We start from the raw sequence: 118,493 nt of genomic DNA on the forward strand, positions 1-118,493 counted from the left end.
TTAAAGGTCAAGTGTTGTCCTTTAAAAGTGAAGCAATTTGATCGTGACTGTCACAAATTGATTTGCGGAAAGATTATGTTGTGGAATGCAAGATGGTATTTTGTTTCGTTTTAGTTGAAAGGACAACGAGATCAAGATTAACTTCAAATACATCAACATTCCATATGTTGAGTACGTGTAACAACACTTGACCTTACGTTTTGATATTTCTGTATTAATACATTGTTTAATACTTATCTCTGTGAGATGATGTACTCAAGCTGAATACCATTTTCATATTGAAAAGAATTGGACTGTGTATAGTAAAGCTGTGCATGTTGATTGTTTAATGTGTGTACATTTTCTAAAGCAAATTTAATTAAAAAAACACGTATTGGAGATTTACCTCTATAATGTCACAATGCTGAGTCCTTTTGTTCTGTAATAAGCTTCACTGCCATTTAAAGCCACACGATTTTCACCAGCATACATTCAGGATGTAGAAATCACTCAGAATCAGTTTCGAGAATCGTACAAAAGCAAGCTATTTTTATGAAGTATTCAACTACATAATTAAAAGCTTGTTTGACAGTTTGGTGGGTGGATGGATAAATGTCTTGGCAAAACATATTCAGCTAAATAGAGAAAGTGTTTTGTTCAATCACAAAATGTATCGTTTTCTTTTTACAAATATATTTTATAAGAACATGTTTTTATAGTTGTTTTATATATAAAAGTTTTGTGTCTGGTGACTTTTTGTAGGGGAAGACCTTTAGTGATTGCTAATGTGACCATATATATATATGGATTGGATCAAAAATACAGTAATATTGTGAAATATTATTACAATTTAAAATAACTGTCTCAAAAACATAACAAACTTTATACAGTGTATATATAGTGTACCACTACAAGTGAGTGTGATTCTCCCATAAAGGTTTACCAAGTTTACCCAGTGCCTAATGTGATCATACTGCCTTCTATAATATATAAAATCAAATCATTACCTTAGTCCAAAAGCTCACATAAAAACACAAGAGCTATAACAATATTAGCACTTTCTAGTGTCACATTCGCTGGATTTCACCCTAATTTCATCACAAATATCCAAATAGTGCACATGCTTTTAATAATTAGTTTTGCACAAGCAGTTTAACTGTGCTTAGTTTTGAAATATCTGATGCTGAATTATAAGTTGGCCTTGCACCACAGCTGCCTTTGTCCCATTGTTTCACTATTAAACCAGTTAGAAATAATGCATGAGCTGTTTAGGCCTGTTACATGACTAATAGATTGGAGTGGAACGGCACTATTCATCTTAGCAGTTCACTGACAGCCTCTAACCCAGGGGTGTCACACTCATTTTAGATCAATGGCCGGACTGGATTAAACCATTTTCTTTTTTTTTCTGGTGTTACCCATGTTGTACACAGTCTCTTTGGAGGCTTATAAATAATTTAAAAAAAACTTGCAAGCTATGGTAAAATGACCCAGGTTGCCACGGGACAGTTGTGTTACCCACTGATCCAGTTTCAGATGAACAGAGAGAGATATACTGTAGTGCTGATCTCACCTGAATTAACTGCTGATTTTGATTATAGGGCATGTGAGAGGATAATACAATACACACACACAGGTTATGTGATGTGATTCATACGTTATAATGGTTCTGGATGAAGGGGGACGGGGGATAATTGCGATAGGTTTTAGTTTTTGTTCATTTAGAAAATGTTTAGCGTATGGCTTAGACTTATATGAAGGCCAATGACATTCAGAACACCCATGCTTTATAATAGATCTGTATTTGGTATTTGATAAATATAATGTAAAGTTATACATTTTATGTAAAGGCTACAAACTAATGTCAGTAGGTCCATACACCATTATTATTAAGAGTGATAATCAAACTATATAAACAGTGATACTAGATACTACACAATAGTGATACTAGTGAAACTGGACGGACGGACGGACGGACGGATGGATGGATGGATGGATGGATGGATGGATGGATGTACAGATAGATGGATAGATGGATGGATGTACAGATAGATGGATAGATGGATGGATGTACAGATAGATAGATAGATAGATAGATAGATAGATAGATAGATAGATAGATAGATAGATAGATAGATAGATAGATAGATAGATAGATGTACAGACAGACAGACAGACAGACAGACAGACAGATAGACAGACAGACAGATAGATAGATAGATAGATAGATAGATAGACAGACAGACAGACAGACAGACAGACAGACAGACAGACAGACAGACAGACAGACAGACAGACAGATAGATAGATAGATAGATAGATAGATAGATAGATAGATAGATAGATAGATAGATAGATAGATAGATAGATAGACAGATAGATAGACAGATAGATATACAGATAGACAGATAGATAGATAGATAGATAGATAGATAGATGATAGATAGATGATAGATAGATAGATAGATAGATAGATAGATAGATAGATAGATAGATAGACAGACAGATAATAGATAGATAGATAGATAGATAGATAGATAGATAGATAGATAGATAGATAGATAGATAGATAGATGTACAGATAGATAGATAGATAGATAGATGTACAGATAGATAGATCATAGATGTATAGACAGACAGACAGATAGATAGATAGATAGATAGATAGATAGATAGATAGATAGATAGATAGATAGATAGATAGATAGATAGATAGATAGATAGATCATAGATGTATAGACAGATAGATAGATAGATAGATAGATAGATAGATAGATAGATAGATAGATAGATAGATAGATAGATAGATAGATAGATCATAGATGTATAGACAGACAGACAGATAGATAGATAGATAGATAGATAGATAGATAGATAGATGTACAGATAGATAGATCATAGACAGATAGATAGATCATAGATAGATAGATAGATAGATAGATAGATAGATAGATAGATAGATAGATAGATAGATAGATAGATAGATGGATGGATGGATGGATGGATGGATGGATGGATGGATGGATGGATAGACAGACAATATTTCCCCCCAAATAGTCAGGGCTTAGTCGAACAAATTTAGATTTGTTGGTTAGTAGCAGAAAAAAAATCCACAGGAAATGGCGAAGTCATGCGGTCTGTGATGGACAGATCGTGGATGGGTCATGGTAATCGGGCAGGAAATCCAAACTCACCTCCACGCTAATACGAATACCAAAACGCTATCGGATGTGAGCAATGGAATAGGGGAAAAAATGCACGATCTCTAGATCAAGATCATGAGACGCTGCAAAAAACTGTCCACCGACCGAGCGCATGTTTACAATGGAGAAGCAGCGCAGTGGAATGCAAAAATGTGTATGCCATCATTTTGGGAGTAGAGCTGTGCTAGCATACAGCTGCATATGACCACTGCGAGCTCGTTGTGCATTCAGAGTTATTACTGAGATTTATTGAGCGTCGCAATCATCCCTGCTTTCCCCTATGTGCTGTTCTTGAGGAGTCTCTATTGGTGTCAAAAGCCGTGATGTGCAGAAGGATTTACTGCAGTCCATTCTTACGTGTCGTGGGGTGAACTATATTTTTTTAAGTGTTTTTTCTCCTCTTTTCCTTTTCTGTGCCTTTGCTTTGGCAGTGATTCATGCTGTGCCTTGCAAACTGGTAGCCCCTGGAATTGCTCTCCTGGCTATGTCCTGGCTCCCTCTGTGATGAATGCTGTATGCTCTGTGCCCTGTCTATGATAAACTGTCCATAGTGCCCTCATAAATTGCTGTGTGGTCGAGTCCGAAACAGCTGTCACGGGGAAAACAAACAAACAAAAGTCCACCGTCAACCGCGGTGAAATGCTTCGCGCGTCAGCCAGAAAACATGCCTCCCATTTCAGCCAATCTGTTTGCTCCTAATTTGCTTCAACACATTTATGAGCACTGGGAAATATTGAAAGGCGCGGGCCTGTTTTATGCTAAATATAAAATGAAATGTTATTACAAAGTACAGTTATTAAAAATGACCTCATTATATATGCATATGCATTTCCATTTCCATCCAATTAATTCATAAGAAAGGCCTATATGTGGAAAAAGCCTTGAGGGTTTATTGAAGAGTCTCACTAAATTTAACAGTGACAGCGGCCTCTAGAACCACCTGACATTTAAGTAAATCTTTTGGATCAATATCTCCACCGAGTATTTTACAACCTCTTGGCTCAGGTAGAGGTGATTTAAAGGGAGAAAGCCAGCGTATACGCAGAACCTTATTAGATAAAATTTGTCAATTAAAACTGTCTCCTGAGTCCTGATCTAAACGACCCGTGGCTTTAATACAGCCGTTGCCATGCATACTCTTCCTTACGCTGTCCGCTTCACTTGGTAACTTCAACATTATCTCTATTATATGTGAAACACCCGCAGTTTCCATGTGTCTTCTGCGTAGCATAACGCTGTGTGTTTAAGAGTGTGTGCTGCTGCTCGCAAGTGCTAATGCATAAAGGGCCTGAGCAGAAGGATGAAAGGAAGAACATAAAAAGGACAGACAGACAGACAGACAGATAGACAGACAGACAGATAGACAGACAGATAGATAGATAGATAGATAGATAGATAGATAGATAGATAGATAGATAGATAGATAGATAGATAGATAGATAGATAGATAGATGTAAGTGTTAAAACGATCATCCTGTGGGAGGAATATCATCAAATTCAAGCAGAGCAATCTTTGTTGAGGTCTTCAAATAAATGCTCTGTCTAGAGAATAAGTGTCTACCTTTTTATAACTGGTCTCTTATTCAGACGCTCTGGTGTCAAAGTCAGCTCTTACAACTGACAAGGTTTTTTTTACATGTCAAATGCTTTATTCAGTTTGCATCAGGAAAAAATCAAAACATTTCCATCATATAAAGCCGCAGATCTCGACCAGGGGGCTGGGGGCCTACTAGGGGGTCTCGGGATTACTTACAATTATTTAAATTAATAAATGATTGTTAATATATCAAAATAATCTACATTCAATCTAAATTAGAGTTAGATTATAAGGTGTTTTAGTGAAGAACATACAGTTTTTGGTCATTCAAAATTAATTGTGGTTCGTTCGTTTAATATATCAATACTCCCAGTTTCAAAGTTTGAAAAAAAGCACATTTGTCATAATTACAGCAGAAATACTATACTATATATTTTTTTTCTTTTGGAATAACATGCACTTATGATTCATGCACAAAGAGACCAGCATGTGTATTAAAAAAATAGGTAGGGTCCGTTTTGATTTCATGTTGACTTTAAAGCTGACTAAGATAGCAAAGCAGCCCTGGAGTATATTTGGACAAGAATCCAGTAAGACTCATGGGACTCTTTGTCATTCCTGAAGAAACAGGACAAAAATATAGTCCCTCCCCCAGGAGAATATAAGACTAGAATAAAGAGACCCCATGAGAGCAGTATTAGACACGACTTTTAAAGTTAACACGCAGGCTCTGCCAGAAAATAAATTACTGATAAGAAAAAAAGGTTAGTTTATTGTTATATTATCACATTATACATGTGTTGTGTGGGTTTCCCAAATGTGCGTTAGCACCAGATCCTCAAAAGTAATCTGCCTTTAGGGAATTTAAATATCATTGCTATGACAACACATCCACATGAGCACAATCCCAGAAAGTTTGGAATGAAATCTAGTTCCTCAAACTATGCTCTCTTGCATTCAAACGTGAAAGTCTGGCTGTTCAGTGTGTGGGATGCTGGAAAGAAAAAAGTTAAAAAAAAATCAAAAAACAAGATGGCAAGATGGAACAGGAAAATCGGATACACATATTCCAGGACAATAAGAGAGCCAATTTACTGTCCAATGCCACACAGTCCAGCACAGTATTATATTGAGAAAAATTCACAAATACATACAGACAAAACTATATTCCTTCTCCAATCAAAGTCCATAAAATAATTTTGTATCAGAAGTACCTTTAGAGATGTTCTTCAGCGACCACTGCTTTCAAAACCTCCATGGGAATGAACAGTATGAGTCTACATCAGTCGATCTCCCTATTTTTTATTTTTTTTTATCAAAGCATGAACGATTAGTACCGGATGAGAAGAAACACTGAAGAATTGCTCGTTCAACACTTTAGAATCAAAGCTTCTAGAGTCCTAAATTCTTAAAACTCATCTTTGATCACCAAAATTACATATGTAAACTTTTTTTACGTGAAAAAAAAATTCTTCATGCCTTAAAATAGCTTGAATGTAACCCTACACCTTGCCTCATTTAGTATACTCTGTTCTATGAATATGCAAATGAGCCCCGCCTCCACTCACTCACACCAGCTCAGAGATACACTGGTTGACGATCACACGTTGACCTGATTGGTTACAAGGTAGCTTGTGACGTCAGAAACACCAGCAAGACTGTCTTTGGTTCACTGCAGATTTAAGGAGAAAATATTTAGCAATCGTGTGTTCTTATGAATTTGCGCATGGTTTGTCTGAAAGCATATTAAAAACACAACATAGACATACAAACAACATTAAAAGCTGGATTTTCACCACAGGGGGACTTTAAGACAGCCAACAAGTCTCAACGAAACAAAGATCCTTGTCCTTCCTCACAGAGCTGTTTCTGTGTGCTTTTTCCACTGCCCTTCTAAATGAGTGTCATCTTTGTTTTTTACTTTCCTCACCACTATTTGAGGACCATTAAACCCTAATTCCAGAGGAGCAAAAGGAAGAAAAGCATCGGCTAGGTGAATCTGAGAATGAGGAGGTCATTGTGTTGTTCGGTTGGTGGTGACTTTTAGCAAGCAAGAGGCTCCATAATTTCATTTGCCTGGGCTGTGATTCTTTAATATTGGCGTGTTGTCTAACATCCATGTCCCCAGCCGCTCTGAAAGAGGATGCTGCTTATTGCTTTTTGGAGACGAATTCAATAACGTGAGATTTGGATCTGAGGGAATAGTGACACCAAAGGACCTTGCAGGTCATGGACTAATGAATGTATCTCCTCTCATCTTGAGGGTTGTAAGTGCCTTAGCACCCCGCTAAAATGTGTTATCTGCCTTCACAGTCAATGCTCATGGTTCAAACCCCCACGCCTGACTCAACGGCTTGTCTTTAAGCACTACAGTACATCTAGATATCATGGTGAGTTTTCAATAGTTAGGTTTGAGAACTAACTCTGAGTTTAGCCAAAAACATTGACATTTTCCCACTAAGATGTACAGTAGATGTATTCTTCTACTCTGTTTACTTTCAGAAGCCCTTGCAAGTTCAAAGCAACTTCCTGGCAACTACATAGCAACACCCTGGCAACAACCCACAAGGACAACTGCATAACAGCTTCCTATCAACCAACAGCACTCTAGCAACTACAGTGTAATGCCCTAGCAGCAGCATAGCAACTTCCTATAAGGCAACTATGCAGTTGCTAGGGTGTTGTGAGTCAAGTAATCACTCAAAACATTCTAGCTACTTCTTATCAACCAGCCACAACACACTAGCAACTACATAGCAATGCCCTGGCAACCACTAACCCAATATAGCAACTGCAGAGAAGCTTCTTTACAACCACCCACAACAACCTAGCAAATGCAAAGTAATGCCCCAACAACCATTCACAACACCCTAGTAACAGCATAGCAACTTCCTATAAACCATATATAGGGTGTTGTCTGTGGTCTAGCATCCACCCACTACACTCTAGCAACTGCATAGCAACACCCTGGCAACAACCCACAATGACAACAGCATCCTATCAACAACCAACAACACTCTAGCAACTACAGTGTAATGCTCTAGCAGCAGCATAACAACTTCCTATAAGGCAACTGTGCTATGCAGTAGCTAGGGTGTTGTGGGTTTATTTTTTATTATTATTTTATTTTTGTAGTCGTCACGGTGTGGTTGCAGCAGGAATAAAAGAGTAGGATCTATTTGCAGCAGTATCTTATGTAACAAACTCAAAAAATAACAAAGGTAATCAGGAAATAAAGGAATCAAAAAACACGATCAGAACAATCAGCTAAAGGCAATGAAGACTGAAAAAGACTAACTAAAAACAGACTCAAACACTGCGTCCGAAATCGAATATACAGTATGCGAAAAACAGTATGCCAAAAGAGTTGTATGTCCTAATACATATTATTCGAAAACAGTAGGCAAAAAGTCTCCGGATGCCCTACTACTTCCGTGGAGATTCTGAAGTGTGCATTTAATGGACACTTTACTATCCCATGAGGCCACGGGAGAGGATTTATGAATGACAGTGAAGCGACACAACTGACACTGGTAGGTCACATGATAGCAACAATATGACAGATGTAGTACGGATTACATTCATACCAAGGTTATAATCGTTAACGAAAACGAACGAAAAAACGAAAACTAGGTGGGAAAAAACATTGTCGTTAACTGAAATAAAAATAAAAACGAGGCATTACAAAAAAACGATAACTAACTAAAACTGTAATGTGTGTTTGGCAAAACTAACTAAAATAAAATAAAATTATAGAGTAAATGTCCTTAGTTTTTGTCTTTGTCAAGGTCTTTCATTTTTTAACGCTATTAAAAACACGCAGCGTTCCCCATGCGTCTCTCACATGCGCGCGCGTGCACACACACACACACACACACACACACACAGCCCATCCCTTCCGTGCACACCGCGTCTCCATGAGAACGAGTGATCGTTCGACGTTGAAAGCAAGTTCGCGAAAGGTTGGTATCTCTATCTCGTGAACACCTTTACACAATCACACATTAAAAAGTGGTATAACAATATTTAAAATTTTGAATATAATTTTGTCAGTGTGTTAATGTCGACCCGAGAAGCGATTACGCCTTCTTTAGAAAGTTAACTAGTCGCAAGTTTGAGGTAAAATGCACTTTTTGGTTGTGGTTGTCGATGTCAAAACACTTAAGTTATATAGCCTAAGCTGTGATTCAAATATTAAATAATGTTATGTCATTTTTTTTTTACTTTTACACTGAATGTTTGCTGCTTCAATCCAGATGAGTAGGCTATTGACTGTATAGGGTAAATTTAGTATAGGGTGTGAATTCTGTATAGAAGATGTGTAGATTTTTGGTACGGCGTGTGGATTTTGTAAGAGGTAAAGGCATTTCAATGGGGTGTGAATTTTTTTCTAATATTGTATGATGTTTTTGTTGAGTTATTATCACACAATACGTTTTCTGACCTTTTTGAATCTTGCCCCTGATAAATAACCCAAATTACAAAAAAGACTAAAACTAATACTAAAACGAATAAAAACTAAACTAAAACTAAGCATTTTCAAAAAATAAAAACTAAACTAAACTAGCAAACCCACTTTAAAAACTAATTAAAACTAAACTGAATTTGAAAACAAAAAGTCAAAACGAAATAAAAATAAAAACTAATGAAAAATGCAAAACTATAATAACCCTGATTCATACACACATACTACTATGGAATGTACTTTATTTAACATTTGCAAAGTAAATTTAAATATAGTACCTACTCACACAGCATGTGATTTCGGATGCAGCAAATATATACTAAAACAAACCAATGAACAAAACAAGAAACAGGTGCAGTGCATAATAAATCAATGAAAAACCAATTGTAACAAAAAGTAAACAGAACAGAAAACCAACTCCGAATACAACTCAAACTCAGATAAAAGGTAACTGTCAGGGATTATCTATTCGTTTCAGTTTCGGATGGTTTTATCATGTACTTTTGTTCTGTGACCTAGTTTTCCGTTAGTTTCCTTGGTTACTCATTGTTTGATTGATTTCCACACCTGCCGTTCATTTCTTTAATTAGTTTGGTCTGTGTATTTAAACCCTGTGTTTTATTCAGTTCTTTGTCTGATCTCATCATGTTATGTTTGGTTGTTTTGTTCTTGTTGCCTAGTTCCTGAGTTGTAAAACTGCTGCATTTAGATCCTTTGCTCATCTTTATTTTCAACCAAACTGTGACAGTAACTGTAGTGTTCTATCAGCTGGGATGTGTGGGTCCCATCTACATCTGTATCTGTTTAAAATGGGGAAAAAATTAATGTTGAACACAAAAACACAGTTTTAATATCAAGTTCATGTGTCAAAGAATGTGTATATATATATATATATATATATATATATATATATATATATATATATATTTCATGGTACCAAGACCAAATACACACGGTTTGACGATCTGGAGAAAAAGACAGACAATGGGGAATGATGTGCTGTTTTGTTTGTTTCTTTTTCTTCAGGAGCACAGCCAAGCATTTAATAGCAGCCAGTTCCATTAAGTTTATACACAAGAGGTAGTTTGGATTAATTGCCTCTAATTTTGTGAGGGTGTAAGAAATTTTACATATTACACTCTATAAAACCAGCAAAACTGTGACCAAAAATTCACACCAGAGCAAATGTGATAAATAACACCATGGATTTTGACGATGCCTAAAGCATAGCCTCTTTTTTTTTTAAACTCCCATTTATATTCCTGTTTTAAAGTCTTATTTGACTTCTAAAATATCTAATTATTAAATAAAAACTTGTGAGCATATTAAATATGACAACTGAAATATGTAATTGTTACACATAATTTTCTGGAACTATGGTCACAGAATAATAAAGACACTGTGTTCATTATCAAATCATTTATCGTCACATTAAATGTAAATATGTTGAAATGAGACCACTGCTGAATGCTTTATTTTTGCATTTTAATACACTTTCTTCATTATGCATTGTTTTATCACCATAACAACTTCACTGAAACGCTGAAATGTTTCAGCAGCACTCATTTCAAAATCATTTTGCATCAGAAAATGTCTCTGTTTAAATTATTTTCTTTTAATTGTATTTCCAGGTTTAAATTAGATTTTGAATCCCAGATTTTCAATCTTGCAAGGATATTTGAAGCCAAAATACATCACTTCATTTGATTTAGATCCTGAAGCATGCTTAATTTGGCCTAATTACAGTAGTGTGCTTATTATTCAATTCATTTTTTCAGTTCTAGATTATTCTTAGCTTATTTTGACATCTGATTTTAAGTACTGACATCAGATGAGTTTTAAATTGCATACTGGCTCTCACATAGTGCAAGATGAATATAATAGAAACTGTTGCACTATCCAAATAATATGCTCACTCTATGCCAAAAAATCTCTCTAAAGTAGCGAGAGGGCTGGCACGTGTTCAGAGCCAACACAATCGGCCAGTAATGCACTAATGACTCTCACTGTAAAAACAGATGAATAGGGAAAGGGAGGGGAGGAGGGTACGAGAGATTTCTCCATCTCTTTCATCAGGTGTCTCACAAGACTGCAGAGTTCCAGCTAATCCTGCTCGGTGGAAGCTGGGGGGTCGATGCAATCAATGCATGATGCCCCGATGCAATCAGACACAAGCAGGGTCTGAGCTCCATGCTCTTTAAACACCAGGGAGCTCTTTATGATTACACTGTCTGACAGCTGCTGTGACAACTCACTGCATTTTAGCCAGAAGCATCTTAAGCATGTCTGTACGGTCCACCATGCCATGCATGAGCCCCACGCAGTACTCAAAACGTGAACTCAGCGTTTCAACCTTTTTAGGCTTTCTGATGTTCAAAAACAGATTGATTCTATCATATCACCCCAATTGTTTCTGATAGTCAATCAATCATGGTACTGTAATCTGAATGTTTCTGTTTTAGCTCTGTTTTGGGTCTTGAAATTAAGATCTTTTTAATAAAAAATTCTAACACTTCACAATAAGGTTTATTAGTTAACATAAAGAAACTAACATTGCAGATACTTTTAAAGCATTTATTCATCTTGTTAAAATTGCTATATTTTTTATCAGAGTAGCATGCTGTTAGCTTAGAAACATGCTCTATTGAAATCAATATTCTAGACTTCAAATGAGAAGAAGAAAAAAATAATCTATCTAAAAAAATGTGAGTGGTGCATTCATTTTCTCCATAGGAAAATGATAACTAAGTACTCCAAGGTTGTCAGTCGATCGAATGGGCTTTTGTTTAAGTTGTCAGCCAGCATTATTTCAACTTCTTTTTCTAAATAATCGCATTTAACAGTGGAATTCCTGGTGGGAAAACTACATCACACATGATTATGCAAAGAAATCTCCACCAATCAGAGAACTGAAACAAGCAAATCGTGCAAAAAAAAACAAAAAAAAAATGCTTTACCGGCCATGTGATAGTCAATCTGCCTCTCAAACTACTCAAAGTTGGAATGAAAAGGAAGTTGTGAGAGTCTTTACTTCCCTATTTTGACGTATATATACAAGTAAAATGGCTTCTGGATCGAGAAAATGTAGGGCGGAACTGAATTCCGTCCTTAAGAATTGATTGGCTCGTTGGGTGTTGCTACTAAATGGAGGCAGATCTGAATGGCAGTTTGCAGTCAGTTGTGGGGGTTATTTAGTCTCACCCTCCGTCGAGACACAGGTAGTGGATGGGAGGTTAACACTTTTGATTGAAGATTGCGAGGGCATTTTGAACTCATGGTGACTTTAAATATTTGTGTATATACAGTATATGCATATTTTTCAATAAAATACATTGTTTCTATATGTATAAGGAACATTTTTACATTTTAAAACACCACTGTTTTAAATCTGATTGTCATTAAAGCTTTTTTTTTTTGATGATTGAAATGAAAGTTTGTAATGTTGTGATCGACCTCGTAGCTCGTTGGTTTCAGAGCAGAGTAGACCAATCACAACAGACTGGGCCTTCTGACCAATCAGAGCAGAGTAGACCAATCACAAAATACTGGCCATCTGACCAATCCGAGCAGAGTAGACCAATCACAACAGACTGGGCCATCTGACCTATCAGAGCAGAGTAGACCAATCAAAACAGACTAAGCCATCTGACCAATCAGAGCAGAGTAGACCAATCACAACAGACTGGGCCATCTGACCAATCAGAGCAGAGTAGAACAATCACAACAGACTGGACATCTGGGGGCTGTTCCATAAAAGATGCTTAGAAAAGCAGGGATTAAACTCCAAAACCGGACTTGAATGAGCCTAACAAATGAGTTGGGGCTAAAATGGTTCCATAAAAGGTAATTGAAGCTCACGCAATCTCACTAATTTGATCCAGGTTTATCTAGTCTAGATAATTGCGTGTGCACGCGTTTCTTAAGCAGCCCTAGAGGTCGATCGTGGATCAAATCGATCCACCATCAAACAGCGTATATTTTGTGCTGTTTTATGCGTTTGTAACATGTTTTTTTCCCCCTCAGTGCAAAACTTACATTTTACAGTTATATTCTCCATCTGTAAATGTTCGAAAGTCATGCAAATGTATCCATTTTGCTGCTAATTTTCATATTGAACGAGCGCTGCTGCGCGCATGCGCGCCAAATAGGAGCGCAATAATTCTGACTAAAATATACATTTTGCTTGGAAAATTAATATGCGATATTTTATAACACTAGAAATATCTTCTAATTATAATAATTTATCTTTAGGATGTTGGATAAGTTGCACTGAACTTCTAGCGAACAGAAGTACTTCAGTGAAGTAGCCTAATTCAGGGAAGTTTATTTTAAGAAACTAAATATATAGAGATACAAAATATAGTTTTGGGTATAGGACCTATGCTACTTAATAAAGATGATGTATACTTAATTAGAATGCTGAAAATTACAGCTTTTAATGCAATATTTTTTTTGGAGAAAGCAAGAATCCCCAGTTTTAAATGAGTAGATTTAGTTTCTATAAAGTACATTATGGAGAGGATAACATTAAATTAAGAGCAAATGTATACATTTTGAAAAGATATGTGCAACTCTAAAATCAAAGAATATTCCATAAAATAAAGGAATATATATTAGCCTACATTAACTACATATTTATATAACCCTCCCTCCCTTTTATTTCTAGTTATTTGTTATTTTATTTATTTACTTATTTAATATTGAATATTTTATATTCAAATAATATTACTTGAATAACTATTAGGAATTATGTGTCATTATAAGAGTTTGATATAAATATGTTAATGTTAAAATTTTAGTACTATTTATTTATTGTTGTTTGTCTTTTCCCCCTTAAATCATATGTAAAAGTGTCTATGTACTTTTTGGTTATTGTTCTAATCATGTGTGTTTTTAGGCTATGTGTTGGTGGGTATTATCACAAAAGAAAAAAAGTAGAAGGAAAAATAAGGAATAGTTATTGGGGGAAAATATGATGTCTTTAAAGGAACTGTCAATTTGTATAATTGTGTTAAATGTGTTTGAATTGAAAGACATAATAAAGTACATTATATATATATATATATATATATACTAAAATATTTGTTATTTGGACATTAGATGTGCCTTATTTAGAATTTTAAACCTGTGTGTATATTTTTATGATAGCAATAACTGTAAAGGGACTATTGTAATGGGGTAAATCAAATGTAGGCTAATATACTGTCAATTACTAAGCTCAGATTCATCTTACCAGTTAAAATGTATACTCTGCTTTTGTAATTAATTATTTTTAATTTTGTGATTTTAACTTCTGCTTTAAAAAGCTTTTTTTTTGTTTTAATGTTCTTCTAATAATCATAAACATGTACTACAGCTGGCAAACAAAACCAGAGAGAAATGTATTCATAAATCTTTAAAACAATCTAATTAAATCTTGGGCACAAAACATTCAGCCTGTAAAAAAAGAAAACCTGTAGTATATATATATATATTGTATTTAGGCCTATCTATAGGTCTATATTGTCTAATTTATCATTGTAGCCTTATTTAAGTTGATTTTCTGTATACTGTGTATTTATTTTTGGACTAATAGTGGTTAATAAAGTCCAATAATGGTATGAGAGAGTGTCAGTGGTAATATCATTGTGTTCTTGTTGGTCAGTGTTAGAGGATCTGTGTAACAACTGAGGCTTAGCCTGACAGTTAGCCTGCCCTGGACCAGGCTAGTTTCCCAGCATAAGTTGCCAGGGTAACTGAGTTTGAACTATTTTAAGTTTGCTTTATGAAACAGAATCCACCGACAATAAGTCTGACTAACCGAAATAAGCCTGGCTTATACTCTAATCTTGTTTTATGGAACAGCCCCCCGAAGAAGAAGAAGAAGTTTTATTTATATAGCGCCTTTCCATAGCTTAAGGTCGCTTTACATTGTATATTACAATACATTTACACACTCCCACACACATTACAATCACATAAGGACACATATAGTCACATTATCCAAAATACATGTTAAATAGATATGTTTTTAGCTGAGTCTTGAATGTAGCCACAGATGAGATATTACAAACTGTAAGGGGTAGTGAATTCCATAATTTAGGAGCATTAACATTAAATGACCTTCCACCTACAGTAGACAACCGGAAACGAGGGATGGACAATAAACCAAGTTCAGCTGAGTTGTGATGGATTTTAATTAATCAACTTTAATTAATCAACTAATATTTGTTTTTCTTGCAGGAATGACATTCATATGCTTTTAATGTTTCCAAACTCTTTGGGGAAAACTTGTGACTTTGACTGTGTGCATATGTGTGTATAAAAATAACATAGTTTGGGAAATGAAACTAGACAGTCTGTTAGAATCTTGTGATTAACAAATTAAGTCATCATTAAAACAGAGGAAGAGGAAGATCTCCTGGCCGTGATTAAAGCATTTAAAGGACATTTGCAGGTCTGTTTGTCGATTTATTCCTGCGCAGGAAGCTAGTTTAGGAAGTAAGTTAGTTTAGCAGAACAAGTTAAGACTAGGTGACTTATTGAGTGGGGACGTCGATTTGTAGACGAGACCCAGATACTGAGTGGGGACGTCGATTTGGAGACGAGACCCAGATAGTTAGGTTAAGGAAAAAATCTACCACAGAGTAAAGTAGATCATACAGATATGGAGGCGCAAGACCATTTAATGCCTTAAACGTTAGAAGTAATACCTTAAAGTGAATATGTGATGCCACGGGTAGCCGTTGAAGGTCATGAAGCAGAGGAGTAATGTGAGCAAAACTCTTGTACTGACTCCTGCTTAGCTACTGTTTGGACGCTCTTGCTTACTGCTCCGCACTTTGCTCTATCGCTTTTACATTTTATCTCCTAATTTTAACTTCAGCAAATCAGCACAGTGCTAAATCAACATAGTTTAGCATCAACGTTAAAACTAGAAACTTTTGTGACTGGAAGACTGGTTTTCCTATCCGACCAGCCTCCCACTGCCATCAGCTTACATTCCGGAGAAGGGAAAACATAGCTGCCTACATCCAAAAGGATAAGAAAGAAAATGCCTCTTCTAGAATCTACTTGCTGCACAAACTGCCACAGACTTTTACAAAGGATTGCAGTTCTTGAAACAAAGTTACTTACCGGACTACCAAACCAGACGGAACACACAACAGAGCTTCGTCATGGCCCCAGCATACAGCCGGTGAGTCCCATGAATCTAGTGCTCCTTGACAAGCCAATACTGAGTATAGAGAAGCAAGCCGATCAACACACTAATCGATGGCACAAACAGGGAGCGAGACCCAAAGACATCAGATTGTCACGAGCATAACATATTGCTGCAGTAGCATCCCTATACCCCCGATATGGCTATGACAAGGATTGCAAACACTGGTTTCCTACCACCGCCAATACATCTTGAGAACAGATTTGAAGTATTAATGAATGTAGATGAGGAATCTCCAAACGAGGTGAATGTGATCGAACACAGACCGAATCAACACTGAGGCCGAGCAGACAGCGGCACTCAGCTCAGAGCACAGCCGAGCCCAGGACTCTGATAGTGGGGGACTCCATAATCAGAAACATTAGCAGCAGGGATACAACTACATGCTGCCTTCCACAAGCAACAACTTCTGATGTAAACAGGGAACTTCAGAACATTCTGATGAAACATAAGACTGCAAATTGACTCATCATTCATGTGGGGAAGAATGATACTCAGAAAGAGCAGTCAGAACTCCTCAAGAGGGATTTCAATTAACTTTTTGAAACAATTAGAAGACTGAAAGTTCAGACGTTCATCAGTGGACCACTTCCAGCGAGAGGAACAAATCGGTTTTCACGGTTGCTTGGGCTTAATACATGGCTGCAAAAAACCTGCAATATAAAATGAGTAAACTTCATTGACAACTTCAATCTTTTCTGGAGTCAGAGACAACTGTTCAAACAGGATGGCCTCCACCCAAACAAACTTGGTGCAAGAGTGCTAAAGGACAACATTAACTTCTCCCTCCATCACCCTTCAGCAGTGTGTGCCAATCAACTCAACCTGAATGTCACACACACACACCTGGACAGAGTATAAATGAACACAGGACTTCACTTCAGCACCTAAATTGACATGTGGTTGACACAAGGACAATAATAACACCATGCAGCCACAACAACCTCTGCTCACGGACACAATCTCAGCTGAGCCCAGCCCACAGAGCTCACCACAGACAGACTGTGACGGATTAAAACTGCTCGAAGTTTCAGCACCCAAGGACGATTTCCTGAAAAACAGCCAGGAAATCCAGGACAGCATATCACAGCCTCCGGTAAGTCAAGTCAAGTCAAGTCAAGTTTATTTATATAGCGCTTTTCACAACATAGGTTGTATCAAAGCAGCTTCACAGTAATAAAACAATACATCAATGTTTGTTTCTAGTGGAACGTCCACGTTTGGTAATGCTGATCAATAGTATCGTTGATTGATTAATTAAATTAAATATTCCCAAATATCCCCAACTGAGCAAGCCAAAGGCAACAGTGGCAAGGAACCGAAAAACTCCATCAGGTGACCTAATGGAGAAAAAAAAAACCTTGGGAGAACCCGGGCTCAGTCGGGGGCCAGTTCTCCTCTGGCGTTTATGAACTAGAGGTCGGATTTAACTGTAAGATTAAAAGTATTATATGAATGCCTGGCTGAAGAGATGCGTCTTTAATCTAGTTTTAAACTGGGAGAGCGAGTCTGAGCAACGAACAGTATCAGGAAGGCTATTCCAGAGTTTTGGAGCTAAATGTGAAAATGCTCTCCCTCCTTTGGTGGATCTGGATATCCTAGGTATGACCAAAAGCCTCGAATTTACTGACCTTAAAGAGCGCAATGGATTATAGGGCGATAGAAGATCCGTTAAATAAACTGGAGCTAAGCCGTTTAGGGCTTTATAAGTCAGTAGCAATACCTTGTAATTAATACGGAACTTTATAGGTAGCCAATGTAGTGATGATAAAATTGGAGTTATATGATCATATTTTCTTGATCTAGTTAGAACTCTAGCGGCGGCATTTTGGACTAACTGTAGCTTGTTTATTAAGGATGCAGGACAACCAGCCAATAAAGCATTACAGTAATCTAGTCTCGAGGTCATGAATGCATGAACTAACTTTTCTGCATCAGAAACAGATAGCATATTACGTAGCTTAGCAATGTTTCTAAGGTGGAAAAAGGCTGTTCTTGTAACATATGAAATATGATTTTCAAAAGACAGGTTGCAGTCTAATATAACACCCAGGTCTTTTACTGTAGAGGATGAAGTAACAGGACATCCTACGATGTTAAAGTTGTATTGTAAGAGGTTTTGTGGGTGGTTTTTTGAACCGATGATTAGTACCTCTGTCTTGTCTGGATTTAATAAAAGAAAATTGCGCGTCATCCAATCTTTTATATCTTTAACACACTCTGTCAATTTGGATAATTTAGCGTTTTCATCCGGCCGTGATGAAATATAGATTTGAGTGTCATCAGCATAACAATGGAAACTAATTCCATGTTTCCTTATAATATTTCCAAGTGGCAGCATATATATTGAGAATAATAGAGGGCCTAACACAGATCCCTGCGGCACTCCATAGTTTACTGGAGTTATGATCGATTTTTCTCCATTTAAATAAACAAAATGGTAGCGGTCAGATAAATACGATCTAAACCAGCTTAGTGCTTGTCCTTGAACACCAGTATAATTTTGTAGTCGATCTAAGAGTATTGTGTGATCTATAGTATCGAACGCAGCACTAAGATCAAGTAAAACTAGTATTGAGATACAGCCTTGGTCAGAAGATAAAAGTAAATCATTTGTAATTTTAACAAGCGCAGTTTCAGTGCTATGATGCGGCCTGAATCCAGACTGAAACTTTTCATAGATGTCATTTTCTTGCAAGAAAGAGCCCAGTTGAGCGGACACAGCTTTTTCTAGTATTTTAGACATAAAAGGTAGATTTGAAATGGGTCTATAATTTGCTAGATTATGTGGATCTAATTGTGGTTTCTTAATGAGAGGTTTTATAACTGCCAGTTTAAATGTTCTTGGAACATAACCTAAAGATAAAGACGAGTTTATAATATTGAGGAGAGGCTCCTCCACTATAGGTAACACTTCTTTCAAAAGTTTAGTTGGTATAGGATCTAGTAAACATGTTGTTGTTTTAGATGAAGTGATAAGTTTATTTAACTCTTTTTGTTCTATAGTTGTAAAGCATTGTAATTGTTCTTGCGGGGTGATAATTGAGGCTGAATTATAAGACGCAATTGAGGATTGAACGTTTACAATTGTGGTTCTGATGTTTTCTATTTTCTCAGTGAAGAACTTCATGAAATCATTACTACTTAACTGGAACGGAATATTTTGTTCAGGAGACATCTGTTTATTTGTTAGTCTAGCCACAGTGTTAAATAAGAACCTAGGATTGTTTTGGTTGTTTTCTATTAGTTTGCGGAGATGCTCAGCCCTGGCCTCTTTTAGGGCCTTTTTGTAACGTGACATACTGTCTTTCCATGCGATTCTAAAGACCTCTAAGTTCGTTTTTTTCCATTTACGCTCTAAATTACGGGTTTCTCTCTTTAGAACATGCGTAGTATTGTTGTACCATGGTGCTTTACTTTTCTCTCTAACCTTTCTTAATCTAATGGGTGCAACAATATCCAATGATCCAGAGAGAATGGTGCTCATAGTGCTAGTTAATTCCTCAAGTTCATCTGTTTGTTTAGGTTCACTGAGCAGCTGAGACAGATCAGATAAGCTATTTGAAAAATTATCTATGGTAGATGGAAGGATTGTTCTGCCTAATCGATAACGCGGCGCAGCATGACATATTACAGGAGTACGTAATATGCAAGTTACCATGTAATGGTCAGTGACATCGTCACTTTGTGGAATGATATCTATATCGGTTGGATCGGTTCCATGTGATATAATTAAATCGAGTGTATGATTAAAACGATGAGTTGGTCCGGTAACGTTTTGCTTGACCCCAAAGGAGTTTAATAAATCTGTAAACGCAGCCCCTAGCGCATCATTTGAATTATCTACGTGGATATTAAAGTCTCCAACAATTAATGCTTTATCGAAATTAACTAATAGGTCTGAGAGAAAATCTGCAAACTCTTTTAGGAAATCAGCGTAAGGCCCAGGCGGTCTATATACGGTAGCCAAGGCTAGAGATAATAGGGATGTTTTTCTAGCATCTAAGAGCGTAACATTTAGTACAAGTACTTCAAACGAAATAAACTTATAGCCCGTTTTCTGAGTAACATTGAGAATATCTCTATAGATTGTTGCAACACCGCCACCACGACCAATCAGACGGGGCTCGTGCTTATAGGAGTATCCTGATGGAGTAGACTCATTTAGACCGAAATAATCATTTGGTTTAAGCCAGGTTTCAGTAAGGCAAAGTACATCGAAGCTATTATCTGTGACTATTTCATTTACAATAACTGCCTTAGGTGTGAGTGATCTAATGTTTAGAAGACCTAGCTTTAGAAATTGTTTTTGATTACTAATAGCAACATTTTCTGGTTTAATAACAATTAGATTTTTTCTAGATCCTGCAGTAGATTTATTATTTAATCTCACTAAACGAGGAATAGACACAGTTTCTATGCAATGTTCTACACTATTTATATCAGTTAAATTGGTGCAGCAGAGACTATGATTTGGACTTTTGGTTACTAGTCAAAAGGTATTTAACATTTTGGAGATGTTATCTGACAGAAGATCCGATCCGAATCTGCTTGGGTGTAAGCCATCAGCACGGTAAAGCCTAGGACGCCCCCAAAACAGATTCCAATTATTTACAAAGAGTAGTTTCTGCTCATTGCACCATGACATTAACCATTCGTTTAGCGCGAATAATCTACTAAACTTTTCATGACCTAGACGGTACGTGGGAAGCGGTCCTGACACAATGATCGTTATATCAGGCGATGTGCTGCGTACCGTATCGATCAGATTCCTGAAGTCTTTCTTCAGAACTTCCGTCTGGCGCAGCCTGATGTCGTTCACTCCCGCGTGCAAGACCACAGTTCCGACGCGCTCGTTATCGTTCAGAATCTCGGGAACGCGAGCGGCGATTTCAGAAACACGAGCACCAGGAAAGCAGTGACTATGCACCTTACTTTTATTTAACGTAGCGTGTACGTGTCGAACGATGGAATCGCCAATGATCACAGCATCGCGTTCTGTTTCGCGAAGAGGGGAGAAGCGGTTTTGTGTGGATATCTCGAAAACCGGGAGGGTCGGAGAGAGTTTTCTTGGTCTAGGCCTGACTCGCGTCTTCCGCTGCGGAAATATCCAGGCTTCGTGGTGGCATGTTGGAGCCGGAGTGAACGAGACCATGGCTGATCGCGACCTCGACGCTCACCGATGTTGAGAAACGCACGGAGTAGACGAGGTCGGAGTTAGCGGGTTAGTAACGTTAATCTCTGATTTGTGTGCATCCGCGCGTGATGTTTCAAGAGCCAAACGCCGGTCTATCAGCTCGGCCTGTCTCACTAAAAGGTCGTGGATCTGTTTCTCAACAGCTTCCAGCTCAGACTGCACCGCGTGCAGCTCAAATGTGTCTTCACCTGCACCAAAAGGTAGACCACTTACATCTAATATATTCGCCATTTTAACAGATGGACAGTACGTTAAGTTAGCAACGACGCTACCAGTGATGCTATCAATATTAATACTAATTTATGGCTGAAGTCTTGGATATAATCCGTCTTTTTAGTGGTACGGTGTAGAGTAGACGCACGATAGGCGAAAAAAAATGTTTGTTTGTAAATGAGTGCGGAGAAGACGCGTTCAGCCGTGATCCACGGACGTAACCTATAAGAGTATCCAGCGTTGGATCACTAGGCTTGAGACACGTCTGCTCAACAGTCCGCGTTGTAACTATGAGGTGAGGAAAAGTAGAAAATGTTCGTTGTAAATGAGTTTAGAGAGAAATCAAGAATTATAAATCAATCGAGCTCCAAAGACAACAACGCGTTCAGACGCGACGCGACGCATGCGCATTCGAAACAGGACCTAAGAAAATACTCCAGACACCAGAGCAACAGCCCCTCTCACCAGACATGTTATTCCTCTCTCCAGCTTCCCCGCTTCTGAGCTTCTCTGAGAAATTGGAGGAACTGGTGTATGCTGGAACTAAACTATCCCACTCTTTTGCAGCAAGCCCCCAGATATCAACCAAAAAGGGGTGACCACCAAAGCCTGCGGGCCCAGCTCGCCCTCCCCCTCCTCCTGTGATAGCTTTTCGGCCTCTGCCACAACGCGAGGGCCCACACCCTCCCAGACATCCGGGAAGTTCCGGGAGTCTCCCGCATATTGATAGTGGCTCCCTGATGCCCGCAAATGAGTTAAAATCTCCCGGAATCTAGAGTGAGCGAGCAAGAGCGTGCATGCGAGACAGAGACTGTTCCAAACCGTGTAGCGCGCACGGCAGAGAGGGGGAGCGAGAGACCTTGCGTGTGTGTGCTAGTGTGCATGTGTGCCTCATGAAGCACATGTAAGATAGAGAGCATCCTGATTGGCCTGTTTCAGTAAATCAACCAATCAATTGTCAGTGTGGGCGGGCTTTTATCTCTTCACCCGAACCGAATTAATCAGTTCAGTTAACTAGAAACAGGAGCGCCATGGCAGAGGGAGAGTGCCACAAAAAACGAAAGTATAAGGCACATTTTACGCCAGACTACACAAAAGTGTACCCCTGTCTCTAGACCATATTATTATTCAGGCCGGCTAGTTGCCAAGGTTACATGAAAACAACAAACTCCTTAGACCTGTTTAAAGTTGCAATGGAATATAAATAAAAGCAGCTTATATAAATAGTAAAAGTAATCTACATATTTTAACATAATTAACAAATAATTGCATAGCCTTATAGCCTATAGAAATTGTATATTATGCTTTTATATCTTTTAGGGACCACAAGTATGTGGTGAAATGTCTTATGCTTGTCCTCCTTCCTTTTTATTTGGGGGGGGGGGGGTATGGGGGGGGTGCGCCACTAATTCATGGCGGTGCGCCACAGAATCAACACCGGCCGCCACATAGGCCTATTGCGTTTCGTTATTCTTTATTATTTCGTTTATTCGTTTCGTTAAACACGCAGCGTATTCGTTCAGCTGCATTTCCTTTCCTTGCTTTCCCTCCATCTCTCTGTCACTCGTCTCTCTCACATACTTTAGTGAGTTAACTAACGTTAGTCGCAAGTTTGCCGTAAAATGCAGTTGGGTTGTCGGGGTCAAACACTATATAAGCTGTTATGTCATTTTTAGGGTGTTAAATGTTTGGAGTTTGGGTTGGGTGTGTGGATTTTGTGAAGGTGTGAAGCATTTTTGATTAATATATAATATAATAAAGTTCTGTGTAACAAATTATTAACGAAGGAATTATTTTGAACCACAACCCTACCCCTCAGAGTTTTACTGTTTTGCTTTTGCAGGGGATTTTAATATTCAAATAGATAATGCAAAAACCAATATGGCAAAAGAAATCATAACTGTTTTAAATGATTTTGATCTGACTCAACATGTACATGGACCCACACACAATCGTGGGCACATTCTATATTTACTTATCAGTAAGGGTCCAAACAGTTCATCGATTGTTATTAAGGATGTAGCACTGTCTGATCATTTCTGTATTTTCTTTGACATATTGATCTCTCCTACTATTGAAGCTAGATCTGTGTCCGTTTAGAAGAGATGCTTAAATGAGAACACGTGCTATTTATGAAGGCCATATCTTTAACACAAAGCATATCTGCAGACTCTGTTGATTCTCTCCTTGAGTCCTTTCATTCAAAAGTACAGAGTGTAATAGATAAAATTGCTCCTGTGAATATCTTAATTTGTGTTACAAAGATAAACAAAGGTCTTACGGGTTTTAATTAATGCCAGAATTTTCATTTTTGGGTGAACTATCCCTTTAAGTTTCTAATTGCGTTCATCTACTAAGTTCATTTTCTGTTTAATTTAAAAGTGTGTGCAATGTTATTTATAAGTATCGTTTGCCATGTGCTATGTATAATGACTAACATTTTTTTTTTCTTCTCAGACCTGGGTGTGTTGACCAGTTTCGACAGACGTGTTGCCAGATCTATCCAAAGTGGGTGTAATGTGTTGCCTGGTTTTTTTTGTTTTTTTTTTGGTCTCTTAAGGTTAATTTTCATGTGAAATTCATTCTTCTGTTTGCAATCAAAGCATCGTTTTCTACTCACATGAACATGCCAACATACTTGCGCTGCACAGCTACGCAATGAATTGAGTGCAGACAGGAAGAGCTTTTTTGTTAGATCTTTATTTGTTTTGTTTACACCTATTGTTTTGCTACACAAGATATTAATTGATCAGGTTCATGCATTAATTTTGGACTTTCCAAATGATTGCAGTCTTTCATTTTCATGGTATGCATCTAAAGATCTCGAATTTCTTTCTAAAAATGTTTGTGTTCTGCTGAAGAAAGGCAGTTGTGCACATCTGGGATTGTATCAGGGTAAAAGAATCATGAGAATTACATTTTTGGACAAATTCTTTAACCCTCTGGGAGTCACACTTGTTATCTTCGACACCAGAGAGTTAAAGGATTTGTGTTTGTTAAACACAAATCCTTTAATTATTTTCCTTTTTAACTTATTGTTTGTATTTATGCTGAGACTCAGTTTGGGTCAGTTTCAGACAGTTTTGTAAATGCCTATGTTTGCTTGTGTTTTAATAAATAGCAAATGATGTACCATAATCTATTTCTTCTTTATTTATTTTCTCTCCATCTAGTGAAAAATAGTTTGATATGTCGGTATACATTATATACTACATACCTGTATACTAGAAATGTTAATTATGTATTATTTTTTATGTATTGTTGAATTATTGCTGTAACCATTGCTGCAAGTACAATTTAAAACTGTATTGAAATGGTAGAATTACAGTAAATGGCTGGAACCACAGCTGCCAGTACTTTACTGTGAAATTACAGTATTGTTGAAACCGTAAAATTGCGGTAAATGGCTGGAACCACAGCTGCCAGTATACTGTAAATATATGGGTGAATTTTTTAGACAGCCTCCATGCTGGATGTTCGGTGTGGAACTAGACAAAGCTAGACAAGACTTTCTTCTCAAATATCATAAACAGAAACATAAAAAACACACGGACTCTTTTTGATACTGTAGAGAGTCAAAACCCCCCCAAGCCAGATTCCCAGTGAAATGCTCTCAGACAGCAAGTGCAGTGAGTTTGCTTCCTTCTTCTCTGAGAAAATCAATAATATCAGAAAGGCGATCAGCATATCCTCGTGTGGCACTGAGGTAAGACAGATCAGACCACATCCTCAGAAAGTTACTATGCCTGATTTTGAAGAAATTAGTGGTAAAATTTTGGAAGAAACAGTACAGCACCTTAAAACATAACCTGCGCCCTTGACACAATCCCCACTTCCTTTTTCAAAAGTGTGTTAAACTGCTTAGAAGTAGATCTCCTAGAAGTGGTAAATCCCTCACTTCTCTCTGGGACTTTTACAAAGTCCCTTAAAACTGCAGTTGTCAAGCCCCTCCTGAAAAAGAGCAATCTGGATAGCAACATATTGAGCAATTATACACCAATCTCAAATCTTCCTTTCATAGGCAAGATCATTGAAAAAGTTGTCTTCAATCAGCTGAACAAATTCTTAATATCAAATGTATACTTTGACAATTTTCAATCTGGTTTCCGACCGCACCACAGCACAGAGACAGCGCTCATAAAGATAATAAACGATATTCGCTTAAATACTGATTCAGGCAAACTATCAGTGCTGGTGCTACTCGACCTCAGTGCTGCATTTGACACTGTCGATCATAACATACTTCTTGACAGGCTGGAAAACTGGGTGGGGCTTTCTGGGATAATCCTGAAATGGTTCAGGTCATACTTAGATGGGAGAGGTTATTATGTGAGTATAGGAGACCATAAGTCTGAGTGTACATCCATGACATGCAATGTCCCTCAAGGCTCAATTCTTGCATCACTCCTGTTCAACCTGTACATGCTCCCAATGAGCCAAATAATGAGAAAGAACCAAATTGCTTACCACAGCTATGCAGACGACACACAGATCTACTTAGCCCTATCGCCTAACGATTACAGCCCCATTGACTCCCTGTGCCAATGCATCGATGAAGTCAACAGTTGGATGTGCCAAAACTTTCTTCAGTTAAACAAAGACAAAACTGAAGTCATTGCGTTTGGAAACAAAGATGAAGTTCTCAAGGTGAGCGCATACCTTCACTCTAGGGGTCAAACAACTAAAAATCAAGTCAGGAATCTCAGTGTGATTCTGGAGTCAGACCTTAGTTTCAGTAATCATGTCAAAGCAATAACTAAATCTATCATATCAAAAAATATTGCAAGAATTAGATGCTTTGTTTCCAGACAAGACTTACTTGTTCATGCTTTCATCACCAGCAGGGTGGGTTATTGTAATGGACTCACTGGCCTTCCCAAAAAGACCATAAGACAGTTGCAGCTCATACAGAACGCTGCCGCCAGGATTCTGAGCAGAACCAGAAAATATGAACATATCACACCAGTGCTCAGATCTTTACACTGGCTCCCAGTTACATTCAGGATTTAAAGTATTATTACTGGTATATAAATCACTCAATGGCCTAGGACCTCAATGCATTGCAGATATGCTCACTGAATATAAACCTAACAGATCACTCAGATCATTAGGATCACATCAGCTAGAAATACCAAGGGTTCACTCTAAGCATGGCAAGTCTGCTTTTAGCTATTATGCCAGCCACAGCTGAAACCAGCTTCCAGAAGAGATCAGATGTGCTCCTACAGTAGTCACATTCAAATCCAGACTCAAAACACATCTGTTTAGCTGTGCATTTACTGAATGAGCACTGTGCCACTGTGCATCCAACTGACTACAGTGTATTTTATTTCTGCATCCTCCTTTTGATTCTAAACTCAAATGGCGCTGAAAATTGGATAAGAGACAAACATAAATTACTTAATTGGAGAAATTGAGAGATGAAACCATGCTGGTGGCCTGGGTCTGTGGTGGAGTAGTGAGTTTGATGTGTCAATTAAACTCGAGGTTCTGTGGGGTGTGGACTGCATCGACTCCATAGAGCTTCCAAACAAATGTTTTTTTGGGGGGGTACGGACTGATGGGGCTGTGAACCTGAGGTTACCCCGTGAGTCATTCCTAGAGCTCCTCCTGTCCGATTTTAGGGAAAAACTGGGTCCATCGGAGACATCCAATGGAATTCTTAGGCGCGCCAAATAAACACCACAGACACAGTGTAAGTAAAACTATATGCAAAATAAGATACACCGGTGTTTTGCCAGATGAGAAGTTTATTCATCTTTTTACTACTTTAATTCATTTTATTCTAATTCATTTTATAACTGTATAATTTATCTCTTAATTCCTTTTATAACTTTTTTAATTTCCCTTGCTTTTATTTTGTGCTTATTTTCTATGCAAAGCACTTTGAATTCCAATAGTGTGATATTTTAATTCCTTTCTATGTAAAACATTTTGAATAACTGTTTTAATTTTCCTTGCTTTTATTTTGTGATCATTTGTATTCCTTTCAATGTAAAGCACTTTGAATTGCCATAGTGTATGAAATGTGCTATATAAATAAACGAGCCTTGCCTTGCCTTGCCTCTTGTGGAGGTGGAGGTGTGAACTCTTACTGCTTTTGAACATACTGTAATCTTGCAATAAGTTTTTTGGCCAGACCAAGAAATAGAGCATTGCAATAATCCAGACGTGATGTAATTAATGCATGAATTAAGGTTTCAGCATCAGCTAAAGTTAGAGAAGATCGAAGACGTGCAATATTACAAAGATGGAAAAAAGAATTTTTAACAAGAGAAGAAATATGAGAGCCAAAAGATAGAGTTGAGTCGATTAAGACACCAAGGTTACGAATAGATGATGAAGGCTTAACATGAACTCCATCAATATCAAAGGACAGGTCCATCCTTTTGACTGAGGCAGCAGAGCCAATCACCAGTATCTCAGTTTTTTTAGTATTTAATTTGAGGAAATTCAAGGACATCCAATGCTTGATGTCCCTGATATATGCAGTGAATGAGTCAGGCAGGGATGGCTGGTGGTAAGACAAATTTGAAATTAAACACTATGCCTGTGTATGATGTCACCAAGTGGCAACTTTTGGGGGGGTAAGATAAAAATCACAACAGACTGGGCCATCTGACCAATCAGAGTAGAGTAGAGTAGTATCATCTACTCATATACAGTAGATGATAAACAACAGTGGGCCAAGAACTGAACCTTGAGGAACACCCTGCAAGCGAAGCAGTGGCAGATCTATACCCTTGTATAGTGATATAATACTTTCTGTCGCTGATGTAAGAAATGAGCCAGGAAAGAGCGGAACCAGTGATGCCGATATCAGCCAAGAGATCAGTATTTCATGGCAGACTGTGTCAAATGCAGCGCTTACTCTAAAAACTAATTCAGAGGACCTTTAGTCATTACTTAAATATATATATTGTTGTGAAATAAAAAATCAAGTTCTGAGATACTGTTAGACTTTTTACTTGTAATTGTTATTTTATTGAGCTGGGATGACACACAAATTATGCCTATTGATTAAATATACTATCATGACTTGTAAGAGTTTAAAGGTCCCGTTGCATGCGATTCCATGTTTCAAAGTTTAGTTAGTGTGTAATGTTGTTGTTAGAGTATAAATAATATCTGTAAAATTATAACGCTCAAAGTTCAATGCCAAGCGAGATATTTTATTTAACAGAAGTTGACTACAAAAAACGGCTCGATTGGACTACACCCCTCTACATCCTGCTTTAATGATGTCACTAGAACCGTAACCTCCGCCCACAGGAACACAGGCGTATTGATGGCGAAATGTCAACAGACGTGGTTGATGTTTATCTATAATCGGATACCGCAAAAGTTTAATTCGAAGTTGTTCGTTTGCTCTGTCCATTTCACCACGGACTGTTTTTCTAACCTGGGATAATATCAAGCAGGCTTCTCTCAGAGTTTCATACTGACGAAGGGGACAATTTCAACTATATTCCAGCAAGCGGTAAGTAGTGATTTAATATGGAAGTAGCGATCAACTTCACATCGTTTCTCTTAGTAGGATGAAAATAATCTTACTTAAACTGTGATTAATATACAGAAAGCGATCACAGAACAATCCCTTTCCAATCGGCCAAGCTGTGACACACAGCGCGAGTTTATATGGGCACTTGCCAAAACTCGTTATGAAATCAATGACGCTGTTACACTGCACAACGATGCTCTTACTGTATTTATATGCCTCATGTTTGCATTGGTGAAATCATTAGTGAGTGCAGAAACTGCGTTGCAATGATAAGATCTTTTTTCACGCGATCAACAGGCTGTCATCTGCTCAATGTTCATCATCACTGCAATTTTCTATGTGATTGAAATAGATCTAAATACTTAAAAAACTTCTCACGATTCGTTAATCCCGATAGCTGTAATAGTAAAAACGTATAATAGCTGTAATAGTAAAAGTTTTCCAGATAGTTTCACATGTAATGCCAGATATTTCATATGCAAGAATGTCAGCCAATCACAGCAGAGGGCGTTTACACTGAAGTCTCACAGCAGACACGCCCCTTCAAACAGAGTGTTCAAACCAGGGAATGAAATCAGGCTAGGAAATATGCCTTTTACTTCTAAATTATAACAATTTTTTATCTAAAAAACATACTAACATTATAAGGGCACCCCTGGAAACATGATAAAATAATAAAAATAATCCATGGAATGGGACCTTTAATATTTTCAGTTGATCAAAAATTAATTTAATTTTAAGTTCTGTTAATGTAAAAAACAATTTGATGACGTGTAAACGGTCCACAGTTTCCGTGCGCATGTTTAAGGCCAGATGAGTGTGGTGTGTGGCCACAGCTGAATGGTAAGTAATTTTATGCTTACACATATTCGCATTCGCTCAGGATTCTGTTGGTGATAGCCTACTGTAACCGAATACCGAAATCTGGAAGTCCTTACTCTGAAATTTGAGCAGTGTTGATAGTATACGTTAGTCTGTGTGCCGAGGTAAAGTTAGCTAGTAGCTACGCTATTTGTTCAGATACTTTGCTCAAAACAAGTCGGAGTTATGTAGGGCCCTATGAATTCCGTTTTAGTTTTCCAAATTTCGTTTTTATTGTTTACAATTGTGACAGGCGCCCGCGCATTTTACTGAGAGAACGAGCAGAGAGCAAGCGTGCCGCACAAGCCCTGAAAAGTGAAGCCAAAACGTCTCGATCGCCCCCCGGTGACTGGTCCTAGTATAGGTCATAAGCCCCGCCTCCCCGTGTTATTCAACGGGACGCGAGACCAACTAAACAATTAAATTACACTTCAAATATCTTTTTTCTAAAGGTGGTTTCTTTCATTTGCTGTCGTTTTTATCACGCTGATGCAAGTTCAAGTGTCTGTTTCAAAAATAAGTTATTTTTTAGTTAGTTACGTGATGCGGTGGTGTAACGTCATGATTGACAGCTGTGATTGACAGGTTCTCTGAGTGAAGTAGTCACTGAAGCACCAACGGACATTTTTTTCGGGATCTTCGGAGGACTGAGGAGATTGTATTTACTTTATTTTAACAAGCCTCTTGTCGTACTGCAATCAATTTTTTAAAAAGTGTGCAGAATCCACTCTCCCTGAGTGCATTCTGCGAGAGTGAGGGCGGAGCGTTGATTTCGCGGCTTCCTGCTCACTACTGCGCAGGTCTGGTCCCGAGATCGCTACTGCGCAGACTCAAGTTCCAATATGTCAGCGCCATATCGGGACTCTGGCGGCTTCAGTTCTCATCAATGGAAGAGAGCGAAGGGGCGTCGTCCATCTTTTTTTACAGTCTATGGCAGAGAGAGAGAGAGACCCTCCTCCGGCCGCGCGCGCGCACTCTCACAGTCTTCAAACTGTCTTGCTCTCCCTCCCTCCCTCGCGCATATTAACGTTAATCAAAACTGATATTACCATCAAAATCAATAGAGAATTGACACGATGGTAATAGGTCGGAAGACCGAAGTTTCACGTGAAGCATTCAGAGATTATTTTTCCCTGAGTTACCGCTGGGTGTTAATTGTACTAAAATAACGTTGCCTTATCTTCTCTGAAAAGCGTTCCGCACATTCAGCTGACATAAACCACACTTTAAATAAACGAACGAAACCTATCCAGTGATGGAATGTTTTCTGTGTTCCTGTCCAATGACAGTGTAGTGACCATACATTTAAATTGTTTGATTTGAAGTGATAAGTACATAGGTTGATTTCTAAGAAAATGTATGCTTTACGTTGTATTAGAAAGGACATGGTAATACAGTTCATTTAAATGTTTTGAAAGGGAAATATCTTAAAAGATGAATGTTACATGTATGTTTAAAAGAGTAATCAACTTCAAATAAAATCAAAAGGGCTCAACTTAACTCTTGCAGAGATCAACTTAATTATTAAGTTCATGTTACTTAGAAATGTGTTTTATTGTGGCCAAAAAACTGCTTCACCTAACTTAAAACATTATGTTGGATCAACTTAATTACTTGCATTCATGTTGAAAATTATTAAGTTCGTGTTACTTAGAAATGCGTTTTATTGTGGCCAAAAAAAAGTAATTCACCGTACTCAAAACATCGCTTTGAATTAATGTCATTCTGCCAGCAGTCTTAACATAAAAATTCTAGTGTAAAACGTTAACATATTTTTTTTTGTTGACCCAATGTTTTATTTTTTAGCATCAAGATGTTTATTAACCCTAAATCCACGGACAAAAGAATGTTGTTAACCACCTGAAAAAGAGCAGTTTCAGTGCTATGAGATGGGCGAAATCCTGACTGAAAAGGTTCAAAAAGACCATTGACATCTAAATATGATCGCAATTGCGAAGCCAAAACCCTTTCAAGGATGTTAATGCAAGAATGTTAAATTAGATATTGGCCTGTAATTGTCCATGTTTAGATGGTCAAGGCCTGTTTTTTTAAGAATGGGGGTCACCGCAGCCATTTTTAATTCTGCTGGGACAATGGCGGGAGCCAAACTACAGTTTATCATATGTGTTATGAAGGGTGCAACCTCGAGGACACACATCTTAACCCTCTGGGCTTCTTCATAATTGGGTCACACTTAGCTTCCTCCCGCCCGAAAACGGGCGAAGCCTTAAAATTGTACTTAACTTTGTCCTAGGATAACCATTCAAATATTGTTTTGTTCTATAATGTTTTCTGATTATTATATAGAATTTTTAGAATTTTGTATGATACTTTGCATTAATTATGTAATTTTTATGAGCTATTTTTTCCATTAGAATTAATATATATATTTTTATTTTATTTATTTTATTTTATTTTTCAATAAATGCAACATTTCACATCAAATTAGAGTGCAGGCCTAAAAAAAAATATATTTCAAGTGAGAAGAGCGCCACCTAGTGGCTTCAAAATTTATTAATTTGTGTCATGTCCTATAACCGCCCATAGGCGGCCTATAGCTTTTTTATTTATTTATTTGATTTATTCCCATTCGGAAAGAAAACAATTTATTACTAATCAACCACTGAATGGAACAACACAAATTATATATCATTTTAAAGCTTAGAATCTCAGCTTTTTAATGCATCTAATTAAATGTATTAATTCCTAACGAGTGCTGAGTAATCCCTCTAAAACCAAGTGTACCGCCAGCAGGCGCCACCTAGCTGCGAAAATATTTATTACCATATTTTTCAAAAATCTTGCCTTGATAAACACAAAGTTGATGTCATTTGAAAGCTTAGAGTCTGAACTTTACAGTGAATGTATCCACTTTGAAAAACTCTTAAGTATTGCTGAGTTATTTGCTGATACATAGAATTTCTTTTTTTCATAATCTATAAAATAATGTACTGCAATGTGTCAAAAACATCATACAGCTCATGAAACATTCTCAGATAATTGAAAATGGCACTTCATTTTTTACAGCATATTATTACAATTAAAATGAGCCCAAAATTAACATAATCTATTGCTTTTATGACAAGATATTCTTCATGGAGAAAAAAATGCCCATGAGGGGGTGTGAAAGACTGTACAAAAAGGCTATCTCTTTTCAAAATGCTGTAATTTTTGATTCCTTTATCCAAAAATTATTATTTTTTTATCCAGATGCAGCTAACATGTAGGGGGACTTCACTAAAAAAGAATTTTCCTCCTACCTTATTTCCTTCCTGAGTTATTCCATGACAAATATGAAAGATATGCAATATCATAATAAAAATTATATATATATATTGTCTTTTATCCACCGTTTCTTGGCGGGACAATGTCCAAATGTAATGTAATTTATATTTTCAAAAAATTTAAAAAGAGTTCTTTCAAACGATACCTACCTTTTGACTCTCCTTGCTATAGTTTTGGAGTTATTATGATTATATAATTTTTATATAGTTTGGGGCAAAATTTGCTGTTTCAGTCTAACCAGTTCATTTCTCTGTGTGTGTGTGTGTGTTTGTGTGTGTGGGTGTGTGTGGGGGGGGGGAGGGTGTCTTTTTTGCACTCTTGATGTTTTAGAGTGTCACCCCTTCATTGCTGTACACTTTTTTTCAGCACAGTGGCTGATCTGTAGCTTGTACCACCAAAAGTTTCTCTGAGTTTTCCTATTTTTTCGTATTTCCCATTCATTTCCTATGTCGCCCGTTTTCGGGCGGGAGGAAGCTAAGTGTGACTTTTTTTTTTACGACCCTTTAACATATCAGAATCATCTCCTTGATTTTTTTGTGTGTTCATATAGGTAATAAAAGAAAAGTCACCAAGTTTCACCCCCATCCGATGAAGCAAAAAAATTAAACAATTCGAAACGTTCAAGTTTTCGCCCGTTTTCGGGCGAAGAAGCCCAGAGGGTTAAGCAAGTCGCAGGATGTGGAATTAGACTTCACAATTAGATAACTTATGGCAACAGGAGTAGTCAGAGTAAAAGCAGAGAGAGAGTTTGTTGAGTGAGCTGAATCAGATAACATCAAATGAATATTTGAGTCACTTGTATGAGGGGTGTCTTTGGTGATGGATTCAGTGATTGACTTCAATTTGTCTGAAAAGAATTGGGAAAAGCTATTCACAAGCACCCCAGAGCCCGAAATAACATGTTGTGGTGGACCATCTGACCAATCAGAGCAGAGTAGACTTTCCGAAAGGAGGGCTTTAGAGAGGGTGAATCCTTGATAGAGCCGTTTCAGACTCTTTGAGTAAAGAGGTGATGCTGCAATGTATAGTATGACAAAATTAAAGTGTTTCTTTTTTTCTTTTCTTTTTACCTTGGATGCATGTAAACCTATTGTAGGAGACCTCCAAAACAAAACTAGGAACCTTTAAAATAGCATAATAGGTGCATTTTAAAAACCCTGTGGGAAATATACTTCTAGAACCAACTCTGCTGAAAAAGTGGGCAATCTTGGCTCAGCTGTTCTGATTGGTTGCTATGGTGTTGCTAAATGGTTACAGGGGCATTGCAATGCAATTTTTTATGCTTCGAATACCATGTTGTTAGCTAACATGCTAATCCCAGACTCAATTCCAGACTGAACTGAAATCAATTCCTCTCCTCAACCAGTCACATGATTTGAGGTAACATTTATGTTCGTAAAACAAACAGTTTGGGAAGTTTAATTCTGTAGAGCATTTGAGCAAATAGAGATGTCTGCCTTAGCAAGAAACACTAATTATCCTACACGATAACACTGCCTTAGCATGCACCAATTATTTTTATTTGGCATCACGGCAAACAGCACTGATAATTCGACAATGTATCAGCATTGTAGTCAGACAGGGATGTTCTCACCTTATCAAGGCCAGTGTTCCATCATGATGCCAGTTAATGCATTTTCATTTGAAAGCAAACTACATTCCTGCCCGGCTGGAAGATAAGGAAATGAATTAGTCGGGGTTTGGGGCACGTCATTAACGAAGGTCCTAGAACATATTAAACCTGAAACATATCTGAGCTGAGTGACCTGGGTGAGAACAGGCACGGAAATCCATATCTGCCTCCGTCTGAAGTTAACAGTGCACAGACCCTCTGGGTCTCTGCTTGTAATGAAGAGCCACTCTTTATCTTCCAAATCAATGCAGAGACATATTAAAATGTCTGGTGCGTGCACTCTGCCTTGTAACTCATGATTGGAAAAACTCTAAAATGTTCACCTCAACAGAGCTTTTGTTATATAAGATTTTGTCACAGTCACGTCACATAATTTTTTAATGAAGATTATATGATTTGTTTTACATGACTCTAAACACTGTAAAGATGTAAATAAAACAAAGATTATTGGAGTATGTTTTACAAGAAAATACTATTTAGTCTTTCTACTTCAAAATTTAACGTTTACTTCAATTTGTATGTTTCTTTGTAATTATTTGTGAAATTTGACCAATCAGAGCAGAGTAGACCAATCACAACAGACTGGGCCATCTGACTAATCAGAGCAAAGTAGACCAATCACAACAGACTGGGCCATCTGACCAATCAGAGAAGAGTAGACCAATCACAACAGACTGGGCCATCTGACCAATCAGAGTAGAGTAGATCACAACAGAATGAGCATCTGACCAATCAGAGCAGAGTAGACCAATCACAACAGACTGGGCCATCTGACCAACCATAACAAAGTAGACCAATCACAACAGGCTGGGCCATCTGACCAATCAGAGTAGACCAATCACAACAGACTGGGCCATCTGACCAATCAGAGTAGAGTAGATCACAACAGAATGGGCATTTGACCAATCGGAGAAGAGTAGACCAATCACAACAGACTGGGCCATCTGACCAATCAGAGAAGAGTAGACCAATCACAACAGACTGGGCCATCTGACCAATCAGAGTAGAGTAGATCACAACAGAATGAGCATCTGACCAATCAGAGCAGAGTAGACCAATCACAACAGACTGGGCCATCTGACCAACCAGAACAAAGTAGACCAATCACAACAGGCTGGGCCATCTGACCAATCAGAGTAGACCAATCACAACAGACTGGGCCATCTGACCAATCAGAGTAGAGTAGATCACAACAGAATGGGCATTTGACCAATCGGAGAAGAGTAGACCAATCACAACAGACTGGGCCATCTGACTAATCAGAGCAAAGTAGACCAATCACAACAGGCTGGGCCATCTGACCAATCAGAGAGTAGATTTTCAGAAAGGACCCTGAGGGGTTTAGAGAGGGTGAATCCTTGATTGAGCCGTTTCAGACTCTTTGATTAAAGAGGTGATGCTGCAATGTAGAAACAGCAAAAATAAATAGCAATGTCCTTGTAATCACCCTAGCAACACCCTAGTAACCAATCAGAACAGCTGGGCAACTGCACAGATTTTTTTTCCACTTTTTCAGCTGAGTTGGTTCCAGACGTATTTTTCCCATAGGGATTTTAAAATAAGTTTGTAATTCCTAAATTTACTACCAATTTCAGAGTGAAAATAGTTTCAAAACCATTATTTTTTTTTCAGTGTAGATTTTCCCCCCAGATAATTTAGAATTTTTAGGCTGATTTTATTGAAATAAATGCCTGTAATTTCCCATGAGCAATAAATCACAGCTATAAAGCAAGATTGATGCTTTGTGTCATCAGACAACATATTACTCTACCACCATGAAATGTATCTCACAAACTGCTAAACATTCTTGTTCAGATAAGCACTTCACTGCCAAGATTCTGTAGCAGAATAAAACAACATTTGATGTATAAATACATGGCTTGCCCTTCTAACACCAACCAGATACTAAGATAAAATATCTCAATGGAGGTTTAGCTATTTCAGAGACTGTGTGTGTGTGTGTGTGTGTGTGTGTGTGTGTGTGTGTGTGTGTGTGTGTGTGTGTGTGTGTGTGTGTGTGTGTGTGTGTGTGTGTGTGTGTGTGTGTGTGTGTGTGTATCAGTAAATTCACAGACGCATCCTGAAATGTTTTCAGATTAAACTGAGGGCAACCTCAAGGTCCATGCTAAATTACTATTGATTGCCGCTTTCTGTTCCTTTCTAGCTTTTGTCTGTTGATGCAAAACTATAACAGATGTTTGAATTGGTAGAGAAATTAATAAATAAATAGGCTACATTTTAGCATCCAGGTTATTTTTAGTATATTCCACCAATCTCTCGCTCTCTCTCTCTATGAGGTGTAAATTCCTGTCAGCGTGATGTGCCTGGTGGATTAAATCTGAGCCGAGCATCTTCTTCCACAAGCCTATCGCTTTATCACCTTTCCGTATACCACATTTCAAGCCTTTGTTACAGATTTTTAGCTGCAGCGGTTAATTTGTACAATCAGAGATGACAACCACTTCAGAGAAAACAGTTGGACGCAGAGAAGGAAGAGGTTTGGAAATGTCTTTGTTGCATGTAACTCATGGCAGGAGCACTATTCAGACATCACAGACTGTAAGCACTAATGTAAAGCTGGAAAGGTAGGCCTGATCATCTCTATTTCCACATCAGCGCCATTGATTTTCAGTACTGGTCTTATAGAACCAGACTTTTGACAATATGCATTAAATCTGGTCCACTTTGCAAGCTTATTCTGGCCAAAAATTGCCAACTTTGTTTCCAACAAATTTTCAACTCTAGTTCACATATACTCACAGGATTACATGCACAAAAAAAGAGATGTGCGCACATTGAAATATTTTTTAAAAGGTTTTACAACTATATGTTTACATCAGGTACCTACTTAACCTGAACCAACAACGAACAATATTTAAGAATAGATTATAAAATGTTCTAAAAATATGGTTATTACAGAATGACTCAGAGAGATGGGCAGAGTTCAACAACTGTTCTTATTGCAGTAATGAGCAAAATGGAGTAATGCTGGTAAGTAAATCAAGGTTACAGGATTTAGAGCAGTGGTTCTCAACCCCAGTCCTCGGGACCCGTTGCTCTGCTCATTTTGTATGTCTCTCTTATCTGACACACTCAGTTCAGTTCATGGAGTCTCTCTTAACGAGCTGATGATCTGATTCAGGTGTGTTAAATAAGGGAGACATACAAAATGTGCAGAGCAGCGGGTCCCGAGGACTGGAGTTGAGAACCACTGATTTAGAGTATAAACGGAGAGGTGTTTACTGTCTTTGCAGGTGCTAGAGAGATCGTAGACGTGAAGATTGGAAACAGGAATGCACACACCTCGTCTTCTTGTAGGTAAGTATCCAGGTAATGCCAAACACAGGGAGACACAGGGGAATGCTGGAGAAAATGCTGGAGACAGGAACTCAGGAGTAACACTGAGATACAGTAAGAAGGAGACAAAAATGCTGGAGAATACTGTCTCAAATTAAACGAGACCAGACTGGAGATCGTGACAATGCTTCACTGATATTGAGCATTAATATCATGATTTATTAAACACTCTAAGTGTTTAAACCATTGTGCCACCAAAAATATTTGGACACTTCAGTCAACCTACAAACACTTCAACTTAAAAGTCCTAACACAAAACAGGAATCATGACACAGTCACACTTAAAAATACCTGAATTTCACTGCATTAGAAACAAATATCAAACCAAGTGGCATCAGTTAACAAATGCTGTTTGAGCTTTTCTCTGAACTGTGATTTTCTCAGCCACTTTTTCAATTATTTGTAATGAAATGATCTCAAGGTCATTTTTCATGGATGTATGAAGTCAGGTGTCCCAACAGAATAACCACTGGTGTAGTTCATTATATTAACTTTTGAACATGTTCCACAAAGTCGGACAACCAGAAAGTGTCCAAGACATTTTGTCTTCATTTTAAACAATATATCTTTTGGTTCATATTCTGAAACCTAAAAAAATACTTTTTGTGAAATATTTGAATAGAAAAGTGTGTTTGTGTTATATTTAAAATAAAAGCATAAATATATATTTTGATGCAAAGACATTTTTGAATTGTTGCTTAAGTGTCCACATACTTTTTGGGGGTTAATGGAATAATTAAAAAAGAAAAAAAAAATGTAATTGTGATTTTTTTATCTTACAATTCTGACTTTCTTCCCCTTGCAATTGCAAGTTTATTGCACGATTCTAAGAAATAAATTCAGAATTGTGAGATATAAAATTGCAATTGCAAGAAAAGTCAGAATTGTCATATACAGTGAGGAAAATAAGTATTTGAACACCCTGCTATTTTGCAAGTTCTCCCACTTAGAAATCATGGAGGGGTCTGAAATTGTCATCGTAGGTGCATGTCCACTGTGAGAGACATAATCTAAAAAAAAAAATCCAGAAATCACAATGTATGATTTTTTACTATTTATTTGTATGATACAGCTGCAAATACGTATTTGAACACCTATCTATCAGCTAGAATTCTGACCCTCAAAGACCTGTTAGTCTGCCTTTAAAATGTCCACCTCCACTCCATTTATTATCCTAGATGCACCTGTTTGAGGTCGTTAGCTGCATAAAGACACCTGTCCACCCCATACAATCAGTAAGAATCCAACTACTAACATGGCCAAGACCAAAGAGCTGTCCAAAGACACTAGAGACAAAATTGTACACCTCCACAAGGCTGGAAAGGGCTACGGGGAAATTGCCAAGCAGCTTGGTGAAAAAAGGTCCACTGTTGGAGCAATCATTAGAAAATGGAAGAAGCTAAACATGACTGTCAATCTCCCTCGGACTGGGGCTCCATGTAAGATCTCACCTCGTGGGGTCTCAATGATCCTAAGAAAGGTGAGAAATCAGCCCAGAACTACACGGGAGGAGCTGGTCAATGACCTGAAAAGAGCTGGGACCACCGTTTCCAAAGGTTACTGTTGGTAATACACTAAGACGTCATGGTTTGAAATCATGCATGGCACGGAAGGTTCCCCTGCTTAAACCAGCACATGTCAAGGCCCGTCTTAAGTTTGCCAATGACCATTTGGATGATCCAGAGGAGTCATGGGAGAAAGTCATGTGGTCAGATGAGACCAAAATAGAACTTTTTGGTCATAATTCCACATAACGTGTTTGGAGGAAGAAGAATGATGAGTACCATCCCAAGAACACCATCCCTACTGTGAAGCATGGGGGTGGTAGCATCATGCTTTGGGGGTGTTTTTCTGCACATGGGACAGGGCGACTGCACTGTATTAAGGAGAGGATGACCGGGGCCATGTATTGCGAGATTTTGGGGAACAACCTCCTTCCCTCAGTTAGAGCATTGAAGATGGGTCGAGGCTGGGTCTTCCAACATGACAATGACCCGAAGCACACAGCCAGGATAACCAAGGAGTGGCTCTGTAAGAAGCATATCAAGGTTCTGGCGTGGCCTAGCCAGTCTCCAGACCTAAACCCAATAGAAAATCTTTGGAGGGAGCTTAAACTCTGTGTTTCTCAGCGACAGCCCAGAAACCTGACTGATCTAGAGAAGTGTGGAGGAGTGGGCCAAAATCCCTCCTGCAGTGTGTGCAAACCTGGAGAAAAACTACAGGAAACGTTTGACCTCTGTAATTGCAAACAAAGGCTACTGTACCAAATATTAACATTGATTTTCTCAGGTGTTCAAATACTTATTTGCAGCTGTATCATACAAATAAATAGTTAAAAAATCATACATTGTGATTTCTGGATTTTTTTTTTTAGATTATGTCTCTCACAGTGGACATGCACCTATGATGACAATTTCAGACCCCTCCATGATTTCTAAGTGGGAGAACTTGCAAAATAGCAGGGTGTTCAAATACTTATTTTCCTCACTGTAAGTCGTCGCAATTACCTGTTTTATTAAGCTTCCATTAAGCTTTTTATTAAGCTTCCATTGTAGCTTTCCATTGTATTTGAATGCATTGTGTAATGTTATGTTAATAAACTGAAAGAAAATATGTTATGTGTCAAAAAAATGTGTTTGAATCTATTGATATGTTTGAAAAAGAAAGCAAATGCAACAACATTTTTTTTACATGACGTGCCACTTCCCCAAAAGAAGAAAACAAAGGAAACAATTTAAGACCTACAGCTTGTGTTTTGTCTTAATTACTCCTTTTCCACACACAGTATACTGTGGTTAATGGGTGAACTGTGATGGCTGCTGGTCTTTATGTCCACCTGCCTGGAAGATGAAAACAGGGCCTTTAAATCCACCATGGCTCTCCCTCACTGAGTCAGCCCGCTTTCAGAGAGGAGAGACACCATGAGGGTTGCTGAGGCAGCACATTCACTTTTTATTTGTGTGCGGTGTTCACGCTTTGACACACACCGTCAGATCACATCCTCTCTAATGAGTTCTGGACTGATAGCTCCTGTAACACGGCTCCTTTAATTCAGCAGGCACTCACCCTATCGTTGGCTTCATAACTAAAGCATGGTGTCGCAGCCCGCTGAGAAAACTCAAGGTCTGCAAGACAGAGATCAAGATCTAAACACAAGCATGTCAAACAAGATAATAAATTGTAGATTTTACTCTCAAGTGGCTTTCATTGTATGAAAATCTATACAGGACAAAAAGTATGGTGTCTACTTGAAATAAAGTATTGTATTCTGAATAAAAAAGCCAAGGCACACTTCTTTATTGGCATTGATGGTTCCATGAAAAACCTTTAACACAAAAATGTTTTTAGATCATTTGGGCCACGTTCACACAGCAGCAGAATATGGTTGTCAGTCCTTGTCATTTGAGCTACTTTCACATAGGCTACAGGTCAGTTATTTACGGGAAGAATATATTCAGATTTACTCAAAAATGGATCACCGGTTAATGAAGATTTAATGGATGAACTTGCAACTCGATTCGACTCTCGTCGTGTCAAATGTGATAAAACTTTTCATTTTTATGGACGTCGCCAATAGCCATCCTTCATATTACTTGGTCACTGTCTGTATGGTTACTGGTATGAGAATACAGGCTTGACTCCCGTTGAACGGTCACATAGACAGTATACGCTACGGTAAGTTCCTGTGTGAACAGGACACTTCGAGACTCACACCTGTAAGTAAATGCAGTTGTCAATCCCAAAAACTGACAGTGTGAACCATAGACTGTAAAAAAAATATGGACGTAGTGTCCGTGACGTCACCCGTAGGTTTCTGAAGACCGTTTTTGAAGCCTAAAGTGGGCGTGGCCGACCGTCGCCATCTTGGCAGCGCGTCACTCCCGGATTGATTTATTTTTACAGTCAGACAATTAGCTGAGGTAATGTTACGGCTAACAGACAGCAGACAAACGGCTAATGATGACTAATGACCACAGCAGCGGGAATCCACCCGTCACTCTAAAGTGGACACCCTTAATTATGCAGAAATTTTAAGGCTTAATATAATTTAAACGGATGAGTTGAAAAAATTCACCCCCCTCACAGTTGTCATGAAGGGAAAAATAAGCTATATAGACCAAAGCCACTTTTTGCACCAGGCTGTAAACATGTTTTTTTCTGCTGTAAAGTTGGGCATTTTAACATGGGGGAGATACAGATCTGACTCACTTCTGCACCCAGCCTCAAGCGGCCAGTCGATGAATTGCAGTTGAATTCACTTCAGTGCTGGTTTCAAGAGAGAGACAGAGATTGCCGCTTGGTGTGAACGTAGCCTTAATGTCTTCACGCTAACAACGGTTGACAGCGTCGTCAAAATAAAAGTCCTGCACAACAGCCAGAGTTTACGTCAATTAGAGCTCCTACTGCCGGTGCGAATGCAACCAGGAAAATGTCCATAAGAGAAAATTTTGTTCTCTGGGAACCGCCCTGGTGGCTAGTTCCTATAATTGAGTTCCTACAACTACCTGGTGAGAAAGTCCCTACACCGCAAAAAAAATCTTTTCGGAACCTTAATTTTAAGAGTGCAGATCAATAGCTTTTTCTTACCTCAGTCAGACGGTGCAGCACAGAAGGACCCAGAACACCTTGCCTCAGGTTCACCTCTGAAGGACGGACCACGTTGTCCATTAAGGTGTTCTGCAAGGTGAAGTCTCAAATATTTAGGAGAAATAGGTTCAATGTGGCATTGTGTCCAATTTCCCGCGGCCTACGGTCCAGTCAGGCAGGTGACAGAATGATGTTTTTGCTGATGAGAAAGCTGTTTAATGAGATTTTTTCCACAGCATGCTATAATGGCGATGATCAGTTTTGGACAAAAGACGGTGATGAGAAGTAAATAATTGATTATCCTGCAGGCACAGTAGCAGAAATAAATTTTATGTGAAGGCCAATAGAAGGACATTGGATGGGAAAAGCCAGTTAGATCAGCCATATTAATCTAAAAAAAAAAGAAAAAAAAGAGAGTCTTAATTGATTTAGACGTTTCTAGTGTTTCCTAGAAATCATTGGACTGTGTTTCCTAGTGAAGTTAATTTTTTTGGACATAGAGCAATCGGTGTGTTCAGAGTCCATGAATTAATCAAATACTAAAATCTAAGTACATGTTACAAGGTTTCCTCACCTAGAACAATTCAATAAAAGCAAATATTTTTCCATTTGTTCTGAAATATTCAGTGTCTGAGATATGGGCGGAGCATACATGAATATGATTTGCCTGTTTTTCATGTCAACACATTAAAACTATGTAAGAATTAGTTTTAACTGGATCACAGTAAAAAAAACTAACCCTAACCCTGGATTGGATATTTTCAGCATCGAACAAAGCTAAACTGAGATTGAAAATGTAATCCATATATCAATTTATAGATTGTGCTGTGTGTTATGTTTGATCTGACTGAAGCTATACACACATACAATGTGTGTAAATTCCTGATTATTTATGGTAATTAACTTTGATATTTACAATAAAAGTGCACTATTACTGTATGATCTATTATTTTCTTTTGACTTCTTTTGTAGCAATGCTTAGGCCAGTGTTGAACTAAGACATTGAGTTGAGTGTTCTGGCCATTACATTATTATTGCCCTTACTGTTAAATAAAATATGTAGACCTGGGCCAATAACAGAGGCTCCTGTATTATTTCTGTTGAAGGCTAAAATAATAATACAATCGGAGCAGCGGCAGTTTTGTTTGCACCTTCATAAAATAAAAATGTATTCCTGCTGGGATTTTAGTCCAACTAACACAACTATAGTATACATAGCCTATATCAAAATCTCTACACATAGCCTATAATGATCAAAACATAGATGGAGTAGATCGAGTCCATCAACACCTCCAAAGCTTCAAAGTCATATTCGCCTACCTCTTCTTGGGTCATCATTTCATTCTGTAACGTTAGGCAATTTTGAATTTATATGCTGTTTAAAGTTTGATGATCATGTTATCGTGATCATGATGATCGTGTTATTTTAGGTTATATTTGCATAAGCAATCTTCTATCACTTGTTTCTGCTTCTTCACCTGTGTTTTGATCAGGAGATTCAATACTCTTTCAGAATATGTGTAATAGCGCCCCTTATCGTATAACAGTGAAAACATGGATAGCCGGAAAATTCAATGGCGGGGAAAGAGTTAAGCAGATTTTATGTAAATTCCAATTTAACTGGATTTTAAGATTTTAAGTGGACTAGCCTATAAAAAAATTCACATAGGCCTACTCAGAATTAGGAACATATCTGTTTTCTTTATAAATCAGTATTTTTAAAGTTTATAAAACAGTAGAAAACTATGTGGGGGAAAGTATTTAATAGGCTACTCAATCAAAAGAGTAAACACAAGTACAATTAAGACTTAAAGGGTTAGTTCACCCAAAAATGAAAATTCTGTCAGTAATTACTCACCCTCATGTTGTTCCAACCGCGTAAGACCTTCGTTCATCTTCGGAACACAAATTAAGATATTTTTGATGAAATCAGAGCTATGTCTCACTCCTCCATAGGCTGCTATGTGACCGAAACTTGCTGGCCCAGAAAAGTCATCAAAGAGATCGTTAATATAGTCCAAGTGACTCCAGTGGCTCAATCTTAAGTATATCAAGCGACGAGAATACTTTTTGTGCGCAAAAACAAACAAAAATAACGACTTTATTCCACTTTTCATTTCCTTCTCTCTGGACCTCTAGTTGGTTCGCGTAGTCTTTTTGCGCAGCGCGTCTGTGTTACACGTCACCACGTAGGCTCACTATTGGCCGACGCCGGTCATGTGTGTGATGCGTGATGACGTGCAACACAGACGCGCAGCGCAAAAACACTACGAGGCCCAGAGAGAAGGAAATGAAAAGTGGAATAAAGTCGTTATTTTTGTTTGTTTTTGCGCACAAAAAGTATTCTCGTCGCTTGATAAACTTAAGATTGAGCCACTGTAGTCACTTGGACTATATTAACGATCTCTTTAATAACTTTTCTGGGCCAGCAAGTTTCGGTCACATAGCAGCCTATGGAGGAGTGAGACATAGCTCTGATTTCATCAAAAATATCTTAATTTGTGTTCCGAAGATGAACGAAGGTCTTACGCGGTTGGAACAACATGAGGGTGAGTAATTACTGACAGAATTTTCATTTTTGGGTGAACTATCCCTTTAAGTTTATCTTGATCAAAATATTGAGTACAAGTATAGACCAAATATACTTTTCTGTCAGTATAAGTCAAGTATATTAGAGTGCAATTTTAAGTATATTTCTTAGAAGTAAATAAAAAGTAAACTGAAAATATTCTTTATTATTTTTAGTATAACGGAAGTATACTAATAATAGCACACTTGAATAAACTCCTTTTTTGTAAGGGTTGTTGCGCTTCCTCCATCCTACTTGAGGAGACGTTCCAGTTAAAAGTTCCTACTGAGGCCTTGATGAATTTCCCACATCCGAGGACAAAGGAATGCGAACTGCGATCAGAAAGAAATGAAGCCAACTTGTTGACCAACAAAATCTTACTGTGGGAGGAGCTAGAAACCAAGGCTGCGTATAAACTTGTATACTATGTAGGCGAAAAACAGTATGTGACAAAAGAAGTATGTCCGAATTCACAGTACTCATAAAAGAGCAGGCAGAAAGTACCCGGATGACCTACTACTGGCGAGATTCTGAAATGTAAATACAATGGACGCTTTACTATCCCATTAGGACATGGGAGAGGATTTAGGAATGGCAGTGAAGCGATGCAACTGATGCTGTATGTCATGTGATAAGGGCAACATGGCGAATGCAGTACATCCGGATTATATTCATACTACACACACTCACACTAAACAGAACATACTTTTTTAGCATGCTAATAAGTACCTACTCAAGAGAGTATGCCATTTCTGATGCAGCCCAAACCTGTTGCTTTAATTATCGCATCGTTGAATCTGGTTAGGACATGGTGTAGAATGTGTATTTGCGTACAGCAAATAATGCGTGTTATTAACTTGGTTGAAACCACAAAACCAGCTTGACTTGACTGAAATGTTTTAGGCCTCTTAGAATGAAAATTAATATTTGTACCCAATAATGCAGCTCTCTATAATAGTGTAAAGAAGAAGAAGAAATACTTCCAGTATTCATGCATTGAACTGTCTTGAAATTTCCCTGAGACCAGAATCATCTTACACAGTCTTTATTAGGGTTCCTGGGATCATTCCTGCGGTGGCGAAGCGAGCTTGTCAGTGAGTTAATGATTGGACACAGTGAAGAGAAAATTACACTTCATTTTCACTTATCAACAGAGCTGACTACTAAATAAAGAAGCATCAATCAGGAACATTTCTCCATCATTACAACCTAGCATTAAAGTGCATGTGCTGAATGTACTGGGACTCAAACTCTCATATGTGGGGTCTATATAGACACACTGAAAATGAGATTTTATTTTTATTATTATTTTTCATTCTTATTGGGAACAAACAGATTTTGAAAAAATTAAAACAACTAACAGTTATGAAAACCTGCACAAACAGTTCCAAAATGTAAAGTAATTCAGATTTTGCAAATAAGGTGCATTAACGGCATTCGTCTTACGAGATGCAGGTCCTCGTAGAAACTCGTAATCACAACTTGTAAACTCAAAATTTTCTGAGAGCACCAACTTGTATACCACCTCACGCAAAAACATTTACCACGGAAGCGGCTTCAGCAGTCAAATGGGATTACCATTGTACTAATATTTAAAAAAAAATACATGCATGTTTTTACATCTGTAATTCATTTCTGTAATTACATATATAATGACACTGTTGACCTTTTCCTTACCCCTTAACTCACACTTAAACCCACCAAACCTGTCCCTTGATGAAAAAACCCAATATCAAGCGATTTCTTTTATTGTAATTAACAACACTTCAGTCAGTTCATGTTCATATTATTTCCTCTCTGGTGCTGTTAGTCACTCCTCTCTTTTGCCAACCACTGGATTTGGAAGGTTTTTAGTTTAATCAAGTACTTATTTGGAGATTAGTTCTTATTAATGAAGCTAAATTTGAACCCAGGCTGATTAATCAGCTCAATTACATGAGGTTTAAGCATGCTATTTTTCACCATAAATTAGGGCGAGCATCAAGCAAACATGGTTCAGTCAAGGTAAATGAGCTGCTCTCGCTTTGATCACACTGGGTGTCTGAGTATCCATGTGTGGTCTTGTACGTAGAAAAGTGCAATGTTAGCTGCGTTATCCGAATTCACTGATAAATCCTATTACCTCCTCAGCAAGTAAAATGCTATGATTTCAGTTCAAGAGGCCTCATCTTGAAATTACTCCTCTTTTGGGGGGGGGGTTCTGTTTTCCCTGACACTTCAGTTCAGTCCCAACTCAAATGGATGACAGCGTGACGGTAGTTTGCCATCGCCCCAAAAAAAAATCAATGCGCTTTTGAAATCTGCTCCAACATGCGTTACGGTGAAGCTAAAACTTCATGATTTATTGCTCGTGAAGATAGGCATCTGCAGTGAAAATATCATCCTTCGTGGCCTGAAGGTCTAGTCGTGCTCTCAAAGCGAGACAGGGATGAGACAGCAAAGAGACACTGACGATATGCTTTATAGTTGGTCTTAGCACTCAGGGCTTAATGAAAAGAAAAGAAAACAAGACCTTTTCACAAGATAATGCACATTTAAATGTGAATTTAGCAACTGTATATTATTGAGCTTATTCGTTGCCTAGCAATTCCATTTAGTTACGTTTGAAACATTGCTTTCCCCCCTTTTTTAAGAGCTAAATCAGTCTACAAAGATAAATGTAGTTCTACAAAGCAACACATATGATCTAGTCTGAATATTTTGAAAGAATTTTGCCTTTTGTGCAAAAGTCATGGAGATGAAACCAAAATTTCTGAGATTAAATCTCACTGAAGCAGAACTTTTGCGTGCTGGCATTTTAATCATAACTCTAGACGGACAGTTGGTTTAATAAATAATTAAAAGATGTCAGTGTCAAGTGTAGGCTAGGCTACTAAGAAAAAAAACTGCATAGATTTCATATTTCCCATATAAGCCTGTGGATTCTTTTTAGCCTATGTGAGCCAATGACTTGCTGTAGGATTAAAACAAAGCAAATTCTTATTTATTTTTTTGCAGCATGCGTACATGCAAGTAATTATATTTAGCAAAACAGCGCCACCCAGAGTGTGTGATGGAAATTGCACCTACTGTTGCCGCATCAATAGATGGCGCTATTGCACGAAGATTCAGGTCGGTTTTATCAAATTGCGCTCTTGAAGGTGAACTAAAATGATTTCATCAGCATTATCTTAGAGACCTCCACATGTGTTTTGTGAAAGACAGGAAAATTGGTTATCTTGCTTTAATTCAAGCACCCGGTGTAGGAAATCGTCAGAGTTTGCAGTGTAATCAGGAGCAGAGATTACCCGAGATAAGAGCCAGAAGAGAAAAAATACCATCCTCGAGCATTTGAAACTGTTAATTTAAGAAGTGCACTGTGGGCTCTGCAGATTTTTTTTTTTTTTAGCTTGATTTACTCATTCTAATGGGCCTTTAGGGAACTAATTGGATCTGGGAGCTCTATAAGACCTAAATCAAGCCCCGACGCTTCAGATAACCAGAGATGCAGTTAGCAGTTTTTCATCTGCAGAGAAATGGAGAGAGTATCAGAAAATCTCCTTTCACACACAAATTCATATTCTTTCTCTGTCTTTGTCATTTCACACAAAGCATTGGTCATGAGTGAGTGGCTGCATGGATGTGATGGATATATTGGTTTGGCAGTAATTCAAGGCAGAGGATTTAATGTGTGGCGCGAGTCATCGGGTCACACAATAATTCAGCAGCTGTTTCCTCTTGCAGATGTAGAGGTTGCCAAGCATTAGCCCGTGCCAAGAATCTCTCCTTGACTGCTTGCATCTCTGTATTCATATGTTACATTTGTCATGTTAATAATGGCAGTGTACAGAACATTACATGTTCGTTTGGGAACGTTAGTTTTGGGTTTTCGTTACGGAATAGAACGTTTCCTTACGTTCTATTAACCTCTTTTCTTCATTATTTACAGAGATCCCACCCTGCAAAAACCCATGGCACAGTTTCGTAGGTTATAAAACAAATAATCTGCAGGGAACGTTCTTGGAAGGTTCTCTACCTGATAGCTAATGACATTTGGCCCAGTTGTGGTCCACATCTCCCACATTCTTCTCTGGCCCACATACCGCATGGAATGGCGGCAATGACTAAACCGGAGTGTGGCTGGCAATAGCATACATATCTGGGCCTCATCTGGGCCAACTATGGCTCAGGTCTGGCAGCAGCAGAGGTCACATGGGCCACAAACAGCAAGCCACAACTCACACTAAAACTGGCTTGATGTGTGGCTCAGACACGGCCAATATGACCTTTACCGCTGCCAGAACTGAGCCATATGTGCCATAGTTGGCCCAGATGAGGCCCGGATTTGTATGCTATCTGGGTTATAAAATAAATAACCTACAGGGAACATTCTTGGGAGGTTCTATTTAGGTTAATAAATAAATATCCTGCAGGGAATGGGGAACATTCTGGGAAGGTTCTCCTTATGTTCCAAAAAAAAGAACCTACAGAGAAAGTTACTAGAACATTCTTATTTGGTTCCCAAAAAAAAAACATTTGGGAACATTAGGGCAACGTTCTGTGTTTGCTGGGTAGGACCCAATATTAATGGGCCCCATCCACTTTCATATAGGACAGTGCAGCGTGAACTTTCTTCAAAACTTCTCCTTTTTTTCAGAGAGTAAAGAAACACAGATGGGTTTGGAACTTGAGGGTGAGAAAATGATGACAGCATTTAAATTTTGTTTTAAGCTTAAAGGCATTAAATCACACTAATGAAGTGACAGTTCACACAATTTAAGTTGTTACATGTTTCCTTTTTTGTCTATCCTGTCATGCAGGCTTCATGCAGACAATGGCTGTTAATTTTCACTATTAGCTGTCAGATGTGCTCTGTTGTCAGTTCATTTGTCATCTTTCCCTATACGCTTAATTCAACACTAGAGCTGATAACAACATGAGAACACGAAGCAAAACATCTGCAGTCTCTTCACAGCTTTTTAACCAAATCGAGCAAATATGAAAAATACGGCCATTGTTTTTTTGTTGTTTTTTACAGTTAATTTCTTTTAATACCAGACCAGAACACAATCACATAATTGAACATGTTTTGATTGTTCATCTTTTTGCTTGTGTCTCCAGAGTACATTAGCAATTTCTTATCAGCACTTGCGTTGAATGAGCCATGACAGGCACCTTCTTTATGCTGTGAATGTTTGCTTTGCCTTTTTTGTGAATGGTTCCAATAGACATCATCATAATAACTATGCAGAACTATATATTTTTATTTATTTTTTTGGACTTAAAAATCGTTCATTTACAAGGTGAACTGTCAAATGGCCTGTCAGAGAATCCCAATAGGTTGAGATAAATGCTGTTTACCCACACATGCCTTTAAACAGTGCCCTTTACCTCCCCTTTAATTAGGTGCTGAAAAAATAACAAGATGTTAATGAATAGCGTTGTTCCTCGTAGCCTATGCCTAACAGAAAGTCTTTAATTATTGCGCACTCTTCCATCTTCCTTTTCCTCCAGCAAAAACAGCCTGCTGTCATGTAAGACGCGGAAGATTTACCTCCCAATCTTCAGGAGTTTGATAAGGCAGCCTCTCACAACACTTTTTCTGCCATTTGACCCTGTGCTGGGAAATATATTAACACTGCTGTATCTACACAGGGGGATCAGGCAAGTGCTGATGCTTTAGAAATGCAGCAGGCCTGATAAGAAACAGTGCATTGCTGACATGAGCTTCCACAGCAGGCCACAGAATTCAATGTCCAGCTGGCTTAAAGATATACTATGTAACTTTACACCATGTGATCTGTAAAGAAATGCACTGCATGCATTTTGTGGAAGAACATTGTTTTGGTTGTGCTTCAGCTGTGCATGACTGCTTAAAATAGATAATGCTTTACCATTAACTCTGTTAGCTAAATATGGCAATTGATCTGTTCAATAAAATACCATACTCACCTGTTGAGTAATAACAACGCAATCTCTTTCGCTTCAAATCCCTTAGTTGTCGCTATCACTGAATAGCCAAGCCAATGTTGATTCTTGATTTATTACGAGCTCTCTTTCGTAATTTTCGCATTCTCTTTTCGCCGTTTGTTTAAAACGGGTGATTCCCCGTGATCCATGTCATCCTCTCTCTCTCTCATTGTGACATCTATGCCACTCCCACACCATACAAAGTAGCCAGAGCAAACTTTTCTCTATTACAATTCGAATATGATGAGATATGCACAGGCGAGTCACGTATGCAATTTCCCATGATTTCCAAAACACCTTTGGAAGAAAGATTGATGATGTATTGAATCATTATTTAAATGTTGCAAAAAAGTTACATAGTGTACCCTTAAACATGCCATATTATTCAGAGCGTAATGTATGCTGCGATAAGGTGTGTAATGTGTATAATTTTATATGTATGTAGATGTATTATGTTAAACAGCGACATTTATGAAACACACCATTGACACAAAAGAACAATGTACATTTTTTTTATATATATATATAAATATTGTCATTAATCAACTGAGGACAAAAAAACTATTAAAACCGAAGGCAAAAACTTTTTGTCTTCCTTTTATTTTTCATATTCTAAAGTTTTGGGTCAGTACGATTTTATTTTAAGAAGTTAATTATTTTATTCAGCAAGGACACATTCAATTGATCAAAAGTGACAGTAAATACATTTATAATGTTATAAAAGATTTATATTTCAGATAAATGCTGTTCTTTTGTGCTTTCTTCCTCAATGAAATCCTGAAAAAATGTTTTGTAGTTTCCATAAAACTATTAAGCAGCACAACTGTTTCCACCATTGATAACAATAAGAAATGAGCACCAAATCAACATTTTAGAATGGTTTCTGAAGGATCATGTGACACTGAAGACAACACTTAAACAGTTTTTTTTTTTTTTAAATGTAATAATATTTCACAATGTTAGGATGATGACCCCTCCACCTTAATTTTTTTTTCCTGACCATGAAACAAAATCTCATTTCAGCACTTTTGATGAATGGCTAACGCTATGCTTAATTTTGTCATTTAATCTGAATATTAACATTTGTGAACATTTAGTAAGCTGAAACAGTTTTGAGGTTAATTGACCTAATTTTGTGTCTCTGGAAAATTGTGATCTATGACATTGTATTATGTTGAATATCAAAAACAAAATGTGTGTCTATTTGTTAAGGAGGGATTTGTGGACACATTCATGTTTTTAGATTTGTGGAGTAAAAGTTATAGTTTTGAAGTAATTGAAAAAATTGACTTTTTCATTTTGAATAAAAGACTTCTTGTTTTTATTTTAAGAAAATAATACTTTTATTCAGCAAGGACTCATTGAATTGATCAAAAGTGACAGTAGGCTATAGCCATTTATAACATTCCAAATGACATTCTATTTAAGTTAATGTATCGTAGTCATCACAAAAATATGAATCAGCATTAGGCTAGGCCTACGGATCTGCTTCACAACACTCACTCCATCTTCTTAATCGAGCACTCGTGCACGCGCGCCCTGCTCTGCTCGTTGAGTGTTTACGGTAGCTCGCGCCTCTAGACCTGAGTGAAACTCGTAGTTTATTCTCTCATTTCATCCGCGTGGGAACTGGGAAGACGGCTCTTTCCTTCTTTCGGAGTCGTTCCCGTACGTCACGTCAAGAGTATGGGCTTTGATTTAGACCGTTTTGAGGGTCCCGTGGACCCGGACTTAATCTGTAAACTGTGTGGGAAAGTTTTAGAGGATCCTCTCAGCACTCCGTGCGGACATGTCTTCTGCGCCGCGTGCGCTCTACAGTGGCTCTCCAAAGTCAGCAGCTGCCCTGTCCTGTGCCAAAAAATCACCACTAAAGAGCTGAACCACGTCCTGCCCCTAAAAAACCTCGTTCTCAAGCTGGACGTCAAATGCGACCACCGTGAACGAGGCTGCAACCGGGTGATGAAGCTCCAGCATCTTTCAGAGCACGCGGAGATGTGCGAATTCTCTCCGGTCAGATGCAGGAATGAAGGATGCGACGCGGTGCTCATCCTGAAGGATGTGGCTTCACACATGCGGGAGAGATGCGAGCACAGGGCGGTGGAGGTCTGTAAGGATGGATGTGGACTGGTGTTGAGCCTCAAGGAGAGGTCGGAGGACCACAGCTGTCTACAAGCACTTAAGACACACATCTGTCTCCTCCAAACCAAAGCGCTGAGTCTGGAGGAAGAGCTGAAGAGTCAGTCCCTGAGCTTCAGTAAGAGAGAGAGGTCTCTCCTGTCCAAACTCTCTGCTCTCCACTGCGAGCTGCACATCACAGCTCTCACATTTCAGAAGAAAATCACCGAGTATAAGAGCAGGATTGACTCGCTGTCAAACAGATGCCTGTTGCCTCTTGATAAGGTCAGTATCGTGATGTGGTGTGAATGGAGTGAACAACACTGTAAAAAAACCAAAAAAAAACCAGACATCTAAATCTTGAAGATCACGTTTAAATTTGTAAGTCAAATCAAAGTGGAAACCTGCTGTAAATTTTATTACCTTTTCGCTTTGAATTTAATTACGGATCAAGATGAAACTAAGAATAGGCTACTCTTAAAAACAAGTCCTTTATGAAACTAAATGAAATGGATTGAAACAAAGATATTGTCAACATGATGTGAACATTTTGACAGTGAGGCCATGGGACCCCTCAAAAGCGCAGATCAATAACTGGAAAATGATGACAAGGCCTATTAATGTTTTGAGGAAAGCAAAGAAAAGAGTATTTCTTTTGAAATATTGAATATTATCTAAAACAAAAAGCCATCTTTGGATTTACAACATGTAGGCTATTATAGTTAATGGCTTTCATATCATTTCTGAAAACAATCTGAATGAAATTGCAGTTAAAGGGTTAGTTCCCCCAAAATGAAAATTATCCCATAATTTACTTAACCTCAAGTCATGTGTATGTGACTTTCCTCTTTCAGCCGAGTTATTAAATTATATCCGGCTCTTCCCAGCTTTGGAATGGCATTAAATAGAGTTTTTGAATCTCCAAAAAGTGCATCCATCCATCATAAAATAACCCATACAACTCCAGTGGGCTAGTAAAGGCCTTGGGTTGTAAAAAAAAAAAAAAAAAATCATATTTAAAACTTTATAAACTACAATCACTCGTTTCCGACAACAGCTTTGCGCACATTCACAAGATAGTTACATGGTTTTTGCGAGAGCCGCTGATTCTATTCTATTATATATGGATATTTGTCTTACAAAAACCCATCGCTTCGCTTCAGACGGCATTTATTAAGGCATTTGTGGATTACTTTTATGATGGATGGATGGACTTTTTCAGGCTTCAAAATCTAAATTACCATTCACTCCCATTATAAAGCTTGGAAGAACCTGGATATTTTTTAATATAACTATTGATTGTGTTCGTCTGAAAGAAGAAAGTCATATATATCTAGGATGGCTTGAGGGTGAGTAAATTATGGGATCATTTTCATTTTTGGGTGAACTATTCCTTTAATATATTGTATAATATTAACACTTGCCTCAAGAGCTACAACAAAAATATGAAGATGTTTCAGATATTACGGGATGGCATATTGGGGCCTGTGTAACCAAATATTTTTCTGAAGTCAGCATTAGCATACCAAAATCTGCTTTTTACCTTAAATTATACTAATAACCAACATAATTAAATCGATGGTACAATAGAAAGCCACATGATGAATCAGTTCATCTTCAGTAGCCTGTCCATAAACCATGACCATTACTCATATATAGACGTTTACAGGGTCATACAAAGACTAAAGACCATTAGAATAACACACAACACTAAAATAATGCAATAAACATAACAGAAAATGCAACACAAAACACCCTAATGTACATTATTGATAGAATAAATGAGAAAAAGCTAAATAGTTGATATAAAATATAACCACATGTGACGTGTCACATAGGGACATCTGTTTTTTCTGCATTTTGACATTATTTACAATGTATACAGTAAGATTCTACTACAAAACAACTTCTGGAAGCCTCTGATTTTACATTTCTCATTACTCTCCCTTCACTAAAAACACTTCACTGCCAGCATTGTCAGTTCATTTTCATGTCAGTTTAAAGCATTCACACTTGAGTGATCTAGATCTGAACAAAAGAAACAAAACTCGAACGTCTTCATTCTGTATTCAGATGGATAATTATGGTGTCTCTCATCTTATGCAAGCAATCTGAGTGGCATTCTGAGAGGATAGTCTGTGAAACCAACAAACTTAAGACGTAAGTCTAACTGAATTGACGTGAGGCATGTCTTGTGGACTTCAGGGACATAATACGTTAACAAAAGAGTCAGACTCTAATCAAGAGCTCATGATGTTTGTCTCACTCTCTGTGACAGATTTCCGCCTGCAGCTTTTGTTTCAGCAGGGGATGTCACTGCTAGGGATGTTTGATAGACAACTCACTTAAAGTTCAGATATTTTAAGGCTATCTTAAGTCTGTCATTCTTGAAAAGTCACAGGCCTTGCCTTGATTTCCACTCGGGCACATCTGCTTCATGACAGCTGATCAAACCCAGCTGCTGAGACATTTTGATGCCCGTCATAAAACAGTAAATATTCTCAAATAAACCCTTTTCCACACCTGCCGCTAAAACAAATCTCCTACCATCCATAAAACTACCAGATATTTGTATTTTCGCCCTGATCTGAAGGAAATAAGTGTGGTTTAATTCCTCTGCAATTTCTTTTGCATACTTCACTGTGTCGTGAGTGTGATATACGCCTGGCCACATGTTCATAAATTATTTTTAGACATTTATAGTACCTTTACTGTGATTTTGTCAGGTGTCTCTGAGGGTGTGATCTGTCTTCACTGCTTGATATATGAAAATACCCTGAAACTCGTGTGGCTTTGCCGTTTCATTGGGTAACTAATGGAGAGAGCCCCGCTTCTTAGGGGAGAGATGGTTAGTGTGGTCAGTGAAGCTGTGTTGAAACCTGCTGTATAGCAGTCTGTTGCAGCATCTGAAATATGTCTTCTTTTCTGTTTCTATCTTCCTGTCCTATCCCAGGGAGAAGAGACAAGGAGCCTTAAAGTCACCCTACACAGAACATCAGGATCTCTTGGATTCAGCATCATCGGAGGAAGATTGTGTGAGGTGTGTGAACCATGTGTAATATAGTTTTTAATCATCATTTTCTTTATTCCTTCCGTGGAACATAAAAGCTGATATTTAGCAAATGTTCAAGTTGCTTATTTCCATACAATGGAAATGAATGGACAAAAGAATGTACATTACGTATTTATATAGACGTATAATATATATTATACGTATATATACTTTTATATATATATATATATATATATATATATATATATAGATATATAGATATAGATATGACAGAAATAGAAAGGTAATGCTATGAAATGCATGTTAAGTGTAAAGTTCGTCTTTTACCTCAACCAACCCCTCCATTGTAAGAAAGAAAAACAAAATCAGCAACTAAGCCATGTGTAAAAAAGATAATTGCAGATCGCACTATTTGAGCTCCACACATTTCTCTCGAGTACACTGTGTGAAATGCGAGCGTGGGAGCCATTAAATTCTCACATAGATTGTGTCCAAGTGGAGAGGAGAGAGCAAGCTGTGGGTTTGGCTTTCACTCACATCACATTCTCATCTCTAATCTAGTGGAGATTCACCACAGGCTGTTTACCACCTGTTCACTCTTAATGGACAGCCTCAGTTAACCTGTTTTTCATGCAAGTTTATCCTTGCTGTACATACATTTATGCATAGAGAGCGTGCCCTTGAGTCAGGCTCATGGACCATTCAGAATTTAATTGAATGTCTTTTACATTTTAATTAAATTCCCAGAATGCTCTAATTTACGGAGCCAAACAACGTGAAGGGGTGTACAAGATAAAAACAGAAAAGTCCTTGAACATTTTGTTGGACTAATTAAAGTCTTCTGTTGTGTAACTGTTAAATTCAGTTGAATTAATAAAAAATTAATTAAACTAATTAAACTAATTTTTTTGCTTTGTTAAGAAAATAGCTATTGATTTTTAATTGTAAGCTATTGATCTAAAAGTAATTGGCAGGGTTTTTTTTTTTTTTACCATTAATAGTTTAGACATACCATAATCCTCTCTGGTCACCACCTGTGCACACTCCACAATCACCACTCCTGTCTGCATTCAGTTCCATCAGTTCCTCTATAAAGACCAACTCCAAACACACATACTTTGTCCGGTCACGTTTACACATAGCGTTTGTTTATCTTGTTTTGTATTACCTTCTGAGTGGATTATTAAAGACATTATACCTGATCTTCATCATGGTGTTTCCTGCAACCGTTGGTGACAGTCGTAAGGAAAGAATATCTACAATACATTGATTTCTTGAATTGACATTTAAGCTATTGAAAAAAATACTCCCTGTAGTCAATAATTGTATCCCTTAAAATTCATCTTTGATCACCAAAATGGCATATTTAAACGTTTTTTTTTCCTGTGAAAAAAATTATTCATGCCTTAAAATAGCTTGAATGTAACTACACCCTTGCCTCATTCAGTAACTATGAATATGCAAATGAGCCCCGCCTCCCTCCACTCACTTATACAATGTCGTATACGAGTCGATGTATCAGAATGGTAATGCGTTTTATGTATCGCTCTCTATGTTTGACACATAACGGTAATTAATATGATTAGCCTTTGGCTTGACTATGTTATCAAACAGCTAATAATGTGTTGCTAATACAACACAAACTATGTTCCCGTTCACCATCTCAGAGTCAGACATAGTCCTTCTGAAAATCAGCATTCTTAGAAACTTAAAACGTCAGTGGAGAAAGGCATATAGTTCATCATAACATCGTAATATACATCATATACATAATTCACCCGCTATATTGCAAAATGTACCCGATTTTTCATATCAACAGAAAAATATACTGGGATAACCTGGCTTCTCTTAAGACTTCACTGCCTCTGAGTGGTCATAGTTAATGATATGCTAAAGCCTGCCAGCACATTGAAAAACTGCCACAAATAAACATCAGAGATTTCAACCGCGTCTTTTTTTCACTGCAATTTTAAGGAGAAAATACTCAGCAATGCTGTTGACTTATGAATTTGGACATGGTTTGTCTTAAAGCATATTAAAAACACCACATCAACATTTAAAACTTAATTTTCACCTTTAAAGTGTAACTTTCCCGATTGTAACTCAACCCGCTTTGTATTGTTACAATGTCGGTAGTTTATATGTAAATGAACAATGTTTACTTGTCCTACGTCTTAACTGGACAGAGAAATTCATGTTTATTTGTCAGCAAAAGTAGGCTAATTTACGCATTTGCATCCGGCGGACTTTTGACAGCCCCAAGGCAACATGCTCAATGCATTATGGGTGTTGAAGTTTTCCTACCTATTTGGCAGCAGCCTTTTTTTCTCTGTTTTCTCTAGTCAGGTAACACAGATTTTAAAAAATGTTTTTGCCTTTCTACTGTATAGAGCTACGTTTTATTGAAAGCTCATTTTGCCAGCGGTGAAGTACCCCTTTAGCTTGTCTAATTTTCAACATTTGCTTCTATCTAAGGAACCAGAGGAGCATGAAGATATCAGTGATGGGATCTATATATCCAAGATAGTGGAAAACGGAGCAGCTGACAAGGCCGGACTGCATGTTCATGACAGGATCATTGAGGTTTGTCAGTGATGGGGATGAGTTGATTTTATGGGTGCAAAATGTATGTTCAAATTGCATATAGCGCAGGTCATTTGCAAAGTTTGTGGAGGTTTTTCTTGGACAGGATGAAGGCCAACATGCTGGATGCAATCAAACTGAAAAAGGGTCACCAAGACTACCACTAGACTGATGAAAGCCAAAGTAGATAGACATCATACCGCTAGTCTGAGCTCCTCAACTGGTGCCAATGTTTTCACAGTCTGTCTGTTAGATTTGTCAGATCTAGTCAGACTAACAATGTTGGCGCCATTGTAGGTTGATTTCACACTGGGCAGATTCCTTTAAAAGGGGTGTTAGTCTGTTCATCCAGCAGTACTGTTTCAGTTATTCACATCTAACAGGAACAAAATGTTTCATCTAACAAAAGAGAACGTTGTCTATAAGGGCACATAACAATGACAACACAACATCAAGATTTAGTAGCTTGTAAATATCAACAAAAGAGCAAACAAAACCTCATCTCGTCATTGAATGTCTAAGAAAAACCCACGTTTTTATCGAGTGGCCTCTTATACAAGCAGAGCAGAGCATGATGATTTCTTTCTTGACTCACTTTGTCTCATGTGGGCTCTTTGCTGTGTGTCTGACGTGATGAACATAACAATGGCAGTAGAGCCTTTTGAAATCTGTGCATCACACCAGAGTTGTTCCCCAAAGAATGCATGATACAACTGCTGGTTTCAAAGAGGATGTCAGCCATGGAGCTTTTGTGGTGGTCTCAGGGCTCCCCTTTATAAACTGAGAAGGTACAGTTGGTTCTAAATTGTCGTTTCAAATCTGTATGATGTGTTTTTCATGACATGCAAAAAGAGAAATTATAAATTATAATAATAAAAACAATTGATATGCCTTCTATGCTGTATTGCAGGTTTTCTGAAGTCACGAGATTGGATTTTCCATAAATAATACAAAGCTATTGTACGGTACATTGAATGCTTGGAATATAGCTCACGAATAGACTACTTTTATGGTGCTTTTTCTTGATAGTCATGAACATAATGAATATTAGACTACCTCAATCGGCACTGTGTATGCATGGCTATGTGGAAGAAGAAGAAAAAATCAGCTTGAGATTTCTGCTTTCCCTGCCAACATTGTCACTTTCCCTAACATACAAAAATTCTATTTAGATTTATAATTTATTATTTTAGATGATCATTTTACACAAATGTATCATTTTCAGCCATACATTCACAAACCCTTTTGACTGAAAATGATGGCATACATGGCAAATGTAACGATACTGTGGCTGAAATGAGCGCACAACGAAGAATAACAGGAACAGTCTTTATTTGTACTAACTAACACACAGGAGATCGCTGGAGAAGTCACATAAACACAACCACAATACCTAACAACTATACAAAGGAAACTAAGGCAGGCCACACACTTGAAGATTTTAAGCACGATTTGCAACCCCCAGCGATCTAGGGGGTGTGGCCCGATTCTTGGCTTCTCGCTACCGACTTTTTGTCCAAATAAATCCTCAATTGTGCGGTGTTATTACAATTATTTTACTGCTCCCGATCGCGTCGGAGCCCACACAGTCCCAAATCGTAAATATCAAACATGTTTGTTTGATATTTGCTGGCTGACATCTTCTTTGAAACCAGCAGTTGTATCATGCATTATTTGGGGAACAACTCTGGTGTGATGCACAGATTTCAAAAGGCTCTACTGCCATTGTTATGTTCATCACGTCAGACACACAGCAAAGAGCCCACGTGAGACAAAGTGAGTCAAGCAAGAAATCATCATGCTCTGCTCTGCTTGTGTGCATTCAGAGGATTATAATGCTAAAAATCGGTTGAAACTGCTCTTATGTCTGTGGTCCCCCACAGTTTTTAAAACGATTAAGATTTGAGAATCGTCCAGAGTGTAGAGTTGGGTGTCACTCTAAATGTAGAGTTGGCCTAATATGGCTTTTTTGTTGAACCCAGATTAACAATTGTTGGTTTGTTTGTTTTCTGTTTGTTTCGTTGTTTTTAGATTTGTGGTATAGCGGGAAAATCTGCATGCTGCAATGACAGGATTAACTTAAGGCTGTCTTGCTTGTTTGTGACGTCCTGTAAATCTGGACAAACAAACAATTGGAATGTTTTTCTCCTGAGTTAATCTGCACGGGCAGGACAGCGGCAAGCACGTTATACTCCTCCCTCAGGTTTTGGGGTTACGAAAGCATTCCTCCACTGATACTTTCACTAAGCACACCGGTGTGTGGTGAAAACTATTGCGGTGAGCCAATTCAGAGGTTAAGACCACCAGCCTGGGAGGTCAGCGTCAGCAGGACAGCAATGATATTTTAGCCTTCAGTGTTTATAAAAGGTGCTTTGAACTCGCATCTCACGTCAGGGGGTCTGTTGCATCCTACAGGAAATCTAGGTTAGAATGAGGCGATCTGGATCGGACGGGGTTTGGAAGAAATAGGAAATATGTTTGGAGGGAAATTATTTCTAGAAGTTGATTTTTGATCTTTTTCTCTGAAGAAAATAGTCATTCTCAGGCTTATCTTTGAACTTGACAGACCTTAAAATGTGAAAGAGATTCTCAAGAAAATCACTCATGTGCCTGTATATTGTCAGAAAACTCATCATCAGAGAGAGCCCGTGGTACCGAAAGGAGACTGTCCTTTTTTATGCCATTGTCCAATGTTAGTTTATGACCCGGGCGCTTTATTTTAAGGTCTATCTCATTTGAGAAACAGTGTTGAGAGCGAATTCTTTGATCTCGGTGTGCCGTGTTTATGCGAGTTAAACCCTGACACCGCCTTTCTCGACTTCAGATCTCCAAATGCTGCTTAGAATAATCGCAACACGTGGTGAATTAGATTAAAGGTACTGGGAAAAACATCAGAAAGGATCATGGAAAGATTAGAGGAATGAGGAAACAGGGCTCTGACAATGGTCACTTTGCTGAACGGAAGCTCAGTGAATGAAGGTAATGCAAACTGTGTTTGGCCTTACGGATGAAAGCTGTGCTGTTGTATAGACAGTATGTTACATAGTACAGCTGCAGTTATTTCATATGAGTGGTAGTGTATATTTTTAAATAAAAATGAGTGAATTAACATTTTCGTCAGTATGCTTGTTGATGATATTGAGTAAGTATCATGTATCTGATGGTTGTGATAAGATAATGACAGAATACTGTATTAACTGTGTGTGGCTGCATCTGATGTTTTATGGCAGAACAATTCAAAGTATGGACATACCATAGTTAAGCCGTTTCTAATGAAGTCATGGTGTTTGTGAAATGTTCTTCATATTCAAATGCAATAAATGTGCTGTAATTATAGTTTAATTATAATTATAGTATATTATATATTATATATAGTATATAATTATAGTAATTATAGTAACTAATGTGTGTGGAACTAATGAGATTAAATTGAGGAATGTGTGGACATGTATAGCTCCACATAGCTGTAGCAAAAGATAGTATTAGACTAAAATAAACAAACAGCAGTGCATTGGTTTATTCCAAACACATGTATTAGAGTGATGTCATTAGAAAATCACAGGGATGTTAAATGTAGATGTTGTGTGGTTCTGTTGGGCCGTATGAGGACATGCGATAGCTTTGCCCTATTTCAGACTCTCTTCTGTCTACTGTTGAGGGCAGTTCTTTTAAAGTCACCATGAAATTAAAATTGGCAATTCTTGTTTTTTTATGGAATTCTGCTGTATTTAGCCTACTGTTAATGATTTATCCGTGCACATCATTATTGTTTATTACAGGGGTACTCAAGTTCAGATGCCAAGGGGGCCACATTTAAACCATATTAAATGTGAAGGGCCACAAATTACAACTTGCATCGTAAAACTTTGACAATATTTACAGTTTTTACTTATATAGAAATTCAGTTTATTACCTATCTTGCTAGGTAAGTCTTGCTAGTCTTTGTTCTACTGAATACTGTAATACTGAACATAAAATAAAAAATTTAATTTGGATAATAAATTTCTTGCGATATTAATGAGTTCATACTCAGAGTATTAAAAAACCTTGCTAGGTAAGTCTTGCTAGTCTTTGTCCTATTTAAAGTAGGCTAATACTGAACATGGAAATAAAAAATATGGAACAAAAAGTGGATTAACAGTTTTCTAGCAATATTAATTATATTAAGCAACAACAACAAAAAAAGAGTTCATATTCAAACAGAGTTAATTTTTTTTCTTTTCAAAACGCAATAAATCCATCTTTTTTTCCCCCAAAACGCTATAAACGCTTTTTTTGTTTGTATTTTAAAAAAAGTCTTTTGCCTTTTATTTTTCGAGTTTGCATTTATGAGGAAAAAACAATGTTACGTGACAGTTCTCCATTACGGACGTGAGCGGCACTAAAAGCCTTTCAAACTTTCACGGAGACCTCAAACAGAAAGCACAAATCTTTCTTTAAAAATGGCGTTTATTATCGCGTTTTGGAAAAGAGCTCTTCATATATTATCTTTATATTTTCAATATTTAACAATTATTGATTAGGCCAATAATATAGACAATTAGCCTACATCAAATGTTCAATTATTTATTATATGTTTTCTTTAGATGACATTTTACAGGGTCGCAACTTTTAAGTTTGTCAGAATTCGCTCAAAAGCAGCTTTGATCAGTTTTTCATGCGAGCCGTGCCCCGTTCCGAACAAAACTGCCGGTTAGCCTATAACTGGAGGTTTTGCAAGTGTGTCGCGAACTCATTGACGTGTTGACAGCTCGTAATCGTAATGGGAGCGCTTTTTGCTACTGTTTATAACCCATTGACACTTTGAAAATAAGTTTTGTTTTTATGAGGATCATCGGCCAATTACACACTGCACTAGAGATGCGCGGATCAGCTCTAACGTCACCCGAATCAGCTGTGAAAGTACGCATCTCTGAATGCACGAGCTATGCATAGCGTGCCGCACACACATGTTGCCTGACAGTTTTACCGCTTGTTTTGCTATTGTTGCGCTTAGCAAGTTAATGGTACATTTCGGAGATATCAAGTAGCTATATAAAGTCTCACTAAACATTTCACACACATCACAATGACGATGATGAATGTTATTTTTTATTAATCTACCAACGGATTATCGACCGTCCGCAATATACATAGATAAAAATCACACTGTCTAATATTCGCGTAACTTTTAAGCTCAAATTATTAAAAAAAGTGCGTTCATCTTTTTCATGACGCGGGCCATAAAATGAATGCCGATGGGCCGGATGCGGCCCGCGGGCCGCCTGTTGAGTATCTGTGGTTTATTAAATTAACATATCCTCGGAATCTGTAATCGAGCCCTCTTGCAGCTCATCTCTTCTCCTCCTCTCTTCTCCTCTCTGCTGACGTGTTTACTTGCGTGAGGGCGGGACAACCTGTCACTCACATGAGATCCTACCCGGTGGGGTCTTCTGCTGTTGTAGCCCTTCCGCTTCAAGGTTGTGCGTGTTGTGGCTTCACAAATGCTTTGCTGCATACCCCGGTTGTAACGAGTGGTTATTTCAGTCAAAGTTGCTCTTCTATCAGCTTGAATCAGTCGGCCCATTCTCCTCTGACCTCTAGCATCAACAAGGCATTTTCGCCCACAGGACTGCCGCATACTGGATGTTTTTCCCTTTTCACACCATTCTTTGTAAACCCTAGAAATGGTTGTGCGTGAAAATCCCAGTAACTGAGCAGATTGTGAAATACCCAGACCGGCCCGTCTGGCACCAACAACCATGCCATGCTCAAAATTGCTTAAATCACCTTTCTTTCCCATTCTGACATTCAGTTTGGAGTTCAGGAGATTGTCTTGACCAGGACGACACCCCTAAATGCATTGAAGCAACTGCCATGTGATTGGTTGATTAGATAATTGCATTAATGAGAAATTGAACAGGTGTTCCTAATAATCCTTTAGGTGAGTGTATATTTAGTTTAGAATTTAGTTCTCGGCGCACTGCCATGGTGACTAGTTCCTATAACTGACTTCTTATAACTACCCAGTGCAAAAGCCCCTAATAGGGAAGAAACGGTAATTGTAACTTCAATTTAATGCTGACTTTAACACAAGCATTTAGACTATGATCAAACTCAAGAAGGTACTTTAGAGTCTGAATTGTGTGACTTGACTATTACTATACAACTTACTTAATTAACCATACACAAACATGGTAAAAGGGTTTTTAAAAAGTACATTTTGTGATTGGTTATGGTACCATTGTTGGTTGTACCTTGTGGTACGATTAGATGTAGGCAGAGTGCAAATGAATGAAACTAAGTGGAAGAGTCTCGAGATGCAGATTCAAAATATAATTTATATTGTATTGTATTTTTGGATTTTCAGTCCTTGGATGGTAATGAGTGCACTTTTGTCAAGGAAATTTGATGCTAATGTTTTATGGTTTTAGCATTCTGATATCTGCATAGGAAATATTCACATCTCAAGTGAAAGTATAATTATGTTTTTATGTTCTGTGGTGTAATGGCAAAAGGTATTTTTACTGTAACTTCTAAACTCATTGCATCCAAGTGCAGATCTCACCACACCTGACATTTAGAACAGATCATGAACACAGTCATGTGGTGCATTGTTGTTCTGTCATAAACACTTAAGACCAGATGTGTATTGACTGTTTACCTACGTCATAAAACATTCAGATGGAATGAAGGTCAGAATTGACATAAGATGATTAATGTTTGTGGTATTGTAAACAAACATAAACAAAACCAGCGAGATTAGTTTTACCATCGGTCAGCATTCACGTGATCCAATAAATGTCTTCCATGCAGATTTATTAACATTCCTTTGGTAATTCATCATCAAATTATGCATGTGTTGTTTTGTTCTGTCATGTGGAAGAGATAATCTGATGTAAATATTATGTGTCACTGGACACATGTACTCAAAGTTTTAGTAGTCACATTTAATGCCAGAGTGAATTCTCTAATTTGAGGTTCTTAACCTTTCTTGGGCCTTTTGTGTTCATCTAAGACCCACAATTAAAAAAAAATGTAATATTCTATATATTTACTGTTATTCTTTCACAGACATAACAAAGTGACAAATGTTTTGTTTTTTTAATTAATAATAGCAGTAATAATAGTTGGCGGAAGCTATGGAAGATATTAGTAATAATTAATGCCAAAAAAAATTTTGTCAAGAAAATCAAAGCACACTTTTGTGAACAAAGTATATAATTGCATTTTATTCAAATTTCTTTGAGAAACATTGCCCTAGATTATTGTTCTATATGTGTATAAAGTACATTTGGATGATGCACATAATGTTAAACATAACCACTGCAAAACTTTATACCTAGATACTAAAAAATTTGATGGTGTGATGGTTATTTTAGACATGCATTTATAGGGCCAGAACTGTGGGCTTGGCAAGCTCACTTTGAAAAGTCTGGCACAGAGAAGCTCTTGTGCTTCACAGATTTGACTGCTTGTGCAAAAAAAAAGTAAAAAAAAAAAAATGTTGACTAAAAAGCTTCATACTGTAGTGTGTTGGGCAGCCAGCCATTAATTTGCATTAGTGTGTGTGTGTGTGAGTGTCTGTGCATGAGTTCAAATGTCACATGCCTTCCTTGCTTCTGGTTGGACTACTCAAGTATATTAAGGCATTGCTATAATCATATAATCCTATTTTAAGTCATTTAGTCTTTGCTTTATAAATAATGTTGCCAAGGATACAACAATCCAAGTGTGTCAGTAAGGTGTCACTGATTGCACAAACAGAAAGGAATAAGGGTTCAGAAAATTCCTTTGACATTTCAATTCGTGATTTTAAACAAATTGGTTCTTCAAATATTCATTATTTAAATTTAATTGAATTTTTTAGCATGTTATCATACAACATATGGGATATTTCCAGAAATGATGTTAGATGACATATATTAGATATTATAACTATAGAAATATGAACTAACCTAGAACTATGGAACAAATTATATATATATATATATATATATATATATATATATATATATATATATATATATATATATATACATACATATACAGTCGTGCTCAGAATTAATCATACCCCTGGTAAATATGATCAAAAATGGCTGTAAAAAATAAATCTGCATCGTTTATCCTTTTGATCTTTCGTTCAAAAAATTGGCAAAAATCTAACCTTTCATTGAAGTAAAAGAATTGAAAGTGGGGGGAAATCATATTATGAATAAATGTTTTTCTCCAAAACATGTTGGCCACAATTATTCATACCCCTAGAATTTTTTATGAATAAAATATCTCTGAAGTATATTCCCATTAATATTTACCTTTTTTAGCACACCAGGGTGACTAGGAACATGAAATTGTCCAGCTATGACTTCTTGTTTCACAGGAGTTTAAATATGAGGAAGCACAAATGCCAAATTCCCTGAATCATCCAACACAATGAGTAAAACCAAAGAATATAGTTCTGATGTGCATCAAAAGATTGTTGAGCATCACAAAATAGAGAGTGACTGTAAGAAAATAGCTAAAGAATCGAAAATCCCCATTTTGACCATCAGGGCAATAATTAAGAAGTTATAATCAACTAAAGATGTTACGAATCCACCAGGAAGAGGACGTGTGTCTATATTGTCTTAATGGACGGTGAGGATGAAAGTTTGAGTGGCCAAAGACTCTCCAATGATCACAGATGGAGAACTGCAGAGATTAGTTGAGTCTTGGGGTCAGAAAGCCTATTAAAAAAAAAAAATTCAAACAACCCCTACATCCCCACATGTTGTTTGGAAGGTTTTCAAGAAAAATCCTCCTCGCTCATCCAAAAACAAACTCCAGCAAATTCAGTTGTCAGACACGACTGGAACTGCACAGGGTTCTGTGGTCAGATGAGACTAAAAAAATAGCTTTTTGGCAGCAAACACACTAGATGGGTTTGGTGCACACAAGGATAAAAAGTACCTCATGTGTACAATTTAATATACCATTGGATCTTATATGTTGTGGGCCTATTTTTCTGCTGGAGGTCCTGGACTTCTTATTCAGATACATGGCATTGTGGATTCTATCAAATATCAATAGATAAAAAATCAAAACCTGATGCCTTCTGCTAGAAATCTTATAATGGGCCGTGGTTGGATCTTCCATCAGGACAACGATCCAAAACAAACATCAAAATCAACACAAAAATGTGTTAGGGAGCACAAAATGAAGCTTCAGCCATGACCATCCCAGTTCCCTGAACTGATGAGTGGAGTGAACTGAAGAGGAGAAGCGCTAACATGGATCTGGGAATCTGAAGAATCTGTATGGAGGAATGGTCTCTGATCTCTTGTCAGGTGTTCTCCAAACTCATCAGGCATTATAGAAGAAGACTCAGAGCAGTTATCTTGGCAAAAGGAGATTGCAAAAAGGTATTTAATAAAAGGGTATGAATAATTGTGGCCAAAGTGTTTTGGAGAAAAACATTTATTTTATAATGTGATTTTCCCCCCACTTTCAATTCTTTTACTTAAATGAAAGGTTATTTCCAATTTTTTGAATGAAAGATCAAAAGGATAAACGATGCAGATTTATTTTTTACAGCCATTTTTGATCATATTTACCAGGGGTATGATTAATTCTGAGCATGACTGTACATACAAATTTGTTCCATATATAATTTTTTTTTTTAAAGAAATAAAAAAATTATTTCAGCTGATCCTGGTCTATAACGAGATGTTCACGGTTTTGCATTTTTCCTCACATGAATAGTAACACACACTTTGAGTGCATTATGAAAGGTAACTGTAATAAATCTGTTTTCTTTGGATAAATAGAGGTATGAAGAGTTGTGAATGACCCCTGTATAGATCATCCATTTACAGATTCAAGTGGCCCAACACGGGGCAACAGTTTAAAAGAAGCCCAATTCCGCCTGAAAACCGTGGCAAACCTGAAAGGAAGTACCTTCTTTTGAATTCTGTGAATGTGTGCTATTTTTTATAGGAGCACTGAACGGAAAAAGGCACATCTTTGCAAAGCAAACCATTACAGCGCTTCTCTTCAAGTCATTTCAAGTAATAAAGCCATGTTTTCATGGCTTAATAAAAACATGCAGTTCCTCCTTTCCTTCTTACAGCTTGTAAGGTCATCTTATATAAATAGCCAGAAAACAGCCCAGACCTGTTTAACTACAGTATTATCTGAATTCACCAGTGTTAACAAATGATGAATAGAGCATAATGCACACTCTGGCTGTGCATGTGTTAGATGTACATTAAAGGAGTGAAAATTCATCATTTACTATCCACCATGTTGTTCCAAACTGTTTTATCTGTCATTAAACGTGATGAGGGTCAAATCAAAAGCGATGTGAATCTCCTGAGCCACAAACATTTTAGCTTGCTTCTACAAGTCTCTTTGAGCTCTTTTATTGTGGAAACTGCAGTGATTTGTATGTATAGTACGTATTTGGAGTTTTGCACATTCTACTCAGTATAATGTGATGCCTGAATATAAAATAGTACAATAAATTTGGACCAATCACTTAAAAATGAAAATTTTTAACTATCTCTTTAATGGAAAATATTCAGTGAGGTTATATATATTTTCCTTTTCGTTTTGTCATCCCAAACTGCTGCTTTTCATTTGCTGGTGATATTATTTCCATTTAACAGAAGTAGAATTAGCATTTGAAATGTTGCTGTGATAAAGCAGACAGACAATTGCAAAGAGCAGAATGTTATAACACCTCAGTTTGTTTTGGCGTCTGTTGGGTTTGTACTAAGGGTCAGCTGTCGGTGTTTGAACAGTTGTTGTTGTTTTATTTCATAAGCTCCATGTTTCATTTCCAAAAATATTCATGCTTAGTTCTGCAAGGAAGCTATGTAGCATTAGCATACTCCATGTAAAAGCCGCTCGACTCCTGCCCCCAGAAGTTTGATGGGTTTATTTATGGTTGTTATTGTACAAGTTGTCCTAAATGTGCACAACAAGGTGTCGGTGTGGCATGTGCTTTCATGTCAAGATGTTGAAAACAGGTTTACTGGCTCGTCTTCTGTGGAAATCCTGAGTGAGTGTGGTGCGACTGTGTAATTATAAAAATGTTGTTGATGTGACGAGAGAGTATCTTATGGTGGTGAGGGAGAAAGTGATTGTGGAGAGTGCGGCTCCTTTGCAAGCAATAATAGTCACTGTTTGAATCCTGATTCATTAGGATAAAAGCAAAGTGTTACAATGATTTTACCACAGTTAAGTGTGAGTTGCATGATTCAGGTTAAATTGCGAATCATGATTTTTTGTTTCAAACAGAGATCACGATTCTCCCACGATTCTAAACATACAACTAAACAAAATAACATGTAATTTACTAGAGGTTCTGACAAAACGTAAATTGCTGCAGTCTATTTAAAGGGGTCATGCCCATTTTCCACAAGTTGGTATGATTCTTTAGGGTCTTCATGTAAAGTTTGTAACATACTTTGGTTAAAATTCCTCAATGGTTGTGTAAAACATCCATTTTACCTCCTCAAAAACAGCTCTGTTCACAGCGTCCCTCGGTGCATGTCTCTTTAAATGATAATGAGCAACTGCTCACCCCACCCCTCTCTTCCATGGGGGGCGTTGACACAAGACATGTAAAGTGATGCCTTGGCAGACAGTATACAAATGGCTGAGGGCGGAAATATGCTAATACGGGAAATATGCTAATATGGGACAGTCCATCAGCGGTCATGGGCGGAGCATGAGCAATATGACATCATATTGCTCAGAAAATCCAAACGGCTTGATTATTGAGAGTGTTTAGGCTTTTTGAGGATTAAAAAAAAAGGAGTGAATGGATTTTTTTCTTTGTGTGGTGGTTGTGTCCACACACTGCAAAGACACATTTATATGCAAACACCATGTAAAAGTGAAATTTGCATCCGATGACCCCTTTAAAATGTTTTGAATAATAATAATAAAAAAAATGGTTTGAATGAATGATTCAATGACTCACTCATGAATACTTCAAAAACGCTGATTAATTCAGTAATGAAACAAGTAAATGCATCTCTTGAATGAATGATTCAATGACATACATTAAGTCACTTGTCGCTACCTGTTGGTGTAAAGATGTAATTAATACAATTGTTATTTGTTGCACCAAGTTTCTTTGAAAAGGTGATGTGCTCGATTTTGATCTGTAGACATCAGAGTTTATATCTGAACTAAAAACTTTTATCCCAGTACTTCTGTGATAATATGAATATTTGTAACACAGAAATAACGAAACTGTGTGGTTGCAAAGACTGTTTGTTTCATACCTTGGCTATACTGTACATGACAACTGCTCTCTCTGGATCAGATCCGCGAACACAGATTTGAATGTTCCGGTGTGATTTTGTCAAAGATTTAATAGACGCCGACGAATCATTGTCATTCAGGAATGAGATCGCATGAATGTTTGAATCGAGATCTCAATCTTTTAGCGATTAATCGTCCAGCTTAGTTAAGAGTAAAAAGACATGGTGAAATCAGTTACTTAATGTGTTTAGATTTACACATTCAAGATGTATATTTATTGGTTCATGCATTACCTGGGAATAAAACCCATGACCGTGGAGTTTCTTGCGCCATGAAATACTGGAACACTACATGGTGACTGTCGTACAGCCTTGAGTTATATTGTTTGTGTAAAATGGCCAATAGCAGACACCAGTGTTCAATAAACAAAGGCATTCATGAATAATAATAACCAAAATAAGACTTAAATAGTTCAAGCAAATTTGAATTGATAACGACTTGATCTGAAATTCCACTGAAGCACAAATACACCTGTGCGTCTGCCACTCTCTGTTCGTAGTGCTGTGTCAGAGGGATTGAACCGCTTGCAAGCAGCTGGGGTGATAGAACGCAATCGACGCCTCTGCATGGGTGTCACCAATTGATGTTACGCAGAAAAAGTCAGGTAAAATTAGGATGTGCGCTGGCCTCAGAGAGCCAAATAAAGCAGTGATTGTGAACTCTTTTCCATTGCCACACATGGATGAGCTACTCTCTGTTCTAAAAGGTTCTACTGTTTTCTCTGCCATCGACCTGACTAATGCTTACTACCGAGTGCTGCTGCATGAGGACAGTCGTGACCTCACGGCCTAGAACATAAAATGGATGAAGTTCGCTACTCCTGTCTCGTGTGCTTTATTACTTAAAGGTGCTCTAAGCGATGTTGGGTGAAGTCACTTCTTGTTGACGATCAAAGTATTGTCAAACAAAACGGAGGCCAGCTCGACCCTCCCTCCTCCTCATCCCGTCCCCTCCCCCTCCGGGACTTCGGGACTTCGCGCATTCCTTCTCCTTTTCCCTCTTCTTTGTTATGTGTTCATCAGAACGTCGTCTCTTTAGTCTTGTGTCGGCCATATCAAAATTCTCAAGAATATACATTTTTAACGTTAGTCGTTGTCGTTGTCTAGGACATCTCTCCTCTAGCTAATTTCCCTCTTCATGCTTCTCTCTCCTCCACTCCCCCCCCCCCCCCCCCCCTTCATGTGCACGCACACTAACCCCCCAACCCCCACCCCCAAATCATTCTTGTCAGTTATTGGCTGGAACACTGTTTGTTATGTTTCGTGGTCCAGGCTGGGCCAGTTTGTTTTTCTTGCCGTTTGTGGAGCCTGGGCTGTCTACTGAGATCGCGATTTTTTTACAGTGTGTTCAGGGGACAGGCAGCTAGCGGATAGTGAGGAGATGTTTGCTGTATGTGACAAAAAATGTTTTGGCCTAAAAAACGTGTGACATCGCTTAGAGCACCTTTATTAACTCTGAACAGATACCACAACAGGCTTTGGTACACTTATATATAAACATCCAGATGGATTAGAATAGCAGAACAGAACAGTTTATCTGACAGTCAGTGTGTGAGTCATGGTTTTCCTAAGATGTTCAAAAGAGACAGAGCTTCTCTCAGCACAGTCACGAAAGGTGACTCAGTCCTGACACTGTGTTCTTCCACAAACTGAATCATCTCTCCTCAGTTTACAGGCAGAAATCGAAGATATATGACCGCACTAAACTACAGCACACAGACACAGCTGTCCAAAGACATTATGGATCTCTACAAAGCACAGAACAGAAAAAGCTCTCTATTTCTGTAATGAATCAGTTCAATTACCAGCCATTGCTGTGAGTTTCATGACAAATGTTTTAAATTGATTCCACACTGGAGGTTCCTGCAACTAAATTATAAGTGGGATGTTTAATTTCTGCACCACTTGCATTAGCAAACGTAATTGCAGAAATAATGACTAACGCTATTGGTTGAGGAAAGTGCACATTAAATGCCACACTTCAGCTTTAGGTTGGCTGTATGCACTGCGGAAGACACTGCAGCTCTGTGATACACAACCTCGAGCAGAGATTTTCATTAGCCTGATGGAGCACTGAACCATGTGAGGGGATTATATAGACCCCAAGGAACAGCTTAATGATATCTGAGTATCAGCACACAATAGTGTAAAGGGACTTTCGACCCTTTACCGCTGCTTTTACCATGTGCTTTCTCAGTGGTTACATGCATATCAAACATACTGTATGGAGTCACTGATCTGGAAGAGGCTGAATGTTACGTTTTCTTTCCCTCGAGAACGCCATGTGTCTGGTTGCAGTCACTAAGATTACTCAGCATTCGTCATACTTTTAGTTTTCTTCCCTTTCACCAAGTGTAACATGGTATTTCCATATGTACATATGTATTTTTTTACCCTTTTTAGTTGAAGCATAAAGAGATGAGACAGGAAATGATGAGGGGAGACAGAATCTGTAAGCATCCCATGTTAGATCACCCACATGAGCACCAGAGTTCAGTGTGAGTCTCCAACCGCTGCTGAATCTTCAGTGACATGGCAATTTGACGTTACTCCAGTTGTGAATGTGAGTTTGCAGTCTGAACATGATAAATACACATCTTTCTGCTGATTTGTTCTTGCAGGCTGCACTCAAAAACAAACGTTCAGAACCGCCAGTGACATCTGATGCAACTGAGCCAGATCTTTTAAAGGTGCTCTAAGCGATGTCACACGTTTTTTAGGCCAAAACATTTTGTGTCACATACAGCAAACATCTCCTCACTATCCGCTAGCTGCCTGTCCCCTGAACACACTGTAAAAAAACACGGTCTCTGTAGACAGCCCAGGCTCCACAAACGGCAACAAAAACAAACTGGCCCAGCCTGGACCACGAAACATAACAAACAGTGTTCCAGCCAATAACCGACAAGAATGATTTGGGGGTGGGGGTTGGGGGGTTAGTGTGCGTGCACATGAAGGGGGGTGTGTGGGGAGTGGAGGAGAGAGAAGCATGAAGAGGGTAGGCTAGAGGAGAGATGTCCTAGAAAACGACAACGACTAATGTTAAAAATTTATATTCTTGAGAATTTTGATTTGGCCAACAAAGATCAAAGAGACGACGTTCCGATGAACAAATAACAAAGAAGAGGGAAAAGGAGAAGGAATGCGTGAAGTCCCGAATTTACATCAGAAAAGTGTTCAAAAGGTGGCGAGAACTCCGCCGGCAGAAGGGCTTCCTATCTGAAATTCAGGTGGCTCTGTTTTTGCTGGACAGGTGGGTAAATCCAGTTTGGTTTTTCTAAATGGTTCATGATTGTTTCAGGAAGCACAGAAGGGAGGAGGAGGGGACGGGATGAGGAGGAGGGAGGGTCGAGCTAGCCTCCGTTTTGTTTGACAATACTTTGAACGTCAACAAGAAGTGACTTCACCCAACATTGCTTAGAGCACCTTTAATGAATCATTCAAGAAGACCGGTTACTGGTTTGAATTAGTCAGATGAATATTTCACTGAACTCACTGAACTCACTGATTCAGTCAGAGCGGTGAATCAATCTGAGAAAAATAAATGTGAAGAAAACTTTAAGTTTAAGTTTCTATATTCAAATTTAATTATTTTACACAACCATTTAAAAGTTTAAGGGTCTATAAGGTTTTTGCAATTCTCTTCTGCTCACCAAGGCTGCATTTATTTGGTCAAAAAATCAGTTAAATCTGTAATACTGTGAGGTATTAATACAATTTAAAATAACTGTTTACTATTGTACTATATTTTAAAGGGGTGGTTGATTATGATTTAGTAAATAGGCTTTTTTAACTTTAGTAAATTTTGTGTAATGTTGCTGTTTGAGCATACACAACATCTGAAAAGTTACGACCCTCAAAGTTAAAAGTAATGGGAGATTTTTCTTTTACAGAAATCGCTTTTTAAGGACTACAACAAACGGCTGGCTACACAAGCTTCCTCCCGGGATAGTGACATCACTAACCCTAAAATTGACATAAACCCTGCCCCCGGGACCACGATTTATAGATTATGAAAGAATATGCTAATCAATAACTAGAAGATAGTTAACTCCACATAAGCAACATAAATTCATCAACTAACCATTCAGAAATGTCCTGTTCCATTCTACATGTTGTCACTTCTTCTTGAGTCTCTCCATCTTTGTCCGAATCCGGTTTGAGCATAAAAGGCTAAACGTTTTTGAAATGTTCAGTGCGTGTCTGTGTGAGGTAATCGGAGCTGCTAGAGCTCTTGTAGCTCCGCCCTCTGTGCCGGGAGCAGTAGCTCATTTGCATTTAGAGGGACAGACACAATAACGGTGCATTTTTGCTTACCCTCAAAAAGTGACAATTTTAACATGCTATAAAAAATATCTGTGGGGTATTTTGAGCTAAAACTTCACATACACACTCTGGGGACATCAGAGACTTATTTTACATCTTGTGAAAAGGGCATTATACCACCCCTTTAAAATTGTAATTTATTCCTGTGATTCAAAGTAAAAAAAATTGCATCATGACTTCCAGTCTTCAGTGTCACTTGATCCTTCAGAAATCACTCTAATATGATGTTTTGATCCTCAAGAAACATTTATTATTATTATCAATGTTGAAAACAGTTGTGCTGCTTCATATTTTTGTGGAAACCATGAAATTAGTTTTTTAGTATTCTTCGATGAATACAAAGTTTAGAAGAACAGCATTTATTTGAAACCTTTTAAATAAAACATTATAAATGTTTTGTCACTTTTGATCAATTAAATATGGAAGGCCATGGAATAAAACAATTGCGATTAATTTTGACTTTTTATCTCACAATTCTGACTTTTTTTCTTGCAATTACGACTTTATTTTTCGCAATTCTGACTCTTTTTCTCAGAATTGCGTGATACAAACTCGCAATATCATGCAATTCTGAGAAAAAAATAGCCTTTTAATATACCTTATTAATACCAATTACCTTTTTAATATGTATTTAGTGGTGGAAACCAGGTTCCATAATTAAATGCATCATTGCTTAATAAAAATATTACTTTCTTTAAACAAAAATAAATCTTACTGTCATTTTTACAGCTTTGTTTCAAAAGACAAGATTTTGAAATTACAGTTTTTTTGAACTCTTATATGTGAAAGATCAAATAAAATTTGATTCATAATATAATAAACCATTTAATTCCTGTTAATTTTTGCAGAAATATGGTCCGAATGAATGAACACATGGTGTTCCTCAGTAACCTTTACCCTGTCTGTGACATGCCAGATTACATCACAGACCGGAGCCCACAGGCTGATCATTTTGGAGGAAAAACAAATGGCAACACCCTCCGGTTGTGCTTGTACCGCCGTTGAGCTTGCTGACATTACAGGAGCTGCTCATTTTATTGCAAGAATTTTCCTATCGAAATGCTTGTGCCAGTAATTGGAGAAGTGAGCTTTTTAATTGGCCTGCAACAAAACATTTTCACGACTTGTTTCCGCACATTACGAAACCTGAGGAACGTGGTTATTATCATCTTTGGTAATGCAGTGGATTGTTGATTACAGGGTTGGATTATTTTTATGATGATAAAAACAACATAGTTGAGGATATAGACAACAGAGAGAGAGAGAGAGACGGTTGCACTGAATGGGAGGAGGGAACAAGCTCTCACATGCGTGTGGCTTACAGACACAAACACAGACTCACGCTGCTGTTGTTGTGTCTGTAAGCTTCAGTCTCTGTAGATACTTTCTCATGATCACGTTTTTGAGCCGGTGAACTATTTTCTGATGTGTTTCCACCATGGGGTGCAGTCTCTGTACTATACAGCGGTCAGATGAGCACTACAAACTACTACAAGGCACATGTCAGGTAAAAACTAAAAAAAAAAGAAGAAGAAAAAGCTACATTGTGTTGCAGTTGACTTGTCACAGTGTCGGTTTGGTTTGTTTTTTCTTCATTAACATACTCTGGATGTCTGATTAAATTTAAATGAATTAAGAAATGTCAGTCATTTTTATTGCATCAATTATAATTTGGTTGAATGAGCAAATTTCAAATGCCTTTGAGGTTACGCCGGTTGTTTGCATGCTAAAAAGGTTGCGAAAGGTTATTTTGCCGAAGGAAGGAATGTGTTTTGGAGACTGTGTACATTTGACAGGGTCACAAGAGGGTCACACTCTATTGAAGAAGAGCGAGAAATGTTTGAGGTCCTGTCAAAATACTTAAAGGCTGTGTGTTTATTTGTTTGTTTATGTGGTTTGGTTTATTATAGAACGGTAACATTCCCACAATCCCTGTGAAATTAGCTTCCACTGTAATGTAACCTCCAGCTGACCTCCTATATGGCTGGAAGTGTGAACTATACTCCTTAGAAAAAGGCAGTGCGCAAGGGGGGGCACATGCAGTAACACTTTACCTAAAGCCTTTATGTATAATGCATTATGAAGGTATTCATAATGTACGTTATAATGCATTATAATATTTCCAGATTCCTTGTTAAGTCTGAAATTAGTTGTTTGTCATGTGTTTTAATGCATTATACTTATTTAAAAATACGTTGCATAAGTATTGTATTATAACTGTGGTTACGATTTTTAATTATTCATGAGACCATATTATAATGCATTAAAAGGTGCATTACATGGCATAATTAATGCATAAAAAATAGTTTTGTGATGCATTATATGTAAAGGCTTTAAGTAAAGTGTTACCCCAAATGCTAAATGCAAATAATAATAATAAAAACAAAAAATTGTATCATAGTTATGATGAGAGAATAAATAGGCTTATTAACTTCATATCACAGTCAGTGCAGCCAATATAACTCTATTATATTTTGGTGCATCACTTTGCAGAAACTAGGCAGATGCCAACATGAACAGGTTGTAAAATAGAAATATGAATAATTTATGGTAAGTAATTTCGGTACTGTAATGTCTGTTGTGTTGTACACTGTTAAAAATGTGTAAGTAAAACAAAGATCATTCCCAGGCAGCCGCATAGTGTCGGCCAAGATCCGGCCCACATCTGGATTCCACGGTTATCAAACTGCAACTCTACAATCAGAACGTGTTTACCGCAACTTTAAGAGTCGCTATAGCCAGGCAAAAGGTGTCTCGTTGAATTAACCTCAAGTATATTCAGTGACTTTTCTGCCCCGTGTGCCAAAAGTCATAAGAGAAACCGTGTGAGTGAGTGAATTTAAAGTAGTTTGTCAGCTCACACATGAATGGGCACACTGACAAAGTTCCCATGTGTGTTATTGCCACTGCAAGATTCCAGAACAGACAGCAGATTGAGTCGAGGTCCCTGAGGATATTAGCTTTGAGATTTGAGACTTACAGCGCTTTGATAAATGAAGTTCTCTCCCATTAGCTATCTGGCACATAGCCATTTCCTTGTGTGATTCAAAAGCTTTTACACACCCTGTTGGACTTCAATCAATGAATGAAATCTCACTAACTGTGTGATAATGTTAAAACTGAGCTTCCGGACATAAATATCTCGGTGTATTGCCCTTGCACATTCAGGACTGACTTTGCAATGTTTAGCCAAATGAACAGTTTTAGGTCAAGAAGTCAGTGTTTCAGATGACAACATTTGTCCTGAGTCTTTCGTTCTTGGTCACCAAATCATTAACCTGTGTCTTGCAGGTTGTTCGCAACTCTAACAACCTTATGGTGTCTTATAGTTTCTATATGCTTTTCTCGCAGTCAGCTAGTTTAATAATTGAAAAATAAATATTTAGATGGCTATTCAATTAATTAATTGAGTTGAATGGACAGCATTAGACTTTCTTTGTCTTTCTGTACCATACACCTGCTTGAATTCCCTTACAAAAAATAAGTATACTTCAAGTTAATTTTATTATATTTTTAAATATACTTAATGTAGTAAGTATACTAATATCAATGTACTAATAGTACACTTACAAGTATACTACTTCAATACTACTTGGGAATAAATTGGCCCACTTTTTAGTGTATAAAAGTATACTTTAAGTGTATACTTTAACTTTAACTTTAAGTATAAGTTTAAGTGAACTTAACATCATACTTATAGTTTAATATTTCTATATTATTTTTGCACTTTAAGTATACTACTATGTTCCTTTTTAGGTATTCATTTTTATACTTGAAATATACCTTTAACTGTACTTAATTTTCCAGCCACCGTTTGCCAGTTGCCAATCAGTGGCAATTTTTTTAAATCATTTTCACCAAAGTTTCATGGCCCCAAGAATATTTTGTTGGTTGAATATCTGAACATGCTATATATCAAAATATAGCTTCATGCATTTTTTTTTATCTACACCTTAATGTGGGTAAGTATAATAAAGCAACATTTTGAACAAAAAGCTGAGACGATCACATCAGACAATGTCCGGATTGGATTTAAAACATAGATCGAGTCAGACAGGTTTTTGGATTTTGACCTCACATCTGGTTTTAAGGTTAATGTACAGCCACACATGGCACTCAAGTTCAGTATATATGGTAAAGTAGGGATGACAAAGCATATAAGTGCATAAGATTAAAAGAGCGTAATCAGATTACTGTATTAATTACTCTCCAAGTATTAAATTACGTCTTACTAATTACTTTCTAAATCCCATATCAACCTCGACCAGTTGAACAATACAAAGACAGACATGAAACTGCTCTTTTAATTCATTCATAAATTATTCTTGTATTGTATTTCTTGTATTTAAAAGGAGGTTACATTAAAACATAAATTTTAACTTTATACATTACATTTTGATGTTAAATTGATAGAATTGTTCTATAGTCTATATAGTATGTACTGCAATTACATCAGAAGTAATTGTTATTAAATTACAGAATTTTTTTTTAAGGTTATAAAGGAGCATCCTGTAATATACATTATTATACCCAAAAAATATTTTTCAGTTTTTCATTTAAACTTACCCTTTTTTTGCGTAGGTAAATGGAAGGAGCCTTTCCGCCACGACCCATGACCAAGCTGTAGAGGCCTTCCAAGCAGCCAAAGACCCCATTGAGGTCGAGGTACTGCGCAGGGCGGCACACAAGACTCTCAATACTCATGAACCAGCCCGAGGAGTGGACAGCAGTACTCAGACCAATGTTACACTGAAATATATGAAACATCTAGAGACCATGGCTAAGTTACCGTCACCTCCGACACCACTGTGTATGGCTGTGCTGGACAGTTTCCATTCACCCTCACAGTAAGTGCTTGTCAGCATTTGTCAAGCATTTCTTTGACCAGCTTTATCATAACAGTGAAACTTGAGATTTTCAGATTTGCTGTGAACGAGACTTCAGTTAATGTTAATTTTTCATTATACTGAAGGTGCCAAATGGCAAGACGTGACTCCCCTTACTCCACAGACTTACATGATGGCGTACAGAAAGACATTGAGAGTAGAGGACTGGAATATGAGGTATTGTGTTGGTATAGACTGTATTCACTCTAGAGATATGAGGTCATTTGAATTTTGATTTCATATACTTTCTAATATTTTCCCAAGGCCTCATTAATTTCACATGGTTTTACTATGCAAATGAATCATCTACCGTATGTGAGAGTAGCAAGCACTACACACTCTCAGAAATGCTTTGGCTTATGTTTTATGTTACCAATAATTAAAATTGTAAATTTTTGTCATCCAAATAAAGAATCTGTGTTTTTATAGGAAGTGGATCTGCAGAGGAAAACTACTAAGGATAAGCTTGGTCTGAAGATATGTTACAAGACTGATGACGAGACGACTGCCATTTATATTAGTGAGGTAGGGTTCTTAAGAAGGAATTTCTCAGGACAGCAATTTATCAGGCACTTTTTGCCTGCAATGTCCAATTACACCTCTGATTTAGTATACAGTATATATTTACCAGACTTGCTCAGTGCAGCTTTAGGTATTCCAGTGTTTCACAGATTAAATGTTAAGGCTAAATACACTGTTCTTACCATGCTTAGATTGACCCAGAAGGAATTGCAGCAAAGGATGGCAGAGTCCAGGAAGGAGACCAGATTATCCAGGTAGACTTTATTCCATATTGTTGTTTTTTTTTGTTTGGAATACTTTGACTAAAACATAAAATCTATTTTACTTTTCACATGTTGAAGATCAATGGAGTGGAAATCCAGAGCCATGAGGCGGCAGTGACACTTCTGACCAAGGTGGAGAGTAAGAAAGTGACCCTCCTAGTGGCTCGACTAGAAAGTCAGGTCTGCAAACTGTTGTGAACTCATGGATGATTTTGGGAAATTTCATTTGATTTATGTCAGGGGTTTTCAATCCTGCTCCTCTAGGACGACCTTTCTGCAAGATTTAGCTCCAACTCAATTTAAACACACCTGAACCAACTGGACTAAAACTCTGGAGGAAGGTGGTCCTCCAGGAGAAGGTTTGGAGACCCCCAAGTAAAAGAATGACATTGCATTTTTGGTTTGGGTTGCAGGATGTTGGCTGGTTGGAGAAGGATAGAAACAACTTGGCAGATGACTTGCACATGGGCATGCTGGAGCAACAGCATAACAAGGTCAGGGAGTTCACTGCAATTATACTGCAGCAGATAAGTTAACGAGGGTCAAGTCAACAGTAAATTGCTTCCTTGATCCAGTTAAAGGGATAGTTCACCCAAAAATGAAAATTCTGTCATCATTTACTCTACCTCAAGTTGTTCCAAACCTGTATGATTTCCTTTCTTCTGCTAAACACAAAAGATGATATTTTAAAGAAGGTTGGTAATTAAACAGTTGCTGGTCCCCATTGACATCCATAGTATTTTTTTTTCCTACTATGGAAGTCAATGGGGTCCATCAGACGTTTGGTTACCGACTTTCTTCAAAATATCTTCTTTTGTGTTCAGCAGAAGAAAGAAAGTCATACAGGTTTGGAACAACTTGAGGGAGAGTAAATGATGACAGAATTTTCATTTTTGGGTGAACTATCCCTTTAAAGGTGCTAACATCACTACAGTGATTTGCAAGCCATTTAAATGTCTTCCCACTCACTTTAACAGAGCACACATGAAGAAGATGGAGGCACTACTGATACGGCAACCTTACAGTCCAACCATCATGAGAAAGACAGTGGCGTTGGCCGCACTGATGAAAGCACTCGTAATGATGAAAGCTCAGAGCAGGACATCTTAGGAGATGACCAGAATTCCCTTTGTGACACTCTCCCAGAAAACCACAAGACGTATAGTCAAGGCACTTTTGAAAGTGGGGACATGCACTTAAGCAATGACTCCTTCCTTTTAGTTGACAATGGAGACAGTGGAAACTTCCTTGGCATACCTGGAATGGCATGTGAACGTTTCCAGAAACAGCTTGAACTGAAATGCCTGGTCAATGGTAGTGGTCTTCAGGGATTTCTGGAGCATGACAACACACTGCATGGAAAGAGGGTTAGTGTAGACTGTGATGATCAGGAGGTTCAGATGCTTAATGAGGAGTTGCTGAACATTGAGCTGGAGTGCCTGAGTATCATACGAGCACACAGGCTTCAGACTGAAGGTGATGATCAGCAAGCCAAAAATTGCTGCACTAAGCATTTAACTGAGCAAATAAATACTAAAGTCCATCAGGACCTCATTAATAACCAGGTTGACTACGAAGGCTCTACTAGTGCTTACAACACTGGAGAGAGCTGTTGGAGCTTACATCCTGCTCTGGAGTCAGATTCTCCTGACTCCCAAAGGATGGTTCCTGGAGACAAGAGTAAAGGTTCTCCCATGCATAGACGCAACTCAACAACAGCTTGCTCCAAACATCAACTCTCTCCAATTCAGGAGATCAGCCCCACCAAGAGTTTACCTGGAGATCCAGAGGTCACAAATCAGGGGGAAAGAAAGCAGAGTAAGAAAAGGAACCCAAGGAAGACTTCCTTACACCATTCTTCATACAAGAACACCTACATCCCAGCCCACGCTCAACATTACCAAAGCTACATGCAACTTATCCAGCAGAGGTCGGCTGTGGAGTACGGCCAGAGTCAAGTCAGCTTGGCCAGCCTGTGCAAGAACCCAGAAACCACTCCCACTAAAGCCAGGCCCAAGATGGGGTGGAGAGTAAAGATCCGTGGCGATGGAACAAGGTACATCACCAAAAGGCCCATCAGGGATCAGCTGCTGAAAGAGCGTGCTTTGCGCATTCGAGAAGAGCGCTGCAGCGCAACTACAGATGACGATGCGACAAGTGAACTAAAGCTGGGTCGATACTGGAACAAGGAGGAGCGCAAACAGCATGCGGCACTAGCCAGGGAACAGCGTCAACGGCGTGAACTCGTCAAGCAGTGCCACACGGAGAACAAGGGACAAACGGGAGCAATGAACGACAAGGAGAAGCCTGATATTATCCAGCTTAGCCGTAAAAAGATGCTGAAAAGGAGGAACAAGAGGATATTTGACAACTGGATGACCATTCAGGAGCTGCTGACACATGGCACAAAGTCCACAGATGGGACTAGACTCTATAATTCCTTTCTTTCTGTGACTACAGTGTAAGGGATTTTTTGGTTTCGGGCACTTTACTTGTTTACTGTGTAAAATTGTGTGCGGGTTTTTGTGGGAAATCTTGCCTCATTTAAGGAGGTGGGTCATTTAAGAATCTATAGCGATTTGCGTGACGCAACAGTTGGAGTACAGAACAATGATGAGGAAACAAAGGACAGATTTCATGTCTTAATACTTGAGGCCGCACCAAAAATTCACATCAGTTTATATAATATGAAATATTTTATTGAATGGCTGATCATAGTTTGTCCAAGAACTGATGCAGATTTATTTGAAGTAAAATTCTAGCTCTTATTTGCAGTCACTGCCCATTACTCACATATCGCCTACTTATTAAATGTGATGGCCAATCAGTTTTAGGCTTCACTTACCAAATATTATAGTGCAAATGAATTGTGTCTATGACCTGATTATTCCAAAGAGTTTTATTCAGATAAAAGGTTAGAAATGCCTCAGATTAAGCATACCACTGCTTTTAACGTGAACTTTTATTGCTCTTCAGGAATACTGTTGAAAGCCCAAGCATTCAGTTCACATGGAGTTCATACAATTTCACTTTTCACAAAAGCAGTGAACACTTATCATAATCTACAAAATCTAATTTAAAAATTCTACATATCAAAAAGGGGCTGTGGAAATAAGTATGGGTTGGAGGGTATACATGTCTGTAGGAAGCATGTAAAGTACAGTTTGTTGACAGTGTTGCTCATTTAAACCTTCATACAAATGTTTGCCATTGTTTGATGAAACGAAATGAAAAGCTTATGACAAATAAGGATGGCTCAATAGTGGTTAAGCATATTATGTCAGTTGAAAAGACAGGCTCACTATATTAAGTTACACATTGCAACCAACAGCACTCAAGTATCTAGTGCATGGAAAATCACATTAGTCCATTTTAGAATCTATTTACCAGCATCAGTGGATTAATACATTTCGGTGCTATGCTGGGAAGGCAGTTAAAATCAAAGGATCTAAAAAGAAAAGAAAAAGGAAATCTGTTTAATTCTGCTATTGAGCCAGCAGATGAATACAGAAGGCAATTTGGGAGAAAAGGGGTGTTCTCCTGGAATGTTTAGACACTGGTCTGCAGGTCAACGGGAATCCTGAGATCATTCGTTGACTAATCAAAACTAAAGGAAGTGCACGTACACCCCTTTCCCCTACAAACATATGCACACATTCACACAAATTCAACCAAAGATTTGCCACATTTTCACTCTTAGAAGAGCAGGAGAAAGATTGATGTGAAGTGAAAGGTGTCGATAGACGCTCATGATTAGAACAGGATTACAGAAAACTGCCATGTACACAAGGCTTTCTTGTTATTCGATGGCAAATGCTCCCCTAAACCACCGGAAAGATGAGCTTCCAGTTTTTGAAGTTGAACCCATATTAAGTCAAGATGCCCTGAGAAGGGTCATAAGGAGGAGATGTTTTCACGAGAGGTCTTTAGGGACGTCACCGGATGCCCTCCTCTCCTGGTCTATAAAGGATCTGCTAAACTTGCAGGATAAGTGATTTTTGGGGTGTTTGTACAGTAAAGTGTAAAAATCAACAACGCCTCAGTCTTGCTCCATGGTGTCATCTGCAGTCTCTGAGCTGTCTGAAGTGATTTCTGCAGTAGTACTGCCCTCTCCTGCCGGCTCTGTGGAACTGCTGGGACAAGCAGATCGAGTCTCTGCGCTGGACACTCCCTCGTCACTGCTGGTTTTGCTGCTGCTGCTGCTGCTGCTGCTGACTGGGTCATTTTTCTCCTCGGCGCACTCTTCCCTCTCAGACTGCTGCTCTGATAGGTCCGATTCCCTGACGGTCGCCTGACTGTGGGAGGGGTCGGGGGAATCTTCCGAAGCGGATTTGTCAACCCCGTTTTCTACGACCTCTGACTGTGTACTGGAGGGTTCTGTAGAGAGAGGAGCAGAAAATGTCATGTACGCAAGCAGCTGCTGATATGCAAAGATATAATATATTAGCACTCGCATGACCAAGCTGGTTGAAATAAAACAAGAACAATTTACATTAGTGACTTATTTCACACTGATTGAACCCAAATACTATGAATACACACTAGAAAGTTTGGAACAATTAAGATTTTTATAGGTTTTTTAAGCTCATGAAAGGTGCATTTATTTGATTAAAAAACATTTCATTTCACAATATTACCATTTAAAATAACTTTTCTATTGTAATATATTTTAAAATGTAATTTATTCCCGTGATGTAAAAGATGAGTTTTCAGCATCCTTCAGTGTCACATGATCCTTCAGAAATCATTCTGATATGAGGTTTTATTATTGGCGCTCAATTATAAAAACATTCTTATCAATGTTGATAACAGTTTTTACTGCGTAATATTTTGTGGAAATGGTCATAGATTTTTAGGATTCTTTAATGAATAGAAGCTTCAACAAACAGGATTTTATTTAAATAAATAAAAAAAACTTTACTGTCATATTTGATTAATGTAACCCTATTAATTTCTCTTTATCTTGCCACAAACTTCTGAACGGTATTGTATTATCGTTTCCACAAAAATATGAAGCGCAACGGTTTTCAACATTAATAATAAATGTTACTTGAGCATTAGATCTTCTTTTAACAAATTGCTGGCTATTTCAAGAACCAAATATAAAACTAAAGGAGAGCATTTGCAGTAAGGGCTCCAAACTTATGGAATAGTTTGACAGTGATAATTAGATCTGCTGAATGCGTGTTGTCTGTTTTTAAATCTCATCTAAAAACTTTTAGTATTTTGTGATGTCTTTTTTGTGTGCTTTAGGGTTTGATATTTCATATTTACATAAAGCTTGTTTATATATTGTGTATAGCTCTTCATGACTATTCTTAATGATTGTGTTTATATGATAGTGGCTATAAAAGTGCTATATAAATAAGATTTTACTTGATCATATTAGAATGATTTCTGAGGATCATGTGACACTGAAGACTGGAGTAATGATACTGAAAATTCAGCTGTGATCACAGGAAAAAAATGACATTTTAAAATATATTGAAATAGAATTTTTTAAATTTTATATTATTTCACAATAAGACCATTTTTACTGTATTTTTTATAAAAATAAATAAATGCACCCTTGGTGGCCAATAAGACGCTTTTCAAATACATTAAAAATCATAATTATTCCAAACTTTTGACTGGTAGTGAATCTATGATGGTTTTCAGTCACCCAGGCCATTGAGGAATGTTAAGCAAAATACAATCAATATATAGAATATGCTACAAGACTGAATGCATTTCTTAAAATGTCCTAAAAATCCAAATAGGAACTTCTTTTTGTGAAATTTAAGTTTTATAAAGTACATTAATAATCATTATCATCAATAATCATAATTAAATGTAACATTTAACAAATATTATATTCCCATACTTCCATGTGCGTTCTTAGTTTTAACCTTTCTAAGATTCTAAAATATGTATAATAGTAATAATTAATAATGTGTCCAAACTTTTTACTGTTAGTGTATAACTGCAGAGCAACTCTTCATTTGTTGAAGGCATTCACAAAAGCTTGCAATGACACTGATTAAGACCAATTAAATGTCCAGTGTAGTGTTGTCAAAAGACCCGGTACTTCGGTACCAAGTCGGTACTAATTTTTTTTTAAACGTCATGGTACCAGGTTTTCTCAAACCCGGTACTTGATGCGCGTGCATGCCCGAAGCGCGTGCAGTTGCGTCCTCTTCATAAAAGCGCTGATGGCGATCGGCGGTGCTTGCTGCTGATGTGGTGCTGATGTTTTTGCGCGTGCAGATACGTTATTTCAAATGGCGCGCGGCAAGCGCGCTCATAATAGAAGCGGCGCGCTCGTTTGATCCATGCGCGTTCATGGATGCATAGCAACGACAGACGCCATGGGAGTACAAACGCTTGTGCGAACTGCGCTCTCCATGACGACGAGGAAGTGTGACATAGGCCTATTAATTGCTTTCTAGCCCTTGCATTAGCTTTACTACTAGATATATTTATGGAGATGAGAAATAAAAAGCCGTCATTAATATCACAGTCCGTCAGAAAAGCAGTTCTAGTCTTATTCTTGGCTGGATAACTCTTAGCAGGTTTAAAAAGCCCTTTTAAAGTTAAATATGAATGCAGTTTTGGATTAAATAAAAGTATAGTCAAGTCAAATAAAACATTTTATCTCCTGTATAGTTTGGTAATGCTACAATAAGATACCATTCATTAACATCACTTAATGCGTTATCTAACATCAACACATTGAGTGAACAATATATTTTTACAACATTAATTAATGTTTGTGAATGTTATTTAATACAAACACTTGATTGGTCATGTTTGTTCACTTCATTCATTGTGCATTAAATAATGTTAACAGAATTAATGTTAACTTTTGATTTTAAAAATGTATTTTTAAATTAACCCCTAAAGGAGAATAATTGCGAAAGTATATAACTATTGTTTTTTTGTTAGGTCATTTTATCTAATGTTATCTAACAAATGGAATCTTATTGTAAAGTGTTTTTAATACTACAGTTTCCATCTTTGTAACTGTGATATACACTTTAATATAATTATGTAAATTTAATCTAAATTAAGCTTTGGTACCGAAATTGGTACCGAGAACCGTGGATTTTCACTGGTATCGGTACCGAATACTGAAATTTTGGTACCGTGACAACACTAGTCCAGTGTAAACGCCACCAGACTGAAAGGCAGAGGGGGGCGAGTCTGCGCACCAAACCTCCAAAATGGGATTTTGGGGTATGGTTTACGTGAACTCCAGTACCGTTAGCAAATGGGATCAAAGTAATCTGGTTTGTTATGTGGAAGCCAATTATAGTACAATGCATTTTTCAATGCTGCTCATGTCTGCAGAAATTGCCTTCGCTGTGCATGTCAGGATTTAATTTTGCTAGCAAAGGAAAAAAACAAGTGAAAAAAAGTGAACCAAAAAGCACTTTCCATTTTTGGCACGTTCTCATGAACGGTTACCTAGCAACAGTGGTAAACAGCTGATGCTAGTACTCATTTTGATAATAAAAATGCATTGCATTGTGGATCCGAGTCACATAATACAATATTAAAAAGACCTTCGGTGGAATGAGAATGAGACTAAATTTGAAAACAGCCTAAGATATATGCCAATAATCCAACAGCAAGAAAGCATCAGACAGTCCTGGAAACAGATGAAGCCACTCTGATGATTGACAAAACACTTTCAGTGAATGGAAAAGGTCCTGATGCTTCAATTAAAATGTACCTGACATTCTCAATCGCTGTCTACAAGGGGTGTAGAGGTTCTCGTTAAAAAACAATCGCACCATTCTCCACTCACGGTTCGGCAAGCACGTGCACCGCGGTTAATCTCAAATCTGACAAGGCATCTATGATATAGTTTGTTGGGGACACAGTTCAGCTAATGTATGTTTCCAAACAGCCAATCTTTGTCTGTTTGATGCGAGTGCTCTATTATGAGCAGTCATTGACACCATCATTACCCAGGGGTTGATAATGCGCGAGCACAGGTGAGGCCGAAACAGCACACATTGCCTTATGCGTTTAAACAGGCACTCAGTGCTAATTCGGACAGGCACAAAATAATAACGAAAGCGCTGGGCAGGACTCGACCACAAGGACTGACCGATGGCCCAGGGCCAGTGTAAAAGACAGTTGACGGGACAGTTGACGGAGCGGACGGGCCAGAATCTTAATCCTTGGCAATTTAAACATTCAAGCTCAAGAAGACGCAAAAGAACATGGAAAGCCGCACTTCAGTCAACACGTGACTACTAAATTGAATTTGCTTTCAAATCTTCTTATACTTGAACTGACAAAAATTGTCAACATGCCCGTCTTAGCGAGTATCCTAGCAAACACATCTTAAGTAAATGTAAACAGCCGAGAAAGACAACGCATGTGTGTGTGCTGTATCAGTTTATTGAATCTATGCATGTCTTAAAGTGACGGCAGCCTAATATCGTCAATGTTCTAATGACTAATGTTCATCAAACAAAAGAAAGAGAACAATCACGCACTGCTCTTGACTGAAGAACTTTTTGTAACTTTAATAATGATTTATCTTCTTTTAATTTAAAGTGAAGATTAAATGCAGTTATTTTATATTTGATTAGTAATTTCTATATCTGAAAACTGTTAGACCTACCTGAAAAACCTGTAAAGCACCGTGTATTTTATTTGTATCTTTGATCTATTGTATTCTTTGGTACTATTACTTGTAGTTTGATTATTTGTTCTTATTATTTTTTTTATTTATTTGCTAGCAGTAATTTTGCCCCTCAACATAGCACATACCGAACCGTACCGAAACCGTGACCCTAAAACCGTGATACAAACCAAAGCGTGATGAATTTGAATACAGGATGTTAGAAGCAACTGTAAAAAGGACATACCTTGGTCTTCAGCAACAAATTCGTCAGGTTTATTATCCTTCACCTCCGCAGTGACGTCTGATGAGGACTGCGGTAGATCCGATGAGCTCTCTGCTATTGATATGCAGGACAACGGCTTTTCAGCTGGTTCTTTCTCCATCCCATCTTCTTCATCATCATCATCCTCATCATCTTCCTCTTTGTCAAACTTGAGCCTCTTTGCTTCAGGCGTCTCAGGATTCGTTGCATCCTCATCTTCACAATGTTTACTCTTCACTGGACCGACGTGTGAACCTTCTGCTTCTGATGCTGAAGAGTCACTAAAAAATATATATATATAAAAATATATATCACAATTTAAGTTTCATGGCTTTTATTCCAACTGCCAAAGTCATGTATTTATTGATACATTTTTTTTTGTATGAAAACTAACAGATTTCATAATTTTTTTATATAAAGATGACATTTAAACTGTCTTGGAAACTTTCTATTATGCCTTCATTTATTTGTGTTACTTTCAAATGCTTTAAGTATAAATTTGTTGTGCCTTTGTTTTACCAGACTTGAATCTTAAACTATGAAAATCTATCATAAAAATGATTGCGATGATCTAAACAAATAGGGAAATAAACCTTTAATATTCATTATGTGAAAATTATCAATTAAATTTTAAAAAAGTGACTGCACCACAGTTGTGGTGTCATTTCCACCACGTAATTCAATAGTTAAAATATATTTTTTTCCCCTTCACCCCTAAAATCTAATTTTCCAAAGAGCAGGCATGTGATCAGCTAAAGACAAAAAAAGGAAAACCTAACCATGGCCCCATCTAATTATTATAATAATTTCTTTATCAAATTAAAAAAAGATATTGTATATTGCAATAATACATATCTTATATTGCTATAATACATACTATTGTACTGTAAAAGTCATGATAATATATTATAATACAACATATGTTATAATAAACGTATTAAGCTTATCGCTTCTCTTTGTTGACAACAACAGATTTATAAACTATTCTCATGACAAATGAAATGAACTGAAACTGAAAACACAGTGCTGTTACAGTACTCAACAGTTACACCGTTGTGATTTGATGATCGCACTAAGCCAAATCACATTCTCACCACCATGCATTGTCAAAATTCATAAAAAAAAAAAAAAAAAAAAAGAGTAACCGGGCACCTTGCGAGTAACACCGTTTCAACGCTGATTTTTACTCACATTTGGCACTTTGAACCCATGCTATTAGTGTCCCGCAGATGGCGCCGCGAGCATGTGCAGCGCTGTCAGGAGCGATCCGTGCATGAAATAAATGTATTAGAAAACGTAACATTTTGCAATTTATTTACTAATTGTTAAGTCCATTCCGTGATTTCAATCATCATACAGTAACCAGCATTTCGTCCCTCCAAAACCATTTTTTCCTTAGATTTACGCAATCCACGTGGGTCATACTTTTCAGTGCAGAAAATACGAAAATCCGTACAAATATGGAAATCACATCTTTGAATGAGGCAGTCAATGAGAAAGGCAAATATCCTTTCAGTTAAACTGAATTTTTTTTTATTGTGTCACTTTCTGCAATTGTTAAATTATGCAAAAAGAGTGAAAATATTAAGAATTTGAATATGTAAACGATAGCTGTGAAATTAGTAACACACACACGCACAAAAAACCTGCATTCATCAAATCTTCCATATGGTCTTTAAACAGTGGGGCTACAAGGTTTGAAAAACAGGGTCACATGCACACCAGTGATGTGAGGACAGCGGCCAAGTAATAAAAAAATAACATTTCAATTAATTGCAGGTGGATGATAGCCTGGTTAAAACCAGACCATTCTCAGTAGTAACTGAGTTATGGTCTGGCAAAGCTTCTTTAATAACTCATTTCCAAAGGGGCGTCACCAACGGATGTCGCTCAAATGCCTCTGGACGCAATTGGATAGACCTAAAACCAATCAGAGCGATCGTCATCGTGTAAAGCCATATGCTGCGTCCCAATTCGCCTAACCGTGCGTTCACACCGCCGGCGGCGAGAGACCGTCAAAGTGCGGAAGCCATTCTTTTTCAATGAGAGCCGGCGGCGAGCTCCGGCAAGGCGCGGCGCGTCTTGGACGGCGAGAGGAGTTGAAATCAAGTCAACTTTATGTGAACGTACAGTAAGTCACACTACGCCATAAAAGTATGTAACGTTACTCTTTTTGTGAAGAAAATGTATTTACTTTTGAATGTGTAGCAAAAAAGTAGGCAAGCTTTGGGACATACTACTTCGTCATCTTTATCGGACGGATCTGTCGGGTGCATCCTGTCACGTAAACTGCCCTGTCAATCATCGTGTCACAGTTAAAATCCTCTATTAAATCTAATTTAATTTCCTACCGTTTCGGAGAGAAATGTAGTAGCACGTTCATCTGCCAGTGGGTCTTTCATGGAGACTGTCCTCATGTGTTTGCAATTTGAATATAATAATGCATTTAAAAGTTGGTGCGCTTCACCAACGGAGTGGACGTCGCTCAAATGCCTCTGGGTGCAACTGGATAGACCTAAAACCAATCAGAGCGATCGTCATTGTGTAAAGCCCGCCTCAACGTTTCTGATTGGTGCCGCGATTTCAACGGCATGGAAATGGACTTGAATGAGCTCTTTGCCAGACTACTTGCAGAGCAAATCTAAATTTGCCGGAAGTTGTCTGGGTTTTCCCAGGCTAGGTGGATGAGAGATTAATCAAGGAAAACCAATCAAGGAAACCATATGCCTCAAGAACCTCCTAGTGGTCATTATATAAAACACAAAGGAAAAAACTTGCATGAGATATTGCTTAATAACTTAACAGCTTTAACTAAAAAATATTTATAAAAAGGTTCCTTGCACGCACGGCAAGTCCGAAATCTTCGCACGTTAAAAAATTAATACGACATCATGTGTCAATCACGTTAACACACTGCCTCCGAAACTTTAGTCAGTCATAAAAAAAAAAATCGTATCGGGTTCCATTTTCTGCATTTTTCGCATCCGTAGCAAGCATTTTAAGAGGTGTTTTGACAATTCAGAGCCATGAATTACTAATACAAAAAAAACCGCATATGAATATTTCAGACTTTGTGCAAGGACCTTAAGAGTGTTTTCCAACATGATGGAAATATTAAGGTGTTTAAAGCTTCATTCGCAGACTCTCATTTAGCTACGGTGTTGCAGGGTCCACTTGTTTAAGCAGCAAAGGAGGCAAAACAGATCTGAGAGAATTTTTAAAAAAAGGAGAAATTAAAAATAAAACAAAAGGAAGGAAAGGAAAGTACAGTGTGGGAGCGTTTTACTGAAGTGGTTAACCAGTGCCAATCAAGTGTTGGGTGTGTGATGTATAACGGCTGTGAAGCAAAAGCCTTTGCTTGGGCTGAACATATTTAATTTCTTGTGCGTGTGTTCGGGAAGTTGCAGTGATGGAAACAGTGACAATTTAAGTTTGAAGGGAGTAAAGCCTGTGTGTAGGCTATTAAGGAAATGTCATTTTGCCAAAGAAGAATTACATTTAAGATCAGCCTACTTCAGTGTAATATGCTTTACACTGAGAATTAGACTAATTGTAATGTGACGATCAGGTGCGGATATCTAAATGAGAGAAAAACATATAGGTTCGGGTGTGTGGCGGGTGGATGATTTATTTTTAACAGCAGATTCGGGTGACGTCAGAGCTGATCCACGCATCTCTAATGCACACACTGGCATTCGGGACTTACTTGACCGTTCTCTCCGATTGCTCGGAGGCCTTTTCTTTGCTTTCTGTGCTGTCAGGAAGGCCGTTGGTAGCTACACTGCTGGACAAGGAGAGTTTCGGTCTGTTCAGTGGCCTGGGTGTTCCTGGACCATTCACATTTCTATCACAGACAATCAAAGACACATCAAAACCATCGGACAGTAAAATTAGGTTCATCTACTAGTCTCTCTTTACAGAGCAATAAAACTTCAAACTGAATTGGTTTAGTGATCCATAAGGCTATTTTCAAAGTTTCCACAATGGTGGTTAAAGCGATAAACTCACCTATCTGGAAAAGCTGAAGTGTTGCCAGGGAACATGACACCATTCATTCTGTTCACACAACCTGACCCTTTTTTCCTTTAAAAATAAAAGATGCATAATAGTATTAAAAGACAGCGGAATGGTTTTTAAAAACATTGCAAGAATAACTAAAAGCTGATATTGAAAGCTGCCCACACACAAAACCATAAAATAGAGCAGAAAGAGAGTTTAACTCACTCTGAGGTAGGATACACACAACTGACCACCATCACATTCTGAAAACAAAACAATTTATAAGTGTTAATCTTCCTGATTCAGGGGAAAAAACCTGTTCCCAAAGAATTGGTCATTTCATTAAACACAACATACCTTCTCCACACCCCTGAGGAACTTTTCTGTTCCTGCGTAGTTTCTTTTTGGCTCAGTAAGAAGCTCACAAAGACGCTGAATAGTGAAAGGAATCCTAAAGAAAAAATCATTTTAAATTTTAATAAACAACTAGGGTTGGGAATCACCAGAGGCCCCACGATATCATCATGATTCTTAAGCCACAATAAAATATTGTGATTTTAAACATTTTGCGACATGCTGAGTATTGCAGTAAAATGCATTGCGATTACCTTTTTTCAACAGCAAATGTCCCCAAAGGAAAACTTTGTCCATATACGTTTTTATCTAATAAGATAAAGTTCTCAGTCTGTTCATTTCTCATCTTCATATCCATCTCCTTCGTTCAATTTTTTCCTTCCTCATATTTTAGACATTTTAATAGAAATTACAGTTGTCAAGTGAATTTTTGTTGCACATTTGAAGCCAATGTATTTGTTTTTAAAATACAAATGATGTGAATGTGCTTCCTTAAAACACCGCTCACTGTGTGTCTCCGAGAGAGAAATTATTTACTCTGTCTGATCGTGAAATTACAGCTGAGAGAAAGGTTTCAAATTATTATTATTTCCAGTATGCACAATAATCGCAATCCTCAGGCGCTTAATCAATTAATACTTGGCCTCCATTTATCAATAAAATAGCCCCACTCAAAATAAAGATTATGCCATATCAATGTTTTTCCCCACCTCGAACTGTGAAATACGTCAGCTGTCTCTTACCCGTTGTATCCATTGACGATTTTGAGAATCCTCTGCTTCATCTCCTCAAAGGGAATGTACTCAACGTTAGGATTGGCAGGTCCCCGTTGCTCTGGACACGAGGCTTTAAAATCATCCATCACTTTCTCCAGTTTGAAGAGGAAGTAGTTTTTAAACTGAGACCACTGAATGCTGAGGAATGTTGTAAATGATTCAATAAAGGAAATTAGAAACTTTTCTATTCTAACAGTTTACTCTCACAACGCACTCTGAATGGGTAAAATCGTGTTTACAGTCAGCATGAAAAGAAAATTATGATTGGCATTTCCACTCTATTGTGATGTATATCCGAGTGAAACGGCTTTTCAGATGAGAAGAAACGTAGGGCGAGACATCAGAATTGAACTGTTGTTGTTTTCTAATTGATGCGATCCCATGTGAGTGGCAGGTGCTGAAGGGGAAGGGTTATTATTGTCCCGCCCTCACGCCGGTGCAACCTGTCACTCACATGAGATCAACCAATAGCAAACCACAACCATCCAATCAATTCCCCATAGACAAAATCAAGCCCTGACCTACATCTGTTCTTGTTTAAGAAGCCGTTTCACTAGTATATACGTCACAACAGGGAAGAAAAGACTATAGAGAATGTAAAGATGACAACTCAATGTGTTGAGTTCTGGGTAACTGTGTCCTTAGACCTCATATCAGGAGGATCACGCTGCCTTTCTGCTAAGGCAGTGCGATTGTGAAACATGTCACCATTGTAGGTCATTCACGCTGCATCGAGACATGCCATATTAACTCACATCATCGTTCAGTGAGAAAACTGGACAACACAATACCTTTTTTCACCTTTTCTACGTGTAAAAACACTATGGGAAGCAGGTTGAGGGGGTGACGAGAAGACATTGGAAAACAAATCTATTAAGAATTGTCACTGATTAAACACATTGAATATCACTCAATAAAATAATCACATTGCTGAGTGTTTTTGAAAGTTTTGAATTTGGTTTGGTTTAACATTACCTTCACGGATATGACTGTTGCAGTTTGTCGGCTTGTGAATTAGCAGAACTTGCACGCAGCCACTTCAAAAACAGTTTACAAGCTTCTAGGGATTGACTTTGGTTGTCTTGTGTAGAAATAAATAAATATTAAAAAATAAAACAGTCTGTGTCGGTGTCTGTCCACTGAATGTGACCCACATTCTCTGATTCCCCATCATGACCATGGGGAAGTGGATATTTACAATGACAACAATAAAACGTTTCCAACTAAAATATGGATCGACTTCTTTCCGCTTGTTGAACACGTCGTTGTTGACTTACTATCCCCATGGGGAAATTTTGTTTCAATGAGTTTCATCATGCGTTCATACACAAAAAAACAAACAATGTAAATGTACTAAATCTTTCAGAAATATTCAGCTTAAGGTTTAACATGTCACACCAAGAAATAACTTCATTCAAAACAGGTCCATGACTGTGCTCATCCCCCCGGAATAACTAATGCAGTATCATCTGCAAATTTAATTGCGTATCTCCCTGGAAGGGTACTACTTATACAGTTGCTTGGGTACAAGATGAACAATAAGGGTGAGAGGACACAGCCTTGTGGGGATCCAACATTAATAATTTGTTTCTCAGACAGTGAGCCACCCACGCACTTGTTGAACTCTGTTCCTTAATAAGTCCTGCAACCACAGAATCAGTCCTCAATCTAGGAAAAACTGTGGCAAGTCTTTCAACCAAAACAGACAGCAGGATATTATTAGGATTTATAGGATTTAAGATGCGAGTAAACAATTTGCAACAATGTTAAGATTGCATCATCCACTCCCTTGGTTTGACACTAGGGTTTAGCGGTATACTACCAGAATGACAATATATTGCGGAATGAACACGTACGATTATCATATCATGCACATTTGATTATCTACGGAATTAGGGAAAAACATTAGACATTGACAAACTAAAAACTAATTAGACAAACTAAAAACATTTAGTTTGGTTGTCCTCGAGGATAGATATCCAATTTGCAAAAAATGAAGTACATCAAACATGTTGGCCTATATTTGAGAACACCATCCCTCCATGCAGATAAAGGCATGTCCCATTTATAACTTAAAGGGGTGGTTCGGTGTAAAATCAACCTAGGGTCCTTTGCACCATGACCTCGAGCCAAACACCCCCTAGAAGCCTTTTTTCCCTTGGTTGAACATTATTAAAGTTAGAGCTTATTTAGAGATATCAGGCTAAAGGCTTAGTGCAGGCGCTAATGGATCCTATGATGTATCTCGTAAATTACCCCACTAATAATGCCTGGAATGGTACCAAACTTCTACAGTAGTACAAATAGGTTCTGTACTCATAAAACGAGGCATTGGAAAGTTTGTACACTACATCCTTATGCATCGCTTTCTGCCAGGACTTTTATGTGCTTTTCCCAGACCACTGAAGTGACAATTTCAATTAAAATAAAATAAAATGAAATTTGTTGGTACATCAGGAGTTTATTTAAATAACACTTGCCTGACGGCTCGAGGTCATGGTGCAAAGGACCCAAGGCTGATTTTACTCCGAACCATCCCTTTAAGGGCGTATGATTTCAGAAATGCGGAAGGAAATGCGGAATCCAGTCATGAAAATGGAATTTAGAGCATCACGTAAAACGTGAAAGAGATGTCACGTAAAATACGTGTATTGATGGATGGATAATTAAGTATAGCGAAAGTAGAGCTGTACAATAAATCAAATCGTGCAATGGACTGTGAATATTAAAGCGCAAAAGACTGCTATACAAGTATATAACCTGCTTATTCTGCATGAACATATCCAGAGCTGCTCTGAGAGAACGCTTAAAGAGCATTTAATCATTTTATTTGAGAAAAACCATTGTCAAGGTTTTAGTTTAGTAAATCACTGTTGTGCAGCACTTTGCCAAAAAATAAAAGGAAAAAGTTGTTATTTTAATTTGATTACATTTTAAAATATTAATCAAAATGTTAAGCATTTATTTGCTTACCACCGTTTTTGATAATATATTTGTATTAAATCATAAAAAGAAAAAATACATTTCTCTATTATTCTTAAAAATGTTAATTAATGAAAAAATAAGTTGTTAATCTAACCCATAATCAATTCTGAAATTTAATTGATTAGACATGTTTCTGATTATTGAAATTAATAAACAAAAACAAATGGTTTCAAATTTGTTATAATAAAGCATTTGTTCAACCAAAAAAAAAAAACTGTTTTCATTCATTTAATGCTCATGTTAACTGATAATAATAAGAAGAATTGATTGTTTAATACAGTATACCGTGAAACCGTGATATTTTTTGAGACAGTTATCATACCGTGAAAATCTCAAACCATTACAACCCCATTTGACATTATTATTTGGACAACTTTACCACGTGACGGCTGAAGCAGCAGCAAGTGCCCAGCGTGTGACACTGCTTTCATTGTAAACTGATACATTGTAAACAGAATAGTGAAAATGTCAATTTATCATGCAATACAATATGAATATTAAATTAAGTCAAAAACATAACAAAAAGTGCAGGTATCGCTGTTAACTTCAGTATGTAGCATAGGGCGACCCTCTAAAGATGGAGGCACCGCCCCAGAATGCAACGCGGTGTGATGTAACTTCACATTCTCCATTTCATGCTGACTTTAAAATACTTGTGAATAAAGCAATATTCTCTCTACAATAGCATAAACTAAAGATCATTTGACTCTGGATCTGTCTGTGAGAGTGTTGGACTTACATGGTCTCTCCTGTTCTCGCAACATGCGATAGAAACTGATCCAAAATCGGGCAGGTTTCTTTTTCTCCTTTCTTCTCGAAATCTACAGTGAACAGAGTAAACAATAATGCTTCATTAACATCATGCGAAATGTTTCTTTCATTCTATTGTGTTTATCAAAATGACTGATATTTTATTGTTATTGCCTGTCATCGCTTGTAGTGTGCGTTCACGCGCTTATTTTGTATGAAAAAATGCCAATAAAGCACTTTGAAATTGACATTTCTGCTCCAGACTCCTCTACAAAGTTAAGTCACACAAATAAGCGCCCGACAAACTTTTTTTGCTGACTGTGCAGCTAAGTTAATGCAAGTAAGAAGTTTCAGACAGTAAATAAGCGACTAAACCTGTGTATTCTGTGCTCACATAACAGCAGTGTAGCTCACAGCTAACCGGCTTTCTATCTGTTCCCGTGTAGCAAAAGACTTTATCAACTTCCGACGTGGCACATCTACAAGATAAACTCATACACATTATCTGTGTATTGTTGAGAATCGATCCAAATCGATTATTAGTGATATTTAAAGCTTTTCCGGCATGGTCAGCACCTAGCATTGGCTGCTAGTTTGATTTCCTAGCTTAGCTTACAAGCTAACGAATTTGCCAAACCTTTTCTGGTATTCATTATTTGTTAGCGGTACCTCGAAATGCTTCCAGAAGTGTATCGATTTCCATTGTGGAGGTATGTTTGCTACTCTCTGGTCTCTCTGAGTCCAACTGGAAACAGAAAGATGGCAACAGCGACACAGAGAAAACAGCAGCAAATCTTTAATATGGCGCCGGTGACGTCACTGCCCGACTGCTGCTACTGAGCATGCGCTGGGTCTGGGTGTTTATGAAAAGTGTTCATTTTGCATAGTGGAGCAAGAAACAATCTTGTTTTTTGCTAATATGTTAGATATTAAACTGTAAAACCCTGTGCATCAGTCTACGTCAAATAAAACATTGAAGGTAATATAACAAGCAGAACTTGTAACATTTATACTGTATATATATTTAGACTTTTAGGCAGAGGCAGTGATTTCTCAGTCTAGAAAGAGCATAATAAAGCATTTTTTTTAAATCTTTTATGTCTTGCTTATGAGGTTGCATTGGAATAGTACTTACAATGCCATCTAATGAAGAATATCACTGAAGACTAACTAAATAATAGCATAAGAATTTTGGATACATACATGCATACATACATACATACATACATACATACATACAAACAATGCATACATAACAAATACATCTGAGTGCTAAAAAGAGTGTATGTGGATCTGATCTGATTTTGCTGTCATTTTCTAATCTACTACTTTCTTCTTCTTTTTGAATTGCATTATTAAAATGAAGTTACATGCTAAACCTGATGATCATGATTTGAGATGACCCAAAGTGCATCTTGTGCTTCAATAGAACATCTGACCTAGTCACAAGATCAATGGCACATTTACTCATTTAATTAGGGAGTTAAATATTTATTATTCAAGTTACTGTACATCAAAATCATGTTTTTCTGCAGACGAACCAGACTGGGAGACCAACTAAAATCACCTTAGGCAGGTTTGAGCTGTGTTTTTTGTTTTGTTTTTTTATATCCAGAGTTAAACATTTTTGCTTATTTCCAGGTTCGAATTACATTTTGATTCCCAGTTTTTCATTTTCAGTGTGGACTTATTTGGACTTGACTCTATATCCTATAAAACATGCCATAATTTATTTATTTGTTTGCTATTTAGTTGCATAGGTTACAATAAAAGTATGCTGTATATAGTTTTCCAATGAGCACATTTCTTTATAAAACATTTAGACTTTTAAACGTGCGGAGGCTGTGATTGGCTCCGGCGAGGCCACGTGACGGACCGACGCCTCGCGCTGCAGCGGTCAGCGAGTGCAAGTGTGCGATATCAGCAGCAGCGGCTCTGTCTGGAGCTCACACTGTACATTACAGAAGCCCCCTCCTCTGGAAGACGGTGTTTCTCCCATTATGGGCGACAAGAAAAGCCCATCCAGGTATAGAAACATCTAATTTCCTCTGTCTTTTCATAAAGCATCTTGCGCGTTTGTGTACATGGAAGAGTAGCCGCGTAGTGCGGTTGAAGTCTACTTATTTTTCCTGGTCGGATTTAACGGAAAAAAAGCGCAGCCATGGCGGATACGAAGCCTTGCCTGACTCCCGGTATCCAGCTTTAGACAAAGGGAATTTAGGAAACGCCTCCTCTCTTCTTCTTTCTTCGCCTTTTTTTCAACAGATAAAGCCCTTTTATCCCTTAGGCATGCAACATCGTCAAATTGCAAGTGTTATTGTGTGTTTGTAAAGGACAGGCGTCTTCTACGACAGCACGCAGAATTAAGTGCATATGATGACACTCGCACTAATTAGGGTGCAGCATGCTATTAAAATACCCTAACCATTTCCTCTTTAAATCTTGCAGGCCAAAAAGACAAGCCAAGCCCTCTGCAGACAACGGATTTTGGGACTGTAGCGTCTGCACCTTCAAAAACAGTGCAGAGGCATTCAAATGCAGTATATGTGATGTGCGGAAAGGTACATCTACAAGGTAAAGTGACACTGCAGCTTATAAGAGGGAGTTAGGCATTCATAGCCACCATAAACACATTGCACATGCATGCATGCAGCGAGGATGTCAAAATTGATATTGAGGCTTGTTGTTGTGGATTGTGTCTTTATCCATGCTGACGTCATTTGATTCCTGTAGAATTTCAATGACACTCTAGGACAGGATCCGGCTGGTATGGAGGTGTCCTGGTCTGTGCGCAGGGCCCCATTATATGATCCTATAGGAAATGAAATGCTGCATTAAGCATCTGATTTGTTAGTGCAGCGTTGATGTTTTGTTATGCACGCTGAGCTGTTTGTTCAGTACTGTGCAAAATATGAAACACGCTGCTGTTTTCTGCAGCTTGATGTAGGCTAATGCACTGATGCTATCATATTAATGATGTTATGTGCTAGAATTTAGGGGACGATTGGCGTGCAGCCAAGATGTAGGAAAGGGGTCTGTCTGTAAAAAAAGGGAAAAAAAAGGAAAAGATATACAGGCCCATGGTGAAGAAGGAAGCATTTAAAGAATCAGCATGTGTGTACAAATTTTTTTTTTTTAGGTCACTAATCAAATAAGCAAATGTGTGGCATTGAACATGTGACCTGTTTTGTACAAAATATCAGAAACGTTAGGTTCTTTCTGGAGCATTCTCAAAAAAAGATGGACATGGACATTCTGAAATGTATTTTTTTTTTAATGCTGGCAATTCTTATAAAAAATATTGTATTATATCCTTAAAAATGCACAAATAATAATTAATTCTACAGTGGTCTCAGACGTTTAAACCCCAATATATTTGCAAAGTTTTTCATGTTTTTCAAAAGGAAATTGCTCTTGAAATTGACCGATCATGAAAGAAACACCATATCCTTTTAAGTTTTGCTCCATTACCTACATGTTTTCAGCTAAATCTTCTAGTGGGATGAATGTGGCTCTATCGCAGGTGTTATATATCTCTGCCAAAGTGACAGTCTTTTCATGTATTGTGTGTACGTTGTGAAGCACGCAGGCATCTCCTCTCGGCATAAATTGCATGCTTGAATGTTGATTTTCTAGCTTTGTTGAAGCAACAGGATCAGTCCGTGCTCTCTTGTAGAGAGGCTGTTTGATGATGCCGTTCTGCTGACTTGAATGAGTGTCGTCTACACCAGAGTAGCAACAGCTGAGGAAAATTTCCTTGCCGATACCTATAGCCGATTATTCAGAATGATATCTGCCGATACTGATTTAGATAGTTTAATTTTCTCAAAGAGTTGGTTCACCAAAAAATGAAAATGACCCCATAATTTACTCCCCCTCAAGGTGTATATGACTTTCTTCTTTCATCCAAACACAATTGGAGTTATATTCAAAATGATCCTGGCTCTTCCCAACTTTATAATGGGAGAGTGAATGGTAACTTTTGAAGCCCAAAAAAGTGCATCCATCCATCATAAAAGTAATCCATACGACTACAGTGGGTTAATAAATGCCTTCTGAAGCGAAGCGATGCGTTTTTGTACAGAAAATATCCATATTTATAACTTTATTAACTATATTTACTGGCTTCTGGTAACAGCCGTACGTGATTCTAGTTCCGGCGTAAGAGTGACCTCTGACCCAACGCATGATGTATGATGCAGGAGTAGCGTGGTGTTTTGTTTTGCTCTATCCTCTGTGCTTCCACGTTCGTCAATACGTCATGTGTCAGGTTAGGGGTCACTCTCCTGCTGCAAATCGATGCATACGGCCGTCTGATTATTATTTATGATGGATGGATGCATTTTTTGGGGCTTCAAAATCTCACCCCCCCCCCATTCACTACCATTATAAAGCTTGAAAGAGCCAGGATCTTTTTTAATATAACTACGATTGTGTTCGTCTGAAAGAAGAATGTCATATACACCTAGGATGGCTTGAGGGTGAGTAAATCATGGGATGATTTTCATTATTGGGTGAACAATCCCTTTAAGTGACATTATCCACAAGCTGTTTTGTTGATGTCTTTCCACGGTTGAAACACTGATTGAGCGATTACATGAGGCTGAGGCATGATACATTTTGGTAAGTTGTACTGTATATTTCAACATGCCTTTTGATGTTCATGCATGTTTTTTTTGTGCTATAACATGTATTGAAGAGGAAGAGAAGACTCGCGCTCCGGACACTACAGCAATCTGTCACCACACATTTAAGAGCGTGAAAACACCATTTATTGTTTCAATTTCGTGATAATATGGACAGAATTGAAAAGCTGAGACTTTGTTTTTATCAGAAGTAACAAAGCACAAAGCTCTTTGCGATTATTAGATGGGAGGCGCACTACAAATAATATTTGCTGTGGCAAAAACCGTGGAGCTGGTAACCCTGGCTTGAACTACAGGTGATTCATAGGGTAAAATAGAGCCTGCTTTATGTCGCTATTGTTATTGTCACGTTAACTTAGGCCCTAGATTCAACACGATATTTTACACACACACACACACACACACACACACACACACACACACACACACACACACACACACACACACACACACACACACACACACACACACACACACACACACACACACACACACACACACACACACACACACATTCTTGCACATCTATCTTTATGAGGACATTCATTGACACAATGCAATCTCTAGGCGCTTACCCTAACCTTACCCATCACAACTAAGTGCCTAACCCGAACCCTGACCCTAAACCTACCCTTAACCTAATTATAACCTTACCTCTAAAACCAAGTCTTGACCCTCAAACAGGCCTTTAAAGGGCTCTCAGAAAGTGAGGACCGGTCAAAATGTCCTCACTTTACTCTCTTTGTCCTCACTCCAATGGTCTAAAACTCAAACTGGTCCTCACAAAGATAGTTGTACAAGTACACACACACACACACACACACGTACACACACACACACACACGTACACACACGTACACACACGTACACACACGTACACACACGTACACACACACACACACACACACACACACACACACACACACACACACACACACACACACACACACACACACACACACACACAGTATGATTTGCAGTCTGACGTGTTTTTCCACCTCCTTATGATTGACAGGATATCATTGGCTGTTTTTAAACAGGTGGCCAAAAATTATTGGCTGATACATCTGTGCATTCCTAGTACCACACAGAAACCCAGTATTGTGCTGTAGAGTGGACCACACACCTATAATAATGCAAAAAATGGTCAAAGTAGTTTTTCAGTTGTCAAACTTTGCAATGGGGATTTTGGCAAAATTCAAAACTGTGATATAACGCCATAATCACAGTTAATTGCTGGTGGTGGTGGTGGTGGGGTGGGGTGGGGTGGGGTGGTGGGATGCAATGTCTAGGTCTTATAAAAAGGGGTTATGTTAATGTTTAGGACGTTGCAGCAAAGAGAATATTTTTATTTGGATTTATTTAGCAGAATGAACTTCTTTGTTCTTTTAATGAGATTAGGGAATGGAGGTAATGTGCTGTCAGTATGAAGTTAAATCTGGAGCAGGTAATATAATTAGAGCATCATAGAGAGCCGCCAATCAATGACATGAACTGCCAGCGGGGTATTATTAACTCAGATCCATGAATATTTACTGTGATTCTCTCTGAAACTCACTCTTTTTTTTTTTTCAGAGAGATAATGTTTCCAGTAGACACCCCTCACTCATACCCTTAAAGCAAACTTGGTTGCCTAGAATTGATCTCTTAATGCTCTAATATAGTATTGAGAAAATAGAGACATGAAACTTCAGGTGTTGTAATTATGGATTATGGGCTGGATTTACCTCATATTGTGACATAGGCAAAAGCTACTTTTGGGCCCCCTCACACCGTATGACCAAAACCGCTACTTTTAAAGGAAATAAGTGGGAAAAACACTTCTTTTTTTAAAATAATTAAACACTGATTGTCAAATTTGATATTGTGGCTTTATATATGATCATATACTTGCATGTGTCATTATTATATTATTAACACTTTACCAAAATCAAGCTCAAATGAAGTGTTTTTCCAGTGAATGTGTTTTGTTTTTTTGTCATTAGATCGGCTGCATCGGAGGCAGTCAGTCCATCGCATCACGTTTTCATCAGCTTAAAGTTATGAAGGTTATTATAGCTGTAGCTTTGTGGGCGCTCGTTTTTACCCCTCTGGTTTTCTGTTGTTAATTTGTCTGTCATTTGGCCAAAATCTCACATTATAATGTATCGCTACACACAGGCTGTTTTGGCTGTGACTCGAGGACAAATGCAAGACGCTCTCATCCACTCCTCAAATACATAAAAGATTACCATTTAGTATAGTGTTTCCTGACTAAAGAAAACGCTGTATTTATTCAGAGAATAAGCAGAGACGCTCCAAACTGCTTGTCGCACTTCATTCAGGATAGAGATGGGGCGGAGTTATGAGGTTTGACTGACAGTTTGAGGAGGCAATGGAGAGTTTTGTCACAAGCTATTTTTAATACTTTTCAGTGATTAAATATTTGCAAAACCCACTGGCAGATGTAAAGGGTGACCATAGTAATGATTTATGTTAAAAAAAAAATATATATATATATTTTTTTTATTAATTTATAGGTTAGGGTTAGGGGTTAGGGTTAAGTTATTGTCTTACATAGTTTTAGCATTAGAGTGAAAAAATAATAATAATTAAAAAATATAATTTCTTCTCCTGGGCCCCCCCTGGCTTAGAATGCCTATACATAAATCCGGCCCTTGATATATCAGCCAAGTCATTGCCATTTTGAGACTATTTGCTTTGGTCAATAGCATGCCATTTTTCCAAACAGAGTTGCTTCCATCAGTTCTTATATATTGACAGCCTTTAACAATAGATAATTCACATTTTGCAATATGTTGTAATATTTTCAAATATTTTAAAGCTTTTTAAATTATACACTACTGGTCAAAAGTTTGGGGCCGGTAAGATTTTTTTTTTTATGGAGACCGAAAAAGAAACGTAAAACAGTGATATTGTAAAATAGTATTACAATTTAAAATGTGTTTTCTATTTGAATACATTTTAAAATGTAATTTATTCCTGTGATTTAAAGCTGAATTTTCAGCATCATTACTCCAGTCTTCAGTGTCACATGATCCTTCAGAAATCATTCTGATATGATGATTTGATGCTCAAGAAACATTTGATTATTATCAATGTTGAAAACCGTTGTGCTGCTTCATATTTTAGTAGAAACCACAAAACTTTTTTCTTTGATGAATATAAATTTGAAAAGAACAACATTTCTTCAGTCTCCCATGTCTTTACTGTCATGATTTAATGCATCTTTACTGAATAAAGGTGTTAAGTTCTTTCAAAAAATATCTTGCTGACCCCAAACTTTTAAAGAGGGGTGTCTTATTGATTCATTTAACATTTTTAGGGTCATTATAATTCCCATACATCCATTTAATAGTTTTCATGATTTTACAAATAAAGGACAAGTTCGGTATTTTACACATAAAGCCCTGTTTACAGATCGTTTCTGATGAAATAGAACGGTTAAAATTAAAATTTGGACAGATGCTGCTGTCCCAAGAATTTTAGGTTTCTTTCGCTTCCCCCCCCCCCACCTCCAGAATGGGTGTATAGGTGCACTGGAACAATCCTTCCTAATACGCATTAAACTTTCGTTTACAAAGACGTGAAACTCACCGAGTGGTCAGGGGTGTTCACTGATATGCTCACACAAAAATCGCTGCAAAAGATGCTTTCCAACAGGTTTTATCGTAGTTTTTGTCTCCTCCATTGACTTGTATTGGATGTGATGTGAGGTACGGTATTACTCCGCGCGGAAACTGAAATGGGGTTTTCTTCTTCTTCTTGTGTTTTTTTTTTTACGGCGGATCGCAAACTGAAATGCCAGTGGTTTGCTTGCAAAGGTGCATTATAGCCACCAACTGGGCTGGAGTGTCTATTATTCAAGCTCTCAACGGAAGAATGTACGGATGTGAGACGTTTGGAAAAATAGGTCCACAGTTTTACAACGAATGGTAAAACACCTGTTGGAAAGCATATTTTGCAGCGATTTTTGTGTGAACATATCAGTGAACACCCCTGACCACTCGGTGAGTTTCACGTCTTTGTAAACGAAAGTTTAATGCGTATTAGGAAGGACTGTTCCAGTGCACCTATACACCCATTCTGGAGGTTTTGGGGAACGCGAAAGAAACCTAAAATTCTCGGGACAGCAGCATTTGTCCAAATTTTAATCTTAACAGTTCTATTTCATCAGAAACGATCTGTAAACAGGGCTTTAAGTGTAAAATACCGAACTTGTCCTTTAAAACGAATATGGAAACTAGTAGTACTTAGTACGTGTGTCCAAAATGAACTGAACATATTAGTATAAATGTAGGTAAAATGGGACATGTTAGGTTTTGTATTTAACATTTCATTTAGCATTTCTTTTGCATACCATTTCTAAAATGGTGTCGTGTGAGGGTTGTCTGGCATCATATTTTAAAACGCCAGTGGCAAAGTAGCAGAAACGGTCCCACTTTACCTGAGTTCATCCTGTCCTGCTCCCTATATATTGGCATAGCACTTGATTTCTGGTAACATTATCTTTTCCAGAAAACCTAGGATAAACTCTCAACTCGTGGCACAGCAGGTCGCTCAACAGTGCGCCGCCCCACCCCCAGCCAAGAAAGAAAGAAGGGAAAGGACAGACAGACACCTGCCTGACGACGACCACTTCGACATGGACAACTCCGACTCAGATAGACTCAGCAGTCTCCACCCTGACTCCGACCATCCCGAGAGATTAGGTCTGGATGGAGTTCAGCTTGAACGTGGACATTCTCAAAAGGATCGGAGACAGGAACGCGGGCTGGACAAACCGCAAATGCTCGATACAGACAGGGGGCCTGAGCGAACAGGACTGACCCCAAACCTGCTGCAGCAGCAGCAACAACAGCAGCAGCAGCAGCAGCAGCAGCAGCAGCACAACAGAACAGACAGAGAGCACACGGACAGAGCAATGCTGGAAAAACTTCAGCCTCACAGAGAGCACATGGATAAGGATCATCCGCACACGGCAGACTCTGGAATGCAGCCCGCAGAGAGGATGGGTGCAGAGAGAGAGGAAATCAAAAAAGGGAAAATAGAGCGAGCCATGGTGGAGAAACACAAAGAGAGACATAAAAGCCTGACGCCCAGTAAAAAACCCACTGCTAAGAAGATAAAGTGAGTGGTGTTATGCAACCATGCTCCGCAAATAGTCTTTTATGGCCCTGGTTTGATCCAGTCAGATTAGGGCTGCACAATTAATTGCAATTAACATGAAATCTCGTTTAAACCGATTTGGCTTATTGCGATTATGAAATCTTTTTCATTTTTTTTGTTCTTATTTTTTTATGTGCAGCTTGTCAGTGAAGTACGGCTCTGTGATCAGTAGGAAATGCTGCTCCATCTGAAAGCACTGCGAGTTTGAGTCGTTTATAACGTTTATAACATCTTTCCAAACATGAAGCATTTATGAACTTCTTGTCCACCAAAAGTCAACATTTAATAACATGTTTTTACTCCAAACTCACTTCATAATGACAGTTGAGCTCATCCTTTTGTGAGATGATGTGGCTTCTTAGACAGAATAAGGCAGTGGTGTGTTTATTAGTCATGTTTAATCAATCAAAGCATTTCAATCTTCTGTTTATTCAGCTACAGCGATAGTAAGCCCATGAATGATGTGCATTGTCTACTTCTGCGGGGCATATTTGGCGTGTCTGCGTGAGAGCGCCCTCTGGCTTTCAGATGGAGCAGTATTTACTACTGATCACAGAGCCGTGCTTCACTGACAAGCTGCACATTAAATAATCGCATCCTTTGCCAAATCGCTTGTGGTTTCATTCCGATTAATCGTGCAGCAGTAAATCAGATATTGGTATAAGGGCTGTCAAAGACAAACACATGCAACTAATTCATGATGTCAATTTCTTCTAAACCTGTTGACACGTTGTCAATTTTACATTAGGGTGCAACAGTCGGGTTCCAGAAGTAAAAATCCCATTCATTTCGAACTGATTTTTGACGATAACCATTGAAGATACAACGACTACTGTGAGCTACACGTTCGTTAATCGATGGTATATTTGTTGAAGCCATCAGCCTGCATTATTTCAACTTATTTTTAAATAATAATGTTTAAAGGTTGGGTAGGCAATTTTGGAGAGGATAGCAATAGCAAGCTAGCTTTGAAAGTATAAGATCCCTTCAGAGAGTCTCCAAAGCCTCACCTCCTCTACAGTACATGAATGTGCACAATTTCGGCGTTGATGGTGTTGCCAGAGAAACTCATAAGAGTCAGGTGAATCAGGTAGAACATTACAGGTTGCTATCTTGTGCTATTATGTTTACGACATGGTGTGAACGCAGCATAAGCTCATTGTTTTGGTTCAGGAGGAACTGTAAGGTGGCTGGTGTTTGTTTGTGGTGCTTGGTGACTGTCTGTCTACAACTCTGCATATCCTCATGTAATGAGGATGATGTGTGATGTCTGCGTGAGTAGGTGCGCGGAGGTATGGAAATGCATATATTAACAGGCAGATAGAACATCATATAATTGCTTTCAGACTGAATTGATTGGACAAATTGATTGGCAATGATTGGACAAACATTATTTTGGTCCTGAGACTTCCACAGAAGATACATATAATTTTTTTTTTTATATATATATATTTAGACTGCTTCTATTATTGATTGCTATCAGGATGTGAAGAGAGTTTAAACCAGAATAACAAAGTGTAATTTTTTTTTGCCTACCCTACCTTTAACGGGAATTCCTGGTGAAAAACTACATTACCCATGATTCTGCAGTGAATCTCCACCAATCAGAAACAAAACAAGCACACTTAACGGCCGCCCACTCCCATGAAGCACCATGGATGACATAATGGAATCTCCCTAAGATTGAATTTTTAATTTGTCATTGGCAGTGCTCTTTCGAGTCAAGCCATCTTTATTTATATAGCGTTTTATGCGATAGAGATTGTTTCAAAGCAGCTTTGCAGTGATAACAGGAAAATTATTCAATGATGCAGTTCATTTCGGCTGTACAGCAGCTCTAAAAGAAAATAGTGTCATCGTTCAGCTGATGTTGATTCGGTTCCGTTATAAAGATCATCAATTATTAAATTAGTTAATTTTATATATATATAGAGCAGTTCTGCAGAAAACAGTGATGTCATCGTCCAGCTCAGTTCAGTTCTCATGCAACAGTGTCAGTACAGTAATATTGTTGAATATTAAGTGTCCTCCACTAAGCAAGCCAGATGCGACAGTGGCAAGGAACCCAAACTCCATAAGATGACAGAATGGAGAAAATAAACTTTGGGAGAAACCAGGCTCAGTCGTGGGGCACGTTTTACCCCATTTTAAAATACTTTTTTGCTTCAAATCAAAGTTTGTAATGTTGGGATTCACCTTGTAGCTGGTTGGTTTGGTTCATGGCTTATAACGCTTTAAAAAATCCAGATGGGAAAAAAAAATGCTTCCGGAACCAAGGCCGCTGCAAAAGTGGGCGGACACTGTTGCGCTCTATAATGGTTTCATTCTGTTTTGTCTTCTTTCTATTCAGGGCTGATTGAAACAGGAGCAGTACAAGTATTGTACAAAAATATTCATTTTTTGGACACTTGACTCATGTACTGTGCGGGTGATATTTAAATGCTAAGCTTAAATGAGACAAGCACCCATTTTTGTAATGTTCCTCATTTGTAAGTCGCTTTGGATGAAAGCATTTGCTAAATGAATAAATGCAAAAGTTAATGAAAACACGAATGGAGGACTGCAGGCCAGCTACAAAAACGTGTTAACACTTGAGTCTAGGAAGTGTGGGAATAATTGAATGGTAATAGTTTACTAATGCATATTGTAACTTTACAGGCCCAAACTCATTCAGAAAGGTCCAGCTGGGGAAAGTAACGGCATGAAGGCTGGGAAGTCTGTCACGAAGAATAACAAATCTATAATTTCTCGGTAAGTTCAAAACTGATCTGATCTTAAACAGTTTTCTTAAAGTCGGCATGAATTGGTATGAATGAATCTATCCATCCATTCAATAACCAATGGATAGAGCCAAGTCTCCCTCCCCGTCACCCTACTTTTTTTTTTATTTTATTATTTTTTTTTTTTATAATGCCGTTAAACTTGGATGTTCATCACGATACGTAAAAAAAAAAGCTTTGTTGTTACTTCAATTACACTGACTTTAAGGCAGGTTTCTACCTGCATTATTCGAGTATTCTTGATTCCTACTAAAGACTTCACATTGAGTTTAAACTGTTACTGCTTTGAGTTATTAAGGGGAAATCCAATGAGCGGCTAATAGTCTTTTCCATTGCATAATCCATGGGCTCTTTAACTTGCCTGCAATGTAGACCGCTAAACCTGGATTATCATATATGCAGAACTTTGGGATGAATGACACATTTAAATATACACTCCGTAATGAAAGTTTCAGTTTAAAGTACTTTTAGTGTACACTTATACAAAGTATATTTGTATAGCCATATTAGTGGCCTAGAAAAAGCTGTTTTATTGTGCAGAAGAGAGTCCAACCCTTATAAAGGGTGTTATCACATGACCAGCTAAATAATACTCTCTTTATCCTCTTATTAAAAGACTGAATTAATTATTGGTTGCAAAAACATTTACTTTTGCATACACTTTGGAATGGCTGCCAATGGTTTTTGGAAAGACAGTTTTTGTGCAAATATTGCATTCGCTGCCAAAACAATCAAAAAACTGCTCGTCACACCTTTAAACGATGCTAACTTGCTCTATATTTAAATGGATAGTTCAAACGAAAATGAAAGATCTGTCATTAATTACTGTTTTTCCAAACCCGTAAGACTTTCATTCATCTTCAAAACACAAATGTAAATATCTTTCATGAAACCTGGGGGATTTTTGTCACTCCATTGTCCATTCCACCAAAACTTTGACACTTCAAAAAATGAAAGAAACGCATATAGAGCACATCAAATATTGTAAATGTAGGGTCAAACGCACTTGCTTGATGCGAGGGAACAAACCTCATTGGTTGCAAGCATGTTTGGGCTTACATTTACAATATTTGTTTATGTGTGGATGAAAGCCTAAACTAAATCTGTTCATCGTGCAAGTGATCGTGTCTCTTCGATTCATATGGATTACTTTTACAATGTTTTTTTTTTAACTTCATGATGTTTGAAAGTTTTGGTTGTGTGAACTTCCAATGGAGGGACAGAAATCTCTCAGATTTCATTAAAATATCTTTATTGGTGTTTCGAAGATTAATAAGAGCATTAGGTTTGGAACCAGTATTATTTTAGGGTTTTTTGTATGTGTTTTTGTCATTTTTATTATTTTTTCCCCCTCTTTTTTTTTAAATGTCTATAGTGTTTTTATTGTTTTTTTTTATTTCAGTTTTTAAAGTTTAACTAATGGAAAATGAGAAATGATGCCTTGACAACTAGCTGAAATAAATGTTGAATATTTTTTTGAAATAAATGTTTACTGAAATAAAATATATATAAAGTAATGTAAATGTTTTTTTTTTATTGTTTTAATTTGAGTTAACTATAATCAGTGTTGGTTAAGTTAGAGGGATGCACCATATCGATATAGGCTGATATGTTTATGTATTTTTATGTTATATTGTTATCGGTCCGATAAGAACATTTGGTCAATATCTTGAAGCCGATTAATAATGGATTATTTCCTTCATTTGAGACACTTCAGATGCGCACTGTTTGCCATTATGGTTTTAATTGCTTGAAATGATTAGAATTATTTATTTTTTTTTGGTAAGGAAAGTTGGCCATAGGAGTGTAAAATTAAACGTACACTAGTTCAAACTAGGCTACTGTACTTTTTATGTTTGATTCATGTTGAAGTGCTTGGGACTTCTGTTTTTGTAATCGTGCTCCCAAAAATTATATAAAAATTTGGATTTAGATTTATCGGCCAATATATCGGTTGTCGGGTTTCAAATGTAAAGAATTATCAGTTATCGATATCGGCCAACATTTTCATATCTGTGCATCCCTAGTAAGTTACTCTAATAAAAGTTATTAATTACTAGCTTCTAATTATATCTTCAACAGTGTAATCTGATTACTGTACTAATTACTCTTTCTAAAAAGGTTTGAAGATGATATACATGAAACTGCTCTTTTAAATAAATAATATAAAATTGCATTTTATACATTCTAAAATTAAATGTTAAATGTTGATGTAAAATCCACTTTTGTTTTATATAGAATTGTTCTATAGTCTATACAGTATCTAATGCAATTACATCAGAAGTAACTGTAATTAAATGACAAAAAAATTAAGAGTAATCCCTTACCTTACTTTTTCAAGTGAAAAGTAATTAGATTGCAGTAATTAATAACTTAGTAATGCATTACACCCAACACTGACAATAATAACCCTGTTAATAACAACATGAGGGCGAGTAAACGATGACAGAATTTATTTTACTGGGAAATTACCCTTTAATATTGAACACTACAGTTTTATATCGTACCAGGCATACTATATATATATATATATATATACACACACACACACACACACTACACATTTATTTCTATGTATGTATATATGTGTGTGTGTATATATATATATATATATATATATATGTGTGTATGTATATGTATGTATGTGTGATATAAATATCTAAATATAAATAAAGATGTATTTTAATACATGTGTAATTCCTTCTTGCTCTGTTTTTCTGTTGCTCTTCAGACCTAAACTGAAGAACATAGACAGGAGCTCGGCTCAGCAGCTCGCTATTACAGTGGGCAATGTGACTGTCATCATCACAGACTTTAAGGAGAAGACTCGCTCCTCCTCCACCTCCTCCTCCACGGTCACCTCCAGTGCTGGCTCTGAGCAGCAGCACCTGAGCTCCAGCTCGGAGAGCACAGACAAGGGGTCGTCCCGCGCCTCCACGCCAAGAAGAGACCACTCCTCTGGGCAGAACGAGACCCTGTGAAGGGGAAGCGATTCAGATACGCCAATCTCACTGGACGAGGCCTGGAGCTCCTACACTCGTAACTGTACATGGAAGAGGGATCTTTCCAACCCATTCAGACAATGTCCATCTTGACACACCGGCAGAAACGTACCTGTCGAAAACCCTCGTGGAGCACCCTGTAGATTGATGTGTTGATGTTCACGTGAGTCACTGTCACGCCGAGACCCACTGTATATTCTGTGCCCTACTCCTACCAGATATAATCCATGTTTGTGCACCACGGAAATCAGCGCTCCCAAGTTTGCATTATTATTGTTCATTGTCATTAAATCGTGCAGACTTTGTGTTTAGAACGTAGATTCGTTTATGCTAAATGTACAGTATCTGAGCTCATTTCTTCATTTCTCAGACAGCTCCGAGTCAACGATCCGTTTCTGCAGCTGTTTGTAAAACGCGAGTTCTCGACAATAAGATCACGCTTGACCACCGTGTACAGGGAGATTTGTTCCCTTATTATTTCATATGACAAACTCTTGTGTGTTTACATGGTGGAAACACAAACTGTGATTATGTGAGTTTACAGTATTATTATAAATGCAAGGCCAATTTTGAAATCCATACGGTGTACCATGTAGACATGTTTTGTGGTTCACAAGATGATAAGAGAGTATTTAGAATATCGGTCTTTATCTTTCTCTGTTTTTAGACTTTAAACCTTTGAATATTTCTTGTAAAATTATATTGAGATTCACAGGACTGTCTATTATTCATCTTCATGGCAAAGACGCTCAGAAAGTGTGAAGAATGAAACTGGCAGTTGTTGGAATATGAAGCAGCTTATCTATTTGTGAGATTTCATACAGTATATTTACGGTTTACCAAGATCTCTACTGAAAATTGATCACTGATTAACTCCCAATATAGCATTATGTTGTAAAAATTGGCTTCTTCTCGCCCATAAGGACATTTTGCACAGGTTTACACTCATTCTGACCTTTGTTAAAAATCTAGAAGCTAATGAAGTTAATAAAAACCTTCTCAAACTCATTGAGGTCTCCAAACATTTTGGGCATTTTGATGTGATGGTTAACTTTTTCCACAAGCGGTTATATTCTTGTATAGTAACCAATGTTTACTGTGCTAAAGTCAGCATGAAATGGAAATTTGCCCTATCTATTCTAAATGTGTGTTGTGGATCTTATTGTGAATGATTTATCTGTGCATATCTTTCATTTATAAAAAAAAACTTTTTTTTTCTCTTAATTTTGAATCAAAATGTCATAACTGTACCCTCTGATGAAGTGACAGACTTCTCTCTATGCAGGACTTTCCTAATCATTTAGTCGTTTGTCTCCACTTTTGAGAGCAATTGCAACATCTCAACATCCAATCAACAACAGATGCACAGAAGAACCAAGTCAGATGTACGTCACAATACTGGGGGAAAAAGATCTGTCCTTCCATTTCATTGTGACTTTAAGATGGGTGCTCATAATCCCACAAGCCCTTTCACTAGTTCATTGATTAATTGTTTATTGCAATTTTGATGTAATAGAGTTCTATACTCATCCAATATTGCTTGCATTTGATGCATACTAAATGTATAGCTGCAGTCCGTAACTTTTTGTGTTCAAAATGTATATAATGAGCGAGTACATCATGAATCCATTTTCCAAACCGTGTTTTTGTCTTATCCTGAATCACTACGGTACACCTATAATAAGTGTTTATATTGGGACTGTTTTAGACTGGTCGGGGCGGCACCGCTGCGGAGTATCCCAGTACTTGTGTGACTGGTCATAGACATAAACAGAGAAGTAGTTCCGGCTATAATGTTCTTCCACTCGACTCATGCAGTTCTGTTTATTAACCAGCTTTAATCATTTAGCCTTTATTTTAGATAAATTGACTTAATTCCCCCAAGTGAAATATACTTAATGATCATTTGTTTAAATGTTGATGTTTAGGCATATGTACATGACCCCACTGCCTGAATCAAGAGATCCATTGAATCTACCTACATGTTTAGCAAACCTGCGCAGCTTAATTTAGAAAAGTAAGACATTCTTGTCTTGTTGTTTCTGAAATTCCTTCCCCCTAATCCTTTAACTTGAAGGGCATACAAAGGATGTTGATACAGTAACATGTCTTATCCACCATCTGGTGTCTGTGTTTTGGAACATAATTTAGTTAGTTTCTAGCTGATTTAAACTGGTCGTTAGCAGCTCCAAAAAACTACCTTAAAGTCAGCATGAAATGTAAGTTGCGATAGTTTTGTTCCCTATTGTGACATTTGTCTGAGTGAAACAGCTTCTCGAGCAAGAAAAAAATGTGAGGGACTTGATTTTTTTCTATCAGAAATTGATTGGATGGTTGTGGTTTGCTATTGGTGGATCTCATGTGAGTGACAGGTTGTCCCACCCTCATGCCAGTGTCATCAGAGAAGAGAAGAGATGTTGCTGCAATGTGATACTGCAATATTCCATAAAAAATAAGATTTGTCAATATTGATCTCATGGTGACTTTAATCTGGCCAGAGCAGCAAACTGGTTTGGTGTTGTTTTAGTATTATTTACAAACTATTCATATTTAAATTAGTTTTCAGTTTTAATTTAATTTAATTTTTATTTTTTAGTTATTTTGTTGTTTGCTTTTGTCATTTAATAATAATAATAATAAAAAAAAAATACATTTCATTTCAGCTTTTACAAATTTTATATTTATTAGGTTTGTAATTGTAGTGCTTCAATTTAAATTTAGACACCAAGATGACATTATCTTAACTCAATTTCACGAATCTAATCCCTAGTTTGCATTTAAGAATTTTAAGTTTTTCATGTAATATTTATATTAGGCTATATTTTATTTTATTTTGGTTTTATTTACATTTTTAGTTAAACTGTTTTTTGATGGTCCAAGATGCTCAAATAACTATCACCACCAAACGGACAAGCTAGAAATCAGCTACCAGTTTATGATTGCTCTTTCATCAGGGTTTTTTAAAATTAAACCAGTTATTTAAAGGGATATAGTTCACCCAAAAATGAAAATCCTGTCATCATCGGAGGGGTCCAAGACAAGACACTACTTTTGTCGCACTTGAAACACACACACACACACATTAATGTTTTTAATGGATTCGAGGAGATCTGATGTATTGGTTTTATATCTATCTATAAATTACAGAAACGTCTGTCTGTCTGTCTGTCTGTCTGTCTGTCTGTCTGTGTGTGTGTCTGTTCCTCGCATATCTCTCGAACCGTTAGTCCGATTGATTTCAAACTCGACGGGTGTCTCGCCACGGGCACGAGTAAGTGCAGTGCCAAGTTTGACATTGTTTGGATGAGAAATGCAAAAGGTATCGTTAAATATATCATTTTTAAAAGGTTGTGGTTTAAAAATAAACATTCTGACATTAGAGGGTTGTATCGGTCAAAGAAGCCCCAAGAAGGTTGTGGTTTAAAAATAAACATTCTGACATAAACACTCAGTCAGCTACACTGTTTACTTCTGAATATTATAGTTTGGTTCCAGAACGTGATAAATCCATCTATCTATAAATTACAGAAACGTCCGTCTGTCTGTCTGTGTGTTATTCGCATATCTCTCGAATGTGAGAGAACCACTAAATGTGTGAAAACCACTATTTTC

At 37.7% G+C, this 118,493-nt stretch overlaps 3 protein-coding genes across 4 annotated transcripts; 2 read left to right on the plus strand and 1 right to left on the minus strand.

Annotated features, from left to right (window-relative positions):
- The first annotated feature begins 53,100 nt into the window (after positions 1–53,100).
- Positions 53,101–84,013, plus strand: pdzrn3a (PDZ domain containing RING finger 3a). Its single transcript, XM_079848112.1, has 10 exons — positions 53,101–53,937; positions 56,606–56,692; positions 59,141–59,248; positions 80,449–80,714; positions 80,840–80,930; positions 81,183–81,278; positions 81,467–81,529; positions 81,617–81,718; positions 81,952–82,032; positions 82,516–84,013. The coding sequence occupies exons 1-10, from the start codon at positions 53,224–53,226 to the stop codon at positions 84,001–84,003; spliced, it is 3,096 nt and encodes a 1,031-aa protein (XP_079704238.1). The 5' UTR covers positions 53,101–53,223; the 3' UTR covers positions 84,004–84,013.
- A 103-nt stretch (positions 84,014–84,116) lies between these two features.
- On the minus strand, positions 84,117–100,116 carry ppp4r2a (protein phosphatase 4, regulatory subunit 2a). Of its 2 annotated transcripts, none has more exons than XM_079848113.1 (9): positions 99,954–100,116; positions 99,274–99,355; positions 95,517–95,687; positions 94,777–94,870; positions 94,645–94,682; positions 94,429–94,503; positions 94,127–94,264; positions 90,403–90,701; positions 84,117–85,915 (listed from the first exon to the last, which is right to left on the minus strand). In XM_079848113.1, the coding sequence occupies exons 1-9, from the start codon at positions 99,985–99,987 to the stop codon at positions 85,578–85,580; spliced, it is 1,269 nt and encodes a 422-aa protein (XP_079704239.1). In that variant the 5' UTR covers positions 99,988–100,116; the 3' UTR covers positions 84,117–85,577. The 2 variants fall into 2 exon arrangements, with proteins under 2 accessions (XP_079704239.1, XP_079704240.1); XM_079848114.1 differs by having other exon boundaries at positions 99,922–100,106.
- A 1,054-nt stretch (positions 100,117–101,170) lies between these two features.
- rybpa (RING1 and YY1 binding protein a) lies at positions 101,171–115,889 on the plus strand. The gene is made up of 5 exons (XM_079850122.1): positions 101,171–101,310; positions 101,733–101,858; positions 108,449–109,060; positions 111,758–111,850; positions 114,611–115,889. Exons 1-5 carry the CDS (start codon positions 101,285–101,287, stop codon positions 114,858–114,860), a joined length of 1,107 nt encoding a protein of 368 aa, XP_079706248.1. The 5' UTR covers positions 101,171–101,284; the 3' UTR covers positions 114,861–115,889.
- Positions 115,890–118,493: the final 2,604 nt, after the last annotated feature.

This window comes from Squalius cephalus, assembly GCF_949319135.1.
Source record: "Squalius cephalus genome assembly, chromosome: 18".
Classification (NCBI taxonomy): Eukaryota; Metazoa; Chordata; class Actinopteri; order Cypriniformes; family Leuciscidae; genus Squalius; species Squalius cephalus.

Coding starts and splice junctions, on each gene's coding strand:
- pdzrn3a (XM_079848112.1), top strand. CDS start 53,224: ATGGGCTTTGATTTAGACCGTTTTGAGGGTCCCGTGGACCCGGACTTA. Junction 56,693..59,140: donor TCGGAGGAAGATTGTGTGAG/GTGTGTGAACCA, acceptor CTTCTATCTAAG/GAACCAGAGGAGCATGAAGA. Junction 81,719..81,951: donor TGGCTCGACTAGAAAGTCAG/GTCTGCAAACTG, acceptor TTTGGGTTGCAG/GATGTTGGCTGGTTGGAGAA.
- ppp4r2a (XM_079848113.1), bottom strand. CDS start 99,987: ATGGAAATCGATACACTTCTGGAAGCATTTCGAG. Junction 94,871..95,516: donor ATCGTCAATGGATACAACGG/GTAAGAGACAGC, acceptor TTTTTTCTTTAG/GATTCCTTTCACTATTCAGC. Junction 94,504..94,644: donor TGTGTGTATCCTACCTCAGA/GTGAGTTAAACT, acceptor TTATTTTTAAAG/GAAAAAAGGGTCAGGTTGTG.
- rybpa (XM_079850122.1), top strand. CDS start 101,285: ATGGGCGACAAGAAAAGCCCATCCAG. Junction 101,859..108,448: donor CGGAAAGGTACATCTACAAG/GTAAAGTGACAC, acceptor TATCTTTTCCAG/AAAACCTAGGATAAACTCTC. Junction 109,061..111,757: donor CCCACTGCTAAGAAGATAAA/GTGAGTGGTGTT, acceptor GTAACTTTACAG/GCCCAAACTCATTCAGAAAG.